This window comes from Oncorhynchus keta, chromosome 32, assembly GCF_023373465.1.
Source record: "Oncorhynchus keta strain PuntledgeMale-10-30-2019 chromosome 32, Oket_V2, whole genome shotgun sequence".
NCBI classification, from domain to species: Eukaryota; Metazoa; Chordata; class Actinopteri; order Salmoniformes; family Salmonidae; genus Oncorhynchus; species Oncorhynchus keta.
The window spans coordinates 9,188,053-9,332,231 of record NC_068452.1 but is presented as its reverse complement, the minus strand read 5'-3'; the positions used below and the strand labels follow the sequence as shown (position 1 = coordinate 9,332,231).

General features: G+C 42.7%; 6 protein-coding genes across 12 annotated transcripts; 4 read left to right on the top strand and 2 right to left on the bottom strand.

Moving 5' to 3' along the window:
- The first annotated feature begins 13,249 nt into the window (after window positions 1-13,249).
- Window positions 13,250-17,029, top strand: LOC118364711 (F-box only protein 48-like). 2 transcript variants are annotated; one of them, XM_035746407.2, is made up of 3 exons: window positions 13,250-13,521; window positions 14,101-14,435; window positions 16,352-17,029. In XM_035746407.2, exons 2-3 carry the CDS (start codon window positions 14,136-14,138, stop codon window positions 16,511-16,513), a joined length of 462 nt encoding a protein of 153 aa, XP_035602300.1. In that variant the 5' UTR covers window positions 13,250-13,521; window positions 14,101-14,135; the 3' UTR covers window positions 16,514-17,029. The 2 variants fall into 2 exon arrangements, with proteins under 2 accessions (XP_035602300.1, XP_035602297.1); XM_035746404.2 differs by having other exon boundaries at window positions 13,251-13,521; window positions 14,096-14,435.
- A 1,883-nt stretch (window positions 17,030-18,912) lies between these two features.
- On the top strand, window positions 18,913-21,591 carry LOC118365015 (CB1 cannabinoid receptor-interacting protein 1-like). Its single transcript, XM_035746900.2, has 3 exons — window positions 18,913-19,639; window positions 20,199-20,343; window positions 20,635-21,591. Exons 1-3 carry the CDS (start codon window positions 19,458-19,460, stop codon window positions 20,797-20,799), a joined length of 492 nt encoding a protein of 163 aa, XP_035602793.1. The 5' UTR covers window positions 18,913-19,457; the 3' UTR covers window positions 20,800-21,591.
- Window positions 21,592-22,161: 570 nt separating this feature from the next.
- On the top strand, window positions 22,162-39,901 carry LOC118382807 (calcineurin subunit B type 1). Of its 3 annotated transcripts, none has more exons than XM_052490643.1 (7): window positions 22,162-22,412; window positions 28,633-28,672; window positions 33,318-33,494; window positions 33,894-33,953; window positions 34,230-34,414; window positions 37,967-37,991; window positions 38,560-39,901. In XM_052490643.1, the coding sequence occupies exons 1-6, from the start codon at window positions 22,410-22,412 to the stop codon at window positions 37,976-37,978; spliced, it is 477 nt and encodes a 158-aa protein (XP_052346603.1). In that variant the 5' UTR covers window positions 22,162-22,409; the 3' UTR covers window positions 37,979-37,991; window positions 38,560-39,901. The 3 variants fall into 3 exon arrangements, with proteins under 3 accessions (XP_052346603.1, XP_052346604.1, XP_052346602.1); XM_052490644.1 differs by having other exon boundaries at window positions 38,458-39,901; XM_052490642.1 differs by lacking the exons at window positions 37,967-37,991; window positions 38,560-39,901 and adding an exon at window positions 34,691-36,599 and having other exon boundaries at window positions 22,167-22,412.
- A 2,307-nt stretch (window positions 39,902-42,208) lies between these two features.
- Window positions 42,209-46,568, bottom strand: LOC118365014 (ewing's tumor-associated antigen 1 homolog). Its single transcript, XM_035746899.2, has 5 exons — window positions 46,184-46,568; window positions 45,667-45,801; window positions 45,479-45,558; window positions 45,153-45,262; window positions 42,209-45,036 (listed from the first exon to the last, which is right to left on the bottom strand). Exons 1-5 carry the CDS (start codon window positions 46,371-46,373, stop codon window positions 43,461-43,463), a joined length of 2,091 nt encoding a protein of 696 aa, XP_035602792.2. The 5' UTR covers window positions 46,374-46,568; the 3' UTR covers window positions 42,209-43,460.
- A 17,056-nt stretch (window positions 46,569-63,624) lies between these two features.
- LOC118365012 (homeobox protein Meis1) lies at window positions 63,625-134,371 on the bottom strand. Of its 3 annotated transcripts, none has more exons than XM_052490639.1 (13): window positions 133,945-134,371; window positions 98,154-98,374; window positions 97,163-97,304; window positions 96,897-96,947; window positions 96,424-96,474; window positions 95,712-95,858; window positions 93,376-93,487; window positions 88,736-88,887; window positions 79,706-79,782; window positions 69,546-69,604; window positions 68,167-68,256; window positions 67,612-67,709; window positions 63,625-65,044 (listed from the first exon to the last, which is right to left on the bottom strand). In XM_052490639.1, the coding sequence occupies exons 1-12, from the start codon at window positions 134,047-134,049 to the stop codon at window positions 67,651-67,653; spliced, it is 1,266 nt and encodes a 421-aa protein (XP_052346599.1). In that variant the 5' UTR covers window positions 134,050-134,371; the 3' UTR covers window positions 63,625-65,044; window positions 67,612-67,650. The 3 variants fall into 3 exon arrangements, with proteins under 3 accessions (XP_052346599.1, XP_052346598.1, XP_052346601.1); XM_052490638.1 differs by having other exon boundaries at window positions 63,625-65,041; window positions 133,945-134,370; XM_052490641.1 differs by lacking the exon at window positions 133,945-134,371 and adding an exon at window positions 99,759-100,399 and having other exon boundaries at window positions 63,625-65,041.
- Window positions 115,185-143,034, top strand: LOC118365011 (sprouty-related, EVH1 domain-containing protein 2-like). Of its 2 annotated transcripts, none has more exons than XM_035746894.2 (6): window positions 115,185-115,598; window positions 130,178-130,355; window positions 130,906-131,074; window positions 131,326-131,390; window positions 137,483-137,647; window positions 137,963-143,034. In XM_035746894.2, the coding sequence occupies exons 1-6, from the start codon at window positions 115,573-115,575 to the stop codon at window positions 138,671-138,673; spliced, it is 1,314 nt and encodes a 437-aa protein (XP_035602787.1). In that variant the 5' UTR covers window positions 115,185-115,572; the 3' UTR covers window positions 138,674-143,034. The 2 variants fall into 2 exon arrangements, with proteins under 2 accessions (XP_035602787.1, XP_035602786.1); XM_035746893.2 differs by having other exon boundaries at window positions 137,483-137,677.
- The last annotated feature ends 1,145 nt before the right edge of the window (window positions 143,035-144,179 follow it).

Genomic DNA, 144,179 nt, shown 5'->3' with positions numbered 1-144,179 from the left:
CAATGATAGGAGAGACCATGTGAGGTTATGACAGAGCCAAGTGACTTGGTGTATAGCGAGAATAGGAGAGGGCCTAGAACAGAGCCCTGGGGGACACCAGTGGTGAGAGCGCGTGGTGAGGAGACAGATTCTCGCCACGCCACCTGGTAGGAGCGACCTGTCAGGTAGGACGCAATCCAAGCGTGGGCCGCGCCGGAGATGCCCAACTCGGAGAGGGTGGAGAGGAGGATCTGATGGTTCACAGTATCGAAGGCAGCCGATAGGTCTAGAAGGATGAGAGCAGAGGGAGAGAGTTAGCTTTAGCAGTGCGGAGCGCCTCCGTGATACAGAGAAGAGCAGTCTCAGTTGAATGACTAGTCTTGAAACCTGACTGATTTGGATCAAGAAGGTCATTCAGAGAGAGATAGCGGGAGAGCTGGCCAAGGACGGCACGTTCAAGAGTTTTGGAGAGAAAAGAAAGAAGGGATACTGGTCTGTAGTTGTTGACATCGGAGGGATCGAGTGTAGGTTTTTTCAGAAGGGGTGCAACTCTCGCTCTCTTGAAGACGGAAGGGACGTAGCCAGGGTCAGGGATGAGTTGATGAGCGAGGTGAGGTAAGGGAGAAGGTCTCCGGAAATGGTCTGGAGAAGAGAGGAGGGGATAGGGTCAAGCGGGCAGGTTGTTGGCGGCCGGCCGTCACAAGACGCGAGATTTCATCTGGAGAGAGAGGGAGAAAGAGGTCAGAGCACAGGGTAGGGCAATATATCTTCGTACAGATGAAAGTCAGGCGAGAGGCAGCAAGATCAAGTGGGAACATTCTAGCCAATGAGAGGGCAGATATGCATGTAATCAACAGGCACAACTAAGTTGTTTTTCTTAAAGCTGTCGGAATACCAAGTGCATCCACTTATAGCAGTACATTTGTAACAGCCTAAACATTACGAAACTTATATTCGATCAAATAAGCCTCATGTAATTTGACATCTCTCATAGACGTCCAAAACAAAAATGGGTTTCTCACGCAGACAGATTTTTGGCCGAGTAAATCCTCTCGCTTCGCCTCTACCTCTCTGGTCATGTAAAGCAGGGATGGGCAACTGATGGTCCCTGTCAAAAGGCTTGCTCAGAGGCGTATGCTATCAATAATCAGAGCCTTATTGGCCCTGGTCAAAAGTAATGGACTCTATAGGGAATAGGGTGCCATTTGGGATGCATGCATGGTAAATGGGTCACTAGACTCCAGAGCGAGTTAGAATGAGGAAGTTGAAACTTTCAGGGGAACTTTAAGGAAACTAGGGCAACGATATGAGGGAATAACAAAGGCTTGACCCAAAAGAGTAAGGTTTGGCAGCACGCCGCAACTGAAATCTGTTTTCCTGAAGAGGATATTCAAGAGTGGTAGGTTGTTTCCAAGTATTTCACTTGTCGACGTACAAAATTACACATGACAGCGACCGTTGAGGTAATGTAGGCCTAGCTCTCAAGATCCCTTCCCGACTCAAGATTAGAAATTCCAAAGTTTTCCATTTATCAACTAGTGAGTAGTGATTGCCAATAGAATAGGCTATGGCTTGGCCTTTGCTGTTGTTGTACAAGACCTTGTAAGCGACGTGTGTGCTGATACAGCATCCCTTCGTAAATGTCCCCCCCCCCCTTATATTATCACTCACTTAAGTAGGATTTCTAACATGGAGCCTTGTAAAATAAAATATCAACAATATTTGTCACTTAATGCATTTTCTTTTCTTTTTTTGCAAGCCAACATATCGTTTTGAAATTATTTGAGCACAGACAATAAACCGGGTTTATTGGTACCACCACATTCACAGAAAACATATATAAATATACATATTAATTGGAGTCACGAATGGGATTTCCCTGGGAAATTGGTGTCCAAAGTGGGATCCCAAAGCGAATTGCTGTTTACAAGTGGGATCCCAATGGTAGACGGTACTAGGTAAGGGATTACGAGGGTAAATGGTGTCAGAAGTGGAATATGAAGCGTAATTGGTGTCAGCAGTGGGATCCCAGGAAAATTGCCAACACCAGGTTACATCTCCAGATAAAAACGTTTGCTAACACTACAGATTTCCTGACCTGGTTTGAGGTAGGTGGGTTGGGTAGCTGTTCATCTGGCTCATTCTGGTCCACACTACCTCCCAGTCTTCATAACAGCCTCGTCTTCATCTCGAAGAGCCTGACTGTTTCTGCAAGGGAGAGACAACTTGTTGCAAACACGAGCTACATGAGTCATGCATGTTCCTTCTTTAGTGTAGGCAGTAGACAGGAGCTAAATTGACTTGAGTGTCTGGTTTGGATCCTTTTGATATAAGCTTCAAACAAAAACGTAACAGGGGGAAAAAAACCTGAAGGGTAAAAATTCAGAGACAAAAGACCAATTAAAAAATACAACATAAGTTAATGTTGCTTAGATATTGTTTTTTACACAAAAAGAGATAAAAGACACTGGTATTTGTTCATATTCAGCCCACTCAGTCTAGCGTGTTTTTGCAGATGAAAGGCACAACATTTAGATGAATGCAAATGAACGTCGTAATTTGCAAATCAATTAGTTAAGCTATCGTCTGATGACAGTGCCAGAGAACAATCCTTATCTTTCCAAATCTGTCTAAGGGTGGTCAGGATTGATTGATTACATTTATTTGACAATTTGTAAAAAAAAAAAAATCCATACATAAGGTCGCTCCAGCTGGTGACGCCTCCACATACAATTTAAGAAAATCCTCAAGAATAACAAAAATAAAGCTTAACAGCTTATTTCCATTGTGGTCCTTTTGAAGAGGGAAATGGGGAATAACCATAAGATTAGGCGGCGATTGTAATGGCAACAGACAATGAAAGACACAATTGTTGTTTGTTTCACAACATTCGATAAGTAATACAATTTCCGTTCCTAATAAACAACTATGGACAGGTACATCTTCCTTGTCTCACATACCCATAATATTATATATTTATACATATATCTACACACACAAACATTATTTTTCCTTGTTTTTTTAAAGAAAGGCACGTTTCTTTGTCCATTAAAATAACATCAAATTGATCACAATTGCAGTGTAGAGACATTGTTAATATTGTAAATGACTATTGTAGCTGGAAACAGATGATTTTTAATGGATTATCTACATGGGCGTACAGAGGCCCATTATCAGCAACCATCACTCCTGTGTTCCAATGGCACGTTGTGTTAGCTAATCCAAGTTTATAATTTTAAAAAGGCTAGTTGATCATTAGAAAACCCTTTTGCAATTATGTTAGCACAGCTAAAAACTGTTGTACTGATTAAAGAAGCAATAAAACTGGCCTTCTTTAGATTAGTTGAGTATCTGGAGCATTGGCATTTGTGGGTTTGATTACAGGCTCAAAATGACCAGAAACAAAGAAATTTCTTCTGAAACTCGTCAGTCTATTCTTGTTCTGAGAAATGAAGGATATTCCATGCAAGAAATTTCCAAGAAACTGAAGATCTCGTACAATGCTGTGTACTACTCCCTTCACAGAACAGAGCAAACTGGCTCTAACCAGAATAGAATGAGGAGTGGGAGGCCCAGGTGCACAACTGAGCAAGAGGACAAGTACATTAGTGTCTAGATTGAGAAACAGACATCTCACAAGTCCTCAACTGGCAGCTTCATTAAATAGTACCCGCAAAACAATGGCCAAAGTGAAATGGAGACAGTAGATACAGCTGGTCTGTTGTAATATAATAAAGAGAGTAGATCTAGCTGAAATGTCATAATATAAATGAGACAGTAGATCTAGCAGGTCTATAACAATATTTTCAACGTTATGTTCCATGTACTCTCTATATATCTGTTTATTATACCTGTTGATACAGGGCTCATATGTGAAACTATTCTAACTGAACATTTTCTTTCACAGTGACACTGACTCCGAATGGGAGCCCCCAGTGCCAAGGTGTCCATCCCCCACTGAAGCTGGTTCCTCCAGCTCCTGCCACAAGTGGTGTTAATTTGCCCAAATGTATTTCTGCAGGCATGGATGTGTTATGGCACCTGGCATCAGCAGCATAATATTGTGTTGAGGACTCTAGGGTCTTCCAAATATTGAAAGTGTTATTTTGTAAATGTCTATATTTTTCTCCTTCATGTTTTTCTCAAAAAATACAAAAAAAAAAGTTTTTTTTTTGGGGGGGGTGTTAGAATACCATAGTATAGTTATTCCATTCAAAATGTATAACTTGTATATTCCATTCAAAATGTATAACTTGTATATTATTATTATTGTTATTTTCATTGTATTATCTAAACCAGATCCATTGTGTTATATTCACCTACTTTCAATTCACATTTACACAAACTTCAGAGTGTTTTCTTTCAAATGGTACCAATAATATGCATATCCTTGGTTCTGTGCCTGAGCTACAGGCTGTTAGATTTGGGTATGTCTTCAGGAAGAAATTTTAAAAAGTAGGGGGGTAGCTCTAAGAGGTTTTTAACATGAGTCTTCAATATTCCCAGGTAAGAAGTTTTAGGTTGTAGTTATTATAGGAATTATAGGACTATTTCTCTCTATACCATTTGTATTTCATTAACCTTTGACTATTGGATGTTCTTATAGGCACTTTAGTGTAGCTTCCATACCTCTCCTCGCTCCCAGCTGGGCTCGAACCAGGAACACAACGACAACAGCCACCCTCGAAGCAGCGTTACCCATGCAGAGCAAGGGGAACAACTACTCCAAGTCTCAGAGCAAGTGATGTTTAAAACGCTATTAGTGCGCACCCTGCTATCTAGCTAGCCATTTCACATCACATAGTTACACCAGCCTAATCTCTGGAGTTGATAGGCTTGAAGTCATAAACAGCAGAGCTGCTGGCAAAACGCACGAAAGTGCTGTTTGAATGAATGCTTATGAGCCTGCTGGTGCACACCATCGCTCAGTCAGACTGCTCTATCAAATCATAGACTTAATTAAAACATAATAACACACAGAAATGTGAGCCTTAGTTCATTAATATGGTCGAATCCGGAAACTATCATCTCGAAAACAAAACGTTTATTCTTTCAGTGAAATACGGAACTGTTCCATATTTTATCTAACAGGTGGCATCCATAAGTCTAAATATTCCTGTTACACTGCACAACCTTCAATGTTATGTCATAACTATGTAAAATTCTGGCAAATTAGTTCGCAATGAGCCAGGCGGCCCAAACTGTTGCATATACCCTGACTCTGTGTGCAATGAACGCAAGAGAAGTGACACAATTTCACCTGGTTAATATTGCCTGCTAACCTGGATTTATTTTAGCTAAATATGCAGGTTTAAAAATATATACTTCTGTGTATTGATTTTAAGAAAGGCATTGGTGTTTAGGTACACGTTGGAGTAACGTCCTTTTTCGCGAATGAGCTGCGAATGCACTGCGAATGCACTGCATGAAAACTTGAAATCGGCCATTCCGATTAATCGGTCGACCTGCATCGATTATATGCAACGCAGGACATGCAGGACACTAGTAATATCATCAACCATGTGTAGTTATAACAAGTGATTATGATTGATTAAGTTTAATGCTAGCTAGCAACTTACTTTGGCTTCTTACTGCATTCGCGTAACAGGCGGGCTCCTGAGGCAGGTGGTTAGAGCGTTGGACTAGTTAACCATAAGGTTGCAAGATTGAATCCCTGAGCTGACAAGGTAAAAATCTATCGTTCTGCCCCTGAACAAGGCAGTTAACCCACCGTTTCTAGGCCGTCAGTGAAAATAAGAATGTGTTCTTAACTGACCTGCCTAGTTAAATGAATATTAAATAAAGGTGTTAAAAAATAATTTAAAACATTTAAATCTTCTTTAAATCGGCATCCAAAGTTACCGATTTCCGATTGTTATGAAAACTTGAAATCGGCCATTCCGATTAATCTGTCGACCTCTACTGTGACCTTTGATAAAATGGAGAGAATCTCTGTCCTCTTACAGGCAGCCTGAGGAGGGGTTTTGGACCAAACCGTTACTGAAAATGAATCCGCTTCACAACTAAAAAAAAAACAATTGAATGTATAAGTGTTGTGCCCTTCTCCCTTACTCGGTAAACTATTAAATAGAAGTATTTCTAATAAAGGTAAGGTGTGGTAAGACCACACAAGACAGTCTCCCTGGGGTACAAATCTACAGGTTCAAGAACCCTTCCAACACATAAAAAGAAAACATGGTGATTCCAGAGGGCCCTGCCTCAACACACTAATGATGTCTGATTTCAAAGGACTGTCGTTTTGGCACTTAGCTGTCTTAATAGGGTCAGCATGCACTTGAGCCCAGGATGAGAGAAAATAGTCTACTCTGAAAAAAATATAAATTCTACTTAAGCCTAAAGGTTTGATGTGCAGCTGCCCATTCAGGTTCTCAATAAGGCTGTGGTGTCTGGATACTTTTTTTGTGTGTCGCTGACCTGAAATACACAGAGAATAAACTCTCAGATCAGGGCCCATATGCAAAATGTCTAAAGTGTATCAGAGTTAGGAGTGCTGAGAAGGACCAGTTTTGCCTTTTTAGATACTATTATATACTATTATATGGACAGGGAGGTCCTGGTCCTCGATCAGTACTCTGAGATGCTTGATACATACAGCCCCAGACCTGAGAGAATAGGTGGTCCGGACAGTACAAATCAATAACAAAAATGAAGACGGGCAATTCCATACTAAAGGGTCCTGAATCCTGAACATAATATGTTTTGGGCTGCTGAAATTGTGCTACAAGTGCATGTTGATAATATGTGACCCACATGCAAAAGATGATCCTAATTACTGATCTTTAATTGAAATTAGCTTCAAAGCATTTTCATGAACATATTCAATACATATTATGCTGTATGACTGACCTGATTGCAGTCTGAACATCTGCCACTGCAAATTGAAATGCACTTCAGTATAACACTAAGATCCAGTCGGTCTAAGGCACTTGCATCTCAGTGCTAGAGGCGTCACTGCAGACACCCTGGTTCTACTTCAGGCTGTATCACAATCAGCCGTGATTGGGAGTGCCATAGGGCGGTGCACAATTGTCTCAGCGTCATCCCAGTTTGGCCTGTGTAGGCCGTCATTTTAAATAAGAACTTGTTCTTAACTGACTTAAATATGTTTTTTTCAATCAAATGGGAAATCAGAACCGGAAGTAAAACCATGTCACAAACAGAGCACTAGGAAATTTAAAAATGGACGTCAACTGTGTACAGCCTGGACAAAGACAATTGTTTGTACTGTAAGGTATATTATGCATAAACATAATGTTGTATGACGAAGGATTTTAAACGTCCACCGATATCCATTTCTTTCCATAAGATAAGATATAACAAGGTACAGTTCAGTATATTATTTTTTGTTTCTAGTTAGGATATTTGTCTATGCTGTCTCAGGCCGGGGGAACTCTGTGGCATCCGAGACCGCACTGCCTCAGTCTGTGGGATTGGCCACTAAACGGCACCAATGGTCCATGTTAGGACTACAGGAGAGCACAATGTACACCATGCAGAGCGCAAGAGAACCGGCTACAACCAGTTGCGCTGGCGGTTGTTCTGCTCTTGGTGCACTGGTATTGAGATTGTGCCCGAGTCAAGTGGGGTGCAGTATGTCCTCCAATACCTGCAGTCTCGCTTGGATGAGGGCTTGGCAGCCTCTACACTGACAGAGTATTTGGCCGCTATATCTGCCTGCCATGTGGGGTGGATGGACAGGCCAGTGGGGCACCATCCCGTGGTCTCCAGGTTTATGAAGGGGGTTCTTCGCCTATGTCCAGCTAGGACCCGCTCAATGGCGAGCTGGGATCTGGTCTTGGCAGCTTTGGCAAAGCCAAAAGTTGGAGGCTGCCTACCTGAAACACCTCTCTATGAAGGTGGATTTCTTGGTAGTGATTACTTCCTTGAAGAGGGTGGGTGAGCTCCATGTGTAACGTATGTGAAACGGCTAGCTTAGTTAGCGGTGCGCGCTAAATAGCGTTTCAATCGGTGACGTCACTTGCTCTGAGACCTTGAAGTAGTAGTTCCCCTTGCTCTGCAAGGGCCGCAGCTTTTGTGGAGTGATGGGTAACGATGCTTCATGGGTGACTGTTGTTGATGTGTGCAGAGGGTCCCTGGTTCGCGCCCGGGTATGGGTGAAGGGACGGTCTAAAATTATACTGTTACACCTGCTCTTTCAGTAAGTTCTGAGTGCTACCGGATGGACCCCGGTAAGAGGAGTATATCTCTCCGCCCCCAACCCTTGATTCCTCCCGAAGGTTCTGTCAGACCAGCATGTGAACATCCCTATTATCCTGCCTGCTTACGTCCTGCCCTGTGCGGGGCACTGGCTGCCTATGTGGAGCGGACACGGTCAGTGAGAACAACAGACCAGCTCTTTGTCTGCTATGGTAAGAGAGTCCTGGGGGCTGGGTTATCAAAGCAAAGTCTATCTCACTGGATCGTGGACACGACAGCATACCGCCTGGCTGGCAGGCAGGCCAGTGCAGGGATCTGTGGTGGCACATTCAACAAGTGTGGCAGCGTCCTGAGCTCTACTGAGATGAGTGCCCCTCGCTGATATCTGTGAGGCGGCCAGCTGGGCTTCCTCTTACACCTTTGCTAGGTACTACCGGGGCGGCAGGGTAGCCTAGTGGTTAGAGCTTTGGACTAGTAACCGAAAGGTTGCAAGTCCGAATCCCCGAGCTGACAAGGTACAAATCTGTCGTTCTGCCCCTGAACAGGCAGTTAACCCACTGTTCCTAGGTCGTCATTGAAAATAAGAATTTGTTCTTAACTGACCTGCCTAGTAAAATAAAGGTAAAATAAAAAATTAAATAAAAAATGTGGCACCTGCCTCTGCGGTTGGTCCAGAGTTCCTGGGCGTCACCTGCCCTTTCGCGGACTGTGCCGGGACACCCCTTCCACATTGACGGCCCCTACGTTTCGGTCTCGTGCTGGGACTTCGCCGCTGGTAGGCCAGGTCCCTCTAGTACCAACTAAATTTGGTACGGGTATACCAATATATATTAGTGTGATCCAACATAATGAAACATAAAGGTTACATTTGTAACCATGGTTATGGGAGCTATATGGATCACTCCAATCCCCTACAGTGCTAGAGGCACCTAAAAAATGATGTAGAGAATGTGTGTAGCGGCCATGGGGTCTATATATAGGGGCGGACCCCAGCCGTGACACGGGTGTACACGGGAGTAAATCTGTAAATCCTCATCTTGGTTATGTGATCCATATAGCTCACATAACCGTGGTTACATACAGTTGAAGTCAGAAGTTTACATACAACTTAGCCAAATACATTTAAACTCAGTTTTTCACAATCCCTGACATTTAATCATATTAAAAATTCCCTGTTTTAAGTCAGTTAGGACAACCATTTTATTTTAAGAATGTGAAATGTCAGAATAATAGTAGAGAGATTAAGTCGCTTTGGATAAAAGCGTCTGCTAAATGGCATATATATATATATATATATTTCAGATTTGATTTCTTTCATCACATTCCCAGTGGGTCAGAAGTTGACATACATACACTCAGTTAGTATTTGGTAGCATTGCCTTTATATTGTTGAACTTGGGTCAAACATTTCAAGTGGTCTTCCACAAGCTTACCACAATAAGTTGGGTGAATTTTGGCCCATTCCTCCTGACAGAGCTGGTGTAAATGAGTCAGGTTTGTAGCACTCCTTGCTCGCACACGCTTTTTCAGTTCTGCCCATGAATTGTCTATAGGATTGAGGTCAGGGCTTTGTGATGGCCACTCCAATACCTTGACTTTGTTGTCCTTAAGCCATTTTGCCACAACTTTGGAAGTATGCTTGGGGTCATTGTCCATTTGGAAGACCCATTTGCGACCAAGCTTTAACTTCCTGACTGATGTCTTGAGATTTTGCTTCAATATATCCACATAATTTTCCTCCTCGTGATGCCATCTATTTTGTGAAGAGCACCAGTCCCTCCTACAGCAAGGCACCCCCACAACATGATGCTGCCACCCCCGTGCTTCAAGGTTGGGATGGTTGTCTTCGGCTTGCAAGCCTCCCCCTTTTCCCTCCAAACATAACAATGGACATTATGGCCAAACAGCTCTATTTTTGTTTCAACAGACCATCGGACATTTCTCCAAAAAGTCCCCATGTGCAGTTGCAAACTGTAGTCTGGCATTTTTATGGCGGTTTTGGAGCAGTGGTTTCTTACTTGCTGAGCGGCCTTTCAGGTTATGTCGATATAGGACTCGTTTGACTGTGGATATAGATACTTTTGTACCTGTTTCCTCCAGCATCTTCACAAGGTCCTTTGCGGTTGTTCTGGGATTGATTTGCACTTTTAACACCAAGGTACGTTCATCTCTAGGAGACAGAACGAGTCTCCTTCCTGAGCAGTATAATGGCTGCGAGGTTCCATGGTGTTTATACTTGCGTACAATTGTTTGTACAGATGAATGTGGTTCCTTCAGGCATTTGGAAATTCCTCCCAAGGATGAACCAGACTTGTGGAGTTCTAAAACAAAACAATTCTGAGGTCTTGGCTGATTTCTTTTGATTTCCCCATGATGTCAAGCAAAGAGGCACTGAGTTTGAAGGTAGGCCTTGAAATACATCCACAGGTACACCTCCAATTGACTCAAATGATGTCAATTAGCCTATCAGAAGCTTCTAAAGCCATGACATCATTTTCTGGAATTTTCCGATCTGTTTAAAGGCACAGTCAACTTAGTGCATGTAAACTTCTGACCGACTGGAATTGTGATACAGTGAATTATAAGCCTAAAAACAATTGTTGGAAATGTTACTTGTGTCATGCACAAAGTAGACGTCCTAACCGATTTGCCAAAACTATAGTCTGTTTACAAGAAATTTGTGGAGTGGTTGAAAAACGAGTTAATGACTCCAACATAAGTGTATGTAAACTTCCGACGAACTGTACGTAACCTTCGTTTTGTGCCATTGAGTGATGTGGTGTGCCAATGCCATTGTGTGTAATATCCCATTTACTGTCATATTGGGTGATACCACAATTTGGTGAGCACTTCCTTGCATGCAATTCTACCAAAATCAAATAAATCTAATTTTATTCGTCACATGAACCGAATACAAATTTAGACTGTACTGTGAAATGCTTACTCAAGAGCCCTTTCTCAACAACACAGTTAAAAGGTAAGAAAATTAACAAATAACGAGGCTACATACAAGGAGTACCGGCACCACGTTAGTGTACTGGGGTACGAGGTACTACATAAAATGGAAAGGTCATAATTCATTTCAGGGATATAATTGCAGATTCAACCAATATAGCATTTGGTTAGAGCAATTGTCACCAACCCTAGTCCTGGAGAGGTACAGGCCAGGGGAGGCATGCTTTTGCTCCAGTCTAACACGAGAACACTTGATTCAACAAACCAAGATGCATACTAAATCATTTGAATCAGGAGTGTCGATGGTTGTCTGGAACAAAATCCTATCCTGTAGCTCTCCAGGGCCAGGGTTGAGGACTATAGACGTAGCTAACTCTACCAGTCAAAATTGTCCAACTAAAGTTACTCACGCAGAGGAATGGACCCCTTCCCAGCAGTGTCTCCCCCACGGGCAGGTGAATAGGACTGCCACCGTCTACAGGCACGAGATCGAACCCCTCCATCTGTGGGTGGTGGATACCTTTGAATGAATGATCAATTGCTTCTCGTTAGTTGAGAATAAATGTTTTCTTCCAAATTGTTAAACTGACAGCTGCCTGCCTTATTCTTGGACTCTCCTTCGGAGGTAAAGGGAGCTTTCTAACTTACTGCATTTGGTCCTTGGATAGTTATTATGATCAACCATAGAAATGTACACTTATTAGTGCTAAAATATTTCCATAAATGCTTTTTACTTGCACTCGAACTAACTTACGGTGCTGAGGCTGGGAAATGTCTTTGATCGGTTAACTCGGTATCAACCTTTAAGTCTTTACTGAAGACTCATCTCTTCAGTGGGTCATATGATTGAGTGTAGTCTGGCCCAGGAGTGGGAAAGTGAACGGAGCAACGAACCACCCTTGCTGTCTCTGCCTGGCCGGTTCCCCTCTTTCCACTGGGATTCTCTGCCTCTAACCCTATTACAGGGGCTGAGTCACTGGCTTACTGGGGCTCTCTCATGCCGTCCCTGGATGGGGTGCGCCACCTGAGTGGGTTGATTCACTGATGTGGTCGTCCTGTCTGGGTTGGCGCCCCCCCTTGGGTTGTGCCATGGCGGAGGTCTTTGTGGGCTATACTCAGCCTTGTCTCAGGATGGTAAGTTGGTGGTTGAAGATATCCCTCTAGTGGTGTGGGAGCTGTGCTTTGGCAAAGTGGGTGGGGTTATATCCTTCCTGTTTGGCCCTGTCCGGGGGTGTCCTCAGATGGGGCCACAGTGTCTCCTGACCCCTCCTGTCTCAGCCTCCAGTATTTATGCTGCAGTAGTTTATGTGTCGGGGGGCTAGGGTCAGTTTGTTATATCTGGAGTACTTCTCCTGTCCTATTCGGTGTCCTGTGTGAATCTAAGTGAAGTGTGCGTTCTCTAATTCTCTCCTTCTCTTTTTCTTTCTCTCTCTCGGAGGACCTGAGCCCTAGGACCATGCCCCAGGACTACCTGACATGATGACCCCTTGCTGTCCCCAGTCCACCTGGCCGTGCTGCTGCTCCAGTTTCAACTGTTCTGCCTTATTATTATTCGTATTATTATTCGACCATGCTGGTCATTTATGAACATTTGAACATCTTGGCCATGTTCTGTTATAATCTCCACCCGGCACAGCCAGAAGAGGACTGGCCACCCCACTTATGCTCTCTCTAATTCTCTCTTTCTTTCTCTCTCTCGGAGGACCTGAGCCCTAGGAGCATGCCCCAGGACTACCTGGCATGATGACTCCTTGCTGTCCCCAGTCCACCTGGCCGTGCTGCTGCTCCAGTTTCAACTGTTCTGCCTTATTATTATTGGACCATGCTGGTCATTTATGAACATTTTAACATCTTGGCCATGTTCTGTTATAATCTCCACCTGGCACAGAAGAGGACTGGCCACCCCACATAGCCTGGTTCCTCTCTAGGTTTCTTCCTAGGTTTTGGCCTTTCTAGGGAGTTTTTCCCAGCCACCGTGCTTCTACACCTGCATTGCTTGCTGTTTGGGGTTTTCGGCTGGGTTTCTGTACAGCACTTTGAGATATCAGCTGATGTACCTAGGGCTATATAAATACATTTGATTTGATTTGAATGATTTCTCCGGTAGCTAACTTCCGGGCTGTTGTAGTGCATGCGCGCGTCGTTTTTGTGTGGAGGCGACGTTCGATAAAAACATAGGATTACGCTATTTAATTGATCAAAAACATCAACAAATTAGCTTTGCATATTTTGATTTCGGTACTGAGTAGTTCTTTAAATGGAACTATGCAAGCTAAAGGTGTATACGCATTTTGCATTCATTACTGCCCATGTTGAGCATGTACGCATGCGCTGTCCCATATCAGTTATCGTAGCTTTGAACTGAAAGAGAGACATTTAAACCGTGAGGAAGTCGACATAGTGTTTAGGGTAGGTCAACGATGAATTATTTCATATCATTTCATACCTTTTTATCTGATCTAATAATACAATGATGTATATAACATTCATATCAAGTCTGACTCTGATCAAGCTTGGACAATTGTCGTAATAATTTTGTTGTTGTCGTATTAGACACAGCGAAATAATTTACCACGCTACACACGTCGAGTAAATTACAGTCGAATCGGACCTGGCCAGATGGCTACCGTACATACTCTATATACTGTATAACGTTATACAGTATATAGAGACTCTGGTGAATGTTTTCTTGCTAAATGACTAACAAAACCATGGCTATCAAACTACAGCATATATATCAAACGATATATCAAACTATACATCGGGAGTCCATAGACTGTGTCCCAAAGCTAGCAAGCCCCAGACAAAGTCCATTGCATTGGCACAGACCTATATATGGCCCTGTACAGAAACAGCCCCGAGCCATTGACACTAGACCTGCATTAATTGGACAGGTATAGGTATTAAGCCTTTATAAGCATTGTTTTTGCTGCAGATTGCCCTCTCTGCTACACCACTTGCTCATTATCATACTTTTTCACAGCACAGAGCCACTGTTAAATCAAGGTGTGGGACACTGAACTATGCAGTATGTCTCCAAAAGGAACTCCATTGCCTATTTTGTCTGTGAAAGAAGTCCCACCTTGACCTCCGCCAAAGAGACATGCCCACACAACTTTGCTGAAATATTGCCCACGGAAATGAGCTTGAAGATTTTCAGCGAACTGGACATTGACAGCTTATGTAGTGCATTGTTGACTTGCAAACTGTGGCACCACATCATTGAAGACAGTGACCACCTCTGGAGGAATCACTGCCTGACTGTGCAAGCTTTCTGTCAACAGGAGGTTGATGGGGACAGACAGTATGGACTGTCGTGGAAGGTGGGTCTGTTGGTTTTTAAACAGCTTCACCTCAATTATGCTAGACTACTGGAATGCCTGTATTTTTTTTATTTCACCTTTATTTAACCAGGTAGGCTAGTTGAGAACAAGTTCTCATTTGCCACTGCGACCTGGCCAAGATAAAGCATAGCAGTGTGAACAGACAACACAGAGTTACACATGGAGTAAACAATTAACAAGTCAATAACACAGTAGAAAAAAAGAAAAAAAAGAGAGTCTATATACATTGTGTGCAAAAGGCATGAGGAGGGAGGCGAATGATTACAATTTTGCAGATTAACACTGGAGTGATAAATTATCAGATGGTCATGTACAGGTAGCGATATTGGTGTGCAAAAGAGCAGAAAAGTAAATAAATATAAACAGTATGGGGATGAGGTAGGTAAAATTGGGTGGGCAATTTACCGATAGACTGTACAGCTGCCGCGATCGGTTAGCTGCTCAGATAGCAGATGTATGAAGTTGGTGAGGGAGTTAAAAGTCTCCAACTTCAGCGATTTTTGCAATTTGTTCCAGTCACAGGCAGCAGAGAACTGGAACGAAAGGCGGCCAAATGAGGTGTTGTCTTTAGGGATGATCAGTGAGATACACCTGCTGGAGCGCGTGCTACGGGTGGGTGTTGCCATCGTGACCAGTGAACTGAGATAAGGCGGAGCTTTACCTAGCATGGACTTGTAGATGAACTGGAGCCAGTGGGTCTGGCGACGAATATGTAGCGAGGGCCAGCCGACTAGAGCATACAGGTCGCAGTGGTGGGTGGTATAAGGTGCTTTAGTAACAAAACGGATGGCACTGTGATAAACTGCATCCAGTTTGCTGAGTAGAGTATTGGAAGCTATTTTGTAGATGACATCGCCGAAGTCGAGGATCGGTAGGATAGAGAGTTTTACTAGGGTAAGTTTTGCGGCGTGAGTGAAGGAGGCTTTGTTGCGGAATAGAAAGCCGACTCTAGATTTGATTTTAGATTGGAGATGTTTGATATGAGTCTGGAAGGAGAGTTTACAGTCTAGCCAGACACCTAGGTACTTATAGATGTCCACATATTCTAGGTTGGAACCATCCAGGGTGGTGATGCTGGTGCAGACAGCGAACGGTTGAAAAGCATGCATTTGGTTTTACTAGCGTTTAGGAGCAGTTGGAGGCCACGGAAGGAGTGTTGTATGGCATTAAAGTTTGTTTGGAGGTTAGACAGCACAGTGTCCAAGGCCAGGCCGGAAGTATACAGAATGGTGTCGTCTGCGTAGAGGTGGATCAGGGAATCGCCCGCAGCAAGAGCAACATCATTGATATATATACAGAGAAAAGAGGTGGCCTGAGAATTGAATCCTGTGGCACCCCCATAGAGACTGCCAGAGGACCGGACAGCATGCCCTCCGATTTGACACACTGAACTCTGTCTGCAAAGTACTTGGTGAACCAGGCAAGGCAGTCATTAGAAAAACCGAGGCTACTGAGTCTGCCGATAAGAATATGGTGATTGACAGAGTCGAAAGCCTTGGCAAGGTCGATGAAGACGGCTGCACAGTATTGTCTTTTATCAATGGCGGTTATGATATCGTTTAGTACCTTGAGCGTGGCTGAGGTGCACCTGTGACCGGCTCGGAAACCAGATTGCACAGCGGAGAAGGTACGGTGGGATTCGAGATGTTTAGTGACCTGCTTGTTGACTTGGCTTTCAAAGACCTTAGATAGGCAGGGCAGGATGGATATAGGTCTGTAACAGTTTGGGTCCAGGGTGTCTCCCCCTTTGAACATCATTGCCAGATTTCAAATAGACATCACCCCCCATAGACATCACCCCCCTTGTGAAACATTAATACAATAATGCTCTTTGGATGAGTGTCATTTATCTCAATAACAAATACCTTTGTCATTCTTTGATTATTTATTATTAGGTCACCCTGGTGCGGAACTATAGGAGAGGTTTTCTGAAGAGAGAATGGTTAAGGGGACGATACAGCAACATTCATTCAGCCGATGAACTACTGGACAGGAACATGTGCTCGTTGGATGTCGAGACTTGGGGCGAGATTCTGGAAGCAGAGCTGGAGAGATAGATGCAATGCTATAAAGAGATATGAGTGAACTCTTTAGATTTCATTTTTTATACTTATGTCTTAAGCACTTGATTTGTTTTATACCTTAATAAATTTTTTATATAGGATTATGGTTAAATCACAGACTTGTATATATTTTTGTCATGCATTAATACAGTGGGGAGAACAAGTATTTGATACACTGCCGATTTTGCAAGTTTTCCTACTTGCAAAGCATGTAAAGGTCTGTAATTTTTATCATAGGTACACTTCAACTGTGAGAGACGGAATCTAAAACAAAAATCCAGAAAATCACATTGTATGATTTTTAAGTAATTAATTTGCATTTTATTGCATGACATAAGTATTTGATCACCTACCAACCAGTAAGAACTCCGGCTCTCACAGACCTGTTCGTTTTTCTTTAAGAAGCCCTCCTGTTCTCCACTCATTACCTGTATTAACTGCACCTGTTTGAACTCGTTACCTGTATAAAAGCCACATGCACACATTAAACAGCAAAGAAACTTCAGGCTACACTTTTGAAGGTTCTTTAACGAAGTTCCACTATTTAAGAAGCCTGGACAGGGTCGACTCGAATCAATTGACAGACTTTCTAAGGTCTCTAACAAGAGCCAATGTCAGCACTTCAGACAGGGATAGCTTACAATATTCGGACATCAAACATTATGGTAGTTCACGCTGCATTGTTAATTGTTGTTTTGTAGTTTAATACAGTGTGTGTGGGCCTACATCCTGCCGGTATGTCTATGCAAGCATATAGCAACCAGAAACACCATAGAAAACCCTGAAAACAAAATAGACTGAGTGTACAAAGCTCTTTCCATGAGATGAATCCGTGAATCCACGTGAATCTCATTGATGTCACCTGTTAAATACACTTCAATCAGTGTGGATGAAGTTTAGGAGACAGGTTGAATCATTTTTATTAAGCCTTGAGACAATTGAGACATGGATTGTGTATGTGTGCCATTTAGAGGGTGAATATGCAAGACAAAGATTTACAGTACTGTCAGAAAGTATTCATACCCCTTGACTTGTTCCACATTTAGTTGTGTTACATCCTGAACTCAAAATGGATTCAATTGTTTTCCTTAACCATCTATACACAATACCCCATAATGACAAAGTGAAAACATGTATTAGAATTTTTTTTTAAATGTTAAATACAGATATATCTAATTTACATAAGTATTTACACCCCAATACATGTTATAATCACCTTTGGCAGTGATTACAGCTGTGCGTCTTTCTGGGTAAGTCATAAGAACTATGCACACCTGGATTGTACAATATTTGCAATTTTTTTTGCATTGTTCAAGGTCTGTCAAGTTGGTTGTTCATCATTGCTAGACAGCCAAGTTCAAGTCTTGCCATAGATTTTCAAGGATATTTAAGTCAAAAATGTAACTAGACCATTCAGGAACATTCAATGTCATCTTTGTAACTCCAGGGTATATTTGTCTCCAAGTGTCTGTTGAAAAGCAGACTAAACCAGGTTTTCCTCTATGATTTTGCCCGTGCTAACTCTATTCAATTTATTTTCATCCTAAAAAAACTCCTTAGTCCTCGTCGATGACAAGCATACCCATAACATGATGCAGCCACCACCATGCTTGGGAATATGAAGGGTAGCACTCAGGGATGTGTTGTATTGGATTTGCCCCAAACATAACCCTTTGTATTCAGGACATAAAGTTAATTTCTTTGCCACATGTTTTACAGTTTTACTTTAGTGCCTTATTGCAAACACAATGTGTGTTTTGTAATATGTTTATTCTGTACAGGCTTCCTTCTTTTCACTCTTTCATTTACGGTGCATTCTGAAAGTATTCAGACCCCTTGACTTTCTCCACATTGTTACATTCCAACCGTATTCTCAAATGGAGTGAATGCATTGTTTTCCTCATCAATCTACACACAATACCCCATAATGACAAAGTGAAAACAATTTTGGGGAATTGTTTGCAAATTTATTTAAAAAAAATTAAAAAAAAATTATTTACAATAATATTCAGAACCTTTTCTTTGAAACTCGAAATGAACCTCAGGTGCATCCTGTTTCCTCCATTGATCATCCTTTAGATGTTTCTACAAGTTGATTGGAGTCCACCTGCCCTGAATGATGGGTGGCCACTGTATTATTGCAACTTATTATGTGGCTTATGTGACATTTTTACTCCTGAACTTATTTAGGCTTGCCATAACAAAGGGGTTGGGGTTGAATACTTATTGGCTCAAGACATTTCAGCTTTTCATGTGTAATGCATTTGTAAAAATGTGTAAAAACATTATTCCACTTTGACATTATGGGGTATTGTGTGTAGGCCAGTGACACAACAGCTCAATGTAATCTATTTTAAATTCAGGCTGTAACAACACATTTTAGAAAAATTCAAGCGGTGTGAATACTTTCTTTCTTTCTTTGAACGGGGTATGGAGGTAGGTGCAATGTGCACCGGTTTGAGTGTGTCAATAACTGCAACGCTGCTGGCTTTTTCACGCTCAACAGTTTTCCGTGTGCATCAAGAATGGCCCACCACCAAAATGACACCCTGCCAACTTGACACAACCAATCCATACCCCGATGAATTGAGGCTGTTCTGGGGGCAAAAGAGGGAGTAACTCAATATTAGTAAGGTGTTTCTAATGGTTTGTACACTCAGTGTATACTTACGTGCATTCAGATCGGAGCTTTATTTGTAGGACTATCTATGGTAGACTGCTATGGATCATTTTCATCTGTATGGTGATTATCCTCAGCGAGGAACGGGGTCGGAGGAATGCAGCCATCATTGTTAGTGATTTTACCCTTTTTGCCAGCTGTACACGTCACAGCATCCTCGCTCTGGTGCGGTTGGAAATGCATCATTGCTGCATCATTCCGCTTTCTCTTTAATAATTATAGGGTGCCCCCGAGACCATAATAGGTTATATTTCAGTCATGGTCGACGATGTTCCACCGATTATAAACATTTCTATCGCTCTAAAAATTCAACCGAATGATGGACCGGTGTTTTTCAAGGTGGATGGGACCAGATTCGGCCAGAGCAGGACAATAAAATTGCTTACAGGGTCGAAGTATAAGGTTGAGGTGGTTATGAAGCCGGGCAATGCTGATGCCGCGTAAGTACAAAAGACTATATCAAGAAAAGCACTGGACATTTGCATTAGTAATATTGAATTAGTTTACAATACACTCAAATGAAATGCACCTGTCAGTCTTACTATAGCCCATTACAGTGCGTCTGTGGATGCAGCCTGATGCAGGCGCTATATCCTGCCTCCCCTGAGTGTTAGATCAAATGTTGTTTTTCTGACGTATAGGCCTATGTAACTGCATGTTGCTGTATCTTCAAATGGGTTGACTACAAATCTATGTCTGTATACTCCATACATTTTACAGGTTATTTTACAACGCAAAGGCTATAGCCTACAATGGATAGGCTACAGTAGCCTACCTTTCCCCTTTCCCCTACCCGATACTCTGCTTTAATAAATAATGTCTTGACGCGGCGTGTGAATGCATTTTTAATCAAACCAAGGAGGGTGAGTACAGAACGCATATTTTGCGTGATGATTCACGTCTCAACAATTTACTGCCGATGGTAGGCTACAGGCCCATGTGGGTGGGGTTGGGAATGATGCCCACTAACCGGTTTCATGTCTGTTTCATGATTCCCAGCACCATGAACATCGGAGGTATCACCCTCCCCCTGGAGCAGCAGTCCAAAGACGAGGAGTCAGTGGTGTACCATGGACATTATGACACAGAGGGAGTGCCTCACACCAAGAGTGGGGACAGGCAACCTGTCCAAGTCAGCATAGAGGTAATCCAGTAGAATACTTCATCCTAATTGTATAACTAAGCGGTAACTAACTGAGTTATTTATAATTAAGTGGTGTCTTCTGGCAATATAAATGTACATTTTCTCATATTTAGACCCAACTCAAAATAGTGATATTATCAGCACTAGTAACTCATCAATTCTCGTCACTATTTTCAGACATTTTCAAATACATTTGTCGTAAGAAATGTGCTATAGACAGTAAATCCAAGTCATCTACAACAGAGTCCCTTCAATGAATGTCTTTCTTTTCTCTGTGTGTTTTTGTGTCAGTTTGGAAAGGCGGGCCAATTCGAGACAATATGGCAAGTAAAGTACTATAACTACTACAAGCGAGACCAATGCCAGTTTGGGAACAAATTTGTCAATATCGAGTACGAATGCAAGCCCAATGAGACGCGCAGCCTGATGTGGATCAACAAAGAGGCATTCAATTGAGGAGCACCAACCAACTCATTCTTCCAATACCCAGTAAAGGAAGAAAAACAAGCAGAGGAGATGAGTTGCACACAATAACCTTTTTTTTTACCATCAACTTCAGAGGAAAAAGCCTTACTGTAGGCATGGGTTTCAAGTCACTGAACACCATAATTGTCTGTTTTAGAGAAAGGGGGGCTGTTATCTATCAGTCTGATCTCGGGGGGGGGGTTTGATTGGTTTTAATCAAGACACATGGTCAGGTTGTTATCAGCAATCTCATTGGGAATCACGGCTATACAACATCTGCTGTGTTACTCTGAGCTCTGGTCACACGAGCTGAAACTGTGGCCCTCCTGGACCAGGCTTTTGAAGACAGTTGCGGGTGGAAATGTATCTAACCTGATTTATTACCTGTGAGGTGTGTGTGATGTGAGTTATATGAATAAATGTACATATTTGTGTTATCCTATGTGTTAGTTCTAGTGTTGTTTAAGCCTTTGAACAGCTGTCTACTTCTGAACAGCACAATTGCGATTAGCCTATAAAGGGGTGAGACAGTTTTTTTTGTTAAAACTTCTATATTATTTGATGGAGATATTCTATAAAATCTATTAAGTGCTTCTATTTCTGTAATGTTGTGGATCACTATCATTGTTTTGTCTCCGTTTTGTCTGTAAATGCATGGCTGAATAATCCTATGCCTAAAGGTTTTGTTCTTCAGATGCAAAATTATATGAGATTGCCTAAAATGTTCAGTTCTGTTATATATGTAATTGAAATGTGTGGAAGTAAATATACCCATACCAGTTACTAGCGTACTTGACTAACATCATTGTACAATAATTGGAATAAGTAGTTTGTTGTTGCTGTTGTTTAAAGTGTCCTATTGAGGACACTAATTTCACTGAAAGTGTTTATGATTCATTTCTCATTTCAGAAGCCTGCTTAGAGACGACAGTTGTGCCATTGCTTCCTTGTCCTCATTAGCAGTCCCCTTATTCACATGCCCACTTGCACATCCTATTCCAATCCGTTAGACACATTAGGCGTCATCTTTTACATCTCGTACAGTATGGCTATTCATGCCCGTGAAAGAGAAAGCTGCAATAGTCAATCTTACAACCATGCATCTTTATGGGCAAGCCTGTAGGTGTGGCATTCATATTCACTAGGTCGATTTTTCCACATACTTAAACATTACTGCATAGGTCTTCATTTAGAATCTGGATGAGGAAATAGGCCTACGCCGAAAAGCATTAAACGCATCACTTAAAACCCTGTATTGATGGATAGGCAACAATTTGATGTAAATGTCACAATACATGGTTGGCATACATACATTAAAAGAAATAGACAGGGTACCCGGATGTACTGTATAGCCGCACCTCCCCCTATTCGCCTTTCAACCTCGTTCGCTCTCTACACCAACACAACCTCCTCTGCGGATCCACTGTAGCTACTGCAGTGAATCCGTCATCCTTAAAGAGAAAAGGCGAGAGCAAGTCAAGCTGGTCTATATTTATTACAACCAGAAATATTTCCCTGAAACAGTCTTAAAATTGATTGTGCAACGTCGTCCTTTCGAAGTGTTTCTCTTGCGCACCAGCTGAAGCAACCCAACCGACAGAATGGTAAGGAAAACTATAGCTAGCTATTTTAATGTTGAACCGAACGTGTACAAAATCTTACACCATATGCATGCATGCATAGCACTCAAGGCTATCCAAGATCTCTTTGCACTGCGTTCTTATTCTCCGACCAAATGAGCTTGAAAGCGTGTATCACGTTACATTTTTGCACGCACAATTTCATGTTTACAGATATGGCAATATGGCCAACGTTATGTTTTGCTGATTTATCGCATTCTGGTGTGTTCGGAAAAGCTATACTGAGACTTCTCAAAATGTGTGACAAGTAGCTAAACCAACAACCTAGCCAGTTAGCTAAAGCTATAGGCACATGAAAAATGGCGCGAGCTTGTGGGGGAAAAGTGAAACATCGTATCTTTCCTGAACCCGCAAGCAGGCAACACGAACAATATCGATAGGCTGTCACGCCTTAGTTTGTGCATAAATTAGATGCGCTTGTCAACTTGTGTCGGCAATATTCGGCTTTATAACGCAGGTCCAACAAAGCTGGACTAGCACTAGTTTAAACATACTAGATGGTCACAGCAAATGGGCACTTTTCCTGTTTGCCACTTATGAGAGCTGCACGGTACGTTAACGTGGTTCCCGATCAACACAGCTAGCTAGCTACTCGTGGGAATGTGTTAAAAAGAACAGGACTGTTCTAGTTAGTCACTCACATTTATTAATGTTAAACTACATTTCCAGGAAGAAACAATTGCTTCCCAAAGATCCACCTTTTCTTACATTTTCTATATTCCCTCTCGTTACATTATTTGTATTTTATTTTTTTACCAGTCCCAGTACAGGGATCTGAATAAATGGCTTTAAAAGGACATGCATTGCAGAAGGCCAGATACAGTTTCATACTACCCCAGTCATATCAATTTGCATCAGAGTTCCATTTAAAAAGATTGATATCTTGTCGTTCACTGACCTATTTCCTGTTCCTCCCAATTTCCAACAGTCATAGGCCTACATTAATTGTACACGCATAGCCCATGTTTGGGGGGGGTCAGTAGGCGACTTGATTATTAAGCATGAATACTGGACCTGTATGCATTTCTGAAGTGCCAGCATTTAGCTCAGACCAAGTGTGCATAGTGGTTTCAGGAAAAAGAACACAAATGCATCAACCTTAAATACGCTATAGGATCTGAATATTAGCTTCAAACAACAAAATATAAACGCAAAATGTAAAGTGTAGGTCACGTGTTTCATGAGCTGACATAAAAGATCCCTGACATTTACCATACGGACAAAAAGCTTATTTCTCTCTCATTTTGTGCACAAATGTGTTTATGTCCCTGTTAGTGAGCATTTCTTCTTTGCCAAGATAATCCATCCACCTGACAGGTGTGGCATATCACGAAGCTGATTAAACAGCATGATCTTTACACAGGTGCGCCTTGTGCTGGGGACTATAAAAGGCCACTCTAAATTGTGCAGTTTTGTCACACAACACAATGCCACAGATGTTTCAAATTTGGAGGGTGTGCATTTGGCATGCTGCCTGCAGGGATGTCCACCAGAACTGTTTCCAGATCATTTAATGTTCATTTCTCTACCATAAGCCACCTCTAATGTAATTTTAGAGAATTTGACAGTACTTCCAACCGACCTCACAACCACCAACCATGTGTAACCTTGCCAGCCCAGGACCTCCACGTCTGTATTCTTCACCTGAGGGATCGTCTGAGACGAGCTACCCAGACAGCTGATGAAACTGTGGGTTTGCACAACCAAATAATTTCTGCACAAACTGTCATGTCTGTATGGGCAGGCATAAGCTACGGACTACAAACACAATTGCATTTTATCGATGGCAATTTGAATGCACAGAGATACAGTGACGAGATCCCGAGGCCCATTGTGTTGCCATTCATCTGCCGCCATCACCTCATGTTTCAGCATGATAAGGCACGGCCCCATGTCGCAAGGATCTGTGCACAATTCCTGGAAGCTGAAAATGTCCCAGTTTTTCCATGGCCTGCATACTCACCAGACATGTCACCCATTCAGCATGTTTGGGATGCTCTGGATTGACATATGACAGCATGTTCCAGTTCTTGCCAATATCCAGCAACTTTGCACAGCCGTTGAAGAGTGGGACAACATTCCACAGGCCACAATCAACAGCTTGATCAACTCTATGCGAAGTAGATGCGTCGTGTTCCATGTGGCATATGGTGGTCACACCAGATACCGACCGACTGGTTATCTAATCCACCCCCCTACCCTTTCTTAAGGTATCTGTGACCAACAGATGCATATCTGTATTCCCAGTAATGTGAAATCCATAAATTAGGAACTAATGCATTTATTTCAATTGACTGATTTTGTTATATGAACTGTAACTCAGTAAAATCTTTGAATTATTGCATGTTGCGTTTTATATTTTTGTTCAGTGTACTATATACTCCTTTATAGGCTGTCGCTGCAGGCAGCCAGGACTTGGGATGACGCTGATTTGGTTTTAATGGATTCTATTGGTAGATGGATTGTACACTCAGGCTGTATCTTTGAAACCACATTCCAATTGTAAGCAGGCCCTCCGTGAGAACTGTTGAAGTCAAGTGTATTGGGCTCTGACTGCAATATATCACATTTTTCATAAAACGTATTAAGTTCTCAGCTCTTGACAGATAGTGCTGTCATGGTGCTCAAGAGCAAAATGTGTAGCTTACTACCAGCCTTGGCATATACTGTGAAAGTTTTTCAATACAATGTGTGTCGGGAGACTGGCTTGCTTCTTCTTAACCCTTTGTACAGATGTTTTAGATAAACAAAGGGGATGGATTTGGAAGAAAATACTCCTCACTTTCCAAACCCAGTTGTAGTAATGTGAGTACTAACTGGTAACAGTGTTGAATACGCCTAGACATTTTTTTTATTTTTTAGAATGAATCGTTAGTGACAAATTAGTTGCCTGAAGGAAAGGATGTTGAAAAGAAAGTAACAAGATCATTGTTCATTTTATATGTTTGGACTGGCAATTGTGGTACAAACTACGCAGCTGAGTTAGGCCTAAATCCAACCCATCTGCCCTCCCACCATTTTGCAATGTCATAATTACAAAACTAGGTTTACTTCTAGAACTCCCACTGTTTGGTTACCACACAGACATGACTTTACACCAAGGAAATGGTGTAATCCTAACCCCCCCCAGTCCACTTGAATTGAATGCTCTGTGTGACCTAAAGTCAGAGGCACAGGACTGTTGCAGCATCAACACTACTGTGCCAGTGATTTGAAAACACTTTGAGCATGGACATCTATGGGATTCTTGGAGTTGAGGTTAGCCTATATCAAATGAAGAAAGTGTGAGACAAAATGTTGATATTTGCCAAACCAAAAGTAACCCACACCAGTCATAGTGACAAAAGTCACATTGCCTGGACGTTGGAGCCTAATCCCTAAAATACTGTTCATGAAACAAATCGAATGATACTTTTATTGACATTTCCTTTACTATTTTATGACTTCAAGTGATGGGGATATGGAGCCTATATGCACAACGTAGATTATTTTGTTGTATTGTATCCAAAGCTTAGCTAGATGGAAAGACAGGGCCGTGTCTTTCTGGTTGTCAATGATCAGTCTTGGGTTATGCCAGGCTTTGTTGTCAGGAGCAAGTCGAAACAGGTCTCCTACTTTCGTTGTTTTGTATTCATCACAGAGAAAAGGATTTTCGGCTTGCAATCCCGATTCGGATTCTGCAACATATTCCTCATCAGCACATTCTGGATGATGTGTGGATTTACGCAAGGTAGCCTCGCTAGCCATTCTAATATTTGGCAGACATTTCTATCCAAAGCAACTTACTGTCCTTACAGTGCATATGTTTTTAGTATACTGTGCAGTCTGAAAGTATTCAGGCTTCTTGGCTTTTTCCACATTTTGCTGCATTACAGGCTTATTCTAAAATGGATTTAAATTGTTTGTTTTTCCCTCATCAATCTACACACAATACCCCATAATAACAAAGCAAAAACAGGTTTGTAGAAATTTCTGCAAATGTATAATAATAATTTAAATGTATCACATTTACGTAAGTATTCAGAACCTTTACTCAGTACTTTGGCAACGATTACAGCCTCTGCTTCTTAGGTATGACGCTACAAGCTTGGCACACCTTTATTTGGGGAGTTTCTCCCATTCTTCTCTGCAGATCCTCTCAAGCTCTGTCAGGTTGGATGGGGAGCTTCGCTGTACAGTTTTTTTCAGGTCTCTCCAGAGATGTTTGATTGGGTTCAAGTCCGGCATCTGGCTGGGCCACTCAAGCACATTCAGAGACTTGTCCTGAAGCCACTCCTGCATTGTCTTGGCTGTGTGCTTAGGGTCGTTGTCCTGTTGGAAGGTGAACCTTCGCCCCAGTCTGAGGTCCTGAGCGCTCTGGAGTAAGATTTCAACAAGGATCTCTCTGTACATTGCTCCTTTCATCTTTCCCTCGATCCTGACTAGTCTCCCAGTCCTTGCCACTGAAAAACATCTCTACAGCATGATGCTGCCACCACCATGTTTCACCGTAGTGATGGTGTCAGGTTTCCTCCAGACTTGACGCTTGGCATTCAGGCCAAAGAGTTCAATCTTGGTTTCATCAGACCAGAGAATCTTGTTTCTCATGGTCTGAGTCCTTTAGGTGCTTTTGGCAAACTTTAAGTAGGCTGTCATGTGCCTTTTTTACTGAGGAGTGGCTTCTGTCTGGCCACTACCATAATGGCCTGATTGGTGGAGTGCTGCAGGAAGGTTCTCCCATCTCCACAGAGGAACTCTGGAGCTCTGTCAGAGTGACCATCGGGTTCTTGGTCACCTCCATGGTCCCTTCTCCCCAGATTGCTCAGTTTAGCTGGGCGGCCAGCTCTAGGAAGAGTCTTGGTAGATTCAAACTTCTTCAATTTAAGAATGATGGAGGCCACCGTGTTCTTGGGGAGCTTCAATGCTCCAAACATTTTTTTGGTACCCTTCCCCAGATCTGTGCCTTGACACAATCCTGTCTAGAGAATTCTACGGACAATTCCTTCGACCTCATGGCTTGGTTTTTGCTCAGACATTCACTGTCAACTGTGGGACTTTATATAGACAGGTGTGCATGCCTTTCCAAATCATGTCCAATCAATTTAATTTACCACAGGTGAACTCCAATCAAGTTGTAGAAATATCTAAAGGATGATAAATAGAAACAGGATGCACCTGAGCTCAATTTCGAGTCTCATAGCAAAGGGTCTGAATACTTACGTAAATAAGATATGTTTTTTTGTATTTTTAATACATTTGCAAATCTGTCTAAACCTGTTTTCGCATTGTCATTATGGGGTTGTGTGCGTGTGTGGATGAGGATAAAAATGCATTTAATCTATTTTAGAATAAGGCTGTAACGTAACAAAATGTGGATAAAGTCAAGGGATCTGAAAACTTTACTAATGCACTGTATATGTGACCCGAGCAGGAACTGAACCCATGACCCTGGCGTGGCTAATGCCTCTTACCAACTGAGCCACAGAAGTGCTCTATGATATTCAGGAGATAAATGTTTTAACTTGGATTTACATGGATAGTTATTTAGAGGCATTTAGGATAGTCCATGCCCCTTTTTGGCTAGCCGGTCAGTCATGGCCCAAGTCTTTATCTAATAAGGAAGGCACAGCCTTCCTCTATCGGGCCTTTTTTCAATTCCTTTATGTCCCACTGAGATGCGGAAAGGCAGTGGATTGCCCTCATTTCCAGCTCTGGCAGAATCCAGTTCATTCTGTTTGTTCTCATGCATAATGGAGAATGCCACTTCTGAGGGATAAACAAAATGCCTAGAGTGGGATGGACCGAGAATGGGTTTCAAATCTACCTGCCGTTTTAGTGGCAGGTGACAGGATATTGTGTTAATGTTGTTTCACCTATTAACGTACCAAGCTCACATCAATATATTAGCACATCATCACTTTCGTGTGTCAATGTTGAGGTGGTAGTGTACCCCGGACGCAATCGGGACTTTACATAAGATTGTCACCACTCAACTTGTTACAATGTAATCAATGGTAAAATGGCAATATTTCAGACCCTTGGTGCGAATGCCATCTTATTATAGCAACCCAATTCCTATATTGTGAAGAAGAAAATACAGATTTTAATGGTGAATGTTTATTAGCTATGGTTTCCTGTCTTCATTTCTGAATAGACATTAGGTTGGATGGTCATTCTCACCATTCTTTTCCTCTTTTCTTTCTAGGGAAACGAAGCAAGTTATCCCTTGGAGATGTGTACACACTGTAAGTATTTGAGAGCGTCACCGGCAACTTCTCCAATACTGCTGCTGTGATTCAAACAATATCCGCTGTGGGCTGTCCTGTATGTAATATTCAGATATGACTGGAATTTAATCTTAATGTATGCATGTATATACCTTGACCGACAACAATTTTGATGTAAAAAAAAAAAAGTTTAGGCTATGGGATTGCATTGTCTCTGGTTTAAAGAGTGACCGCCCAGTCAACTCCAAAGGCCAGAATCTTCCCGATAGGCGTTGCAGTTTACAAAAGTCTGGGACACTTAAGAGGTAAACAACTGGTACGGTTGGGGGAATTGAGCAGACCAATATATACATCACCACACGCTTTACTGCATACTTCAGCCCTTCACAGTGTGACCCAGTCTCAGACGCTGCTGGGAGGCTTGAGCACTTGGCTGCCACAGCTAAAAAAATGCCTCCCCCCCTCATAAAGGTCAGTTTCAGGGCTGGTGGGAGAGCCTTGTTTATTTTTAGTCTGAGTAATATTCAATTTTTAATTGGTTTGTCACCCTGCTGCGCCATCCCTCCACCCTCATCAAACCACCCACCCCTCAAGAGAAAATGGGGCTAATTAGAGTTTCAGGACTGAACTTTCAGGCTCTACTTTTTCGGGAACTCCCACCTGTGGAGGATTGTGGCGTGCAGAGCCGGAGCTCACCTCAATGTTGACCGGTGTCGAGTGTGTTCGGGGGGCACCTCCCTAACGAGCTGTTACGTTAGGTGTCACAGGGGTGGCCGTCGGACTGTGATTTACGACGGCACGTGTTCCTTTACTTGCCTTAACCCAGAACAATCTCCCTCTCTCTGTTTCTCCCCGCCCAGTCTTGTACAGAATGTGTTTGACTGGAAAAGCAAATGCTAGGTTTTCAATCGTTTTGAGAGAGACCAGACTCGCGTAGGACTTTGTCACGGGTGCAAGTAGACGGTTCTTCTTTCTGGTGTTGACTTAGGGGTCTCACTTCATAAAGACTTGCCACTTTGATGCTTATGGACCAGCTGACACAACCACCACCATCAAAAACACACCTGTATTTAGAGTCACGCCTGGGTTGCGCACCTGCAGGACAATCGACAACAAGAGACTTCGACAGGTCTCAAACCTCAGCCAGCCGATGGACTTCCCCACAGTGGGATATTTTGGGGAGTCTCTACCCACCCCCTCACTCCTGGGAGCAGGGCGTGGGGCAGCTGTTCGCCGTGTCAAGAAGGCACACAACCTTAAATCAGCTGTGCGCACCGAGCTGGCAGGGTCTGAACACTGGGAGCTCACCCAGATCCCTGTCCAGGTCCACTAGTCAGGGCGTTCGTTAGTAGACCCCTAGAATGCTGGTCAGTTCTGTCTTTTACCCCGAATGGTAAAGGTTGGATACGGGGAAGGGGAAGCTGATCCTAGCAGAGGGGCAACTTCTACCCGGGTTAGGTGACTCCCTGTGCAAGGCTGAAGCTGTAGCTAAACAGACAAAATGACTTGCCCTGCAAAGACTGTTTTTCGCTTCAAGAGAACATGGTGACTCTCCTCTTAACACCTTGTGTTTTTCTGTAGTTGTACCCACTTGTACACCCTCCCTCCCCGCTCAGACTAGTCTTAGCACAGTGTGCGTATCTCTTAAGTGGTGATCTTTAGCATCTGCTGAGAGCTTTGGGCGTGTCGTAAGGAGTACCAGTCAAGCATCGTGACGCAGCAGAACCTGGCATGCATGCAAACCCACACACCACACGTATGCATGCAAACCCACACACCACACGTATGCATGCAAACCCACACACCACACGTATGCATGCAAACCCACACACCACACGTATGCATGCAAACCCACACACCACACGTATGCATGCAAACCCACACACCACACGTATGCATGCATGCAAACCCACACACCACACGTATGCATGCAAACCCACACACCACACGTATGCATGCAAACCCACACACCACACGTATGCATGCAAACCCACACACCACACGTATGCATGCAAACCCACACACCACACGTATGCATGCAAACCCACACACCACACGTATGCATGCAAACCCACACACAAGTATGCATGCAAACCCACACACAAGTATGCATGTACACAGACGGCCACGTATTGGCTACCGTGTTCTTTGGAGCAATTCATGATCTGTTCATCAAACTAGAAGAGGATCTGCATCTATAGACAGGTTGTATTTACTTGTTTTTTTTTGTACACACACATTCTCACAGGCACATTCCAATCAAAAAACTCCACAAACGCATTAAGAATATAAAATTAAAAAACAGCAACAAGGTAATAAACCATCCAAATTGAGCTACAAACCAGCACATCAAGACAAATGAACTTCCCATATTGTATAGAGGCAGAGCTGAGAGTATTTATTCGGCAGTTTGGGAGAGCTGCAGTGCTTTGATGCGCACCAGTGGGTGCCGCTTTTTCAGTAAGATCAGCGGTGTGAATCGCCCACATGTAAGGGGGGTTGTGTTTCTGCAGCAGTGAATTAAGTGCGATGGCAACGTCCTTATTATCTGCCTCGTCAGATGCGTGGTTGGTTTATAGGTGTGATATTGGTTAGCTCATTGGTTAGCTTGCTAGCGGTTATATCTCTGGGGGTGGGGGGGGGGGCGCATGATTTGTTTACAGGTCTCTAGAGCAAACCAGTGTCTAGAATTACTATGAAATGACTATTTAGACTCGTACGAGGCTAAATCTTGACACGTGCCTGAATGCTAGTAACACTATCATAGCAAATTGTTGATAACCCAATTGTGGTGGTAACAGTGTTCCTAAAATATCATTGCCGGGGCTTGATTCATGAAGACTTGGGAGACAGTCTCAGAACTCTCAAGCTGTCTGCGTGGTCATTGGTTGTGAGGGAGATGAGGCCCAGTGAGCCGAATTATGAAACCTATGTGAATGTAACACGTTTGTCTCCTTCTGCAGATCAGTTTGTGTTGAAAGCCTCTCCAGCTGGCTGTCTGACTGCAGCTCTCAAAATACCCTCCCCCCTTTTGTGTGTTGGCTTGCCGGGCTTCCTTGTTGCTAGGGGTTTCCCGAGGGGAGGGCAGCACCAGCCATTTAGCTGTGTGTGGAGTGAGGGGTGTTTCTCTCTGCCTTGTGGCTATAAATACTTTTTTCCTCCCATCTATTTGATCTACACTCGTGGACTGTATACACGGACAGAATGGTACCCAGCACTGTCTGGCATATACTGTTGTGCAAGTGTAATTGAATTAATGCAGTGCTGTTGGGGCCTGTGCCTCTGCAGCTACATTTTTGCGTCCCCTGATAAAGAGTTTGTGTCAGGGGAGGAGCTATTGATGTATTTAAAAAATATCTATTTTCTCAGTTTGTATACAAGAGTTAGTCCATCGTTAACGCTGAAATGATTTAGGTGTAAGTTAAATCAGCGTAACTAAAATGATCATCAATGGGCTGGCTATATCCAAATGATTTTCAATGGCATCCTTCCTTGTCTCCAAATGCCTAGAATGGGCTGTTTACATTAAGCGGCTACATTTTTGATTGGATGTTGGATTTTAAGAACCCTCCCCCACAATCCCGTAGAAGGGCGCTGCGTGTTTACGTTTTTTCCAATTTGGTAGGACACATTTTGCAGAGAGTTGCTCACAAATAGATGTAAAAGGGCATCAGTTTTCACTGTGGTGCTGTATTGGCAGCATCCCATAATGTATAGCCGCCATAGTAATATTCTAGTTCTTGTGACACCCCACTCACTTGTTTTGTGGTACATCTAGTGGTGGGTCTCGGTTATGGCAACTGTTGGTTCCTACTTGTTAAGCCTGTCATCATGGTACAACACTGCTGACTAAAACGCCACTGCCACCTCGAGGTGCCCAGAGGAACGCCTCAGCAAACCAAAGCCATATCGGATCAGAGAGAAACTCCAGATTGCCTGTAAACTGTCAAATAAAGCTGATGCAAAATACTTTGTCTGTAGATATGAATTGTGCCTCTAAGACTAATAAAACAAATAGCTTGTTATTTACAGTGAGACTCTGTAGGTGATTTTAATACTAGTGCGAGGTTGATCGTATTAACAAACTACTGGAATATTCTTTCTCATGTATGTCGAATCAAGCATTGTGCACAGCAGCAGGTGAAAGGTTCATTTTGTGAAATCCCGCCCACATTACGGCTCACACTTAGTCTCACTTAAGTCCACCTCACGCTGTTGTGTCTACGTTACGATTAATGCATATCAGTCCAGTGATTAGTGTGTTTCGGAGGCGTCACATGACACAGTGAAAGAGCTTAGAGTGGGGGAACCGAGAGGTGTGCTGCTGCTGTCGCTCAATGTTGGCCACCAGTATCAAACTACACTAGGTGGGCGGTAGCTTGGGACGGCTATGCTATGGCCAGCACTCGCAAGAATTCGGGTAAGAATCAATCGGGGATGGGTAAATCGATTCTAAAGGCCGCAAAGGACCATAACACCAGATGTAAGTGACCAGGTTGGCCCGCTCCCTCCCCCCGTGTGCTGAAAGTGTGCTTCCCGAAACCCGGCGGTGGTGGTTGCTACCCTAGAAAATGGAGTCTGCTGTGTAAAGTTTTGTTCCCCTATATGTGAATCGGTCGGTTTTTAACGCCACCCTTTCTCGCTCTCTCCTTTTCTATTTCAGTTGATGCTGATGAGATTAAGAGGCTAGGAAAGAGATTTAAGAAACTCGACCTAGATAACTCTGGCTCCTTGAGCGTGGAAGAGTTTATGTCCTTACCGGAACTCCAACAGAATCCCCTTGTACAGCGAGTTATCGATATATTTGACACAGATGGCAATGGGGAAGTCGACTTCAAAGGTAAGACTGATATTATGGGGTTAGTCACCTTTTCTAAATTCTAACTTCAAAAGAGCCTTTGTTGTCTGTTTTAGTCTGGTGTCTTTGTTGTAGGTTATCCTTGTGGATAATGACCAGTGCTGTTTCACCTTGAAATGAAATCATCAACCAAATGCTTAAATGTATCATGTTTTTTTTTCTAAGAAGTGTTCGCCTGCATTATGATGTTATGCTGACCAACCTTAAATCAGAAAATGCCTTAACAGTTTTTGGGCCGTTTGGGCATTTTCCTCGAAATCCCCCTCTAGCTCTTATACAACTGAGTGAATGAAATAACGATATCCGACGTGTGTTCATGTTCTTGTTTACTGTCCTTTTTAATTGTTGGTTGACTCAAAATGGCTTCACATTCTTTGACAGAATTCATTGAGGGCGTCTCCCAGTTCAGTGTCAAAGGTGATAAAGAGATGAAATTGCGCTGTAAGTAGACTGCCAACTAATCTCAACTGCTTTCACTGTGACCCCCCCCATTTTAAAGTGATTACCCACCTTTTTGTCGATACACCAATGCTGAGCTCATAAAGCAAACGTTTGTGATTTTTGCTTTTCTGTGTGAAAAAAAATGATCCCCCGTTCTTGGATGTTCAGAAGTTGTTCCTATTTTTAAAATGCGCGTATTGGCAGGTCATTCCAATGACGCTGCGATGAAAACCCAGCGGTCTGACCCAACCTTCCGTCTTCCCCTTGTCCTGTTAGTTGCCTTCAGGATCTACGACATGGACAAGGACGGCTACATATCCAACGGCGAACTCTTCCAGGTCCTCAAGATGATGGTGGGGAACAACTTAAAGGACACCCAGCTCCAGCAGATTGTTGACAAAACCATCATCAACGCAGACAAAGATGGCGACGGGAGGATATCCTTTGAGGAGTTTTGTGCGGTGAGTCGAAGAAACGACGCTTTAACTCTGCGATAGGGTTGCACAGTTCCTGAAACTTTCCGTAAAATGTTCACAAGTTTTTGAGAAATCCCATTTGGGGGATAATCAGGAAATCCTCCCAACAGGGATTTCTGCAACAAAAAAAACCTCTGAATTTATCTGAAATGTTGCAATCATATTCCCATGATCATGATCGCGGTGCGTCACTTCTGTTCAAATTCTAAAGGTGTCTGTTGCGTCCGTGACAGTTTCTTGCCCCTCTTTGTCTTCCATTAGGTGGTGGGAGGATTAGACATACACAAAAAGATGGTTGTGGACGTGTGACTGACCTCACAGGCCCCAGCAAAAAAAAATCCCTTTTCGCTTTCTTCTCCATTTCTGAGGATCTGCTCAAGGTGTCATCCAGCAACGCTCTTCTGTGTATTTTTCAATGGAAGTATTTTTTTCTCTGTGAAGCCACTTCTTTTTTTTTTCAACCCGAGCCTTCTGACGCCAACCATTTTATAGTGTTATCGAACATGAGTTCTCTCAATAACCCGGTGTAGCACTTTAAAAGCCTGAAGGACAGCTTTTTATCATTGAGCGAGTATTTCAGTTTGGTGGAGGAAGGGTTAGTTTGTTTCTCTTTGATTTTGAGGCAGTCGGGATTTTTTTTTTCATATTTATTTTGGTCTTGGCTTTTTTTGGGGGGTGGGGGATGTGTGTAGTTAGCTGTGATGTAACTTGATGTACTTGATTTCAACACAACACAAAAATAGAGCATGAAGTGCCATTCAGAACATATAATAAACCGGTTGAATATAATGGTATACATCTTTTTCTATCAACATTCGGTAGAATTAGCTTATTTCAATGTGCATACTGCACGATTCAAACAATCCAATTACATTTTCCTGGCAAATGCTTTCCCTGCTTCTTTCACTCCCAATATTTTGAACAGCTACGTTTTTAAGATCATGTAAGACAGCCTTTTTTTTATATATATATAAATAAGGGGGATTGTGCACTATACCTATTTATATTGTCAGGGACATCGATCATCTTGCTTTGAAGATGCAGTGGAGTAGAGAGAATAATATTTACATTTCTGCACATACAAGCTTACGGTTTTACTTCAAAAACAAAGTCTCTTTTTTTTTTTTGAGTCACTGGTTGGTTATGCGAATAATTTTCACCTTAAGTCTCTTATTCCAACAAAAAGCACGTCTTCATTCTGGATGGTAGGACATCACAGGCCATTAGAATATTCTCGTTCATGTGTTTTTGTATTTACTGCTTTCGTCAGCCATGTTAAGTTACAGATATGGATTGGCTACAGACTAACAAATAGAAGTAGAGATGAGTGCTTTTGGTTTAAATGCTTGTGATACGGTAAATCTAGCTTTTTGGGGGGGGGTTTGCATTTAACAACTTAAGGCAGAGCTGAGGTAACTTAAAGTAAGTAGGCTACAGTTAGGACATTGAGGGATGTTAAGTTGGTTCGGCCTATGAGAGGCGTTGATTTCAACGTACACATTTTGCCGCCTTGACCATGTAATTTGCATCTATTTCATGAGCATCTTTTAATTCAGTTTCTCAAACATTGTATGGACTCTTGCCGTGAGTTGACGTAATAGTGCAAGGTCACAGGTGGGCTGTCCCTCTTCCTCCTGAACATTCTTCTTCATTTTTTCTTGAGAAGATGCAACTGACAAGGGCATTTTATTATAAAGCTACCAACGTTCTTTACACAGAGAGAGGGGGGGACAAGACGGAACAGGTTTTATTTGTATCTATACATTTTATGGAATTTAAACGTGTTTTTTTAAGTTTATGGCTCTGCTTTTTTGCTCAACTGAATGCACCAACGGGCGGGTGTTCAAGTGCGTGATCCTGTGCCGCATGCGCCCGCCTCGCACCGCTGTTTTGTCTTCAATGGCGTGCTGCACGACGATGGCTCTTATCTGATCTTAAAAGGCCCCCGAAGTCTTGTGATGTGCTTGCATGACATGGAGGGCCCCCCCCCCCCTTTTTTTTCCTTCTTTGTGCATGTAGATCCATTTTTTTTTTTTGAAAATCTCTGTTTACATATGAATCTTAATGTTAATATATTATAACAAATGAAAATGACATGTATATGGATGTTGCCAAAAAAAAAGAATTGGTGAATGTTGAATAAATATGGAAATGACTCAAAGTAACTCCACTTACATGTAACTGTTATTCTAAACAACTATAATCTTTTGGATATCTCTGTCACTTCTATTCCAGCAAAGCTTCACTTATGCCCCAGAGTAGCCTACCAGCTCTGTTTCAGGGGGAAACCATTCGAGATGTTTTTTTTTTTGTTGTATATATTTTTTTCTTTACAGATATATTTGTTATTAACATGGTAGTATTAGTGGTCCCTCCTTTATTTTTAGTTTTTTTTTTAGGTTTGTGCTAAATGTGTCCACTTTTGGAGGAAAGGGATCTGTGTGTGTGTGTGTGTGTGTGTGTGTGTGTGTGTGTGTGTGTGTTTTATTATGGGGTGGTATAGGGTGGAGGCAAAAAAAACGGTTTCAGTCTTAGGTTTTTACCTTCTTATCCATCTCTGCATGCTGCATCTGCTGTGGGAACCATTTGAAACTTCATACATGAAAAAGAGAAATAAACGATTTGAAAGTTAGGAGGCTGTGAATTGTGTGACAACACATGCATTATGTATCCATGCATTGTGACCGTGGCAAGGTGGCGCTTAAATTAGAATGAATGCAGTCGGGATAGCACACTGCAGAATATGTGTGAATGCGCTTTGATAGAAAGCCAGACAATTTGTTAAAGACCAGCAGCAAAGGGATATTTGTCCTATGAAAGTGGGGGAAATGTGTTTTATATTGATGATTAGCATCCCCACATGTATGACAGTTTTAATTAATAGGACAACCATAATTCTATTGTACTGAAAAATGCACTCAACCAAGCAGGAGCAGAATGCACGGATGGATGGTCATTGGGTATGTTATTGTTATACTCCAAACTGGCCGCTAGATGGGAGCATAAGAGGGCTATAAAAAGAAGTTGCTATTGAGTGTGGGTGAATCTCAAATATTTAACTTGTGTCCTCTCCTTGTCTCCTCAAAATGGTTTCTTCCCTCCTCGGGCCTTGTTTTTAGGAGGTGAAAAAAACGTGTGTCTTCAGAGTTGTGCAGAGGGTAGTGCGTAGGGCCCAGTACATTACCGGGGCCAAGCTTCGTGCTGTCCCAGGACCTCTATGCCAGGCGGTGTCAGAGGAAGGGCCCAAAAATTGTGGGAGACTCCAGCCACCCTAGTCAGACAGTTCTCTCTGCTACCGCAGGGGCAAGTTTAGGTCCAAGCTTCTAAACAGCTTCTAACCCCAAGCCATAAGACTCCTGAACATCTAATCAAATGGCTACCCAGACTATTTGCATTGCACCGTCCCCCATCACTTTTTAATAACTCTACCTACATGTACATATTACCTCGACTAACCGGTACCCCCCTGTATATAGCCTCGCTATTGTTATTTTACTGCTGCTCTTTTAATTATTTATGTTATTTCTTACTTTTTAGGTATTTTTCTAAACCAACAATGCAGGTAAGTGCTAGTAAGTAAGCATTTCACTGTAAGGTGTTGTATTCGGCGCATGTGACAAATAACATTTTATTAGATTATTAGTTACCGAACGGCTTTTCACGAGCTTGCCCCGGACTTAATATCTTGACACGCTTTCTGAATAAGATCAGAATTAATTAGACTTACTAATGAAAGATTAAAGCAGTGTCATCTTGAGTGCTGCATCTTCGATTCACATTGCCTTCTGTTGCAATCAAGCACTGCACCCAACTGTTTAGTATATATATATATATATATATATATATATATATATATATATATATATATATATTTTAAACGGGGAAAAGAAGAGGCAGAAAATGTCTCGGAAGCTGGGTTTGATTTCAAGCTCAAGGCCACCATCAATTGTAATCAGATACCCTTTATCTTACACCCCAAATAATACCCATGGATGTGTGCGCTCACACATACATTCCCCTTCCCTCAGATAACGTGTCACTGTTTCCTGAACGGTCCTAATGGAGCTCGTGCAGAATGTGGCCAGTTGTGCCCGTCACTGCCAATTAAAATTCCCATTTGTGTTCCTCAGCCGAGCCACACATGGACCTCCGAAAGACTGCCATTCTCGTGGAACCTACTCATCTGTTTGTGATTTGGACTTTCAGTGAGTCTCCAGATTTATTTTTACACAACCCAACATGAAAGACACCAAGAGCCAACTTCAAAAACGCTGAACCCTACACAAATACAATTACGACCAATGGGTAATTTCAGACATGTTATTTGGGGGGGTGAATTTCCCTTGATTTCAACAGGTCTAGCTAGAGGTTGTTTTTTTGTTAAGTGTGAAGTCGATTCGATTGCATGGTTCTTCAGATGGAGGATACAATGAAAATTGACCCGAGTATGAATAACGAATCAACTGCATTTATGGTACCTAACACAGTTCATTGAACGTTTAAAACATTTAGCATCTAAAAACTTTCATTGTACATTAGACAAAGACCATAGTTGTTCTTAGTAATTCCCAGCAGTACTGATGGCCTTGGATAGATAACCCGTGGAAGAAGCTCCAACTGTTACACCTTTATTCGTATGAAAGGAACCCGTACTCGATTTGAACCTCTGGTTGATCTTGAGGACCTTTATACTGTATAGAAAACCTCTGGGAGGCTTAGTAGCTCAGGTTACCTGAAAATGCCACAATGTGAAAAGGGACAGCACAAGTTGGAATGAACTCCAGACATCCTACAGCTACGCTAGCATGGGGGGAAAATCAGCCTCATTTGTACAGGTTTCAGAATCAATTTCTCTGAGGTGTGAACGACTAAACCAGAACTTCTAGACCAGAACCCATAGCTCAACCTGACGCATACTGCCGAGCAATAGAGAAAGGTACTGTAGGTTGGCTTTGGAGTGAGAATATAGAGATTGGTGAGAGTTGCTTGACAGGATTGGGGTCAATTAAAATTGGAATGTGGTGAAGTATGAATTGTTGATCATAATGGAACGACACATCTCTCAAAAAAATATTAGCCTTTGAGAAAAGTAGTTTTCTTATTTGTATCAATGTCTGTCATTCTTGAATCGTGTGATGGAATTCCCCCCCAAAAAAGAGAATGTATAGCTTTCCAAAAACCCAACTCAATTGGTGATAGATTCCCTGTTTAATGAAAACCACTCTCTGACCGATCTCCCAGCTGAGCTTCATGTGGTTCTGATTACTCTGGGCTACTTAGTTCCACTAAATGTCATGCAACCCAATAGTTTATTTAATGATTATGTTGGTTTTCCAGCTCTTTTAATGAGGCTCGCTCATAGGTTACCTGTGCCCTGTGGATGTTCAAAAGCCATTTTCATCAAATTATCTGTATATTTGTTTGCTGTACAATAAAATCAATAAGTTGGGTAATTGAGCCGACAAGATTCTTCACCTCGCATGGTCGTTAATATCGAAAATACTTATTTTTGATTAGCCTACTAAGCTCAACTCCAAGGTGAAGAAAGTTTCTGATGAACTCCACCACCGGAGTTGAGCAGAGACCAGGTAAGCATTTCATAATTTAAATTTTAAAAAAGACTATTGACCTTGGCCGAAATCAATATATTCTAAGATGAATTCCACAAACTCTGGTCTCTGCTCAACTCCATTGGTGGAGTTAATCAGAAACCCTGCACCATGGAGTTGAGTTTAGTCAGCAAATGTGGTACCAAAAGTCTATAGTTCCTTTACAATGCAGCATTAATGAGACCAAATACATTAAATACCATCTATCAAGAATAAACTTGGTCTAGGCATCCATCCTAATATTAATCCAGTGAGATAATAACACTATCAGCATCCCATGTCAATGAGATTTGATATTGCTCGAAGGACTTGCAAACTTTAAGGTTTGATCAGTTGTTTCAGGCAAAGCAACAAAGAGTTATGTTATGAGGATGTGACTTGATAGAGATTACAGGACATTAAGACAGAGGACCCTAAAGTGAATATTCCCTCTCCTTCCTCGTGCCCGACCGTTGTCTGAGAGGGATATGGCCTCTGGCGGGATCCCCGGTACAATGTGTGTAAGTCTGCCCCAAATGGTACCCTATTCCTTATATATTGCACTACTTTTGACCAGAGCCCTATGGGCCTTGGTCAAAAGCAGTGCACTTTATAGAGAATAGGGTGCTATTTGGGATGAAGGAAGCCTAGAAGTATCAGTGTCCTCACTGATTGGGATGCGACTAATTAATGGAACACTGTGAATTGGGGCAAAGAAGGGGTCATTAGGAGTTCATTGCAATTCTCAGATAACGTAATTTCACCTGAAACATGATCGGTAGTAAACACTTTCGGCCATCTTGTTCTAGGTGTCAGGTGGGCCATAAAACCACAAACTGTTCCCCTTAGGTGTGTCGTGTAGGGGGCGATATCAACACAACAAAAAATTGCAATAGTGAAATGTTATTTACATTTGGCAAGGGAGGGTCTAGGCAAATCCCTTTACAAACAGATAATTGTTCTAAATTAAACAGCGTTGTGAGACAATAGCATTGTGATTAAGTCCGGCGGGTAGGAGATTGGCATCTTGGTGCCTCTGATTTGCAGCAACAATGCTGTGCACCCAGACTACCGGTACAGTTACACACCTGTCTGATGATAACGCGACTCTCCTTACATGTGCCCCAGCCAGAGTGGGTAGCAAGCCTATCTATCTCTCCATCAGACAGCTGCCAGCCTACTAATGAAGGGACCTGACGAGTCCGTCCGGATGGGTTGACTGCATAGGCTGGGCTGCTGAACACGGTGCCTCGGAAGCACTCCTCGGATGAAACTGAAACGCACTGAGTGGTGTGTGTGCTGGGTTGAATGGTTTCCCAATCTTCATAAACTTAAAGATGCAGTCCCAGATCTTAAGCACTTACAAATTTAGAACATATACGAATTGCAACAAAAAAATAATTTTGGGGACCCATTTCAAAATGAAATCCCCGGAGCATCACTTTAACAGTGAGATTCCCATTGAGTGGTGTGTGTGTGTGTGTGTCTGCGCTGGATTGAAGGGTTCACCATAGACATTACAGTAAGATTCCTTTATTGTCTCTAATGTCTATGGTTTGTCCCATCAAGACAGTGAGCAGAGCTTAGACAGACCAACACAGCTCCTCGAATAACCGAGTGTAAAGGATCTATGTAATAAAGTGATACATGGTGTGGATGTGATTGAAGTGGGGCCAAATCCAAATGAGCAGACTGTTCAGTCAGGGCCAGATCCTGAGGCTCCCACGGTGCAAACTGATATTCGACTATGGCTGAAGGATTCATAAGATCCCAAGTTACAGGACCCTGAAAGGGTTCAGGTCTCTACTCACACGCTCTACCAGACTGCATGTGTGGTGAGTCAAAGGCAATGACACTTCAAAAACGTTTCTAAAGCCCTGTTTATACCGGTTTCTAACAAGGCATAATTTGTTCTCATCTTGTCGACATCCTGATTGTCCCCACATTTTTAGACAGGTGTAGACAATTAAAAGACTAATTGTGATCTAATTTTGATCAGATCTTCCTGACCAACTCCGGAGGTAGTCGGGGACCCATTGTACCTGGATATCAATCAAGTGTATACAGATCTGGATGATCAAACTATTGAAATCCTCATACAGGTCTCTAAATTAATTGGCACCATTGGCTTATTGCATCAATTATCTTAAAATTAATAAATTAACATAATTTTGAAACAATATCTGTCAAAAAATGTGCATACAGGGAGGGACCAGGATATCTGGTCACAATATGGACAGACAAAATACACATTTTACTGCCATGTGTAGACGTAACGGCTATGTGGGCACAATCAGAATGTGGATAGGATCAAGAGAAAGGATAGATGTTAGCACCAGGTATAAACCAGACTTAAACTATGTGTGCATCCTAAATGGCACCCTACTCCCTATTTAGTTCCCTATAGACCCTGGTCAAAAGGAGTGCACTACACAGGGAATAGGGTGCCATTTGGGATGTAGACCATTTCTGTTGAAAGCACTACTCATTACTATGTGTGCTGGTCCTAAAGGAGCTCTTCGTACTGTGTTGACTGTTGCATCAAACTGGTTATTTTGTGCTTCGTGACAGTAGCTCTGTTGTATTCCACAAAAAATAAATTATGGTATGCTAAAGAAAGAGTGACCCTACATGACACAGAAACAAAAGGGCACTAGATGTCACTGCTGTACACAATATAGTATTGTCTGGAAAGGGTGGGTGGGAATCCTTTCACAACTTTAATATTTGTGTGTCATCTTTTGAGGCAGTTTCATTATTGTGCAAATTACATTATTGTGCAAATGACAAACATATAAACAATGTCAAAAAAAAGAAGCAAAAGACAGATAAACAATATAGAAACATATGATAGTTTTTCTGACAGCACAAGACTCGTGTTTTTAATCAGAAAACCGCTCATGTTGTAATCCTATGGTAATTTACAAAACTTATATAATGAATAATATGAAAAGGTGACAGAACAAGCTTAGCCTATTCTGCAAACACAACTGGTAACATACTCCCTGAAAATAGATTATTATTTATTTTTTAAAGTTACTTTGTTAACAGTTAATAGATTAATGTAAATAAGAACATTTATATTAAAACTATTAAAATCTTATTCAGAAATGGATCGAGTGATGTAAATTATGAGTTGGAAAACAGACAAAGGCACGGCAGCTCTAGCCTCGTACAACCATCCTGGACTAGCGAGCTTACATTCTGTTTTGCTACGAGATCAGGATGGTAGTACGAGGCTACAACAACTCTATAGTAAGAATCTGAATCTTCTTGTATATGTGCACTTTACCAGCCTCAGGTTGGAGCCCTTAGGTTGTGGGCCGTCTGCATCCGTTGCCGTCTCCTCTCCATGGCCTGCTGTTTCTTCAGTTCAATCTCCACCACAGAACATTTCCCAGCTGCTTCACTCCCAGTGCCTTGTTGATTAGCTGTGCTCCCAGCTACACAAGTGCTTTTGACCCGAGTACTTTCGTATGACCCTTCTCCTGCTGCAGGGTTCTGTGGCCTATACGTGGAGTTAGTGCCAGCATTTCCAGCTGAGGAAATGGAACTCGGTCTTTCAGAACCAGAGACCACAGTAACAGGTACTTTTTGGTATTGAGAGAGTGGGTGAAAGTGCTACCGTTCCAGGGGGCCAATTGTAAATAAACTGAATTGTTGGGATATTTGGATTGTGTGGTCTCAGTCGTTTGATTTACATTGTATCTGCTGCTATTCAAAAGTGCAGAGACACACTTCTGTCTTTCTGTGTGATTACTGGGCAGGAATTGGGAGCGTGTGATAACAGGGTCCTCCATGCTCTGTACCTGGCTTTCCAGGTGATCACATGCTTGGCACAATAGGTCATCGTCTTTGTCATCCCAGATGGAGTCAGAAGCAAAGAGAGAGTCCAAGTCGTCCTCTGGGATGACGCTGTGGCTAGCTGGGGCCTTGCTGATACCTGTTCCCTTCATATTGCTGTTCTCTGTGGGCTTGTGGTAAGAGCTATTCTCAACCTGAAGGGGCCACATTGAATAAGAGTTGGTGAAGTTTGATGTGCTTGAGCTGGTTGAGATCGATGTACTTTGAAAAAGAGGCACCTGCGGCCAAGCCTTTATTCCATTAAACAGGCGCTGTGTTTGCTGGCTAAGTTGGTAACTGGACTCCATTGACGGAGCTTTGTTGATTGGAAAGAGACCTGGTTGGTTTTGCTGTATGTTCCTATGTGGTGCTGGTTTGACAGTGTCGGGGACATTACCTACTTTTGGTAATGCCTCCGAGAGGATACTTTTTGATTGTACATTAGGATTTGCTTCAAGCGTGAATGTTTTTCTGTTTTTCACAGTTTCATTCTGTCCTTTGGACACCGCTGGTTTTATGTCTCTACTTCCTTGAAGAGCGTTTTTGGGAATGGCTGAGGGGTTGTTGTTTTCATGTTTTGTTTCATTCGATCCTTTTTGGGTCGAACAATGATTAGGAGCGGCAAAGAGGTCTGGGTTTTGGGTCATCTCAAATACCAGCGAGTCATCCAGCAAATCGTCATTTTCCCAGTCGTCGTCAAAGTTATTATTTGCTGAGCATCTTTTGACAGGATGCGATGAGGAGACGGTCGAAGTGTGGCCATGTATGGAATAAGGATATTTTCCAGGAATTACTTTGGAGGACATAGTGGGCGCAGTCTTCACCTCCAAGGACTGAGGCAATGAATTCTGACTTAAGTTCAGACTTATGTGTTGAGTTGGTCCATCAAATAAAAAATCCAAATCATCTTCCATCTCATGGTCAGGAGGTATCTGGTCTTTGGAGTTTCTCATGCTGTTTGTTTTAAGAGCGGACTGTGTACTTTCAGGTGTGCCATTACTCAGTAAGGGAGGAGGCTGGTTCTCGATGCCATCTAAATCCAATGTGTCCTCCGAGTCGGTCCTCCAAAGCACCAAATTCTGCTTGTGCATATCATTGACTCGTTCTTCGTCTTGCCGAAACATGTTGAAATCAAACTGTTTCGCCAACTTTAAAAGGTTGTCCACTCCATTTGTCCTGTAGGGAAATATTTGTTTTTAAATTAAAAGCTATTTGCAAGTGACAAGCTCTGTTCTAATAATTGTACAATGTAGCAGAGAGGAGAGAGTATGTTATCTTGTCTTGGGGATAACCTTGGGGATTTCTTCTTGGCCCTGGGCTGCTGCATCTCTGGGGTGCAGGGAATAGCACTGTCTCCAATCCACTGGAGCAAGGATGACTCTGGAACTACAGGTCTCCCATGCTTAAATAAGATCAATTATAATAATATTACTACAGTAAACATTTCAGAATAACATAGTATCTGTGAGTATTGAACAGCACTATACTAAGAAAGAGCCAAATGAAAAAGAGTGGATATATGATGAGAAAAATCACAGTTTAGTTATGAACTTTGTGCTAGTTTGAATACATTCATTTGATGGCACACTTGTGGCTAGCTAGCCAGAGTATTACCAACCTTGGGAGCTATTCTGTTGACAATATCCGAAATGTCCACAATTCCAACATTTGCAGAGTACTTCTTGCCTCTTTTGCTAACTAAGAAGGAACATGAAAAAAGTTAAGACAGATAAGCGGAGGTAAACTTTAAAAATGTATTATCACTGCTTAGCCTGGCAACATGCAGAGTTATGTAAATATAATTGCCTGTCTTAAGGGGTGAAGGGGAAGTGGCATCCCAAATGATATCCTGTTGAAGTTCTGATTCATTCATTGGTGACTCTCCTTTGTTGAATACATTGTTGTATCTTGATCTTGTCACACGAGTTGGCTTCTTGAAATCTGATGGTAGATATGTGAATGATTATGTCATCTTAATTGGCTCACACGGTAACCGTTAGCTAACTAACTAAACCAAACAAAAGAAGTAGCTAACGACATGCCATTAACTCCTAGCTAGTCAGCGGACTAAACTTCCTTCAACATGGAGTGGAGGTTAGTCCACTACTAGCTAGTTGGCTTTAGGCACCATCTCACCAGAAAATAACTAACGTTATATAACTAGCTAGCAACGTTTGTAGCGCGACACTGCACATTAGTTAGCTAGGCACGGTGCACAGCTAATAAGCTGTTTTCATTGCTTACGTTACGGGCTACAAGAAGAGCTAGTTAGATCAGTGACTGATCAATTCAACACATCATTCATGGCTTGCAAGCTACCGACCTTGACAGGTTTTTGGCGAAACAATGAGAGATGGAGTTGCCTGCGTTTGTTTGAGGCTTCTTCTCAGTCTGTTTGTTTTCGGTTTCCCTCCACCTTGCCTGCTCTCGTCTGAACCTTCTGTCATTCCCGACGCGAGCGTATCACATGTTCGCCATTCTGTCATACTGTTCGCAGGGATAGTAACTGGCATTTATAATGAAACTTGATATAAAGATGTGTAGGTACCAGAATGTCTTTAGCTACATCGTGTAATAGCGAAATGTAGACACGTTGTTTAGGAACAACATCAGAGATTCAAACATTCCGCCATGTTGTTCCCATGATTCAGTTCCACTTCCGTTTCAGAAAGTATTTTTGTTCGAGGCCCTCCAATTTGCGTTGTTGCTGCACATCACATACACGCTTGCATAGAGCTCCAACGACAACATACAACTGAAATAGCTCCTGTTCCGAATTGGAATGTCAGCTTTGTTAGAAATTATTTTTGTCAAATTTGGTTAAGTAAAGGATACATTAAATTCTTATTTATGTATTATTATTATGTATCTATATATTCAACAGCATAGTCCATGTTTATTATGTGGTCTAGATCTTTTAATATGGCACAGCTTTCTCTGAAACCACAGTGCCGGGTTATCATTATCCCACCTGCCCCCTTAACTAACTAGGCCTACTTGTTATTCTGATAGATGTTATAATGTAACTTGAATGTAATGTAAATGGATAATGTCTATTTAAAAAAAAAAAAATCACCCAAGGGGAGGGAGAAGCAATGACTTTCAGAATGGACATTTCTTTTTGTTCTTGAAGAAGAAATAACTTATAAGAAATTGTATTGTATGAATTGTATTCCCATTTTTGTCCAGGCACCTCATCAGGCTCTTTCTCTGAAAAGACTGGAGGCAATGTCTGCTGCTGCTGCGGCACAGTGAAAAGTCACAGTAACACCCTCTGTCACACCAAATGTGAACACTCCACCCAAATGATAGTGAGATGAAAGAGCAGGGGCCATAGGCCCGTCACTTCCAATTTAGGTATGAAGCGTCAAACCCGCAGCCAGGAGATGCCTTGGTGGCCTCTTTTGTTGGAAAATTCCAAACCAAAATGTCATTTGCCTTGGAGGGAATACCATGACTGTACAGAGCCCCACACCTCTCAACACATTGTCCTTACTTCATTTGTTTATCTAGCCATAGGTGGTCATATGGCACCTAATGTCGAAGCACCTAATTGGTGAGTTCATTAGGGGAATGTCATTGGTGTGAATGGGGCATTTGCAGATCACAGTAACAGCTGTGGTAGTTTGGTGGAATTACAGAGAGAACCCTAGCACCGTCTGCTCCTCTGGTGCCTGAGTGCTTTGCCACTGGCGGTGTGGGGGTTCATCAGAAACCACTGGGCCTTAAATTCAAAGGGCAAGATATAAGCATACAGATAAATGTCATTCCTTGCAGGCAACAATGGGTGATATTTTGGACACATAAAATATGCCAAATATTTGCTGGCTCCTCTAGGCTAATTTTGTGCGCTTACACATTGTTGAGCCTCCAATGAGGGTGGAGTTAGTTATGTATCCCTTGGTGATTCCGGACTGTGACGAAAACCCTAGCATTCATCAACATCCCTTCACTTTGAAATGCCATACCACAGCAACTGGCTCCTGTCCAAAGACAGATATGCACGATATTTCATGGAGGGCGCCTCGGAATAGAATACCCTGCTGTGCTAAAGAAAACTGTGTGTTTCTATGCACTGAAAAACAATCCATCATCGTGCTGTCAGAGAGAAAAAGGTACCTACCTGTTTTTTGCATTAGAGTGGCTAGGCTAAATACATGTCCCCCCCAAAAAAAAAAAACATTTCAAATGTGAGCTGTGACAATGGCCCAGGCTCTAATAAAAGAGCACAGAGTTTTCAGGTTAGCAGATCTCTTTAGAGCTGTCTCAGATGATGTTCTGTAATCTCTCCTCAATCATTGCTTACATAGGTCTACACTCTTAGGGGGAAAAAGGTTCCAAAAGGGTTCTTTGCAGAGGGATAGGGTTCTACCAAGAACCATTTTGATCAGAATAACCCTTTTTTGGGAGACAAAAGGCAAACGGTTCTACATTGAGTCTTTAACATCCTAAGAACTGTTTTTGCAAGGAAGGGTTCTTTGATGATTCTTTGGAAGGCAAGAAGGGTATAACCCTTCATAGAGGGTTCTAGGCTGAACCCTTCATAGAGGGTTCTAGGTAGTACCATATGGGTTCTTTGAAGAACCCTACATAAAGGACAAGACCCCACTCTGAGCAAAGCAAATCTGATGTAGAGAACTTTACAGATCATCAGTGGTCTTCTTATACAACATGTAATGAGGACATGAATAAGGGGTCCTTATGGTATAGCTGACCCTGCTCATTCCTGATTATATACTGAAAAAAATATATAAATGCAACATGCAACAATTTCAATGATTTTACTGAGTTACAGTTTATAAAGGAAATCAGTCAATTGAAATACATTCAGTAGGCCCCAATCTATGGATTTCACATGACTGGGCAGGGTGGACCTTAGAGGTCATAGGCTCACCCACTGAGGAGCCAGGCCCAGTCAATCAGAATGAGTTTTTCCCCACTAAAGGGCTTTATTACAGGCATAAATATTCCTCAGTTACATCAGCTGTCCAGGGGCTGGTCTCAGACAATCCCGCAGGTGAAGAAGCCGGATGTGGAGGTCATGAGCTAGCGTGGTTACACATGGACTGCGGTTGTGAGGCTGGTTGAACGTACTGCCAAATTCTCTAAAACAGCGTTGGAGGAGGCAATGGTAAAGAAATGAACATTACATTCTCTGGCAACAGCTCAGGTGGACATTCCTGCAGTCAGCATGCCAATTGCATGCCAATTGCATGCTCCATCAAAATTTCAGACATCTGTGGCATTGTGTTGTGTGACAAAACTGCAACTTTTAGAGTGGCCTTATTGTCCCCAGAACAAGGTGCACCTGTGTAATAATTATGCTGTTTATTCAGCTTCTTGATATGCCACACCTGTTAGGTGGATGAATTATCTTGGCAAAGGATAAATGCTCACTAACAGGGATATAAACAAATTTGTGCACAGAATTTGAGAGAAATAAGCTTTTTGTGCAAATGGAACATTTCTGGGATTTTTTATTTCAGCTCATGAAACATTGGACCAACACTTTACATGTTGCGTTTATATTTTTGTTTAGTGTCATTTAGGATTTTAGACAAATCTGACGGAGTTCACAAATATCCGGACATGTCTTTTAGGAATCACAGAGATCTATTGCAAGAAACTATATAAGATCATTTGTCAGTTAATATACATTTTCTGGGAGAGTTTCCAGGCATAGAGGCGACATGGAAGTGAAAAATAATAGCATTTAGAAAATTCCCAAATAAATCTTTCCCCTATAAAATCCACCTAAATGTAACATTTAAGCTCAAATAATGCAATAAAATCTCATTTGTTTAGCTGTAAAAGTAAAGTTCTACACATTTTGCCATCAGGCTGAGAGAAAAATGTGCAGTTTTAATGCTAATTCCCTGTAATTCAACATTTCTTTCATGGCTTATGACGTGTTCACATGCTATCTGGGGGGCCTGAACTCTGTGGGGACTCCAACCCCACAAAAATAAATATTTGTATTTTTGCTTGGGGGCCCCCAAAGCTCGTGGGGGTGTAAAGATTGTATCATAAAGTATATCAACATAACTGTCTCTGTGGACAAGATTTATTCCGGGGAGCTGCAACAGGTTTACTTTAGTTTTTCCTGGTATTTTTAACCGAGCCACAAAGAAACTGTCAATGGGTTTCGGCCACATTTATTTGAAGAATGAAATGAGAATATTTAGGCAATTTAACAGCTATGAGAAATGGGGTGCTTTGTAGAAGAAAAAAATACAGTTAGCAAAGGCAGCTTTTGTGGTTTGCTGCCTTTGAGAATCTCAGAATTCCCCCAAACTGGAAAATGTCTGCTTCCATGGAAACATTTGTCCCTAAATTGTGTCATCCAGAAAGAGAGAAAAAATATTTTCAAAGTGATCAGAAATAAAGATGTCCTAATTCAAAACAGTGGAGTCATTGCTTAACTACTGAAAGACAAGGATATTTCTGGAAAGAATGTCGCCTGAGAAAAGCATGAAGCACTTTTTCATAGAAAAACATTTAACTCAATGAAATATGGGTGTTGGCACAAAACAACAAGACACGATGCCACAACCACTTTGAATGTCTTCCTTTGACTACAGGAATCACTTTTAACAGTGGGAGATGTGCAGCTAAACCCTTGGCCATGCTTGAAACGGAACTTCATCAATAAACACATTTGTTAAGTCTCCCTGAGCGTTGGCGTACCGTTTACCCACGCTGCACTTGAAATATAATGTTTCGAGAGCCCCCTTTAGATTTCCACTTCAACACACACTTTAATGTGTGCAATTGACTCTCGACTACAGTTTCATTACCGAACCATAAATTACATAATAAGTGGCTCAGTCAGATCCAACTGAAAGCCCTCCAAAAAGTTACCCCTAAAAGTGCCCACTTTATTCGCTTCATTGTTCGATATGCGTGTGTTTAGGTTGAGTTTAATACAGCATTTATTGCCACTGACTGGTCTGAGCTATTGTAATGTCATGCAATGTAATGCATGTCATATGGATTTCAGTTCCTAGTATTGTGAGAAGTAATGAATGGGAGACACAGAGCACAACTCAATAAAGTAGCGTGTCCTGAGGGGAAAAGGGCAGCATTTGTCAGTCATGTCAAGTGGTGCCAGTGAGATCTCCAACCATCCTTAAACTATGTTTAAAGCACAGGAATTGCCTTATTGTGTTTGCGTTTGGATAAAACAGTACTCCTCCACTGCAAGCAGGAAGTGTCCAAACTTGACTCTTAACAGAGCACATGGGTCCTACACGTGATGGATAATTGAGAACCTGGTTATTATAGGCGTTGTTTAATTACCTAGCATGTACATCCTAGGATACATTGCAGTATAGCAGCAGAACCCATTTCAATCAAATGAGCTCGTTAGGACTTCAGTAAAGACAACAGACACTGTAATAGCAAGGTTCTGAAGCACCAACGTCCAGGCCACCTGTGATGTGATGTTCTCACACCTACAGTACCTGTATCCATAAAGCATCTCAGAAAAGGAGTGCCCCTCTAGCACCAGTTTAGCCTTTTAGATCATAATGTATGACATTACAGGGGAGACCTGAGTGTTGGACAGCACTCCTACTCTTGAGTTGCTTTATGAAAGACCCAGATCTACTCTGAGAGGTTCCACGGAGCACTGTGCTTTCTGTACAACAGCATAACTTGTTTCCCAAACTAATTTCATATCTGGTTCCCAGGAAACCTCCTTCGGAGTCAAGGTGAAGCCTGCTTGGCTGTTCCAGGCCAATGGCTGTTTCAATTTATGGAGAATCTTTACTGGACTATCGGGAAACAGCCTGTAATCACTGCACTGCAATGAAAAGCTGAGATTATCCCAGCTTTGGCAGCAGTTGCTTCGATTTTTTGACTGTACAGCTTTGAGATATTACATTTCCCCGCACGTGTCATATTGGTCTTGATAAGACTGTTTCATCCATCTGTGCAACTTTTATGGACACTATTTCTCCACTTGCTGGCGGCCCCCTGAGAGAGGAACGTAAACGTGCGCTACCATCAGAGAGATGTAAAAAAGTGAATGGAGATCAACTTCCTTAAAGGGAAGGGATGACTTTTAGAACAGGGGTGTTGTCCTGCTGTAGCCTACAAACATGTTGCAGCGTAATGCTATTGCAACAGGTTTAGGTTTCTAATAGAACATGTTGTGCCGTCTCATCCACCAGCCGGAGCTCCATCTGGAATGGCAATTAGCCTGGGGACAAGGTTAAATGTGTTGTCATATCCCATCAATTACAAGCAATACCATAAACGTATCATGGGTGGTGCATCAAAGCTGCAAAGATCCACCTTGATATGCGTAAAACCTTTGCTCCAACCACACATACTACATGCCTTTCGCCCTGTTTGATACAGTCACCGGGCTCCACTAGCTTTCCTCCTTTCAATATCACCTCTATGTCGCAATCAGAGATGGCAGAGAACCCACCTCGGTGTTTCTATTTCCTGCAGGGGGTGCGGCGGGCGGCAGGCAGTGACCCACTTCGACAGGGGTCATTATGATTGTTTATGTCTCTTCCATCCCGGGGCCAGCCCGGCTCCTGTGTCGCCATGATTCGCCTGCGCACCACTCCCGTGATGGATGACAAAGCGAGGCAGTCTTATTGGAAAAAGGCTTGATTTACAGCAAGGCTGGCTGCCACCGGGCTAATGGCTTAATTTCTCTCTCTGCTCCGCTCGGCGGCACGTGATGTCATCAGCCCCAAGGTCATTTGTTCGTTGAGCCCCGATGTGGCTCTTTGTTGTGGTGTCCAGAGGAGTATGGGGGGGGGGGTGATGTGCCTTTGATCAGTGGTACTTGCGAGACCATATGTGTGTGTGTGCACTATGAGCTTTTAGCTTAATTACCTTGATTCTGGTGATTATATATGTATGCAGTGCTTTATTATATACACTCTATATTGCGCTTGTGTTACAGTCACCCCCCACCATTGCCCCCATCTATTTGCCTCCACTCATTCACCCATGTTGAGTGGCTATTTGAACTCACTGGCGGCATGTCGGTCTACTACTCCCAGTCCCCACCTACTTTAAATTAGTACCGTCAAACAAGTAGTATGAGTAGTATATTCTCCGCATATACTGTATGATATCAAACATCTCTTAACTCACATTACACTGCGGGCGACAAAAGAATGAATACTCTTCCGGGATATTTGGTTTCTATTGACAAAGCAACTTGCTTTTGAGCTAACTACCGTACCTAGTTGAGCCATCGCTAAAGGTAAATGGACAAGCGTTGGGCCAAGGCACTCAGTGTCATCAGTGAGATTGTTTTGAGTTTCCCCGCATGCCAGTTTTCCTCTTAGCTATCGATTATTTGTAATTTGGTGTCATTTGGTGTATCGGTAAACAGGAAAAAGGAGCGGAGTCTAGACAGACTGGGAGTGCAAACAAAGGAGTAATCATTAACTGGAAGGGATGGTGATTACGAAGTGGCAAGGAATGGCGGCTATTTTGAACTGCACATTTCATGTGAGCTCTTTAAACCTGCAATGCCTTTTTCCAGAGGCACATGCACAAAAATGTAGGTTACTGTAACACACACTAGACAAGCATAACATCAACATCGTGTGCCATAACACTCTACTAAAGTACAATGGTAGCTTGTGAATGGTTTCTGAAACTTTTATATATTACATGTGTAATATACAAATTCTTCATAAAGACAGGTTGGCTGACAATCATATCCAACCCTGTCCGTTTTGCCTCGTAGTTGCACAGGTGTCGGTTTTGCTGCTCAACAACCAACCTGTCTATAAGCTTTATAACTTCTTCTTCATTTCAAACCACACTCTGTACCGCTGCCCTCTGTATGCCCTACAGGAATGGCAGCCATCTTTGATATGTTTGCCTTTGGTGGGTAAATCATTGTAATTGTTCCTTTAAATGCAGCGACTTCCTGCCTGCTGGGTCAATGTCTCCCGTTGGGGTAACCCGACCTCCCGCCTTCCTCTCCCGTGGGTAACCATGATCCATGCCTCCCTGGATTCCTTGATCCTCTGTCCGTTATCCAATACCTTTCCCCTCCACTAGCGCAAGGCGGTACAACATTTAATCCCATCTTAAATCAAGAATGTAATTAAGAGTAATAAATTATCCAATTTTTACTTGGATTCTGCAGGCGGCCGGGAAACGTCCTAGACTTTCAGCGAGACAAAGACATTGGACACTTTTCAAGAGTGGGAATGAGCTCATGGCAAGTGTTATTCTTCAGGCAGACTATTGATGGGCTGGGTCACGCACCCAGACCAAGACCTGGAGGAGTGGAAGGGGAAAACCTTGCTCTTTAGATTGATGCCTTGCTGGAATTTGGGTATGTTCAGACTAATGTTGGTTATGTGAGTCCAAATTAGGAGCTGCTTTGTTTATATAAACCCCTTTACCTCTCTCTGGGCTCTTCGCCTATAGCCAGAGAGGGGTCATCCCATGGGCACTCGCTACTCCCATCATTTTGAAGGCATATATATATCTCCGCTTGTGTCTCTCGCATTCTTTCCTATTGAGCGAACGCACAATGCGGGGAGAAGGGCCTAAAAGAGCGTTGCTTCAACTCAAAAGTTCACCACACAAGCACACACATGCAGGAGCAGTACGCACGCACACACAGACATGTGCATATGTGAACGCACATGCACACGTGCACATACACACATACACGCACCTCTCTCCCTCCCTCCACCCCGAAGCCTGTTGAGTACGACGGACCTGTCAGACAAGAGGCCGTTGGGGGACTTGTGGAGGGAAAGTGCCTTATGGAGAGAAGTCTGGAATGCACTAGCCTTTAGCGTAACCGGAAAAGCCGGCAAAAAGGAAAACACTGCAAACCTATTCATTAACCGTCCCGTGACACTTTTTTCCAACGTTGAGACTAGTCAAATATCTCCATACCTCCTGGGCCAGTGGTTACGTGTGCATTACCGATTGTGCTCTTGCGAAAGGGTGACAAAATCCCATCATACACCCCATCAACTCTCGGAGACTTATTATCTGTTCGAGAGGACTATAGGTTTACCATGTACACACTGCGGGCTTGTGTGCCAAACGGCACGCTGTTCCCTATATAGTGCACTACATTTGTAGTAGTGCACTATATAGGGGAAAGGGTGCCATTTGGGAGGCACACTGCATGATGTTTTGAGTGCCTGTATCGACACGCCTCCATACCAAAAGCATTAGCAGAGGATTAGAAAACCAACTGAGAAAAGTATGCTAAAGTAAGTGTAGCGTGAGTATGGTTAATCCAAGTCATTGGGAGACGTGACGTTAACATTGAAGCTATTCCACGGGCACTATTCTCGAGTCAGTAAGGTGTGTCCAAAAAGGCACGCGATTATCTAGTGCACTATTTTCAGCCTAGCCCTTTGGGCCCGAGTCAAATGTAGTGCACTACATAGGGCTCTGATCAAAAGAAGTACAAACAAGGGTCTGAATAGCACCATAGTTGTATTTGTATTCATTATGGATCCCCATTATCTCTTCCTGGGGTCCAGCAAAATGAAGGCAGTTTATACAATTTTAAAAACATTACAATACATTCACAGATTTCACAACACACCGTGTGTCCTCAGGCCCCTACTTCACCACTACAACATATCAACAGTACAAAATCCATGTGTTCGTGTGTGTATAATGCGTATGTTATCGTGTGTGTATGCATATGTCTGTGCCTATGTTTGTGTTGCTTCACAGTCCCCGCTGTTCCATAAGGTGTAGTTTTATCAAATCAAATCAAATGTATTTATACAGCCCTTCTTACATCAGCTGATATCTCAAAGTGCTGTACAGAAACCCAGCCTAAAACCGCAAACAGTAAGCAATGCAGGTGTAGAAGCACGGTGGCTAGGAAAAACTCCCATGAAAGGCCAGAGCATACTTAAATTCACACAGGACACCGGATAGGACAGGAGAAGTACTCCAGATATAACAAACTGACCCTAGCCCCCGACACATAAACTACTGCAGCATAAATACTGGAGGCTGAGACAGGAGGGGTCAGGAGACACTGTGGCCCCATCCGATGACACCCCCGGACAGGGCCAAACAGGAAGGATATAACCCCACCCACTTTGCCAAAGCACAGCCCCCACACCACTAGAGGGATATCTTCAACCACCAACTTACCATCCTGAGACAAGGCCGAGTATAGCCCACAAAGATCTCCGCCACGGCACAACCCAAGGGGGGGCGCCAACCCAGACAGGAAGATCACATCAGTGACTCAACCCACTCAAGTGACGCAACCCTTCTAGGGACGGTATGAAAGAGCCCTAGTAAGCCAGTGACTCAGCCCCTGTAATAGGGTTAGACGCAGAGAATCCCAGTGGAAAGAGGGGAACCGGCCAGGCAGAGACAGCAAGGGCGGTTCGTTGCTCCAGAGCCTTTCCGTTTACCTTCACACTCCTGGGCCAGACTACACTCAATCATATGACCCACTGAAGAGATGAGTCTTCAGTAAAGACTTAAAGGTTGAGACCGAGTTTGCGTCTCTCACATGGGTAGGCAGACCATTCCATAAAAATGGAGCTCTATAGGAGAAAGCCCTGCATCCAGTTGTTTGCTAAGAAATTCTAGGGACAATTAGGAGGCCTGCGTCTTGTGACCGTAGCGTACGTGTAGGTATGAGTTTATTTAATTATTTAATTTTACTGCTTGCATCAGTTACTTGATGTGGAATAGAGTTCCATGTAGTCATGGCTCTTTGTAGTACTGTATGCCTCCCATAGTCTGTTCTGGACTTGGGGACTTTGAAGAGACCTCTTGTGGCATGTCTTGTGGGGTATGCATAGGTGTCCGAGCTGTGCGCCAGTAGTTAAAACAGACAGCTCGATGCATTCAACATATCAATACCTCTCAGAAATACAAGAAGTGATGAGCCAGGAGAGATTGACATGCATATTATTAATATTAGCTCTCTGTGTACATTCAAGGGCCAGCCGTGCTGCCCTGTTTTGAGCCAAATTGCAATTTTCCCAAGTCCCTTTTTGTGTCACCTGACCACACGTCTGAACAGTAGTCCAGGTGCAACAAAACTAGGGCCTTGTTGATAATCCTGTTATTAAGAAGGTAGAGCAGTGCTTTATTATGGACAAACTTCTCGCCACCTTAGCTACTGTTGTATCAATATGTTTTCACCATGACAGTTTACAATCCAGGGTTACTCCAAGCAGTTTAGTCACCTCAACTTGCTCAATTTCCACATTATTTATTACAAGATTTAGTTGAGGTTTAGGGCTTAGTGAATGATTTGTCCCAAATACAATGCTTTTAGTTTGATAAATATTGAGGACTAACTTATTCCTTGCCATCCACTCTGAATCTAACTGCAACTCTTAAGTGTTGCAGTCATTTCAGTCGCTGTAGTAGCTGACATGTATAGTGTTGCGTCATCTGCATACATAGACACACTGGCTTTACTCAAAGCCCGTGGCATGCCATTAGTAAAGATTGAAAAAAGTAATGGGCCTTTACAGCTGCCTTGGGGAATTCCTGATTCTACCTGGATTATTTTGGAGAGGCTCTCTGTTTTCTGCCCTCTGTTAGACAGATAACTCTTTATCCACAATATAGCAGGGGGTGTAAAGCCCTCAATCTTTTTATCATCAATTTCTCTCAGCCAATCATCAGTCATTTGTGTAAGTGCTGTGCTTGTTGAATGTCCTTCCCTATAAGCATGCTTAAAATTTGTTATCAATTTCAAACACAATTTTTTCCCCAGAAGTTTACTAAGGGTTGGTAACATTCTGATTGGTCAGCTATTTGAGCAAGTAAAGGGGGCTTTACTAATCTTAGATAGCGGAATGATTTTGCTTCCTTCCAAGCCTGGTGGCACACACTTTCTAGTAGGCTCAAATAAAAAATATGGCGAATAGGAGTGGCAATATCGTCCGCTATTATCCTCAGTAAATCGTAAGAAATGGCCCTGTCACCGACAGCCTTTCATTAATCTCAACTTGTCATCCTTGCAGTGGTGTAAAGTACTTAAGTAAAAATACTTTAAAGTACTACTTGAGTAGTTTTTTGGGGTATCTGTACTTACTATTTATATATTTTTGGAATATTTACTTTTTACTCCATACATTTTCCCTGACACCCAAAATTACTCGTTACATTTTGAATGCTTAGCAGGACAGGAAAAGGGTCCAATTCACACGCTTATCATGGCAACATCCCTGGTCATCCCTACTGCATCTGATCTGGCAGACTCACTAAACACACATGCTTCGTTTGTAAATGATGTCTGAATGTTGGAGTGTGCCCCTAGCTTTCCGTAAATAAATTAAAAACAACAATTGGGCACCATCTGGTTTGCTTCATATAAAGGATTTGAAATCATTTGTATTTTTACTTTTGACACTTAAGTATATCTTTGCAATTATATTTACTTTTGATACTTAAGTATATTTAAAACCAAATACTTTTAGACTTTTACGCAAGTACTATTTTACTGGGTGACTTTCACTTTTACTTGAGTCATTTTCTATTAAGGTATATTTACTTTTACTCAAGTATGACAACTGGGTACTTTTTCCATCACTGCATTCTTGTTTATTCAGGTTGGGGGTTTGGAAATCCAAGAGTATTACATCTTGAATCTGTAAGCATATACATATACAAGTCCTGAATCTTAAGCGCAACAAATGTGGGACATATTGACAAATTGGATTAACATACTGTATCACATGAATTGCAAAATTAATATGATATCATAAACATTGTAACATTTCTAAAAAGTGCACTATGCATAAATCGATCTGCCATTTTCTGGTTGCAAAAATTCAGTCTAATTTCAGTTTATGTGACAAAACGACAGTCATTGTGTGGAGAATCATTGTACCATCTAAATCACTGTGACGAAACTTAAAAAGCACAGAAATAGGGCACATATAATAGATCTACCGCTTCTTAGAATTGCTTTTAATAAGAATGACAGATCTAGAACTCACATTTTTGTTAATGTGAATTCGGTCAGGTGGCCCAAAAAGTGACATATTGTAGCTTTAACGCGTCACACGAAATGAATGATGCAGTACACAAAAAAAACAGGGTCCGTTTTGGCTCGTGAGAACCACTTTCAAAACTACTGTCCGAAATTATACAAACATTTCAGATTGCATCATTAAGGAAAATGGTTTATTTGATACATTTTCTTTTTAAAATAAATATATAACAGTGATCTGACTGTGCAGGACCTTTTTCGCAGGAGCACCACATTCAACATAAATACCTCTTCCACAATTTTTTCCGGACATTTAGCATTTTTCTATTAGCCTTGCTTACACTTACTTTGAAAAACGGGCCCAATACATGTAACACAGACAAGAGTGATTGATTTTTTTTGTGCATGTTTGAAACAGCGACCAAACTATTTTCTTGAGGGCATAAAGGTATTAGTTGCCTTGGGTGGCCAACCAGCACAGATATTAGCCACTCTATCTGTCCTCACAGAGATAACATTGTCAGTCTAACTCACTTCATCACTCGGAACCCGATAACAACTTTAACCTGACCATCTCTCAATGTTCTGGAAGTTTCTGCTGCTTGTACCAGCATGCCATAGTTGCATGTCAGTCTGCAAGGAATTTTTATGTCAAAATCTTATGTACCTTTAACGGAATGTTCACTTCTGAACTTTACAACATTAGTAATGAGATATTGACCTTACTAGTCAAGACTTGTGAAATCGCTGCATGTGACTATATGGAGAATTCAGAAGGCAAAACTAGTCGTGTAGCATTCAGTGGTTTGCAGTTGCTCTGAACTTGTGATATGCATTTGAATGGAATCTAATTTAGTTTTAGTGAATTGAAATTGAAATGAAAAGAAATTCATTTAATCCAATTTAATTTATTTGAAGTGAACTAAATGAAATATTCCCCAGATAAAGTATTTACATGGTCAGTGGAAATCTTCCTCTTCCTCCTCTTCCTCTCTCCTCTGGTAGGTCCAGGCTGAGGTGAGGTGGTGGCCATGCCTTGGGCCCTGCAGCACCCTGACACATAGAGAACCAGAGCAGTGACCCACCTAAGGAGACCAAAGTCATCCGTCACTGCATGTCGGGCCCCCGGGCCCCAGGGGTCGTGGCCTGCTGATTCCATCCATTGTTTCAGGGTGACTGCTTCTCCTAGTTGCATCAAATACAAAGGCTATTTACACACTGGCTCGGAGATGTCACCAGTCCTCATCTTGATTCCCATTAGCATGACTTGTGTGCCTCTGATTTATTCTGTGTAAGTCTGGGTTTCATTGTAGATCTAAATTAAAATGAAACGTAATTGTGATGGATTAGATGGACTAGATACAGTGCTTTCAAAAAGTATTTATAACCCTCGACGTATTCCATATTTTGTTGTGTTACAGCATGAATTCAGAATTTATTAAATAGATTTTAATATTAACAAAGTGAAAACATGTTTTTAGAAATTTTTGCAAATGTATTGAATATGAAATACAGAAATATCTCATTTACATAAGCATTCAATACATGTTAGAATTACCTTTGACAGCGATTACAGCTTTAAGAAGTCTCTAAGAGCTTTGCACAACTGGATTGTACAATATTTGCACATTATTCTTTTTAAAATGTCAAGTTGGTTGATGACCATTGCTGGACAGTCATTTTCATGCCATAGATTTTCAAGCCGCTTTAAGTCAAAACTGTAACTAGGTCACTCGGGAACATTCAATGTCGTCTTGGTAAGCAACTCCAATGTATATTTGGTCTTGTGTTTTAGGTAATTGTCCTCCTGAAAGGTGAATTTGTCTCCCAGTGTCTGTTGGAAAGCAGACTGAACAAGGTTTTCCTCTAGGATTTTCCTTGTGCTCAGCTCTATTCCTTTTAGTTGTTTTTTTTACTCCCTAGTCCTTGCCGATGACAAGCATACCCATAACATGATGCAGCCACCACCATGCCTGAACCAAATTAAGAGTTGTACTCAGTGATATGTTGTGTTGGAAGTGCCCCAAACATAAAGTTATGTATTTTTTTACTTTGGTGCCTTATTATGAAACAGAATATTTGTATACGCTACAGGCTTCCTTCTTTTCACTCTGTCAATTAGGTTAGTATTGTGGACTAACTACAATGTTGATCCATACTAAATATTCTCCTATCACAGCCATTAAACTCTGTAACTGTTTTAAAGTGGTGAAATCCCTGAGTGGTTTCCTTCATCACCGGCAACTGTGTTAGGAAGGACGCCTGTATCTTTGTAGGGACTGGGTGTCAGTGAAACAGAATGGGACAGCCCTGCTACTTACTGGCTAATTTTTAATTCATTTGTAAAAACTTGTAAAAAACGTAATTCCACTTTAACATTATGATGGGGTATTGTGTGTAGGCCAGTGACACAACATCTATATTTAATCAACTTAAAATGCAGGCTGTAACACAGCAAAATGTAGAAAATGTCAAGGGGTATGAATGCTTTGTATATCACTACTTTGTTGATTGGTTTTTGCTTAGCTCTTCATTTATTACTTTGTAATAAATCAACACTGCAATTGCCACATACCATAATCCCTAAAGTGGCCCCACACAAACTTTATGTATTTTATATTTGTTGTTTACACGAAGTGGCATGATGAATCCTCAGCTGGAGGAAATCTGCTATAATCACACATGGAGGGTAGCGTCCTAAATGGCACCCTATTCTTTATATTGTGCACTAGTTTTGACCAGAGCCCTATGGGCCCTGGTCAAAAAATAGTGTACTATGTAGTGAATAGGGTGCCATTTGGAACGCTACCTTTGGTTGTGAAAAACAGTCAGATGAAGGCAGTTTCCAAAATCCCCTAAAGATGGCAGTCAAACATGGGGCTTAGTTCACGTTGGCTTTATCGGAGTAGACAGCCATGTCACTCAGGAATGTGAGACTTGCAGTGGAATCATGAGGAGCAGAGAGATGAGGGGGAAATCTTGACAAGAAAGAGTTACACTTTCATAAACATTATGGTGCTATTTTTATTTTATTTATTTTATTACATTTGTGGCAAAAAAAATAAAATTTGTGGCAGCCTCATTCTCTCATAATCTCGACACTTGATAAAAGTCGATAACCAACCGAAAATTCCACAATATCCTTCTGTCCTCAAACCAAATTAGTAATTGATTTTAAGAGGAAGATAAATGATTCCTTTTGTGGCCGCCGGCTTTGAAATAAGGTGTATCTAGGGAACTCCCAGAGGATTGGGAGAGTGCATCTATTGAGAGGGAGAAGTAGAGCGTGAGGAGGAACTAATCACTCCATTTAAGTGTTTGGGGCAGATTGACGCAAATCTCTTTTTCCCCCCCTCAAATTCCAGGGAAGACTCTCATTTGTATATAGCTAGGCCTTTCTCACTATTGAGTGTCATGGTAGTGGATAGTGGATATAATTTGTCTCTGGAGAGTCTCACAAAAGGATATCATGTAAATCGTAGGCCTATGTCTATAGTAGAAGATCGTGTTTTAGTAAGTATCAGCATATTTTCAGTCCCTCAAATTCCATGCAAGACAATGAGTCTTGCATGGAATTTGAGGGACTGAAAATATGCTGTATTATAGGCCTTCTCACTATTAAGCATCGTTGGTAGTGGATGGCGTAGTGTATGTCATGTTTCTCATGCTGGAGGCTATAAATAAACAATAACAATATGTCATATAAATAGTCGGCCTCTGTCTATATATAGTACAAGACCATGTTTCAGCGTCAGCGTATTTTTTTTGTCCCTGTTGCAGCAAGAGTACCACAGCTTGGGAGGGGTTGGATTTCAGTGAAGTGCATTTCGGCAGATATTTTATTAGTAGTGATGCGGGAGTTTCACATCCATACCACATTATGCTTCCCCGTATAACCTCAATTCATATTCTATTCTTCCAAAATAAAGAAAGATCCTCAAGTAATCCTCAAACATTCTATTCGCCACAACAGTTGATTTTGGTTTAAACCTTGTTTTCCCACATTGTGATTCAAACCTGAGAGACTATGGGTCTTAGGTAAGTTTATTATGTATTATCCCGAGATATTGAAAGACAAGAACAAGAAGATAGAGCAAATGTGCTTGTTCATTTAGTGGACCTCCAAAGCCCACCTGGTCTGTTCTCGTCGGGGGTTCGGACGTGATCACAGCGTCCGTCATGCAGAATAACCTTTTGGCCTCAACAGCCTGCTTCCTTCAGCCACACCTCATACAGCAGCTGAGAAACCAAAGAGCGAGAGATAGCGACCCTTCTCTGTTCTTACCCACACCACCAACACTCAGGATGCATCACAAATGGCACCACTTTGGACCAGAGCCCTATCAGGCCTAGTCAAAACAAGTGCACCATATAGGGGGGTAGGGTGCCATTTGGGACACAATCTGTGCCTGCATAAGCCCTTTCCACCACAGTCGGGTGAGTCAAACAAAGTAATTAGTCAGTAAATACAGAGCAACCCAGGCGCAGCAGGGAGGGGGGCAGCCGCAAGGCAGGAAACCAACTGTGTAATTTTTCCCATCACTGTACTGTACCAAGCTGTACCCTCCTACTAAATGTCTGGGTTACTAACTGGGGTTTTTGTAGCACTTTACATTGAGTTGCACTCATACCGGTGTCGTAACCCTGTAATTACTACTCTTATAGGCTTTCATGTAGCAAGGAAATCCGCAATTACACTCTAGTTACTTAAGTGTTACGAAGCTCTTTACCACATAATATAAATTGTATGACAGGACCTCAAAGCATTGAAATGGTTCCTTTCTGTGTTGTTCATACAGCAAACTGAGAGAAACTGGTCCTGTAACTTATTTTTTATTTTCAAACTCAAAGAGATTCGTGGGGGTAGGAGATAAAAGTCTATGGAAAAAAGACTCACACACATAGTGTGAATTAGACAAGTCAAGTCCTTTTTTTGAAAAACAGCACAGTACGGCAAAGCAATACCAGAGCACTTGCAATAGTTATCGTTACTCGTCCGTAGAGAGTTTGTGGTAAAACTGTAAACAGGACACTATTGCCTCACCTTATTGTAATTTTCCACAATTACAACAATTTCATTATAAAAAAAGAAAAAGAATGGTTTCCGGGGTGTTTGTTGTTTTAAAAAGACCCCCCAGTCAAATACGGACATCGGCTTCTTCTCTTGCTTACAAGTCCACTGCCAAGACAAGAGTGTCTTCACCCTCTATAACTGTCCATGCAATGCAGCAGAGGGGGGAAAAGTGAAGGACTAAGTGTTTGTTTGTATCGGTTGAATTAACAGAGTATTGAAGTATCCACGGGAGAGCTCCAGTAATTGTAGTCCCCAGAAGGGAAGTCCTCACAACGTCAGAAGTCTTCACAACGTCAGAGGTCCTCACAACGTCAGAAGTCCTCACAACGTCAGAGGTCCTCACAACGTCAGAAGTCCTCACAACGTCAGAAGTCCTCACAACGTCAGAAGTCCTCACAACGTCAGAAGTCCTCACAACGTCAGAAGTCCTCACAACGTCAGAAGTCCTCACAACGTCAGAAGTCTTCACAACGTCAGAAGTTCACACAACGTCAGAAGTCTTCACAACGTCAGAAGTCTTCACAACGTCAGAAGTCTTCACAACGTCAAAAGTCTTCACAACGTCAAAGGTCTTCACAACGTCAGAAGTCCTCACAACGTCAGAAGTCCTCACAACGTCAGAAGTTCACACAACGTCAGAAGTCCTCACAACGTCAGAAGTCTTCACAACGTCAGAAGTCTTCACAACGTCAGAAGTCTTCACAACGTCAGAAGTCTTCACAACGTCAGAAGTCTTCACAACGTCAGAAGTCTTCACAACGTCAGAAGTCTTCACAACGTCAGAAGTCTTCACAAGGCATGATAGGGTTTCCAAGGCCTCTCATAGTCACGATGGTGGTTCAGCAACAGTGGCTACTCAGACTGAACCACTTGAAGGAAATGGGGGAAGTTAGAAAGGGGGGAGGGGGCACCAGCCCTACTGACAAACAGTCAGGTGATGGTGGTGAGTTTGGGCTGGGCACCAGCGCAATCGATATCGCTGGGTCCCGGAAGAGTCACGGAGGGAGGGGCAACACTGAGAGATCATGCCCCAGTGGTGGGGGTGGTTGGTGTGAGGGTAGAGGTGATGGTAGGGGCACCAGTGAAGGTCAGAGTGATGCCCATATCCGTGCTGATCCGACCGCCATGGGGCACGCCGTCCTCGGGAATACCTGGCAGTTCTGCTGGGTAAACAAACAATGAGTAAAATTGAAAACAACACCAGTGTGTACAAGTTACTTTAGCAATAAAACTGTGTAGTGTTACTTTAACTCTATAACACTGTGTGGTGTTACTTTAACTCTATAACACTGTGTGGTGTTACTTCAACACTATAACACTGTGTAGTGTTACTTCAACACTATAACACTGTGTAGTGTTACTTTAACTCTATAACACTGTGTAGCGTTACTTTAACTCTATAACACTGTGTAGTGTTACTTTAACTCTATAACACTGTGTGGTGTTACTTCAACACTATAACACTGTGTAGTGTTACTTTAACTCTATAACACTGTGTGGTGTTACTTCGACACTATAACACTGTGTAGTGTTAGTTTAAAACTACAGCACTGTGCACTGTTACTTTAAATCCCACAGAGACATGTACTATACATAAAGAATAGGTCATGTGAAGCAGTTGTGTTGTGTGCAGTGAAGCGGCACTACAATGGGGTGACATGTCGGGACAAATGGATTTCACCTATCCCACTAACTCTTAGATCAGTGTTCATGAAGGAAATGAGAGGAGGAGGGAGGAAAAAGAGGCCACTGGTTGAGCAATTTAGAACTGGCTAGAGTGCAGCACTCTGCGGCTGAGCAAGAGAGCAGCGTGGCTGACCCATTCTGTTTCACTGACACCAGGGGACCCAATCAACAGGCGCTACTTCCCGATAGAGAGCAGAGGCTAAACGCCCCCGAAGCCTTATTCTCTCTTTCTTCTCTTTCGTTTTCTTTCTTTCTCCTGAGTCCCTTCACTGGTCCTCCCCTCAAAAGATGGCAACCCTGACCCCTCGGAACGATGTTAGCAAACCTCGGCCCGAATAATTGGCGGAGAGGCTCCTTTAAACAATGGCCTCCAGCGGTGTTAGGGCAACGCACAGGGGTCAGTGAGGAAGTTCACCAAAGGATGCCTGAGGGGGTTTCTGGGTAGAGAGAAACATTTTGTACGGGGGGGAAATAATCCTGTACGCTCGTTAATTTGTGGGCCCGTAATCGCCTATTGTCTGGGAAGGGAAAAGGACGATTTTGCCCCATCCTTGGCTAATTTTGCGGAATAAGAAGAAAAGAAAGAAGAGGGCCAAACGACCAGGGAACAGTCATTTCTGCAGTGCAGAGGGGTCCGGGGGCTTTCTGCATGGCTTGCTTCGGATCTGAACTGACAGGTGCATTGTTTCCCAAGGACCCATAAGCTCAATAATCGCAAGGGGAAGAAAACGTAATGCTCCTTCTGAGGAGTCTTTAATTGACTTTGGTTCGAAGTAATGTCGCCGAGTGACCGTATTAGAAAAACCCACCGAGTCTCGAGTCTCTCTCCAGTCTCGGCCGTGAGCGGCTCGCTTAATCTTCCCCGTTTGCCGGGGCTTAATGAAAATATCTTATGAAGGAACTGGAGCCCTTAATCAAATAAGACGGGGAAACCATTTCATGTCCCTCGTTAATGATCAATTCATTCAATGGGACGTAAAAAGAATATCGCTCATCTCTCATGATTAAATTGACCCCGCAATCTTTGAGAGCTTTACCTTAATTAGCCACTCAACAAGGCCGAAATGCAACTGCGAGGGAGCTGGATGCCGCCGTCACTCAGTAGACGGCAGAGGAAGGTTGACTCTCGGCCCGTGTCTGTCGTGCTTCTGTTCCCGTAGGATTTCGGACGCCGCCTCCTACCCCATGAACAATTGTCACGTGACAAATTCGTTAGCGCTATGGCTTTTCATCGAGCATTCACTTCGGCTGTTTCTGAGCACGTCTGAGAAGTCGACTATGCTTTCTTTCTTCTCCTCTCTCCGATGGTTGACCCTTTGACAGTGGGCAGCCATAGCAAGTTCTTTCCCACAGTGGGTGTGAGAAGCGGGAGCAAGGAAAGGTCGTTATTTCTGTCCACGTGACCAGTCAAATAAATCAATTGGTCACACCACCGGCGTGTACAGGTTTCATTTAGACAAAGTCCATTAGCTTTGGCCAGCCTTTTCATCCTCCTGCATATGGCAGTCGCTTCATGCTGCATGTATGTACCGTACACACTCTGTCTCTGTGTGTCCGTGCTCGCATACCACTTAGTATGCATGCCTTATACATTCTTCATGATGCTGCTGTGAGCTCGGGAAAAGTCTTGGGACAGTGACACATTTGTTGTCGTTTTGGCTCTCTATTCCAGCACATTGGATGTGAAATGATACAACGACTGTGGGGTTAAAGTGCAGACTGTCAGCTTTAATTTGAGTGTATTTTCATCCATATCGGGCGAACCGTTTAGAAATTCAAAAGTATCGGGACAAATTCCCTTATATGTTAAGTAGTCAAAAGTTTAGTATTTGGCCACCATATTCCTAGTACGCGACGGTTACATCAAGCTTGTGACTCTACAAACTGGATGCATTTGCTGTTTGTTTTGATTGTGTTTAAGATTATTTTGTGCCCAAATGAATGGTAAATCAGGTATTGATATTGTGGAGTCACTTTTATTGTTAAATACGAATAGAATAGGTTTCTAAACACGTCTGCATTAATGTGGATGCTTGATACTTACAGTGCGTCCCTTTGGGCTCTGTGCTAAGTCCGCAAGGGGTCACATGTAGTGCCACTGTCCCTCCACGCCCATACCCATACCCATCCCACCCATGGGCCCTACGGGGAGAGAAGAGGGACAAATGAGAGAGTTGTGAGGATGGGGGAAGAGAAGGGGGATAGAGATGAAGAGGACAAAGACTTATTATTTGGGTCAGTGAGGTGAGGCAATGCAAATATTGCAATGTGACTGGTCACACCTGGTCAAGACTGTAGGGGGAGAGGGAGGGCAGGGGAGATAGGGTGAGTAAATTATACTGTGACAGGGGAGGGGTGAATGGGAAACAGTCAGGTCCATGGTGTGTGTTTGAGGGACTCAAAAGTGTGTGTGTGTGTGTGTGTGTGTGTGTGTGTGTGTGTGTGTGTGTGTGTGTGTGTGTGTGTGTGTGTGTGTGTGTGTGTGTGTTTGCGTGCGTGCGTGCGTGCGTGCGTGCGTGCGTGCGTGTGTGTGTGCATGCATGTGCGTGTGTGTATGTGTGTGTCTGGGACGTAGGAGTTAAGAGATAGGAGTCTTTACCAGGTGGTCTGATTCCCATGTGTGTCTGGCCATCCATAACGAACCCTCCCATTGGTTGACCATCTGGGGTGTAGGGCCCTCCTCCAGTCACTGGCGAAAAGACACAGGCCGAGACAGAAGGAATTGCTAATTAGAATATTGCATAAGTTTTAATTACCGGTGCGCCCCCATAAAACGTTCCCTCTCCCGGTTTGGTCTGTCCTCATTATTCTCTCACTATTATCCTCTAATCACAAGATTATTTGGTAGGTAATTTTCTTCATCAACAGGCTTAATTACTAACACATGACTTTGTTTGTATTGGTAAGAGTTAATATCAAGTTTTTCGTTATGGCTTATGCTGTGAAAGAGCAACTTGATATCAGCAAATAGATTACTGTTCTGGCAACTTGAACGTAATTACCTCGAAATACACAGCAGCACTGTAAATGGGAGATAAGTAACTTATAACAACACGTTGACTCATTAAACACGCGTTTAAGCGAACCACTTAACCATGATTATAGTACGTAATTAAGGAACTACTTTTCCACCAGGTTACTATTTAATCCATCCACTGTCGCTTATGGAACAATTAGTGGCAGAGGAAGGGGCTGTGATTCGGCTTTCTGTCTCCCTCATATCATAAAGTGTAGGCAGCCTCAGGTAGAGAAGCTGGTTCTGGTTACATGAGCCGGAGCAACAGTTCAAGCTCCTCGGTCCGTCTTTGAACTTTACAGAGTCCCCCTAATGCAACCCTAACCCCTCACCCTCATCACAGGTCATACATTTTACAGCAGCTCCAAAACAAGGCATGTGCCAGGGGACTGCTCTGTCTTTAGCAGAGAGGGAGAGAGAGGAAGATAGAGAGAGAGAGAGAGAGAGAGAGAGACTAACGAAGTAAACCTACTCAACAACTTTTTTACAGTAGACAACATGTGTTTTTTTTATCAACAGTTTTAATTCTGAAATTAAATTTCAATTTGTAAAATAGCTAAGGAAAACGACCGGTCATATTTTAGCTTCAGTTTCACTTGCTCCTTGTTTGTTTTTAATCTAAGGTTAAACGTTTAATGGGCTGGCTAGTCAAGGTGATTATAGCGTCTTTGTCTGGGCTAATCCTCTGGGTTTGAGTGTCCCTTCACTCCCGTAGTTAAGTCCGTTCGTTCAGTTAAACACATCGAAGACCAGAAGGGGCAAGACTGGAGATAGTAGCAGGAGACGTACACCACCGATTAATTTATGTTTTAATTCATGTAAAAAAAATGTTGAGATATTTGAAGATTTATTTTGATCTATGTTGACCTGTTTACTTGACTAGTTCATATTCCTGCGTTGACTTGAAGTGAAACAACTGTACCGCATGAATTGAAACCCCTCAAATTTGACGGGAGACTTGCCTGCTCTATTGGACTGGTCGATCATGGGCTGTACAATTCTTCGTCTCGCGTTGATGAACCTGAAAGAGAGGGAATGAGGGAGGGAGGGAATAGGGGAGGGCAGTGGAGGCGAGAGAGAAGACAGCAACACGTTATAAATGAGGCCTGGCGAGCAGCATATGATTTCAATGTACTGTTTTGGGACCACAGAGGAAAAGCATTCATTCGACTCTGGCGTTACGAGAAGAAAAAAAAAGACTCGCTGTCAGCGATGGTTGCCTGACGTTGTCCAGGCGTCTGGTCAACACTTCACTAAAAGAACGTGGAAACCTCAACTTCCTCTCAAACTGTGGCTTTCAAAGAAAAGAAAATGGCTTCATGGACAGTAACTGTGATTCTTATCAAGCCAAACACCTAGAATATCTATGAGTTCATAGCAAACGGCCGCTGCTGGTGGAAGCAGACACTTCTTTGATATCCACCAATACAGTAGACACTTGATATACTGTCTCTGAAAATGTTGGTCCTTTAAGTCCAAAACATTTCATGTCACAGCAAAAATCTATTTAGCTTTTCAATACATAAAATACACCAAGCACTGATTCAGTAAAGTCCTCAAGTACTAGTGTAGTTTTTTAGTGTACTATCCCCTTAGCACACATCCAAACAAAGCTCATACAACTAAATCTCTGTGCTGTGGGATACCTGAGGTGCATTACGGAAGAGCAATGTTTGCAGAGAGTTGTCCTACATTCATACACGTCCCCTCTAAGTATAAATGTGCTCTTGAAAGCCATCATTCTGGTATGCATGATCCCTGACCTTTGACCCTGGCGGCCCCGTGACCCAGCGCCCTCGGCAGAGGAGCACTCTGGTCTTGCTCAGCCTAAAGCCTTGTGAACCCGCCCCGTGACCCCTGCCGACCCAGGGAGTGAAAGCTCAGTGGTTCCAACTTGATTTATGTCCCCCTGCCTTTTTACCCCTGGCGGGATGGTTCCATTTCATCTTTTTCTTCGGGAAAAAAAGAGAGAAGAGAAAAGGGGAGGAACGGGTTTCCTTTTCAGGGAAACAAAAGCCACAACACTCCTTTCAGCATGGCCTGAAAAAAGGCAGAAGCAGGGGGTGGCAGGGGGGCGGAGGAGTGGGAGGAGGAGTGGGGGGGGGTGAAGATGAGGGGGAGAAGAAGACACTAAGAGAGAAGTGAGGAGAAGAGGCCGAAACTGAACGAGAAAACCGAGTCATATGACGAAGCCTATCTAGAGCTGCATGCTTTTTCAGTGTAATAACATACTGTATATCTATCAGACAATAAAAATGTGGCTATTAGGTGATGTTTTGGGTGATAGAACCATAAAGATAAAGGGGAACCAATTACTTTCATATCAACAAAGCCTTGACAAATGAGGCGCAAAGTCCCTTAGGCCAGAGTGCTTCCACAAAAAACCACAAGAAGGACATTTCCTTGATGATACTGTGACGAATCATGGTGGTGAGCACAGGGGGTGTATGTCGTGTTAGGGGTCTCAAAGGAGAGAGAGATAGAGGGAGAGAAAGGGGTGGAGAGGCTGTGGGGCGCACTGTTTGTGTGAAAGCCTGGGCGCCACCACACACCCCCTAGCTCCGCCTTTTAAGCAGCCAATGAAAGGGGGAATAGAGCGCCATGTGGCGCGGCCAAGGCTGCGTCCTCTGTTAGGGAGTTAAAAGTTTCACCCCTGCGCGAACCCTTCACACCATGGGACTGCGTTTATGGCCCTGCTTCAGCCCTCCGCTTCCCACCGTACAATAAGTGCGACCATCCACCCCTCTCTGGCTCCCACTCCCACAATAGAGGCCTATTCTTCTGACTAGACGTGTTGTAAAAACCCACCACTTTTGAAAAGCGTTGTTTTTCTGAAGAAAAACATTATTTTACGACGGCTTTGTGTGATATGAACTTGTGCGCTTAGCGTGTAGTGAAGTAAGCACTTCTAGATTCAGCCAGTGTATCCACAATAGAGTTAGGGTCAATTCCATTTTCAATTCAATCATCTCAGGAACTATTGCATTGAAAAGCCTTCCCTTTACTTTCACTTTCTGAATTGAAATGGAATTGACCCCAACCCTGATCCACAACTTTATAAATACTACCTGACCACCAAGCACCATCAAATGTACACTTAAAAACACAGACCGAAAAGCATTTTCTGTTTAAAGTAATGCCCCCAAGAAAGGACAACCCCAACAACTGAAATATCCTTTAGCTAATTTGGTGCGGTGGCATCTGTTCTCGTCCACTGCAGGCTGCAGAGCTGGAGCCTCAGCACGGTGAAACGCCTCTCCTGTGAGGATTAAAATAAACGAGCGCTCCCCTCCAGTCTGGGCTCCCCTGGTCGTAAAATGGCCCCTAAACCCACCTCCCCGGGTGTCATTCTCAGGTCAGCTTCCCCCTACCCCCTCCCCTCCCCTCCCCCTCGGTCCCCCCACAACTCCCCCCTTGCACGCCCGCCCTTGGGTGTGTTTGATTAAACCAGTCCAGCTGTTTGCTGTGAAAACACCATTGACATCACCCCCCCCCCGTTCTCACCTGTTCCAATCAGCATATGGCCCTGTTATGAGGTAGGGGGGACTTAAACGCTTCGGCAACCTCTCCACAACCTATCCTACTGCACTTAGTATGTGACTGATAAACGAGCCCATGCATGTACAGTATATTCAAAGCACTAACAGCAATGTCAATTGAACGATGACTATGCAATGCATGTTTTATTTATTTTACCTTTATTTAACTAGGCAAGTCAGTTAAGAACAAATTCTTATTTTCAATGACTGCCTAGGAACAGTGGGTTAACTGCCTGTTCAGGGGCAGAACGACAGATTTGTACCTTGTCAGCTCAGGGATTTGAACTTGCAACCTTCCGGTTACTAGCCCAACGCTCTAACCACTAGGCTATGTGTATGTCGAGGAAATGGAATGTGCTGCTGCTTCATTTAAATCAGTGGTGTAAAGTACTTAAGTAAAAGTACTTTCAAGTACTACTTATGTCGTTTTTTGTGGTATCTGTACTTTGCTTTTCTATTTATATTTTTGAGAACTTTTACTTATACTTCACTACATTCCTAAAGAAAATAATATAGTTTTTACTCATACATTATTTTCCCTGACACCCAAAAGTACTTTGAAAACTTAGCAGCACAGGAAAATGCTCCAATTCACACACTTATCAAGAGAACATCCATGGTCATCCCTACTGCCGCTGATCTGGTGCACTAAACACACATGCGTTGTTTGTAAATTATGTTGGAGTGTGCTCCTGTCTCTCCATAATAAAAAAAACAAGAAAATGGTGTCGCCTTCTTTGGTTAAGAAGAAGTATATGTATTTATATACAAATATGGAATTTGAAATGTTTTATACTTTTACTTTTGATACTTAAGTATATTTTTTGGACCAAATACTTTTACACTTTTTACACAAGTAGTATTTCACTGGGTGACTTCCACTTTTACTTCAGTCATTTTCTATTAAGGTATCTTGACTTTAACTCAAGTATGACAATGTAGTACTTTTTCCACCACATAAATTCCAAAGAGGACATAGAAAGAAATGGGAGAAAAAACGTCAGCGCCAGCCGCTGAGTTGAGAGGCCAAACGGCTCTGAATTCCTACACACACGCTCGAATATGTGTAACGTTCCACCGCAGCCGGCGATTCCAAGAACAGTACTTGTGTGTGTGTGTGTGTGTGTGTGTGTGTGTGTGTGTGTGTGTGTGTGTGTGTGTGTGTGTGTGTGTGTGTGTGTGTGTGTGTGTGTGTGTGTGTGTGTGTGTGTGTGTGTGTGTGTGTGTGTGTGTTAGTGCGCGCGCGCGCATGTGTGCCAGCGTGCTTGTACACATACATACGTGCATACGCACAACCATGCATGTGTCTGTGTGTGAGTGTGCACATTTGTGTGTCTGTGTGTGATTCAAAGGTTGGTGCTTTTAACGAAAAGGACATACGCGGGCGTCACCTACAACTCCCCACGGCAACATTAGGCTCTGTCGTTGAACAGTGGGAGGCCATTACCTCATCACTAAACCCCCCCTTACCCCCCTTACAACCGTCAGTGGGTACCTCTCGCCAAACTCAGAGGAGTGTTTCCATTAACTAAACTGTGAACCCGCCATCTCTCCATACACAGACAGACACACACACAGATACTGGTAGAACATAGAAATACGCACACACACACACACACACACACACACACAAGTCCATTTAAAAGCATATATGGGAGAGACACCAGCAAGAAGGCCTCATTTGCAGTTTTCTGAAAGCAAAGTTGGCTAAACTTGCAAATTCATTTGTATTTCTCAGCATAATGCAAGAGAAAAACCTGGACTCCCTCTGAAAATCAGCTCGCCAGCCAAGTTACCACGGTAACAGACAAATAATAGATGACACAATATTAGCGTTGCTGCTACACTAATAGCAAGAAGTCATCAATCTCCATCAAATGAAACAATATTTCCCATACCCCACCCCTCACCACCCATCCAGAATGTGCAAGCATCCTATCTACCCCTCTATTTATATTCTTCCTCTCCCTCCATTCCCCACCCCACCTCTCTCACACCCCTGATTCCCATGGGGCCCGTGTGGTACTACTACCTGCATGCTAGGATGAGCAGCTAACCAACGCCCCCGAGAACCTATCCTGATTGTGTCCCTAATGGCACCCTATTCCCTATATAGTGCACAACTTTTGACCAGAGCCTATGGTCAAAAGGAGTGTAAGGGGCACTGGTCAAAAGTAGTGCAATATAAAGGGAATAGGGTGCCATTTGGAACACACACAATGTTTCACGACCTCGCCGTCCTTGAAAGAGGAAAAGTGTGTCGCTGAGTGTGGACCAGCAACAAGCTGGGTTCTCCGCTCTACCTGGCTACAGCACATGTCCTTTCTGTATGAGTTTTGAAACAGAGTGAATCGGAAAGGTACTACTGTGAACTGTCCAATAGCAATGCAGATTTTGGTTTCCATTGTAAGACATTTTTCTACGGTGTGCCTGACTGAACAGGACCCAGGCAGGCATAAGTGCTGATTGCAGCTGAGTGTGCAGGAACACGCTGGGTTCTCCTCTCTACCTGGGTACAGCACCTGGCCTCTCTGTGTGAGCCATTACCTTCCGCCCAATAACCATGGCAGTGTGGCACACCGCAGGCCATCTTCGCTAGTTTTTGCTAATTATTACTGCACTATTCAGGTAAGAGTGAGTTTGAGATTTCAGATCTTTGTGGCGCATGTATTTGTATTTATTGTGCATCCCCTCTTCCTGGGTTACAGCCAAATTAAGGCAGTTATGTACAATTAAAAACACGACATTACATTTCACTACAGATTTCAGAACACATTAAGTGTGTGCCCTCAGGCCACTACTCTACTACCACATATCATATACAACACAAAATCCATGTGTAAGTGTCTGAATAGTGCGTATGTTATCATGTGTGTGTATGTGTGTCTCTTCACGGGCCCCGCTGTAACATAAGATGTATTTTAATTCTTTTTTAAAAATCAGATTTTACTGCTTGCACAAATTACTTGACGTGGAATAGAGTTCCATGTAGTCATGGCTCTATTTAGTACTGTGCACCTCCAATAGTCTGTCCTGGACTTGGGGACTGTGAATAGACCTCTGGTGGTATGTCTTGTGGAGTATGCATGGGTGTCTGAGCTGTGTGCAGTAGTAGTTTAAAAAGACAGCTTGGTGCATTCAACATGTCAATACTTCTCGCAAGTACAAGTAGTGATGAAGTCAATCTCTCCTCTACTTTGGGCCATGCATATTATAAATGTTAGCTCTCTGTGTACATTTAAGGGCCAGCCGTGCTGCCCTGTTCTGGGCCAGTTTTAAGTCCCTCTTTGTGGCTCCTGGCCACACTACTGCAGTCCAGGTGTGACAAAACTAGGGCCTGTAGGACCTGGCTACAGGCCCTAGTGCTGTTAAGAAGGTAGAGTAGCAATTTATTATGGACAGACCTCTCCCCATCTTAGCTACTGTTGCATCAATGTGTTTTGACCATGACAGCTTACAATCCAGGGTTACTCCAAGCAGTTTAGTCTCCTCAACTTGCTCAATTTCCACATTATTCATTACAAGATTTAGTTGAGGTTTAGGGTTTAGTGAATTATTTGTCCCAAATACAATGCTTTTAGTTTTTTAAATATTTAGGACTAACTTACATATTTCTTGCCACACATTCTGAAACTGACTGCAGTTATTTGTTAAGTGTTGCAGTAATTTCAGTAGCTGACATGTATAGTGTTGAGTCATTAGCCAGTTGCAGGTCATTAGTAAAGATTTTTAAAAGTAAGGGCCCTAGACAGCTGCCCTGGGGATTGCCTGACTTTACCTGAATTATGTTGGAGAGGCTTCCATTAAAGAACACCCTCTGTGTTCTGTTAAGACAGGTAACTCGATGCACAATACATCAGGGGATGTAAATCCATAACGCACACATTTTCCCAGCAGCAGATTATGATTAATAATGTCAAAAGCAGCACTGAAGTCTTAAAAAACAGCTTCCACAATCTTTATATTCTCAATTTCTCCCAGCCAATCATCAGTCATTTGTTTAAATGCCGTACATGTCGAATGCCCTTCGCTATAAGTGTGCTGAAAATATGTTGTTCATTTCTCTACTGTGAAATGGTAACAGACTGATTGGTCGACTGTTTGATCCAGTAAAGGGTGCTTTGCTATTCTTGATAGTATAATTAATGTTGCTTCCCTCCAGGCCTGAGGGCACACACTTTCCTGTAGTCTTAGATTGAATAGATGGCAAAGAGGAGAGGCAATATAGTCTGCTATCATCCTCAGAAATGTTCCATCAAGTTGTCAGACCCAGGTGGTAGACAACAATACTATTTTCCCCTCTTCCACACTCACTTTACGGAATTAAAAATGACAATAGTTGTCTTTCATAATTTGTTCAGTTATGCATGGATGTGTAGGTTCAGAATGTGGTTGGCATGTCATGCCTACGTTTACTAATCTTGCCAATGAAATACTCATTTAAGTAGTTGGCAATATCAGTGGGTTTTGTGATGAATGAGCCATCTGATTCAGTGAATGGAGCCAAGTTAGTATTTTTGCCCAAGATTTAATTTAAGGTGCTCCAAAGCTTTTTACTATCATTCTTTATATAATTTATATTTGTTTCATAGTACCGTTTCTTCTTGTTTTTGTTCAGTTTAGTCACATGATTTCTCAATTTACAGTACGTTTCTGGCTATGCAGCCAGACTTATTTGCCATTCCTGTAGCCTCATCCCTCTCAACCATACAATTTTTCAATTCCTCATCAGCCCACAGGGATTTAACCGTTTTTCCAGTGCTTTTCTTAATGGGTGCGTGCTTATTAGTAACTGGAATAAGCAATTTCATAAATGTGTCAAGTGCAGCATCTGGTTGCTCCTCATTAAACAGAAAATATTATTTACATATATGTATGACCTCTTATACAATATATTAGGCACAGCCTTTGGAATTGTGGTTTTCCTAGATATAGCCACTATAGAGTATTATGATCACTACATCTGATGGATTTGGATACTGCTTAAGAGCAGATTTCTGCAGCATTGGTATAGATGTGACCAATACATGTGGATGATTTCCTTCCTGTGATGTTTGTAAATACCCTGGTAGGTTGACTGATAACCTGAACCAGGTTGAATATTTTTTTGAGTGGGCAGCTTGATGGAAGCCAGTCAATATTTACATCACCCCCCAAAAAATAGACCTCTTTGTTGATATCACATACTGTACATTATTAAGCATTTCTCACATATTATCCACATTCTGACTGTTAGCAATTGGTGGTCTATAGCAGCTTCCCAAAAGAATGGGCTTTAGTTGAGGCAGGTGAGCCTGCAGCCATATTACTTCAACAGCATTTGACATGAGATCCTCTCTAAGCTTTACAGGAATATGACTCTGAACATAAATGGCAACACCTCCACCAGTGGCATTCCTGTCTCTTCTGAAGATGTTGAAACCATGTATTGCTACCACTGTATAATTAAAGGTATTATCTAAGTGAGTTTCAGAGATAGTCAGTAAATGAATGATATCTGTTACTAGGGAGTTATTGATTTCGTGAACCTTGTTTCAGATTCAGATGAAGATGCGGTGTTTAATAGTCACATGTACAGGGTTGCAGGTGCGATTTCACGGAACAGTAAAAAACCTTAGGCTTCGCGCTTCAACATGCAGGACTTAGTGAAATAAAATAATGAACATGGCAATAAAACAACAACGATAGAAATAGAAATAGCACTATATACATAATAACAACTGTGGCAGCGATTAATAAATTGAGGTGGAGGCAGAGTAAAGACTGTTGAAGGGGTGTGGTGGGGTGGAATGACCATAGCGGGAGCACCGTGACTATTGACTGAAATAAAAACAATACAAATTGCAATAAAAAAAAAAGTTAGAATATACATTATTAACAACTGCAATAGCGATGAATGGACCACCCGATGTCACAGGAAGGCCATAAAGATCATCAAGGACAACAACCACCCGAGCCACTGCCTGTTCACCCCGCTATCATCCAGAAGGCGAGGTCAGTACAGGTGCGTCAAAGCAGGGACCGAGAGACTGAAAAACAGCTTCGATCTCAAGGCCATCAGACTGTTAAACAGCCACCACTAACATTGAGTGGCTGCTGCCAACACACTGACTCAACTCCAGCCACTTTAATAATGGGAATTGATGTGAATTGATGTCAAATATATCACTAGCCACTTTAAACAATGCTACCTTATATAATGTTACTTACCCTACATTATTCATCTCATATGTATATACTGTACTCGATACCATCTACTGCATTTTTATGTAATACATGTATCACTAGCCACTTTAAACTATGCCCCTCGTTTACATACCCTACATTACTCATCTCATATGTATATACTGTACTCGATACCATCTACTGCATCTTGCCTATGCCGCTCTGTACCATCACTCATTCATATATCTTTATGTACATATTCTTTATCCCTTTACACTTGTGTGTATAAGGTAGTAGTTTTGGAATTGTTAGTTAGATTACTCGTTGGTTATTGCTGCATTGTCGGAACTAGAAGCACAAGCATTTCGCTACACTCGCATTTAACATCTGCTAACCATGTGTATGTGACAAATACATTTGATTTGATTTGATTTTGATTTGAATGTCATCAGGGTAGGCTACACATGTTGATGTGGGCTATTTTTAGCACTTCTGAGATTCGTGATTGTTTTTATTGCTTTACTGGGAGGCTTATCAGAGGTCGACATGACAGTGATATTTATGTTGGAGCTGATAGTGCAGGGTGAGCTGCACACAGTGGACTCCCTACTAGGGCACGCTACCTCAGTGCTCACAATATAACTCCGGTTCATAGGCAGATGATGAGCGCATACAACAGCTGTAGAATTGACAGAGGATTGTTCTGTGGGTATTGATTTTGACAGATGCATATTGGGAAATACTGTGCATAGTGCATACATATAAAGGCTAAACAGTAGTTGGAATGGTGTAGAGTTAAACCACAAACCACTGATTGCATTTTCTGTATTCTGTATTTGCTCATGTATATTGCTGCGTATATTCGCCTAGGCTGGGGTTCAATTGGATAGGATGTCTGTGCATCTGTACATGTGAAGACTGAGATTTCTCATAGAGTAATTGAATCATCATTCTTGTCTATGTTTTGCCTCCATAACCAGACAGCATTAAACCCCTTGCAGGCTATTACCGCATACTTTGTTAATAACTGTGGATAATTATTCATAAAATAGATCAAAGTACAGTGAAGTGTCCTACTTTCTTCTTTCAGATGAGTAAATACTGTAGTAAATGCACCGCGCACCACTGGAACTATTCTACAGGTTTCCTCTCATTCCAATTAACTGAAGCCAACAGACTGTAAGGGGGGATATTTCCGGGTGTTCCCCCGAGGAATTAATCATTCAAATCATTAGATGCAGGTTGCCTGGGGTGGAGTAAACTAACTAAGGCAGCATCCCAAACGGCATCCCATTCCCTATATAGTGCATTACTTTTTACCGGAGCCCTATGGGGAATAGGTTGCCATTTAAGACGAGGCCTAAGTATTACTGCCATGTAAACACACGCAGACGCCAAACAACCCCAATCCAACTCACCAATTGTTGACTTGTAGGATCGTTAACCCCGTGTCCTGGGCCAGTTGTTTCTTCTGCTCTTCCGAAGGGTAAGGATGCTGTTTCAACGAGAAAAAGAAAAAGAAAGACCATATGAATATAAAGGAAATAGTAACTGAAAGAAAACAAAAAATGGCTTTTGTGTTGTTTGTGTCGTTGTGGCTGTGCTAGCAGCGGCAGCTGCTTATTAGTGTGAACAAATGGAGGTGTGGCTCCAAAGACTCATTAGGGCAATATGAAAAGGAATTATAATTAATGGTGTGTGTGTGTGTGTGTGTGTGTGTGTGTGTGTGTGTGTGTGTGTGTGTGTGTGTGTGTGTGTGTGTGTGTGTGTGTGTGTGTGTGTGTGTGTGTGTGTGTGTGTGTGTGTGTGTGTGTGAGCCAATTAAAGAGTTTACCAGAGTGGAGAAACAGCTATATTAATTAGGGGTGATACTAGTGCTTTGCACATACACACACACACACACACACACACACACACACACACACACACACACACACACACACACACACACACACACACACACACACACACACACACACACACACACACACACACACACAAGCTCCACACAAGTGTAGGTTGAGCTGGCTCTCTTAGCAGTGGGGGGGGATATAGATACAGGCGTGTGTGTGTGTGTGTGTGTGTGTGTGTGTGTGTGTGTGTGTGTGTGTGTGTGTGTGTGTGTGTGTGTGTGTGTGTGTGTGTGTGTGTGTGAGTGAGTGAGTGAGTGAGTGAGTGAGTGAGTGAGTGAGTGAGTGTGTAGTGAGTGGGAGTGTAAGTCACACGGGAAGACTCCCAATGCATTTAACAGCGCTCCCTTTTCTATTTACTTTCCCCTCCTACTCCCTAATCTGACAGAACTGGATAGGGGAGCACTATGTCAGTAACTAAACCAAGCCTATGGCTTTCAACCACCTCCAGACCTGTCAAGTCCGTGAGAATACGGGAGCTACGATATAGGAAAGTAGGTCAAACTATGGGTTGACCAGAAGAGGAAAACATCTACTGTCCCAACCCTTCATAGGCCGTATCCACATCCGACCGTGATTGGGAGTCCCATAGGGCGGCGCACAATTGTCCCCAGCATCGTCTGGGTTTGGCCGGTGTAGGCAGTCATTGTAAATAAGAATTTGTTCTTAACTGACTTGCCTCGCTAAATATAGGTTACATTTTAAAAAATTAAAAAATGACATCTAATGCTATTTAACATCAAATCAGAAACCAGACCTCCACTGTGACCAGTTCAAACCATCTGAGATGCCAAACACCTGCAGGCCAATTCCACATAGGCACAAAGCTATAAATGACACACTTTACACCTGGAGAACATTTATCTACCACATCCTTTTTTTGTGGCGACAGGGAGAGGGTCTTTGATGTTACTGAGTTTTTTCCCCCATTGACGCTGAATCAATTGGTAATGGATGCCTTTCCCTCTTGTTTCCATGTGATTTGATTGTAGGTCATTGGCCTAAACGGAGTCTAATTCGCCACAGAAAGTGATAATCTCAGTGTCGCCTCATCAAATTGTCCCATCGCTGTCTGTCGGCCATGTTCCAGGTTCCTCCAAGTGGCCTTTGTTCCTGAATAACGTGGATAATTCTATCAACGCAGAGAAGGAAAAATAGCAGCAAAACATTTTTGAGAAAATGTGAATTAAAAACTTGCCTTGAACCAATCTCTACAATGACATTCATAAGGAAAAACAAGTTAAGATACCATAACATCTTCCCAGAACACAAAAGTGAAAGCACAGTCACACACATGCACACGCACACACACACACACACACACACACACACACACACACACACACACACACACACACACACACACACACACACACACACACACACACACACACACACACACACACACACACACACATATGGGAAAGGCTGGTAACCTCAGGCCTAATTTCAGAGTTTCCACTCTGGGCCACAATCCCGACCCACCCGCTCATTATGAATTATAATCCTGTTAGCAAGGACTAGCGGCTCTAACCGCCCCAGAGTTAAGGCCGGGCCATCCCCAACCCTGTAATCAGCACTGAGGCCTGGGTCCTGTTCAGTAGGGTACCCTGTGGAAAAACGCATTTGCAACCGAAAATGTAAAATATGTGTCCATATTGGACGAGTTCAGTATCTCCCCTTTTTTCTCTGTTTCAAAAGCTTTCTATCTACTGGACATGACCCTTGGCTCTGACACAAGGAAGATGAAGTTGCCTCTCAACGCTGATCCAAGGTCAGTTTGTGATTTTTCACTATATAACGGTTACCGTTAGGATTATAGCATTTAAAGCTGATCCTAGATTTGTGCCTATAGGGACATTATACTCGGAGCACTCTGGCATGAATGGCGACACAGGTCTGCCGCCAGCTAGCAGCCACTCCATGCTCAGGCAAGAACTGCTCTCTAGCATGCTGGGACAGAATGAAACCATGTCCTCCAGGTGAATAGCTAATAAGACACCAAATCTCCCAGGAGACAGAAGACACCAACAGCAGAAAAAGTAGTGCAGAGCAACACAAATACTCAGGGGCAACAGAGCTGAGCTAAAGGCTTAGCTGACACAACTAACCTGAAAATAAATGTAACTTGGCTTAGCTTCCAAACAACTAACTTGAAAATGAGCCTAACTTGGCTTAGAATTCCAAACAACTGACTCTACCTGAAACTGAAAGCAACTTGTCTTATCTTCCAAGCAACTAACTTTTACAAACAACTAACTCTACCTTATAATTAATATAACTTGGCTTAGTATCCAAAATAACGGACTCTACCTGAAAATTTAACGTAGCTTATCTTAGCTTCTAACACTATTGACTCTACCTCAAAATGAATGTCACTTCTTTTCAACTGTTAGCATGGGATACCGAGACTACCAACAGTCAACAGGCCTCTATTTCCCTCCCTCTCCCTCTCCACTTACAGCCAGCCTGACCACTCCGAGGGGAACACCTCGTCACCATGCCTTTCAGCACCACATTAACAGCAACAGAGGGAAGCGTCGTCAACCAGGCCGATCCTAGCAGGCAGGTCTAAACACATCAAATGGAAAGGGGGCTCTACTGTCAAACTGGCGAGAGAGTCAGTGTTGGAGGGGTGTTGGTCAGAGGGGTTTGTAAACACACACATGCACATGTGCGAGAATGCACGCACGCACTCACACATACACACATGGGCATAATGTACACATATATGCACACACACAAACACATCATACACTCTTCCACCCTTCTGCAACACACTACACCACAACTCACATAGTGGGCCCTGACTTGCCTGGTGTCGACCACTAAGTGGCTGCCGCTGGGCTGTGGGTTGTGAGGCAGCCTAGGTGGTGACAGGCCAGCTGTACCAGTCTCCCACCTAGCAGCCATTCATCCAGCCAGGCAGGCAGGCAGGCCAATGTAGGCCTTAAACAGGGCCCAAAGCCCCAGGCTACATTCCTCTGCTGCTAGCCCCAGCAATGGAGCACGTCAACCCAACCCCCAAACAAGGGCCTCTAATGAGTGGGAGTACCTACTACTGACCAGTCTCATTAGTAAACGGCAGTAACAGAATACGTGGCATTTCACGGCTATGGGGTAAGAGGGGAGGCAAGGGGGCTTGCCACTCTGTTCCACACCTGCTGGGTGGAGGGAAGGGTTGCTGTGAGCAAATGGGGGTTTGAGCTGCGAGCTCTTTGAGTTCACGACTGAACGATCAGCCCGGGCCAATTCAGGGGACGTTTTGGGAGGGTGATTATGTTGTTTACTGGACCAGTAAACATGTTAGGAGGTTGTAATTACTCCTCATTTGGAGTGAGGAGCCGCTAACCAAGGGGCGGTCGGCCCAGCGCGCCCACAACCGGACACAGCTGAGTAGGACGGGGCGAGAGGTGTGAGGTGAGAGGAGCGGCGAAAATAGAGGAGGGTAAACGTACTGTATGTGAACCATCATCTCGGACTGCAGAGTTCACCCATCTTTATTTAACACTACATCCCTAGAGAGAGCGCTAGCTTTAGACGGGGTGTAATTGAACTACAGTAAGGCCAAATTCTAAACTTCACAAAGAATTCAAAATCTTAACAAACTCAGATTTGTTAGCATTTTGCCATTTGTGGCATTTTGGCAAGGGCAAAATAAAGATGGGTAAGGAGAGGGACACTCCAAACAAATATATCCAATGTGTGTCCAGCTGCTGTAGGGGAAAGCAATCAAGACAAAACATCAATTGCAGAGCAACACCAACGAGTCAGGTTTAACTGCTGAACTCGTCTCTAGTGCACCCCCAATCAAACTAAAGCTTCCCCCGTTCACTGTGTACTGCCATCTGCCAATCTCCTCCAACGTCCTCGGTCCATTGGCCCTCTTCTCCTCACTTCATTATCCTTCCGGGACTAAACACTGTCCATTTACCTTGTCAGAGAAAAAGGCCCCAGCCAGTGATGTATGTGACCACATGCTGGATTTCTGGGGAGGTCAATAAAGGCGACCCCCGCTGGGCGCTGAGTCCCAAGCCCCTGGAGGTCCCTGGGGACCTGTCAAAAAGGTAATGGATGATGTTTTCACTGCAGGGTGAGGGACCCAGAGAAAGAGTGAAGACCATCCCCTGACACAATGGGGCGCCAGCATTGGATAAATGGACTCAGATGCCCCACAGGTCTCCTTAAAATACCCTACTTGGCTGCCCTATCTTTCTGCTCCTCCCTTCTTTGTATGTGTCTCAAATGGTACCCTATTCCCTACATAGTGCACTACTTTTGACCAAAGCCATATAGGCTAGTAGTGCACTATGTAGGGAATTGGATTGCCACCGACTCCAATAATCGTCCTCTCATTACATCCAAATATTTCCCTGGAACTCAAATAACTCAAATAACTCAAATGGGCATTGAGAACAAAAAGGATCTAAAAGAAAGGTTTAAAAACAGTGGCAAGAAGAACTTCAACTACCCCAACAAAGAGGCACATTCAGCTAAAAAGGGAGGGTCAAATTTTTATTCTGAGAAGCCAAGAAGTGATTATACACCATGTGTAATGTTCTTTATTCTTTATTTGGGTGGCGCCAACGATTCTGAGTGCTTGCTTGGATAGAATTAAGGTATAATCAGGAACCGTAGGTCCCGGGACTAAATTGAATTTACAAATATGAATATGGATGGATGGATTCGTCACACGTACATGTGTGGTGCTAGTCGGGGTGGTTTGGGGGTGGGGGGGAGGACAGTAAATACACAGGGGGAAAGCTTGGGAAGTCCAGGGACTCTTTTAGGGGGGGGGGGGCAGGAGAGACCAGTCAGGCTATAGTCAATATTTAATTTGTATCATTTCATGTCCCAGATCTAATGACATCAGGGCAAGACCGCATTATAAATGAGCCTCTGTGTAGACGGGGGGAGGGGGAACGGGGATGGGTATGGCTGGCTGCCGTCGGCATGGGACAGGGATTCCCAGCCAGCGTATATATAGGCTGCTGTGTGGCACACCATAGTTTGCCATGGGTGATTGGCACGTCAACATCCAAGGGGGCTCTGGCAATAAACAACCAATGACGAATGGGTTCAAATGACCTGTCGAACTTTGACCTTTGACGATCCCGGGGCGAGAGAGGATGAGGTCATTCCAGGGGCTTCCTGTGAAATGCTAGCCAGACTCCACTTTTTTCTGCTTAGGAGGGCATTCCTTTTTTTTTCTTCCAGAGGACAGGAAAGCAGGATAGAAAATGTTTCTGCATTGCATGGGTTACGAACTCTAAGGTTCGGGAATTAGGCCATCTCCACCCCAGTTCAGAAGTTCTCTTCACCTCTGTGTAACCAGAGCATTCCATAACTGGGTGGGTGTTTTTTAAATTACAGGTAACTTGACTTTTATTCAAACCCAACTTCAATGAACAAAGTTACCGTACGCTTAGCGACCCAGTACAACTTCTTTCCCACCTGTTTCTGTTCAGGTTTGGGTAGAATGCGCTTCCAGGGTTGGAGCACGCGTCATTATTACAGCACATCTGTGAGCAAGAGGGTGGCAAATTAGCCTCTAATTGCATTAACAGGGATTATGCCTTCCACTTGGTTTTTGCTTTTTACATGAAACACTTTGTAAAAAAGAGAAGCAAAAACATGTGAAGAAAACAGCATGTTCTGCGGTGGTTTCTCTTTTACAAGCTGTGGCTCCCCTCTCACTCGCTGGCTTAAATATTCTGTTCACAACTAAGAGAAGTTTAAAAAATCTCAAATGAAAAAAATAAAAAATTAATAAAAAAATTAGGGAACTTGCTAACCCCTCCCTCACTCCTCACCCCGCCTCTGATCCCCCTCACCGTGGTAACGACACGCCAAATCCCAGTGGATCCTCCCACAATGTAGTGGGCATGGCAACAATCTGAACGCCTGGGTTTCGTCCTATTACCCTATCACATAATGACCTTTTCTTTGGGGAGCCCCGTGTGCAGAAAAAAAGCACAGGGGGCTGTTTCCTAAATGGCACCATATTTCCTACATAGTGCACTACTTTTGATCAGAGCTCTATGGGCCCTGGTTATAGGTAGCGCACTGTATAGGGAATGGGGTGCCATTTGGGACGCAATCAGGGTCTCCTTTGGGCTTTTCGGGACAACGGCTTTCGTTTACCACTAATTTCTTGATCAATGAAAAAAGAAAAAGAAAATGTGTGTGAGTGGGTAAAGAGAGGGAGTGGAGGAGATAGGGGTGTGAAAGGAAGAAACGGCCTGTGGTTCCCTGCTGGAGGGGCAAGAGTGCTGCCCCATTTCTCACCAGGATTCCTGGTACACACACACACATCCGCAGCCAGCTTGCTAGACCTCATACATGAACCTTTACCAAGTCCAAGAGAATCGAATACGGTGTAAATGGAAGACACTGTGCTCATAGTTCTAAATACCACTTAACTGACCGTGCACACAAACACACACACACAAACATTTTACTCTCCAGAGAACCTGGGAATGTCTATGGTCAACTCTCTCTCCCTACCTCTCTTCCCCCCTCTCTCTACCTGAGTTATCTCTCCTCCCTTTCTCCCATATCCCATCTGCTGCAGGCTGCAGCCACCCAGGTTCAGTGGTAGGTCCTGGCAGCCACCTTGACCCCCATCGAGACATCCCGATTTAGCCTCTCCTTGTATGGAGCCCAGACAGAAAAAGGGGGGAAAATACCTACATAGCAAAATCCTCTCAGTGTGTCTCTCTCAGTGCCTGCTGGCCAATTGACTAGCTTGCTAACTTTGGCCAAAGCTGTAAATCAGATATGTCTGTGTATGTCAGATATGTCTCCCTTTAACAGTCTGTATCCGTGAGGCTATGGACACAGATAATATTGCCTCCCTTTTTGCTGCTACTACATTCTAGCTCTCACTCACGTCGGTAGCCATGAAGTGCTTTGAAAGGCTGGTCATGGCTCACATCAACAGCATCCTCCCGGATACCCTAGACCCACTCCAATTCGTATACTGCCCCAACAGATCCACAGATGATGCAATCTCAATTGCACTCCACACTGCCCTTTCACACCTGGACAAAAGGAACACCTATGTGAGAATGCTGTTCATTGACTACAGCTCAGCGTTCAACACCATAGTTGCCCACAAAGTTCATCACTAAGCAAAGGACCCTGGGACTAAACACCTCCCTCTGCAACTCGATCCTGGACTTCCTGACGGGCCACCCCCAGGTGATAAGGGTAGGCAACAACACGTCTGCCACGCTGTTCCTCAACACTGGGGCCCCTCAGGGGTGTGTACTTAGTCCCCTCCTGTACTCCCTGCGTGGCCAACACTCCAACACTATCATTAAGTTTGCTGATGACACAACAGTGGTAGGCCTGATCACAGACAATGACGAGACAGCCTATAGGGAGGAGGTCAGAGTACTGGCAGTGTGGTGCCAGGACAACAACCTCTCCCTCAATGTGAGCAAGACAAAGGAGCTGATCGTGGACTACAGGAAAAGGCGGGCCCCCATTAACATCAACAGGGCTGTAGTTGGGCGGGTCAAGAGTTTTAAGTTCCTTGGTGTCCACATCACCAACGAACTATCATGGTCCAAACACACCAAGACAGTCGTGAAGAGGGCACGACAAAACATTTTCCCCGTCAGGAGACTGAAAAGATTTGGCATGGGTCCACAGATCCTCAAAATGTTCTACAGCTGCACCGCTGAGAGCATCCTGGCCAGTTGCATCACTACCTGGTATGGCAACTGCTCGGTACAGCTTCTACCCTCAAGCCATAAGACTGCTGAACAATTAATCAAATGGCCACTCGACTATTTACATTGACCTCCCCCCATTTGTTTTGTACACTGCTGCTACTCGCTGTTTATTATCTATGCATAGTCACTTCACCCCTACCTACATGTACAAATTACCTCAACTAACCTGTACCCCCGCACACTGACTTGGTACTGGTACCCCCTGTATATAGCCTCGTGATTGTTATGTTATTGTGTTACTTTAAAAAAAAATGTAATTAAATTTTTTACCTTAGTTTATTTGGTAAATATTTTCTTGACTCTTCTTGAACTGCCCTGTTGGTTAAGGGCCTGTAAGTAAGCATTTCACGGTAAGGTCTTGTTCTATTTGGCGCATGTGACAAATATAGTTTGATTTGATGTGAATGTTAACCAAAGTCTTTTATCACAACTCACTTCACTCGTAGCGACTGACAGGAGAGTTAGGGAGAAGTTATCTACAAAATAACTTTCACTATAGCTTTGATATGCCTTGTCAAACAAACACACACACACACGTACACACACCCGCATGACAACTTCGGTGGAGTCAATTCAAAAGTCATTTCAACAGCCAAAATCCTTCTGAACCTGCTAGGCAGCAGTGGAAAAATCCCTCCCTCATTGCTACATTTCAGACTTGTCACAACAACCCTAAACACCCGTAAAGTATAACTGAGGCTAAAGGGCATGACTTGGAGCTCAAAATGACCGCCGGTATTGAGGTCTCCCTGCTTGGCTTCTAAGAAGTGTAATGGTGATCCACCACTCTACTCACCGTTAAGTGCTGGAAGAGCCACGCCCTCATGATGTTGGTGGCCACTTTAGGGAAGATGCCTCGCTTCTTGTTGTGACGATCCCTCTTTTCCTTGTCAGGGTCGTCGTCGTCCCCAGTGCTGGGAGAGGCCACCCCGTTGTCCATGCAGTCACCTGTACAAACAAAGGCGACAGTTTGTGTGGGTGAGTGGTTCCGTTGGGGAGCTAAGGTGGGAGGTTTGGGACATTTCGGCTCCAACCTGGCAAACAACTATCTTCTCTTGGGCAAACAGAAAACAACTTCTAGTTTAACTTCAGAAATTGTATTTTTTTAAACAAATTTCCCCGGGCATCCACTATCTTCTCTTGGACAATAGTCAACTGCTCATTTTGCTTGTTGTGGAATGACTCATTTTATATTTTGCATGATTAGCCAGCGATCGTGCTTTCCTGGCCTTGCTTAGCTGAATGTGTTGAGTTAGTGCATTAAAAGATAAACGTTTTCAACCAAAAGGAGAGAATTCTGCTGCAGGATCCTGGGCAAAAGACAGCAACTGATTATGTTTTCTACAGACATTCTACCCTTTTTACACAGTTTTATCACAGCTCTGAACATATGGATCAAACTGCAGGATGCCGTAATAGAGTTACTGCTACACAGTCTTTCAGAATGCGAGGAGAAAAAGCTCTAAAGTTGAAATATGGATGGATCTGGGGAAAAATCTATTTCTCTCCACATTTCAAACGATTGACTCATCAACGTCTTCATCCAAGAAACCTTCACATATTTATCAGAAGAGAGTGTCTGAACGAATAGGTTGAGTCTTCAATGTTCCATACAAAACACTCCCATGTACTGTACAAGTGATGCACCAAACCTCCCCAGAACAAATATATGTATATTCATAAATCCTTATATATATATATATATCTCAGAAAGCTTTTAAGCCAGGGGTTGAACTCTCTGACTCACTGTACTGTGCGGTTGAACTCTCTGACTCACTGTACTGTGGGGTTGAACTCTCTGACTCACTGTACTGTGGATTTGATATGACCCACCCAGAGCACCATCTATCCACCCCCAAAATCCATACAGTACATCTCCAAGATACCACAGACCTAGAGTGTCTCCCAAATGGCACCCTATTCCCTACATAGTGCACTACTTTTTGACCAGGGTCCATAGTGCTGCACTCTGTAAGGAATAGGGTGCCATTTGGGATGCACCCGCAGTCCAAAACCAGCCAATGATTTAATACCCAGTTTGTTCCTCTCGCTGTTTTTTCCTCTAAAGTCCACCTCTTATGTTTACTTAGCTCCCATCTGGCCCGAGGGAGCTACACTGCTGGCCCTGGGTTCATAATCCAAGATGTCTCATTGGAAGTGAATGCTCCTTCGATCTCACCTGGTCTCAGATCGGTTTGTGCTGCCTTGCCAACTCCTATGGTCATTGTTTGGGGCACACCGAGGGCTTTGCTAAAGACGAACTGGATGAAATGCTGGATTGAAGGTTGCCTGGCCCTGGATCACGCTGTACTGTCTTGCCAACTCTATCATAGGAGTTGGCAAGACAGCACAACATATCTGGGACCGGGCTTCCTTCGATCCAACATTAAGTCCATTTCAACTTTAGCAAAGCCCCCACTAACTGCTAACCTCTTCACCCAAATGCAATTACAAATCATGTCGTACGCAGTATTCTTGTCAAGTGCCATGTAATGAGGTTCATTTGATTTAACCCCCCCCCCCCTTTTAACAGCAACAGGCAAGGTTAGAGACAGTCAGTTAAAGCCGAGCAGAGCAGGCATATGGCAGCAACTACTGACCACCTGAGTATAATATCAGTGGTGACTTCACTAGCTGGGAGGTTGACTTCGCTTAGGCTTCTCCTGCCATTACCTCCACCGCCAAAACAGAGGTGGGATTCTACTGGGACCGACAAGAATCTGAGAAGGTGGAAATAATCATAAAAATGATGCTGAAGTCCATAAACAAGCTCTCGGCCTCATTAGGGGGACGACGGCGGGCTCCCTCAGGCTGATTTACACTCCGCACTGCGCCACGTTGCGGCAGCGTTCTCGAGCCCAAACGCCACGAGGAGAGATATGCCGCCGATGGGGTGACTTTGGGCCCAACCTGCTAATGGTTTGTGACAGCTCCGAGCTTCACAGCGACAACTTGGGTAGTGGGTGGAGACGGAGACGGGGGACACGCGCTCTACAGTGACTAGAGCTGCACATGTCAAATCCTCCTCCTCCTCTACATCCAGCTGTGTGTGACTGTGAAAGGGGGGTTGTGTTAAAAGACGAAGGAAGGAGCAAAGCGATGCAGTGACTTGGGGAGGTCTGGAGAAAGTGGTAGTGGCAAAGGGAAGTCACCGCTACGCTCTGCTTTCCTGTCTGGCATCCAGTGGAGGAGTGAGGCCGTACAAAGGAATGTGTTGCCCCTGGAAGAAGAAAAACTCTGAACATGAAGTCAGCTCAGCTGTGGTTATGCAGCCTTGACCATGCACACGCCAAACCAAAGGATGCATTGCTCACCCTCGCTCTCTTTCCCTCGCTCTCTCTATCTCCCTCTTCTTTCCCTTTGCCCTCATTCCATTCCCAGCCTTTTTTCTTCTTCTACCGTTCAATATCGCTGCTTACTCCTTTCTCTTCCAGCGTCAAGGTTAAGGGGCACAAAAATCCACTTGCACTTTTCACGCACACATTATAAGTCAAGCTCCCAAAGCTCGGCGCTCGCAGCGGCTGCTGGCCTGCTCAATTGCTGAGCTTTCAGAAGTGTTTGCACAACATGTTATTGGCCATGGTGCAAGGGGCCTGGGAGGAGAGAGGACCTTTTATTTTGCACCAGGCTTCCACCATTGGTAATTTCTTGCAAGACGCACTTCCCTATAAGAGCAAGGTAGCCATGTGACCATTGTCCATTGACCATTGGCCAATCCAAGGGTCTGTGAAGAACGGCCTCGCTTCTCAGGCCAGGCTTGTGATAACTTCAAGCAACCATAAACAACAAAACACGGACAATGCACAAAGGAAAGATTGAGATTAATTGACCACTTGTCTTGGGATGGACTTTCTCTATTGGCTACCTGCAAGCTCAAATGAACAGAAGCTAAATGTTTGACCAAACCGCAGACATCCCCATAGCGATGAACTAAGTCGTTGAAACAGTTTGCCTTCTTTGGGACATTATTTACCAGCTTTCCCTTTGTTTTCTTTCTTCCTCCTCTTTTTCCCGGCAATGACACCTCCCCTCCCTACAGGTGAGAGATGGTTTTTCTTTCAGTTAAAGTGGGAGATAACAAATCTCTCCTCAGGTATGTAATCAGGTTTTTCCTGAAAAGTCAGAAAACCATGACTATCCAGTGGTAGCTTATCTGGTCCTGTAGGACTATCTAGGAGATGCAAGGAACCCGTGTTAGGATATCCCTGGACAACATACCCCAATAGGGATCAACCAAGAATCCACTTTCCAACAGAAGCTCAACCAATATGTTTCTGTCAAATACTTCCCTTGATGGAGCCACAATTCCCCAACCATCCAAATGGGGAATAAAAAGGACATTAGGGGTGTTTGTGTTCTGGGCCTTGTGTTCTGGGCCTTGTGTTCTGGGCCTTGTGTTCTGGGCCTTGTGTTCTGGGCCTTGTATTTTGGGCCTTGTGTTCTGGGCCTCGTGTTCTGGGCCTCGTGTTCTGGGCCTCGTGTTCTGGGTCTTGTGTCTGTATTTGTGTTTGGGAGTTAAAACACACAGATGTCCCCGATGCAGTCCACCCGTGGCGGTGCTAAACTGAAAATGTATTCGGGAGATAACAAAACCCCTGAACGCTTGTTGCACTTGGCACACAAACAGCACTTTGCAAATGGCCCTGGTAATAAGTGATACACATCTGACTGAAACTATTTGGACAGTGTGGTGGGAGTCCACAAACCCAGAGCCCTGCTCATAAAGACGGCCAATAGCAGAGGAGAGAGAGTCCCTTTTAGTCTTCTTCTCTACCTCAACCATTAGGAACTAGCCTAGCATTTTGTGTGTGTGTGTGTGTGTGTGTGTGTGTGTGTGTGTGTGTGTGTGTGTGTGTGTGTGTGTGTGTGTGTGTGTGTGTGTGTGTGTGTGTGTGTGTGTGTGTGTGTGTGTGTGTGTGTGTGTGTGTGTGTGTGTGTGTGTGTGTGTGTGTGTGTGTTGCTCTCTGTTATTACTCTTTCCCCATGTCCAAATAAAAGAGGCGCAGAGGCTGGTATATAAATCGTCGCTCAGTCGACAAGAACATAATGCGCCCTTTCTTCCAGATCCAGTCCCAGGCTGAGCTCAGCATTCACATTTTTCTGTCAACCCTCATCACTCACTCTCTCTTTCTCTGTGCTGTCTCTCTTTCTGTTCAACATTACATCCAATCCAAACTCGACAACACGTGACACTCACTCATTGGCTTGACATCGGATCCGTCCCAACACTTTCTCGCTAACCGGAAATTACTTGATAGGCGAAAGCGATAATGGTGGACACCTTTCTAGTATTTCAACCTATAGGTGAATCTGATCTGTCCCAGAACTCTAAAATAGCTTCCTCGTTCTTCCCACTGATATGAAAGTATACTTGAAAGACAAAAGCAATAGTGATGGACACCTATCCTGTTATCTTACCTATCAGTGAATCCTTACCTTCTTCACTGTTGTTGTCCCCACTGTGTGACGTGTGTCCCCCACTGGAGGGCCCGGGCGTCCCCGCCGAGCGAACTGATGCCGTGTCATCGTGGTCTCTGCTCCACGAGATCTGATTGGATGACATGACACCAACAATCAGCCAAGAAACTACCGTATGAATATGATTTACCACAGAGAGCGCGTCAATTGTCTATGCGCCATGTAGAAACCAAGGGCTTTAACAGGAGTTAGTCATAAAGAATCATCCACGGCCGACTGATTAAAAGAGATGTGGATGGAGACCCTAGGTACGTCGGCACGAAAGCCGCATTCTTAGTTTCCTTACATATCATATCCATATCATACGCAGTACATATCATGTGGAGGGAAAAGGAGAAACACTGTAGCCTGTAGTAAACAGCCCTGTACACACTGGCTAGCTACTCTCCTCAGTTGGCGCATCGTGGCCAACTCAATGCTAACTCCAGGTCAGAATGCAAACCCTATTACTCAGAATTGTTTTTGACCAGCAAATGGATAATAATAAGTCCTCTTTGGGAAGGAAAAAAATGAAAAATATATATCATGTATTACGCTGCATACCAAGAGAATGCCGTCAGGCTGTGGTAATCTAGAACATATGCTCGGAACACAAATGGTTAAAGCAGCAATGGCCAACTCCAACAAGAGGGGCTCCCAACGAAACGAGCCAGGGGGATAGAAGAGAGGGAGTGAGTACAGGACTGAAGAGATTGGTTCAGTCAGAATGGAACCGCTCCTGAGAGACCGAGGGTGGCAAGACCCGAGACACACACACACATGTACACGAACACACACACATGCATATTCACACACACACACACCGCCAACCACCTCCCACTATTCACCCATAATCAGTGTTAGGTACTCCCTATGCAGCCCCACTTGAGAAGAGAAACTAAGTGTGGGATTAAGTGTGAAAAGGGTACACTATTGGGCTAGAGGTGAGGGGACAAAGTGCCTGTAAGGTAGGGTGGGTGTCGGGCGGGTGCTGTACCATGTATGGACTTATGGGTGGGAGAGTAGAGGCTGGTGGGACTGGTTATTGGGTTGACCTCCACATCCAGGGGCTACACTTGAGTGTGCTGCTTCATAACATATGCCATTTAGAAGACACTTTTATCCAAAGCGACTTGCATGTTAGTATATGTAACCCCAGCGGGAATCGAGCCGACGACAGGCTTTGCTAGCGCCACACTCTTACCAACTGAGCCACACAATTTGGTAAATCAAAAGCATAAATCAAGAGTGCTTAGAAGACTCAGGGGACCTGCGCTCATCATTGATCGCGGTGTTTGATCGGTAATAAAAAACACTCTGGCAGGTGGCAGCACACCGTCAAAGATGACCGTCAAAGTGCAAATCAGCAGATGTGACAGAAGTACTACTGGATGGAAGTCTCCCTATCTGATGGAAATGAGAGGACTGAAGGGGATACGTGTTCATTAGTGGATATATAGTAGTGTGATTCACACTAGAATACAGCATAGACTTGGATAGAGGATTATTTTATAATACAGAGCTTGGAACCCTGTAGTAGAGTGAATGGGACACTCAGAGCATCTCAACAACAGGCTAACATAGGCTAGGGGAAGCCTGAGTTTATGCTCGTTGCTTTGGTAAATTAAAGGGTTAAATGGTTAACAAGTTGCTGTGTGGCTGACATGGCACTCGGAGGAAGGGATTCCATTTTCTTAAAGCCTTGCTCAAAGAGTGGGTGCAACGTGACTTGAAAACTGGCTTGGTTGCATTCACACGAAAAAGGAGCAGACTTGACTTTTCACCTCTTGTCCCTTTGTTGATCAATGGCATCTTTTTTCAAGCACATGCAGCACAATGAACATAATTAACACATAAAAACACCATAAAATTGCATAATAACAATTAAAATCTTTCCCATAGTCCCCCAATGCACTCATTCCAGAAGTGATATAATAAAAGCCAAGCAACTGTTTTCTGGGATCCTTACTTCAAACACGTTTTTTCCAAAACATATTAATGTTCATGTCCGAAAAAAGATTAAACAATTTATTAGGCTTTGAAATTAAATGGAATAGAAACTTTGTTCTCGTGGTCATTTTGTCAAATGTTAGGCCTACATTTGATATTTGATTTATTTTAAAGTCGCTTACTAATCTATATCACTAAGAGGAGGCCAACAATTTCCTAAATTATATGTTTTCCATAGGCCTATCAATTTTGATTAAACGATCTGGACAGCATAAAACGCGTGCGACATGTTCTAGGCCTACAATTCAAAATGCACTTAATAGACGACACTTGTATTAATACGCACGTAAGAGGCAAGAACTTACCTGATCAAGAGGCCCAGACGACCTTGTAAAATCTTCACTGTCAGATTTATTTCCACCGTCCCTGTCGTCTATGACCAAATCAATGGGCATTTTTCCTTTCAAGCAGCTGATGTATCGATGACAGAAATTATCGCATAACTCGTGTACCTGCAAACACAGAGGACAAACAAACATGTATGAAAACTGAGTGAGCACTATATACCATATGGGAAAGCCCTAAAAAATCAAATGTAGATGGTGGCAATGAATGGTAATTATAAAGAATAGCCTATCCCTGGGACTTGTGACAGGCCTAAGATTCTATTCAAGCACATTGGCTTCAAAAATAGCAGAACTACATTGCATCACATGCATTTTACATTACTTGTAGAAAAACGAATGATTATTTTTATTTGTCTTATTTTTTGAATATAATTGAGCGAGAACTGTAGGCTACTTTAGCAACTTGTTCTCCTCACTAATGAAAGTTGCAATACAGGCCTAACATGAGCAATATGGCGACTTTTATATAAACGCCTTCGCCTAATATTCTGCAAGCGCATCCATCAATGACAACATTATCAACTCCGCAACATGAACATTTACTTGGGCAACCAAATATACTACCACCACTAATACACCTCTACTACGGAGTTATAGCCTAATGCTATGCATCGTCGCAATCGATGGTGGTAAAATATACCGTGCATGAGATGGGTATGAGTAAATATACCTTCTCCAGCTCGAGCAGATGAAACCGTAATACTTGAATTGCTTGTATCATCTAGAAGGAAAACGTTTGCATTAAAACATTTTATTCACATTTTGGAGCGTCACATTATTATTATTATTATCATTACGTGTGTGTGTGTGTGTGTGTGTGTGTGTGTGTGTGTGTGTGTGTGTGTGTGTGTGTGTGTGTGTGTGTGTGTGTGTGTGTGTGTGTGTGTGTGTGTGTGTGTGTGTGTGTGTGTGTGATCATTAGGATTAGAATAATTAGCATGAACGCAAACAAACTTCATGACAAGAAAATCGTTTTGACATATTACGATTACACGAGCGTGTATCTGCTATGGCACCATTAATAACAAGGACTGTGATGGAGTCCAATTCACACTAAAGTGCTGGCTACTGTAAACAATTCGTGAATGTATTCATAGGTTTGATACTGTTTCTGTGAAGGGCCTAAAGCAAGCGAGTTCTTACCAAGTTATCAATTTCTGGATTTGATGAAAATATAGGCTTCTCTGATCGAATCTGAAACAAAAGTGTTAGCAGTTCACTGTTCACTGAGTGTCATACATCATTCATAACCATGGTGTTCACATGCATAGGACAGTTTGTCGCTTACATAGTTTCCACAATGCAGAATGACAAAACATCTATATATGCACAACTGTTATCTACCCTGGAATATACGAATTTGAACGAATTTGAACTTCAACCAAAACAAGTAAATAGATATGTCCAACCTGTTTTGAAAATACTGCTATATCCTCATTAAAAGACTCCGAGGAACACACGTCGCCTCCAGCGACCCCAGTTTCTCTCGGCGTGCAAGTTGCTAATTCACATTTTTCAAAAATCAGAGCTAGAAGTGGGAAAAGAGGGTGCCTAAAAGGAAGAGAGAGGACATTAACGCTGTACGCCGCCTTGGAAAGTTTGCGAGTCGGAATAGGCCCAAACTAAGAAAGTAGGTTACATCGACTTTCACTCACATTGCCTACTGTCTTCAGTTGTCAATTTAATAAATATTGCACTAATAAAACATTCAGAAATGTATCAGCACAATAATTGCATAAAAGTAGGCCTAGTCTTACTGCATGAAATACTGTATGGCATCCTCAGCTCTCGAGTGCCTTATTTAGAACACGATTCAACATTTTAGGACAACGAAATAACGCCACATTCTTCAGTGAGATTAGCTCAGGCAAAAAAAAATACATTATGAACTTTTCAATAGAGTATAAGACTATTAAACTTGGCCTGAAAATAGGCCTATATTATGGCACACAAATATAAACAACACTGCCTATACATTTTTTGAAGTATAGGCAGGGTAGTTTGAGAATGTGTTTGATGTACAATTTTTTATTCTGAGAGTTGGATTTAGAAACATTTAGGGAGTTAGGTTATCTATCTCGACCACTGACTCCGGCTAAACAATAGGATACATCCAAATCATAAATTTTGTGAATGCAAAATAACATTATAGTTAGACTGAAAGCCAAATGCAAACATAGCCTATGCATCTTTTTCGAAAACATAATTTAACATTTCAAAACAGATATACGTTTTAACAAGCCTATATAGCACCATGCGTAATGACCGAACACAGAAGAGGTTATAATTAGCGAGAATTTCTCAAAGCCTCCCTCTCTCTTAAACTTCCATCGCTCACATTTGTGGTGCTTGATATCCCCAATGGTTATACACTTGATGTTGGCAGTAAAATAAACGTACCCGTAAATGGCATCTTTGTCTCTTTTTATAGCGTCGTTGACGGAGGAGCCCATACTGGGCGGTATGGCACTGGCGTGTGTTGAGTGCGGGTACTGGTGCGAGTGGAACTGGGGCCCGTGGTTCAGGTGAACCGCCTGCATGGAGCGCGCTGCGTGAGGGTCCCCGTACATAGTCGAGGGCAGCCCTACTCCGTCCATTCCATAGTGGGGAAGGTCTTCATACTGTCAAAAGTGAAAGATATTCTAAAAGAATAACCAATGACACTGTTGTGCTACCTCTCCTGATTTTGAATGAAGGCCTTTGTTGATAATAGCTAAACTAAATGTAATAATGTAATAATACTGACAATAAAAACGAATTATAAAGACGAATAACAAGAAAAATCTATTAACAAAAATGGTAAAATAGCTTAAATTATGTTTTTGGTAGTCTATGCTAATTATAGCAACTAAGTCTAGGTCTTCTAAATTAGTATATAAAATAAGTGCTAATGTGTTAGGTACATGATGCTAATAGTAGCCTATCGTATGTTTAGTGGTAGGAATAATATTAGTGGCAATAAAAGCCTATGTTGATCGTCTAATTAAATATCAATGGAAAATGTTCATTGTTTGTGGATTAGTGTTGAATCATTAACATGTTAAAACGTTGTGAAAAAGAAGTTCACTTTTATGTGTCTACAACTTTCAAACGGTTTTGGTATGCGTAATTCTTTCAGGCGATTAGAACTACAGGGTCTTGCTTAGACAAAACAATATCACAAATGTCTACACTTTTCAGTCTGTATTCTTTCTGATATTTCAAAGAAATCAAATATTGTTCTGTTTAGCTTGACAAAACTAATAGCTTAAAGAAACATTTAAAATGATAGGCTAATTGTTCATGCATGGCTATACGTGGCCTATCTAAACTATTTCGAGTATATTTCGAGAACTTTTTGAAGTAATCAAATATTTGTTATTCTAATTGTTGAATTGATTTATTTGTATGTCATATATCAGATAAGAATGTATAAATATTATGAAATGTTGAAAAATACAGATATCAACAAACTAAACACAAAGCGAACATTCTTTACATAATTCGCATATCTGTAAAGACTGAAATTGCATACACACAAAACATTTGTGAATTGTCGTCCATGTTCTTGTTACCAAACCTACATAATGTTTTTATGTAATCTTTTAAATTGAACACTGCCCCCCCAACATTAAACATTAAACACTGCCCCCCCCCAACATTAAACACGCCCCCCTCCCCCAAAGACGGATGCTGCGTTTATGAAAAGCAGAATATCAAAACACATGTCATAATAGTACAAATGAATTATGCGATGAAGTTTGCAGTCTGCAGTCTATAGCTCTTTAGACAATATGAAAATGCAATTGATTATTCTACTCACACAAGTTCAAATGCTGAATAGTATAGGCTAGCACGTAGCAGAAGTATATTTGACAATTTATAGCTCTACCAAAGGGCCGAAACAACCTCTTATTGCATAGCTGCCTGCTTGTTTTGCCATACAAATGGATAATTGCGCACAGTAATAAGCCACGTCTCAATTGTAGTTTTATTGCCATTGCTAAAAGTTCTGTCAATACGCACCCGTTGCGCCATCGGCCTGTCACTCTCGCCGATTCCAATCGGACTCTAAACGTCTTCTACGAGGCCAGGGCTGAGGGAAAATAAACACCTAACTCCAAATGCAAGATTAAGAATATTGTGCTCGTCTCTCCAGAGAGGGTGGTTGCTAGACTGCAAGCATAAATCCAGCAGTAGATAAAAACACCACAATCCAGTACAGAGCTCCTTCTCTTTCTCCTGGAGACCGTTCATAGACAAGCGACACTCGGCTACGACTTCACGCTTGAGACTGGTGTAAAATGCCCCTTACAGAAGAAAAAAAACATTGATACTCTAGTCTCGCTCAACAAGCAAGCTGTCAATCAATATCGAGGTTGTCAAGTTGCTTAATTAATGATGACTCGTCGCGCTCTTCCCTCACTTGGAATTCTTCAGATATTCATGTAAAGATGTTCAAAAACAGTCCCCATCGTGTCCTCGATCACTTGCAACTCCAGTGAAGGTTTTCTTTGATGCAATACCATCCAAGTGGAGATCTGAAGAAGGAGGGGTGATATTTTCTTACTTAGTATTTCTTAAAGGAGCCGTCGACTGTCCGTCGGTGTGTTGGTGGATCCCGATGTGCAGTGCGAATGCCGTGCTTGGGTCTCCAAATGCGCGCGCGTGTGTGTGTGTGTGTGTGTGTTGTTGCAGGGCGCATAACGCAGAGAGGGTAGCTTTGACCAATTTGTGCAAACCCGGAAGTAGTGGTGGCCATAACTGGTCGCGTATTGGAATGGGCCACATCAAGTGGAGAACCAGGTGGGGGCGTTTGATAACTGTAAAAATCGCAGATATTCAATCGCAGATATTCAATCGCAGATAGGAGTTGCATTATCTGGTGCTCAACTGGAAGTTTTGCTGTGGCAATAACGAGCACGCCTTAGGTTATTTAAAAAATACATATACACATTAACAAAAGATTGGCTATAAATAAGCAAATAACTGACCATGAATAGAAACAGCTGTCGATTTCCCCAAAAAATAATTGTAGTCTAACAAATAAGCTATTTACTTATTTTTTTCTCAGGTTTATAATAGCACTCTAAAACATTTATGTTATTGGAGGTTGTATGTCAGAATTTGAAACAACTTCGCATAATTGATTGACTGACCTTCTGTCCAATATGACTGTAGAAGTGTGAAGAGAATGGGCGCAATTAAGCGTACATCAAGCCACAGGCCTCTGTTCTCCAATACAAACATTGATGGTTTGGTGCTTTGGGGACATGGACAACATTGTGTAATGAGAGCTTGCAAATAGAGTACTGTACTTGTAAGTGTCAAAAGACAGTCACTGAACTACAGCCTATCAAGTTCAATAACTAAAGTTCCCTCGCCGACCGTGCATAAAATTAAGAATGTCTTTATTCACTGTACGTTGAGGTCTGTAAACCCTTTGACGTTTACGTAGGGAACCAACAGAGTATTAATGTTATCGGGTCAACTTTAAATGAAGATTGGAGGAGCAGTGATTTAAATATGGCATGAAAGCCGTATAGAGTTTGTCCAACGTGTTATCCAAAGACGCATAGCCTTGCCAAGATTCAAACTGGTCGGTGGTTGCCTTCAAAATACCGTAGCTTTACCCAGAGAGAGTGGCTACCTTGTCCATAGAAAATTAATTTGGCCTTATCTCTCTCGAGGATTTACTTATGAGTAGATGGAATCTTATCAACCTCTTAAATACTTGGAATATGTGAGGTTAAGAACATATCTCATTCATTTTAAATGAATTAGATACCTCGGCGGTAGGATATTAAAGCTATTTCAGATTATAAAAAATATATTTGATGAAGTGAAGCTTAGCCTGCAGGACGTGCAGGCAGGCAAAACCGCTTTTGATTTATTCTGTAATTGGTTGCATGAAGAAGCTATCCAATTATGTCATTATAATGACATATATTTCTTGAAGGTACTATTATTCATGTATTTTTCTGCCAATCTTAAGAGTAAACTCTGGAAGTTATGGAAGGACCTGAAGGAGCCTAAACCAAAAGTGTAAGAAAGGTAATTAACGTTTATCTGTGTCTGTAGGCTACTTTTACAGCTGTTATTAACACCCCTAACATGTTTTGATATAAGATTTACTCAGATCACAATCGGCAGGGTTATTCATGTCTCGATAAATAAAGGTTAAATAAAAAAAATATATATATATAATAATTTCATGTCTAGGCGAACCAAAACGTGAATTATCTCATTTGAAAGACCTACATTTGTATTGTGGTCAAGAAAAAAAACATAGCTGTAGACACTGTAAGTTCACATCATTTACAGTAGCCCGCATTTGACCGTTTGTTTAAGAATCTATATCTCGGAATAGCTCATCAAATGTTTGTTGATCAAACTCAAATGTTCTGTTGAGTGACCAGATTTTCTTTTGAAAACCATTCAAATATTTTTACACACAGGCCAAAATGAACTTACATTTCACAGAAAACGCAAACGTCGCTTATGAAATTAGCCTTTCACAGCTGAAAGTAAGTACGGGAAGAAATATTTAACAGGAACTGGTATCTTCCCCTTATACAATTACTCCATTCTTAATAATGTTATAGAAACTGTTACTATCAAATGAAGCAATCTGTTACATCACAGGTCTAGCTGATTTAGGCATGCATAACCTACCATGAAATATCTTCTGCGACCAAAAGATGGGTTAACAAGTTCTCACTGTTCTTCACTGATGCTGTTTGGGTATCAAGTTTGTTTGGTCGTTTACTGGACCATTCGCGCCATCTAGTCTTAGGCAAGTGCAAGTTCAACTAATATGTGTGTTGAGTTGTGGCATTTATTGTAATAGGTTTGTTATAGAGTTGTTGTAGCCACTTTGCGACGGAAAATATACGTTTCAATTTATAGAAACGTATTTTATGCAGACAAAACGTATAGCAAAATACAGGTGTTACACCTGAGTTCCACAGACAGTTATGCCAACATGGAATTGCAATGGTGGACAATGTACCCAATTGTCATACTTGAGTAAAAGTAAAGATACCTTTCATAGGAAATGACTCAAGTAAAAGTGAAAGACACCCAGTAATATACTACTTGAGTAAAAGTCTAAAAGTATTTGGTTTTAAATATACTTAAGTATCAACACTAAATGTAATTGCAAAAATGTACTAAAGTATCAAAAGTAAAATATAAATAATTTCAAATTAGTCAAATTAAGCAAACCAAATGGCATAATTGTTCATGTTTTTAAGATGTATGGATAGCCAGGGGCACACTCCAACACTCAGTCGAGATGCTCTCTTGACAACTATGTAAATTGGTCAATTCCTGTCCTGCTAAGCATTCAAAATGTAACGAGTACTTTTGGGTGTCAGGGAAAATGTATGGAGTAAAAAGTACAACATTTTCTTTAGGAATGTAGTGAAGTAAAAGTAAAAGTAGTCAAAAAAATAAATAGTAAAGTAAAGTACAGATACCTCAAAAAAACGTCTTAAGTAGTTAAAAGTACATTTACATATGTACTTTACACCACTATGGAATTGTAATATCTTGATGTGATGGTATGCATAGTAACTGCACTAGTTCACATTTGAAACAGAATTTGGAAAGTTCCCTTTCAAAATAATTACAGATTTTTTTATATACAGTTAAAGTCTGAAGTTTACATACACCTTAGTCAAAAAGATTTAAACTCAGTTTTTCACAATTCCTGACATTTAATCCTAGTTCAAATTCTCTGTCTTAGGTCAGTTAGGATCACCACTTTATTTTAAGAATGTGAAATGTCAAAATAATAGTAGAGAGAATGATTTATTTCAGCTTTTCTTTCTTTCATCACATTCCCAGTGGGTCAGAAGTTTACATACACTCAATTAGTATTTGGTACCATTGCCTTTAAATTGTTTAACTTGGTTGAAATGTTTCGGGTAGCCTTCCACAAGCTTCCCACACTAAGTTGGATGAATTTTGGCCCATTCCTCCTGACAGAGCTGGTGTAACTGAGTCAGGTTTGTAGACCTCCTTGCTCGCACACGCTCTTTCAGCTCTGCCCACACATTTTCTATAGGATTGAGGTCAGGGCTATGTGATGGCCACTCCAATACCTTGACTTTATTGTCCTTAAGCCATTTTGCCACAACTTTGGAAATATTCTTGGGGTCATTATCCATTTGGAAGAACCATTTGCAACAACGCTTTAACTTCCTGACTGATGTCTTGAGATGTTGCTTCAATATATCCACATCATTTTCCCCCTCATGATGCCATCTATTTTGTGAAGTGCACCATTCCCTCCTGCAGCAAAGCACCCCCACTACATGCTGCTGCCACCCCCGTGCTTCACGGTTGGGATGGTGTTCTTCAGCTTGCAAGCATCCCCCATTTTCCTCCCAACATAATGATGGTCACATTATGGCCAAACAGTTATATTTTTTGTTTTTCATTAGACCAGAGTACATTTCTCCAAAAAGTACGATCTTTGTCCCCATGTGTCACGTCCTGACCATAGAAAGCCTGTATTTTCTATGGTAGAGTTGGTCAGGGCGTGACTAGGGGGTTTTAGTCTAGTTTATTATTTCTATGTGGGGTTCTAGGTTTATTTTCTATGGGGTTTGTGTATGATTCCCATTATTGCCCGTAGCATTTCTGTAGAAACGGTTTGTTGTTTGTTTGTTTGTTTGTTTTGCTAAGTTTCACTATTAAAATATTATGTGGAACTCAACATACGCTGCGCCTTGGTCCGACATTCATTATAACAAACGTGACACCATGTGCAGTTGCAAACCGTAGTCTAGCTTTTTTATGGCGGTTTTGGAGCAGTGGCTTCTTCCTTGTTGAGCGGTCTTTCAGGTTATGTCGATATAGGACCCGTTTTTCTGTGGATATAGATACTTTGCACCTGTTTCCTCCAGCATCTTCACAACGTCCTTTGCTGTTATGGGATTGATTTGCACTTTTCGCACCAAAGTACGCTCATCTCTAGGAGACAGAACGTGTCTCCTTCCTGAGCGGTATTACATTTACATTACATTTAAGTCATTTAGCAGACTGCGTGGTCCCATGGTGTTTATACTTGCATACTATTGTTTGTACAGATGAACGTGGTATCTTCAGGAGTTTGGACATTTCTCCCAATATATGCCATTTAGCAGACGCTTTTATCCAAGGATGAACCAGACTTTTGGAGGTCTACAATTTTATGTTTCTGAGGTCTTGGCTGATTTCTTTAGATTTTTCCTATGATGTCAAGCAAAGAGGCACTGTGTTTGAAGGTAAGCCTTGAAATACATCCACAGGTACACCTCCAATTGACTCAAATTATGTAAATGAGCCTATCAGAAGCTTCTAAAGTAATTTTCCAAGCTGTTTTAAAGGCACTGTCAACTTAGTGTATGTCAAATTCTGACCCACTGGAATTGTGATAGAATTCACTGTAAGTGAAATAATCTGTCTGTAAACAATTGTTGGAAAAATGACTTGTGTAATGCACAAAGTAAATGTCCTAACCGACTTGCCAAAACTATAGTTTATATAGTTTATGAACAAGAAATTTGCGGAGTGGTTGGAAAAAACTAGTTTTAATGACGCCAAACTAAGTGTATGTAAACTTCTGACTTCAACTGTATTTGCTTTCACCATGTACAGCTGCTGTGTAACTACAGACGCTTTTACATGGCATAAGAGCAACTTGTAAAGTGTTTTTGGGGACCCATCAAAATTGTTAAACATTCCTCCTTCCTAAAGTTAGCATACTACAGTAAGAATGTCCCTGTTTTATGAGCTATGCATTTTATACATGCATGAATCCCATTTTACCACAGCATATCCTATCTCTGGTCCAAAATAATAAGTTCAACAAATGGTAGGTATTGTTCTTGTCTCTGAACATTTCAAATAAAAAATATTATTTCATTATACATAGATAGTCAAGACCTAAACTGAACGATTTCCACATTGACTGTTCTCTGATCAAAGTTGTGAACTAAACTGCATCATCAGAGCTAAATACAGGTGGCCTCAAGCAACACATGGTATCTGTTTCATTCTGCAATATGTCACACTAGTATTCATTTATGGAGACAGATAAGTGCCAAAATCATGTACATAAATGATCAGAATACACAATCCTCAAATGTACATCAGTCACAATTCACAGACAGATACAATTTGCCTTGTACTCATGCAGTATTATTTATGTCCTTGACTTTACATCCTCCAACCCCCACCTCCGTCCAAAAATGAGCCCCAAGCGGTGGATAATGACGGTTGGGATATTCTGGTGACAAGGTGGGTGAGTTTGCAGTGTTGTTATTATTACAACATGGGGATTCATTCCAAATGGCACCCTATTGCCTATGTAGTGCACTACCTTTTACCAGATCCCTATGGTCAAAAGTAGTGCACTACATCGGGAATAGGGGTGCCATTTTGGACGCAAGCCGTGGGACAATTCCGATTGCCCTGGAATGTGAAAAGAGTGAGTTAAGGGCCACAGAAAAAGGTCACAGCCACAATTATCTCTGGCCTTGGCCTGACAGGGACAGCTGAGCAGGCCTGGTATTCTTCCTGTTGTCGTTTGCTGTTGCTGTTTTAGGGGCCAAATGGACAATGTTTCTTTACCCCCATGGGCTGACTTGGTAGCTATTCTCGTACTTTTAAAGAATCATAAAAATGTGTAAAGATACGAATAGGCTACCCGGAAAAGGCTTCTGCTGAGGATAAACCTGAATGGGGACAGTTTGTGCATATATTATTATGAAACATCGCGTGCACACACAGACAAATACACCCACGCATACAGTGCCTTCAAAAAGTATTCACACCCCATGACTTTTTCCACATTTTGTTGTGTTGCAAAGTGGGATTAAAAAGGATTGAATTGTCATTGTGCCAACAATCTACACAAAATACTCTGTAATGTCAAAGTGGAAGAATATTCTAACATTTGAAAAGAAAATAAAACACTGAGTTTGCAAAACATTAAGGACACCTGCTCATTCCTTGACATAGAATGACCAGGTGAAAGCTATCATCCCTCATCACCTGTTAAATCCACTTCAATCTGTGTAGATGAAGGAGAGGAGACAGGTTAAAGATGGATTTTAAGCATTGAGACAATTGAGACACCGAATATGTATGTGTGCCATTCGGAAGGTGAATGGGCAAGACAAAATATTTAAGTGCTTTTGAACAGGGTATGGTAGTAGATGTCAGGCGCACCGGTTTGAGTGTTGCTCCTGGGGTTTCCACGCTTAACAGTTTTCCGTGTGTATCAGGAATGGTCCACCAACCAAAGGACATCCAGCCAACTTGGCACAACTGTGGGAAGCATTGGAGTCAACATGGGCCAGCATCCCTGTGGAACGCTTTCGACTCCTTGTAGAGGCTGTTCTACGGACCAAAGGTGGTGCAACTAAGTATTAGGAAGGTGTTCCTTAATATCTTGATTAGAAAAGTGTTCAGCTCCCTGAGTCAATACAGGTTAGAATCACCTTTGGCAGTGATTTTAAAGCTGAGTGTTTCTGGGTAAGTCTCTAAGAGCTTTCCACACCTGGATTGTGCAACGTTTACCCATTATTCTTTTCAAGCTCTGTCAAATTGTTTGTTGATCATTGCTAAGACAACCATTTTCAGGTCTTGCCATAGAGTTTCAAGCAGATTTACAGTGCATTCGGAAAAGTATTCAGACCCCTTGACTTTTTCAACATTTTTCCTTATTCTAAAATGTATTAAATTGTTTTTCCCCCCTCGTCAATAAACACAAAATATCCGATAATGACAAGGCAAAAACAGGTTTTTAGAAATTTTAGCAAATAATAAATACAAAAAAACTGAAATATCACATTTACATAAATATTCAGATCCTTTACTCAGTACTTTGTTGAAGCACCTCTGGCTGAGCCACTCAAAGACATTCAGAGACTTGGCCCAAAGCCATTCCTGCATTGTCTTGGCTGTGTGCTTAGGGTTGTTGTCCTGTTGGAAGGTGACCCTTATGCCCCAGTGAGGTCCTAAACACTCCGGAGCAGGTTTTCATCAATGATCTCTCTGAACTTTGCTCCGTTCATCTTTCCCTCGATCCTGACTAGTCTTCCAGTCACTGCCACTGAAAAATATCCCCACAGCATGATGCTGCCACCACCATGCTTCACCGTAGGCATGGTGCCAGGTTTTATCCAGACGCGACGCTTGGCATTCAGGCCAAAGAGTTCAATCTTGGTTTCATCAGACCAGAGAATCTTGTTTCTCATGGTCTGAAAGTCCTTTAGGTGCCTTTTTGGCAAACTCCAAGAGGGCTGTCATGTGCCTTTTACTGTGGAGTGGCTTCCATCTGGCCACTCTACCATAAAGACCTGATTGGTGGAGTGTTGCAGAGATGGTTGTCCTTCTGGAAGGTTCTCCCATCTCCACAGAGAAACTCGAGCTCTGTTAGTTACCATCGGGTTCTTGATCACCTACCTAAATCAAGGCCTTTCTCCCCCGATTGCTCAGTTTGGCCGGGCGGCCAGCTCTAGGAAGAGTCTTGGTGGTTACAAATTTCTTCCATTTAAGAAGGATGGAGGCCACTGTGTTCTTGCTGATCTTCAATGCTGCAGACATTTATTGTTACCCTACCCCAGATCTGTGCCTCGACACAATCCTGTCTCGGACCTCTACAGACAATTCCTTCAACCTAGTGGCTTGGTTTTTGCTCTGACATGCACTGTCAACTGTGTATATAAAGAGGTGTGTGCCTTTCCAAATCATGTCCAATCAGTTGAATTTACCACAGGTGGACTCCAATCAAGTTGTAGAAACATCTCAAGGATGATCAATGGAAACACAATGCACCTGAGCTCAATTTTGTGGCTCATATTGAAGGGTCTGAATACTTATGTAAATAAGGTGTTTCTGTTTTTTTATTTGTAATAAATGTGCAAAAATGTCTTCACTTTGCCATTATATGGTATTTGGTGTAGATTGATGAGGAATTTGTTTTATTTAATTGATTTTAGAATACGACTCCACTCTCCATCCCTCATGACCCGAGCCTGAGAGTCTAGGGGGTACCATAAACTGGAAACACTTATCTCCCTCACTAGCTTTAAGCATCAACTGTCAGAGCATCTTACAGATTACTGCACCTGTACATAGCCCACCTATAATTTAGCCCAAACAACTACCTCTTTCCCAACTGTATTTAATTTATTTATTTATTTTGCTCCTTTGCACCCCATTATTTTTATTTCTACTTTGCACATTCTTCCATTGCAAAACTACCATTCCAGTGTTTTACTTGCTATATTGTATTTACTTTGCCACCATGGCCTTTTTTGCCTTTACCTCCCTTCTCACCTAATTTGCTCCCATTGTATATAGACTTGTTTATACTATATTATTGACTGTATGTTTGTTTTACTCCATGTGTAACTCTGTGTCGTTGTATCTGTCGAACTGCTTTGCTTTATCTTGGCCAGGTCGCAATTGTAAATGAGAACTTGTTCTCAACTTGCCTACCTGGTTAAATAAAGGTGAAATAAATAAAAATAAACCTGGCTCCCAAACTCTCTTTGACCTGTGTGACCTGTGCCCTGATAGGTTGCTAGGGAAGTTACAAGGGGGCCGGACATCTGCCCATCCTCTTGAAGAGACAGGGCAGCACAATATTATCAGTATCCCTCAAACAGTGGCAGAGAGCAACATCCGTCTCTGCCCATCAACAACTGGACTCAGTCATACTGTATCTCTGGACTGGTGGGATGGTGAGTTGTGTAACATATTGTTCTTAATAGTTTGTTGCTTTTGCATTATGTATGCTGCCTCTGTATATCTTGTAACCTGTAAACATGTTAAGGGATTATTTATATGTATATACAGTGGGGAGAACAAGTGTTTGACACACTGCCGATTTTGCAGGTTTTCCTACTTACAAAGCATGTAGAGGTCTATCCTTTTTATCATAGGTACACTTCAACCGCGAGAGACGGAATCTAAAACAAAAATCCAGAAAATCACATTGTATGATTTTTAAGTAATTAATTAGCATTTTATCGCATGACATCCTTTATTCCCCTTTAACCGGGGCGGCATCAGTCCCAGTCCAGTTAAATACACAGACCCGGGTCACTCTCTTTCAAGGTCCTTTGTCTCGCCGGATTTGTGACTTTGCTGACACCACTACAGCACGGCGGCCCACAGAGACCACACAGGGTACTTTCCACACTGCCCACCTGCGGTCCAGTGGAGTATGGCCCCGGGTTATCCAGTGAATTACTACCATGTGGATTATACCCCCTCTCTGGAGCCTATGAGAGCCCCACGCCTGCTGACGGTGCAGCATGGACCCTGTGGCCCTTCTCCTCCACCTACGGGATACTATTCAGCACCAGATGGGGCCACAACCCCAGCAACCCAATGTCTGGATTGTTCTTGTACATTGGAGTCCCAGGGAGTTACAGCGTTGTGGACATCGCTGCACATGTCATGACTATAGGAAGCTCGTTTTGCGGGACTTGAGCAGAATATACAGTATTTTTCACATTCTACAACAGAGGACCAGATCCCAGGCTTCCTCCTATCAGGGGAGCCCTCTCCAGCAGGTTGCAGTGGAGAACATGGGACAGTCATGGTGGACAGTGGCGAGAAGTCGTCTCTTCGGCCCTGGCACCGTTGCCAGGTGTGACTGTGACCATCGAATGTGACTATATTGCCTCTCCAACCTGAGCACCGGTGTCAGGACAGGGACACGTCATGTCCTCGCGTCCCCCTATGCTGCCTGTGTATATCTTGTAACCTGCAAACATGTTCAGGGATGATATGTCATTTATACAGTCCTTAATGACTGTTATTACCCCTCTTGTGAGGTCATATGTACAACATATTCATTGCCTTTCAATTCCTTCAACAGAACCACTAGTAGTCCACTACCTCTCCCACTTGTCATCCCTATGTTCATGTTCTTCAGTGTGTTTAAATAAAGTTCCTGTATGTGTTAACTCTTGGGCTGCTTTATTCCCCTTTAACCAGAGGCAGCGTCAGTGAATCGCAAACCAGTAAAAAACGTAGGGCCCGGTGAAGGGGTGACAATACTTTCTGAAGGCACTGTACAGACACACATGCATACACACACACACATACTTGCCATATTGCTTCCATTTATCTAGCCCTCTGAGATCGACAATAGTGACAAGGGAGTAGGGCACTTGGGTCAATTATTCAGATGGTTTGATTTGGTTTAATATACCTCGGGAAATGCTAAATGTATTACCATAATGCCAAAGTCTATCTAATCGTCTCAGATTTACTTCCTTGAGTGCCTAGGGTGTAGGGGCTAGGGGTTGTTTTGGGACTCTGAAGAGTATGGCTACATTCGGAATCTCTGCTCGTGCACTCGTTCACTCCCCCTCATACATTTAAAAGCATTGGATTGGTGCAAGCGTGACTGGAGAGTGTTTCCAACATATTCCTCACAGCAGTCCATTATTTTTTTAAATCTATGAGTGCCCACATGAGAAAATACTATAGTAACCTATGATATAAATACTATAGTTTTCACTGTAGTGTTTTTGCTAACTTTACTGTAGTATTGACTGTAGTGTTGCGGACACGATTGCAGTACACTGTAGTATTTACAGTTTACTTATGCAATAAGGCCCGAGGAGGAGTGGTATATGGCCAATATACCATGACTAAGGGCTGTTCTAAAGCATTACACAATGTGGAGTGCCTGGATACAGCCCTTAGCTGTGGTATATTTTCCATATACCCCAAAACCCTGAGGAGCCTTATTGCTATTATAAACTGGTTACCAACATAATTAGACCAGTAAAAAGTTTTTTTTATTTTTAAAAATGGTATACCCATGGTATACGGTCTGATATACCCCGGGTTTCAGCCAATCAGCATTCATGGCTCGAACCACCTGATTTGTAATAGAAAATAAATACTGTAGTAAATAAAAGTGTGTGTGTGTGTATATATATGTATATGTATATATATACACACACACTATATACTATATATATATAGTAATTACTGTAGTGTTTTTGAAGACTATTATTTACTGTAATACTTTGAAATGATAGTTCAGAACTTCTGCTCTTTTCTGTAACCTGTAGGGAACACAATATATGGTCTATACTTGGCATGTAGGTTTCTTGCTTATGGGTGGCACAAATTGAGATATGGGACAGGGTATTTGCTGGTGGGAAAGGAGGACAGGTTCATGGTAATGACTGGAATGGAATAAAAGGAACGGAGTCATTAAACGTGGTTTCCATATGTTTCATGTGTTTGATACTGTTCCATTTATTCCATTCCAGCCATTACAATGAGACCGTCCTCCTATAGCTGGTATATGCACATTAAATACTGTAGTATATACTTTAGTAATTACTGTAGTGTTTTTGCAGACTAGTGTTTTTGTGGACATTACTTTGGAATTTACTGTACAGTTTTTTGCAGTCTGTAGTATTTACTATAGTATTCTACAGTACACTACAAAATTCTATAGTAAGTACTACGACACATGATTGAGGGATACTACAGTGTATAGTAATCCCTAGTATGCTACAGAATTCTATAGTAAGTACCGTAGTATTCTATAGTACACTAGTATGTTACACTTCGGGAGAAGGGTAGAGAATCTGAATGTTGCCAGCACTAACCATTGATTGAAGCATCCAACAGACTGGCTCCCTCTACTGAATTGTGCCTTAACATGCAATTTGCTGTGGTACTGTAAATCATTTTTATAGCCCTCACTTTGTTTGTGTTATCTGTTTTTAAAAAAACAACGAATAATATAATTTACAGAAATATATAAAGCAAAGTGGTGTATAACAAAACATATGTTCTAGCTACGTTGATGTCAAACTAAAAGTATTACTACTTTTAGTTTGACATGATTTGATTTGATTAACATGTGAAAAATGTTAAAGTACAATGCAAGAGTAGCATACCATGCAAGGTCATTTTACTAAAAATGTAATATATCGGATCTAAATTGCAGTGGTGTAAAGTACTCACTAAACACAAATACTGCATTTGTAAATAATGTCTGAGTGTGCCCCTGTCTGTCCGTAAATAAAAAGGAAAACCTGCCGTCTGGTTTGATTAATATAAGGAATTTGATGTATAAAACTGACTATCCTACCGATCCTTGACTTCAGCGATGTCATTTACAAAATAGCCTCCAACACTCTGCTCAGCAAATTGGATGCAGTCTATCACAGTGCCATCTGTTTTGTCACCAAAGCCCCATATACTACCCACCACTGTGACCTGTATGCTCTCGTTGGCTGGCCCTCGCTTCATATTCGTCATCAAACCCACTGGCTCCAGGTCATCTATAAGTCTTGGCTAGGTAAAGCCCCACCTTATCTCAGCTCACTGGTCACCATAGCAGCACCCACCCGTAGCACGCGCTCCAGCAGGTATATTTCACTGGTCACCCCCAAAGCCAATTCCTTCTTCGGCCACCTTTCCTTCCAGTTCTCTGCTACCAATGACTGGAACCAACTGCAGAAATCACTGAAGCTGGAGACTCATATCTCCCTCACTAGCTTTAAGCACCAGCTGTCAGAGCAGCTCACAGCTCACTGCACCTGTACGTAGCTCATCTGTAAATAGCCCATCCAATTACCTACATTTACATTACATTTAAGTCATTTAGCAGACGCTCTTATCCAGAGCGACTTACAAATTGGTGCATTCACCTTATGACATCCAGTGGAACAGCCACTTTACAATAGTGCATCTAAATCTTTTAAGGGGGGTGAGAAGGATTACTTTATCCTATCCTAGGTATTCCTTAAAGAGGTGGGGTTTCAGGTGTCCGGAAGGTGGTGATTGACTCCGCTGTCCTGGCGTCGTGAGGGAGTTTGTTCCACCATTGGGGGGCCAGAGCAGCGAACAGTTTTGACTGGGCTGAGCGGGAACTGTACTTCCTCAGTGGTAGGGAGGCGAGCAGGCCAGAGGTGGATGAACGCAGTGTCCTTGTTTGCGTGTAGGGCCTGATCAGAGCCTGGAGGTACTGAGGTGCCGTTCCCCTCACAGTTCCGTAGGCAAGCACCATGGTCTTGTAGCGGATGCGAGCTTCAACTGGAAGCCAGTGGAGAGAGCGGAGGAGCGGGGTGACGTGAGAGAACTTGGGAAGGTTGAACACCAGACGGGCTGCGGCGTTCTGGATGAGTTGTAGGGGTTTAATGGCACAGGCAGGGAGCCCAGCCAACAGTGAGTTGCAGTAATCCAGACGATGAGAATACCTCATCCCCATACTGTTATTTATTTTGCTCCTTTGCACCCCAGTATCTCTACTTGCACACTCATCTTCTGCAAATCTATCACTCCAGTGTTTAATTGCTATATTTGTAATTATTTTGCCACTGTGGCCTATTTATTACCTTACCTCCCTTATTTGCACACATTGTATATAGACTTTTTCTATTCTATTATTGACCGTACGCTTGTTTATTCCATGTGTAACTCTGTTGTTTGTGTCGCACTGCTTTGCTTTATCTTGGCCAGGTCGCACTTGTAAATGAGAACTTGTTCTCAACTAGCCTACCTGGTTAAATAAAAAATAAAAAGTATGACTTGAGTACTTTTCCCACCACTGTACTTAAGTAGGCTACATTTAATACCAGATAGTATATTACTAGGTGACTTTCACTTTTTCTTGAGTCATTTTTTTATTAAGGTATATTTACTTTTATTCAGTTTGACATTATTTGTACTTTTTTCACCACTGCTAAAATTTCATCTGGAGGTATGAAATGAATGTAACGCATATGTTGACCGCATATGTTGACCACAAGGTGGTGGTAGAAGACAACTATTGGGGTTTGGGACCATGGTTCGTTGAGCCTTCTATGTGTGAAAAATTGAACAATAGTTTATTGACAATATAAAAAAATATATTTTCATTGTCACTAAGGCAGTAATGTGATACAATGACCTTAATTGAAAACTATCTACAGCTGTTCTACACAAGACCCCTCAAATATGTTTTCTTTCTTTTTCTCATCACCTATTGTGTCAGTGAATGAAAGATGTGTTTGGCAAATAATTGATGGTGCAATCAAAAATATGTTGCATTCCAGTAACTTCAGCTGTTATGAATGCATGATAATCATGATTGAGGTATTCGGGTTACTCACTAGTTCATAAATAGGCTACATTAGGTATCATTAACCCTGTATACAAATCTTCATTACATACCAACCAGCACTATTTATAAATGTAACTAGGACGCACCTATGATAAAGTTCAGTCCAAACTGTGATGTAAATGCAATGTCCCGAGAGTGACCTTATTGTGTGGAACAGTGGAAATAGGGAAACTCATACATCATAGTTTGGTATAGCCAATTAGTCCACTGTTGGCTTTTGGACATCCCTAAAAATCCTATACGGTCTGCAGTCCTTCGGGTCTGACGTCATCACTTCCGCAAGCCCCCCCTCCTCCTCCACTTCCAGTGTCGGCGGCGTTGGCTTCTACCGACAGAATCCAACATGGAGTAACCAGAGATGGGGCTCGTACGGGGCCATCCTCACCGACATCAACGCACGATTTCAATTACCGCATTTCAGCATGGGGCGCGACGGGATTAAATCGGTGGAGGTATTCCAAAGGGATTTACACTCTCGTGGATGCACTCGAATAATTGTAGTGAAGCCCTGAGAGACGAAGAAGAGAAGCAAGAAATAACGCAAACAGTAAAAAAAACACTCGGAAAACTAGGCTGCTACTGTTACGGGTGTGTGATCGAGGTGTTGGACGAGAAGGGCAAGACAAAATGAAGACACCACACAATGTACCCTCGGGTGGGATATTATTGTAGGTGAAACGAAAAAAAATGACCGAGGAAACACACCCAGACGAGTGAGTAGCCTATAACATTAGCTACTTGACAAAAGTAGCCGTAATTCTTATTTAGCATGTGATACGTTCTCTAATTATACCCATATTATGCATAACGAGAGTGGTGGACCTGAAGTTTTTCCTCAAAGTTGAAAATGCTTTGTTACAATGTAACGTAGGTGGACAGAGGAGCGGGATGGTTGCTGCCCCCCCCCCCCTCCCCTCAGGAACGACTTCAGTCTCGAACGAGGGAGAAGAGGGGGGGCGGGGGGGGTGGATCAGAAACATTTTATAAAGGGTTTACAGTGAAAAGTTTCAAAACTGCACTTCATGTTACAATTTGCCATGCAAATAACACGGCAGACGAATATCAACTTTGTATGTTGACCGCTATGTAAAATGATCTGGGTGCACGGTCACGGAAAAGTAGCTTTCGTTTGCATTGTGACGCTGTTGGCTAGAAAGTCTTTCTTTGTGGAGGACTGATATGCCATATCCGCCATTTCTTTTCGGAATCGCTCTCATTTGCATACTGTCCTTCATTCATAAAAATACCGACAGCATAGGCCGAGGGGGTGCGCGCTGCGTTGGCAGAGTACGCGAATATTTAATCATTTTCTAAGTAGGATCAAATATGAATGTCTAGTTGGAAAGTTAATCCTGTTGATTCAGTCTAATGATTACATCGCATTTTACTGCAGTTACCACATTTCCGCCCTAAAGCTTTTTGATTTTATTATAAGGACCTTGTACATTACGTTAGGCTATTATTCATAAGTTCTGCTGCAATAATAATCGGAATTCACTGGAAATTATTTCTAATGCACAGATTGTTTAATTTCTCTCTATTTCTACTGGGAAACCAATTTTCACACGAGCCATTTTCTCATGTAAAGTCCATTCCATCTTATAGGCCTACACACTTGCTTTTTAAAATAGATGTCCTATTGTTGCCTCCTCAGAAGGGAGGCGGAGGACCATCCTATTCATTGAATTTCATAAAAGTAGTGAAACACTTAGTTATAATTTTTAGATAACACTATATGTACTAAATATATTCACATTTCACCAAATAATAGGGATGGACAACTGCATTTTTTTTGACTGAGTACTTGTATGATATGTTTTTCTTAATTTGAGTACTTGAAAAACAAAAGGTCCACACTGGAAATATGTATGTGCGCATTTATCTATATGCCAACGATACATCATTTATCATAACCATTACAAATAACAAATCCTAATAGCTAAAATGCCCCAGTTGTCAATTTTTTAAAAAGTGCAGTTTTATAATGAATTCATTGAAATGGTGATTTCACCTGGTTATATTATATCATGGAACACAATCTTCAAAAGGTAGTAACCTTAGCAGTGGCGTTTGCTTGTAGAATCCTATCCTATACCATAGCGTTGTTTAAAAAAATATATAAAATTGCACCCAAGACTCTCTTTTAATTCCCAAGCCGTTAGTTACCACAGTAAAGACACACCTATTTTATAGTAAAAAAAAACATGATTTAATAGAACAGAATAAAATAGAACAGAATAGTGTGAAGTGATGTACATCTCCAAGTCTGGAATAATTATTCTCAGTGATTATTTTTTACCAGGCTCAATTTGATGAGTTAAAAGACCATTTTTTAGGGTTACAAACCAAAATCTGTCTTCGATATAGGTGCATTCAATGTAGTTGGCCTAGGCTTAATGATTCTGAAGAAAATATGCCATTTCTATTTATCAAACTAATGTTTTGCATATTTTCAGTGTGGAACCTGTCTATGCTTAGGGCATAGGCTAACCAATTATAGCACAGGCTAACCAATTCTAAACGGCACTAGCAGTTTGCAAAGTAGTGTTGCCATAGTCATAAACCCTGCCTATTTGTACAATTTCTCTTCTTAATATCAGATTTAAACCTAACCCTTAACCCTAACCTTACGCCTAACCTTAAATTAAGCCCAAAAAGTTTTCATACATTTTTACAATATAGACCATTTTGACTTTGTGGCTGTGGTAACTTGTAGCCTGAGCGGAAATTAGACTGGATGCAATTATTCGAAAACTACAGCTTGTTGTTGGAACACATATTTATTTACTTCAGTCAACCAGTCCATTTTGAATTTGTGATAAAACTGCTGTTATTTGGCAAGGAACGTAGCTTGTGTATCCCATCAGTTAGATGCATTTTTTTCCCGAAGGCTGAGCGGGAGGTTGTGTGTGGCACTTAGCATGTGTAGAGGGAGTGGTCGGAACGCAATTGAGTGAGACACGGTGGGAAAGGACATTTGGGGAGAAGAACGGTTTGATACATACATTTGACATTATAGTCATTTACCAGATGCTCTTATCCAGAGCGACTTACCGTTGTTAATAGACCTACATCATTTTTCATACTCGTCCCCTTTGGGAATCGAACCGATAACCCTAGCATTGCAAGCGCCATGCTCTACCAACTGAACCACACGGGACCCACTTGGTTTCGTTTTTGTTTGCCCCGCAAATGCATATGTACAAATTGAACACGGAGTTGAAGCAAATTAACGTTGTCTTCAAAGATGAGTTTCGACCAAATGTTTTTACAGTATTTGAAAAACGTGATCTCTGGTTAAAGATAGTTAGGATGTCCGTTGCTGTACTCAAATTACTCACACCCATCCCTACCAAATAACCGATTAAAACTCACTGTTTGTAATGGTCTGCAGTAGCCTCAACAGCACCCTCTAGGGCAGCACCTTGGGGTAGCCAGAGGACAGCTATTTTCTGTCCACCTCTGAGTACATTGACTTCAATACAAAACATAGGAGGCTCATGGTTCTCACTCTTCCATAGACTTATACAGTAACCCTAACCATATGTATACTTGTTGTATTTTTTCTTCTTCTTAGTTTACCTTTCACTTACTTAGCTAATGTATCAAATTTAGCCTACTCAACAACCTGACTCAGAGGTGGCTTAAGCTTTCCAACACTTGAACTCTTCTAAGTCAAGTTAAGCTTTTGGTTTCATTCATTTATTGCCACTGTGGCCCACCAACTGCTTGCTATACACTACTGTTTGATAGTAAACCCAAAATGCAATCCATGGTGTACAAACATGTTAGTTCTAGTTTGTTGACTATAACGTTAATATGGTGACAGCGATGTAGGCTGTGTAGCGGTTAGAAGTTACGATATGAAGGTTTGGCTTGTTAGAGGTTTATTGTGCCTGGTCACAGGCATCTGTTCTGTTGTGCACTGAATTCCACAAGCGAAGGGAAAAGGAGCGAGGAGTAGCGTAGATCGAAATAATTAAGTGATGATTCTGTGTGTGGCTGCTATGAAAGTGAACTGTGGGTGATAAGATCAGCTAGTTGCAGGCAAGCATGTGCAAGGCGGTATTGAATGTGTCAGTCACTTTGAATACTCCAATTTGTCTCTATACCGGTGCACCTACGATATAAACTTTAATTTGTAGGCTAGGTTGTAGCAACCTCATGATGGGTATAGGGCAAATTCGATTATCATGTAGTAGCCAAAACCTGTTACACTGAGCTGGGCGAATGAAATATGAATGACACTCATCCATGCTGTAGGCCAGGGTGAATTCAGAAAAAGTGGGACATTTTTTGCATTTCGGTCTTCTGTAATGTCTTTTGATGTCTAGCCAACATGTTAGCCCAACAAATGATACAATGGTCATCCCTAATATTAAATGGCACTCACCACAACTGGCCTACACGTTCTATAAGGCATATGTTTCTGGGTGTAGAGTACACCTTGGCGGTTTGGCAATAAAGGTTCTGTTGCTCATAGCTTTATGTCCTTTGTCTTGCGTGTAGAGATTTGGCAATAGCCTACTCCTTCAGGTCATGGGGTTATCTTTTCTTACAATGATTTCTGGTACACTCACACACACCTATAGGTAAACACATGACTCGGATGGTAACGTAAAGGGAAATCTAATCGTTTGAGCTTGGGAAATATTTACCCGAACTGAAAGTGCTAAAAGAAGCCGGTTACTTCAATCCATAACCATTGGCGTTGACATTTCTTAAGCAATTGAACATGATTGAATGGTGGGAATGTTGGAACAAAGTGGCCGTGGCAACGTTTCATGAGTGCACAAAAGGATACGTGGGATGCTCAAGTTCTCTAATGATATCACAGGTTTTAGTACCCCGAGCAACAGGCCAAAGTAGTTACACAACAGTGTTCCTGTAAATTCCAGCTACATACAGTACACAACTGTTAAAGACTGTTTTATTATATCTATCCAAATGGCTAAATGTGGTCCAGTTTTATTGGTCTAAGTGCAATAAAACTCAGCTGTACTATTCTAGACAGCAAATTTGTGAGGCGTTGCCTTGCATTCCCCCAATTGCACCCCCCGTTTCCGGAGGTTTGGTTGGCTATTGATCACAGTAATGACGCCACAGAACCAACAATTTCTGAGCTGTCAATAATGCCACCGAGGGGAGAAAATGACATTGAGGAAAGGTCAACACAACTGTCCCCAGCTTCCCAGCCCCATTACTGCCCTGGATCGATTTCATATCAACCCTTCCCTTCCATGAGCTGGGCCGGCAGGGTTCAGCTCAACAACGGCAGAGATGAAACTATTGGAGCCAAATTGTCGCTGTTGTCATCCCCCCCCTACCGAAAGGTTGTTTGAACGTCAACAAAAAATATGCCTCATTGCCCATAGGCTTATTGTCTATCACCAATGATACAAAGCTTGTTATTACATGAATAATACTGTACTTCATTCATGTGCTTTACTTGTAGACTGTCTCTTTCATTCTAAGGTCTTGATCCTGACTTAAACTGTCCCAAACTTTGAGGGACTCGAAAGGTGGCCAACCTCTACACTACAAAAACTGTTGGGCTTTTTTCCCGAGTGATTGGGAAGTCATTCTCCATGTTTGCCATTTGGTCTACAGGCCATGTGACATGACTAATGGAAGATGGATTTCCTTTACTTCAGTTCAATAGTGGCATCGCACATGTCCACATTCTGCCTCTATCGACCTGCTCGCGTTTTGGATATCTGTCGACGGGGGAGCTCATGTGAAAGCGCTGCACCAAGGTCACAGAGTGCCCTTTTCCCTATTCCCCGGGTTTGGTTGACTTGGTTAAAGAGCATAGTCACTCTCTTTGTAATGGCGAGGGAACTCATTCTCAGTGTTTGGCAGTGACCAAGTGAAAACACCATCTGCTCCATCTCTCCGCTGATAGGGGAACTGAGATCTGACCATTTTGTATGGGGGTGATGTCATAAGCATGTGTGGAGTTTGCATTAGTTTTCCCCGGTGTGAGTGGGCCACCTGAGGCAACAATGTGCTGGAATGGCTGAACCTGTACATCCAGCCGGTGGGACTTTGGCGCAAAGTTTGCTTTAGCAGCGTCAATGGCAAGGCCCCACGTGAACGGTTTGACATGACTAGTTTAGCAGATATTAGTTTTGGGCAGGTAACAGGCAGTTCAGTTTACTGTAGCAAAGAACTAGTTATATTCCTAGTTATTCCCATCCCAATGTACAGTACATTTGCTCCAATAGAGGTTTGAAAAGACTGTCCCCAAAAAAAAATCACACACAAAAAAAAACTCAGAAGCTTCTTTTAGAAGTGTAGTCTACAACTTCAAGACAATAACTTTATCCTGTAGAAAATTGTCACTAACATATTCAGTCTTGATGCCCCATTGAGGACCAATCAACACTACCAACAGGCTTCTTGGCTAATTTAATTTTTTAATTTTTAATTTTACCTTTATTTAACTAGGCAAGTCAGTTAATTGATTATTGGATTTTATGCAATTTTATGCGATTGTGTGTGTTTAGGGGGTTAAAGGCAGATTTTTTTATTTTACCATTATTTTACTAGGCAAGTCAGTTAAGAACAAATTCTTATCTTCAATGACGGCCTAGGAACAGTGGGTTAACTGCCTGTTCAGGGGCAGAATGACAGATTTTGTACCTTGTCAGCTCGGGGATGAGGTAAGAGGTAAGATTAGGGAAGCTGTATCACATCCTTTTTCTTATCAGCGAAAGGGTGCAGAGGTTGGAACAATTTGAGTTTAAAAAAAAAATGTATCCCTGTGTGTCAGTTTGTTTTATTTTCTTTGTTTATTTTGGCAGTAGGTTTGACAGTGTGGTTATGGAACAGCTGTTTAGGTAACAATTACATTTCTGTACGCAAATACCTTTCGGTATGCAAAATGAAAAGTGCTGTTAAACTACAGTACCAGTCACAAGTTTGGACACCTACTTATTCAAGGGTTTTTCTTTATTTTTTTTACTATTTTCTACATTATAGAATAATAGCGAAGACATCAACTGAAATAACACATATGGAATCATCTAGTAAAGAAGTATCTCCTTTCCTATAGTAGTAGTGGTGTTGTGTGTCTGGAGTATATTAATAAAGTGTGTTGCTGCACTCTGTCTACACTGCCACCACCAGGCATGTGGTCTGTAGCCACAGATTACATGCCTCTCATTTTCTATCCAATTTCAGCTGCCAGCCATACTATGACATCTTCATTCTGAATTTAGTATACCTTCCATATCAAGGTCCCGTAAATACTAGAGCGTACTATACTAATTGGAGAGGGATGTTGTATAGTGAAGGGGCGAAACTGTGGTGTAGATATTGGAGGAGGCGGAACAGTCGGCGTGGAGTCCTACATGCATATGTATTTATATTAAGAAGAAAAAAGATGACCACTGAGTTTTATTATAGAGTTCACCATATATATATATATATATCAGTCAGGTGTTTACATACACTTCGGTTGGAGTCATTAAAACTAGTTTTTCAACCACTCCACTAATTTGTTAACAAACTATAGTTTTGGCAAGTCGGTTAAGGACATCTACTTTGTGCATGACACAAGTAATTTTTCCAACAATTGTTTACAAATCATTTCACTTACATTTCACTGTATCACAATTTCAGTGGGTCAGAAGTTTACATACACTAAGTTGACAGGAACATTCCAGAAAATGTCATGGCGTTCGAAGCTTCTGATTGACTCAAATGATGTCAATTAGCCTATTGGAGGTGTACCTGTGGATGTATTTCAAGGCCTACCTTCAAACTCAGTGCCTCTTTGCTTGACATCAGGGGAAAATCAAAAGAAATCATCCAAGACCTCAGAAACAAATTTGTAGACCTCCACAAGTCTGGTTCATCATTGGGAGCTATTTCCAAATGCCTGAAGGTACCATGTTCATCTGTACAAACAATCGTACGCAAGTATAAACACCATGGGACCACACCGCCGTCACACCACTCAGGAAGGAGACACGTTCTGTCTCCTTTAGATGAATGTACTTTGGTGCGAAAAGTGCAAATCAATCCCAGAACAACAGCAAAGGACCTTGTGAAGGTGCTTCCTAGGCTGTCAATTAAAATAACAATGTGTTCTTAACTGACTTGCCTAGTTAAGTAAAGGTATAAAGAAAATGGTGCCCAAAAATACATATTTCCGATTGTTATATGAACTTGAAATCGGCCCTAATTAATCGGCCGACCTCTAATGGAGAGTAGATCCCACCATTAGCATACAATAACTCAATTTGTTTCAGTTCTGGTGGGACTGGCCTATTTTGGGCTAGAATATGAATATTTAGGCCTTAACCCTACTTGTTTGTTGGAATCGTTTATCCCAATCAAAAATCGACCTATTTCATGTACAGTTGTCTATGAACCTCTGAGCCTTGATGGACCCATTTCTGCGCTGCTTTGCTTTGTCTGGTTCATCAAGTAAGTTCATCAAGTTCTCCACACCTCAAACTCAAGGAAAGTATCCCATGACGTTAACTTCGTTACCGGCCAGCACCTTGTACAAAATCCTCATCACTAGATATCCTTGGGCCGTTTATGATGGCCTGTGATGGAGAAACAAGAGCTTGGAGGGGAAACCGATGAGCTGTCCTGGATGGGAGCTGCCAGAGAGGAAAAAGGATAGGGAGAGGAAAGAAAGGACTATCGATCACCTATGTTTCTCTATTCTGAGCCATGGATGACATCACCCCAGGTCTTTCACACCTACCCGTGGGTTGGGTTTGTACATTGTAAACCTTTTAACCTCCTGTTATGAGCCTGACAAAGTTAGGACACCGGGCAAACACTCCCGATAGAAGTCCAGTCAGAGCTGAGTAATATTCAACCCACATTCTTCTGACCTGCTTGCTAGCAAGAGCCATGGAATGTACATGCTCTTTGCTCTCTGTTTTCAGTTGCTTCAAATTCCTTTAGTGCTCAGTGAGGATCCTGTGTGTGAGAACAAGCCCACTCCTCATGTGTGTTTAGGTAGTGGTGGACTTAGGCCATGTTCCCCCGCTTCTCCCCTCACCCCTCCTTGACGGATGAGGATGGAGTGTGCTGTGTGCCACTGCCGGCAAATGCGGAATGGCTGCCGGGCGATGACTCATGCTCAACACACACACACTCTCCACTCTCTTGCTCCCTCTGTCTCTCACACCACACACACACACACACACAAGCGCCATCTGCTTGTCAAGGAGACTGAATCATACGGTACGTAGGGAAGCACTTTTGAGCAAACAGCCTGGAAGTCAGGCACGGCCGTTGCTGCTTCCACCATGGTCAGGCTGGTGATTGGGATGTTGCGTCGTTTCGCACACCGCGACCGTCTACCGATGGAGACCACGAGGAATTTGTGACCGTGGCCGCGGGGTGTTGGAGAGATGTCCGATTATAAAAGGCAAGCCGTCGGGTTTTTGTATTTCTGCTGCTTCCCCCTGGTTTCTGCTAGCCGTGTCTTTCTGTGTCTACTCTGCAGTGTTCTCCTCCTCGCTCATATTCTGGGTGGCTGTTGCTGGAGGGGCTGCTGCTCGTGACTCTACTGCTTGGTGAGGATACGGTTTTGTTTTGGCTGTGGCAGAATAGGTTAGATGAGCGAAGCAATGCTGCCACCTTTTACAGAGGAGATTTGGTGTTTCCGTAAACGCCGGGGGACTCTCTCTGGCTTGTGCTCTCAGGGCTTTAGATGTGTAATCATAGGTGAGTACATTCGCTGGCACTCTGCGAGATTGTTATGAATCATCCATGTGGGCTCCATGTTCATGGATCTCAGGGAGATGGATCGTCAGCCTTGTTTGCAAAGACGGGCTTTATTCAGACATTCTCTTCCTTTTATACCCAGGTTATTGGTCAAAACTCAATAAATATTCATTGTGTTTGTAAGTGCCGCCAAGGTATATGGGATAATCATATGGTGTGTGTGTGTGTGTGACAGAGAAGATGTGGGAGAGAGGGGTGACCTCTGCAGAGGGAGAGGAATTACTCCCCTCTTTAGTATGTACTATTATGGCCGCTGCATTCCAGGAGTGTCAACAAAACCCGAGCTTATCGTGCTCTGGGGGTGGGTCGGCTGTGGAGTCATCATCCCTCATATGATATCAAAACTGCCTGTCCCCCAGTATTTGTCAAAGAATTGACCATGTCTAGTGCCACATATACCCAATTGATTGCTGCTGATTTTAATTCATTTGTAACCCTTTTGCATTGTCGCTTCTAGTTAGGTGTCCTTATTTCTCTGGTGTGCATTTCTCATGCGTCTTGGCATGGTAGGTACATGTCTGAGTTGGGCCTAGCTTGTCTGAGGGTGTATGTGTGGGAGTGTTAGTGGAGGTGTACCATCACCCATGCTCTCTTCAAATGCCAGATGGACAGCTAGTTTACCATTATTAAAACCAATGGGCACATAGACATCTTTCAACTGCTATGGGCGTAAAATTCCTGCCCAATATATCGCCAAATAGTTTGATCTGAGGTAGTGTCATGCGCACAATTGTGCTGTACCCATGGTATAGCAACGCTGATTCTTACAGGACTAGACTTGCCTCAGTATCCCTTTGAGAGGCCGTGATGACTAGAAAGACAAATGTAAATGTGCATGAGGAGTAGTGTGAGGGTGCGATTAGGGAGGTGACAGGTTGAGAATCAATGGAGATTTCAGCGGCCATGACTTTTTGTAAATCTGCGTTCTTCATATCTGGTCTCGAAGGCAGCTGCTTGAATAGCTGATATTTGGTACCCTTTTTCAGCAGCTTGGCGATATCATTTGAAATACTATGTCATGCAAAGCCATACCACTGCTAATGGGAGTTCTTCTTAATAGCTGTGTTTAATTGGTGCTAGTTTGTTTGTGTCTGTTCAAATATGGCAGAAGGTGAGGGGGTGATGCAGAGTACGTTCGCGGACCAATTTCACAGCGCAGATGTACGCGTGACTCATAATTTTCGGGGGGGGGGGGTTTGTTCGCGAAAAAGGGGTTTCGTCCTGTGGCTGTATGCAAATATGTAGGTTTCATTTGTATCAGTAGTTTTGTTTTGTTGTGTTTGCACTGCAAAGCAGGTCCACGATTGTGACCTCGTGTCACCTCATGTTTCAGCGTGATAATCCACGGCCCCGTGTTGCAATTATCTGTACACAAGTCTTGGAAGCTAAAAATGTCCCAGTTATTCCATGTCCTGCATAGTCACCAGACATGTCACCCATTGAGCATGTTTGGGATGCTCTGGATTGACGCGTACGATAGTGTGTTCCAGTTCCTGCCAATATTCAGGAGCTTCACACAGCCATTGAAGAGGAGCGCGACAACATTCCACAGATCACAACAGCCTGATCAACTCTATGCGAAGTAGATGTGTCTCGCTGCGTGAGGCAAATCGTGGTCACACCAGATACTGACTGGTTTTCTGATCCACACCCCTACTTTTTTCTAAGGTACAGTATCTGTTACCAACAGATGCAGTCATGTGAAATCCATAGATTAGGGCCTAATGAATTTATTTCAGTTGACTGATTTATTTATATGAACTGCAACTCAGTAAAACATTTTGAAATTGTTGCATTTATATTTTTGTTAAAAAATATAGTGAGTTACAGTTCATATAAGGAAATGAGTCAATTGAAATAAATTCATTAGTCCCTAATCGATGGATTTTATGTTAATGTCAGATGATTTCTTTTCCCCACAAAAGGGCTTTATTACAGATAAATACTCCTCAGTTTCATCAGCTGTCCGGGTGGCTGGACACACATGATCCCGCAGGTGAAGATGCAGAGTGTGGAGGTCCTGGTCTGGCTTGGTTACACATGGTCTGTGGTTGTGAGGCCGGTTGGATGTACTGCCAAATTTTCTAAAACAACTTTGGCTTATGGTAGAGAAATTAATATTCAATTAATCAGATTTGGTGGGCATTCCTGCCAATTGCACACTCTCTCAGCTTGAGATATCTGTGGTATTGTTGTGTGACACAACTGCACATTTTAGTGGTCTTTTATTTCCCCCAGCACAAGGTCCACCTGTGTAATGATCATGCTGTTTAAATCAGCTTCATATGCCACACTTGTCAGGTGGATGGATTATCTTGGCAAAGGATAATGCTCACTAACAGGGATGTAAACCAATTTGTGCACAACATTTGAGAGAAATAAGCTTTTTGTGCGTAACTAACATTTCTAGGATCTTTTATTTCAGCTCATGAAACATGGGACCAACACTTTACATGTTGCATTTATATTTTTGTTCAGTGTAGTATATTCAGTGTATAACACACATCCAGGCTGCGTAAGGGCTATTTGACCAAGGAGAGTGATGGAGTGCTGTATCAGATGACCTGGTCTCCACTATCACCCGACCTCAACCCAATTGAGATGTTTTGGGATGAGTTGGACCGCAGAGTGAAGGAAAAGCATTCCTCATGAAGCTGGTTTAGAGAATGCCAAGAGTGTGCAAAGCTGTCAAGGCAAAAGGGTGGCTACTTTAAAGAATCTAAAATATATTTAGATTTGTATAACACTTTTTTTTGGTTACTACATGATTCCATATGTTATTTCATATTTTTGATGTCTTCAAATGTACAATGTAGAAAATAGTACAAATAAAGAAAAACCCTTGAATGCGTAGGTGTGTCCAAACCTTTGACTGGTACTGTGTTTGTATGTCCAGGTGAAGTTGGAAGTTTACATACACCTTAGCCAAATAGATTTAAACTCAGTTTTTCACAATTCCTGACATTAAATCCTCGTAAAAATGTTTTAGGTCAGTTAGGATTACCACTTTATTTTAAGAATGTGAAATGTCAGAATAATAGTGATTTATTTCAGCTTTTATTTCTTTCATCACATTCCCAATGGGTCAGATGTTTACATACACTCAATTAGTATTTGGTAGCATTGTTTTTAAATTGTTTAACTTCGGTCAAATGTTTTGGGTTGCCTTCCACAAGCTTCTCACAATACGTTGGGTGAATTCTGGCCCATTCCTCCCGGCAGAGCTGGTGTAACCGAGTCAGGTTTGTAGCCCTCCTTGCCCGCACACGCTTTTTCAGTTCTGCCCACAAATTTTCTATAGGATTGAGGTCAGGGCTTTGTGATGGCCACTCCAATACCTTGACTTTGTTGTCCTTAAGCCATTTTGCCACAACTTTTGAAGTATGCTTGGGGTCATTGTCCATTTGGAAGAACCATTTTGTGACCAAGCTTTAACTTCCTGACTGATGTTGCTTCAATATATCCACATTTCCTTTCTCATGAGGCCATCTATTTTGTGAAGTGCACCAGTCCCTCCTACAGCAAAGCACCCCCACAACATGATGCTGCCACCCCCATGCTTCACGGTTGGGATGGTGTTCTTCGGCTTGTAAGCCTCCCCCTTTTTCCTCCTAACATAACGATGGTCATTATGGCCAAAGGGTCATCAGACCAGAGGACATTTCTCCAAAAAGTACGATCTTTGTCCCCATGTGCAGTTGCAAACCGCAGTCTGGCTTTTTTAATGGCGGTTTTGGAGCAGTGGCTTAATGCTGAGCGGCCTTTCAGGTTATGTCGATATAGGACCCGTTTTGTTTTTTTAAAAACCTTTATTTAACTAGGCAAGTCATTTAAGAACCAATTCTTATTTTCAATGACAGCATAGGAACAGTGGGTTAACTGCCTTGTTTAGGGACAGAACAACAGATATTTACCTTGTCAAGCTCAGGGATTCAATCTTGCAACCTTTCGGTTACAAGTCCAAAAATCGATGCTCTAACCACTAGGCTACCTGCCGTTTTACTGTGGATTGGATACTTTTGTACCCGTTTCCGCCAGCATCTTCACAAGGTCCTTTGCTGCTGTTCTGGGATTGGTTTGCACTTTTAACACCAAAGTACTTTCATCTCTAGGAGACAGAACGCTTCTTCTTTCTGAGCGGTATGACGGCTGCATGGTCCCATGGTGTTTATACTTGGGTACTATTGTTTGTACAGATGAACGTGGTACCTTCAGGCATTTGGAAATTGCTCCCAAGGTTGAACCAGACTTGTGGAAGTCTACCATTTTCTTTCCAAGGTCTTGGCTGATTTCTTTTGATTTTCCCATGATGTCAAGCAGAGAGGCACTGAGTTGGAAGGTAGGCCTTGAAATACATCCACAGGTGCACCTCCAATAGGCTAATTGGCATCATTTGAGTGAATCAGAAGCTTCTAAAGCCATGACATTTTCTGGAATTTTCCAAGCTGTTTAAAAAGTCACAGCCAACTTAGTGTATGTAAACTTCTGGCCATCTGGAATTGTGATACAGTGAAATAATCTGTCTGTAAACAATTGTTGGAAAAATGACTTGTCATGCACAAAGTAGATGTCCTTAACCGACTTGCCAAAACTATAGTTTGTTAACAAGAAATTGGTGGAGTGGTTAAAAAAGATGGGCAAAAGAACAGGCTGAACAGAAGAACTCTGCCTAGAAGGCCAGCATCCCGGGGTCGCCTCTTCACTGTTGATGTTGAGACCGGTGTTTTGCCGGTACTATTTAATGAAGCTGTCAGTTGAGGACATGTGAGGCATCTGTTTCTCAAACTAGACACTCCAATGTACTTGTCCTCTTGCTCAGTTGTGCACCGGGGCCTCCCACTCCTCTTTCTATTCTGGTTAGTGCCAGTTTGCGCTGTTCTGTGAAGGGAGTAGTACACAGAGTTGTATGAGAACTTCAGTTTCTTGGCAATTTCTCACATGGAGTAGCCATCATTTCTCAGAACAAGAATAGACTGACGAGTTTCAGAAGAAAGTTATTTGTTTCTGGCCATTTTGAGCCTGTAATCGAACCCATAAAATGCTGATGCTCCAGATACTCAACTAGTCTAAATAAGGCCAGTTTTATTGCTTCTTCAATCAGAACAACAGTTTTCAGCTGTGCTAACATAATTGCAAAAGGGTTTTCTAATTATCCTTTATAAGTTAGCCTTTTTTTAAATTATAAACCTGGATTAGCGAACACAAACTGCCATTTGAACACAGGAGCGATGGTTTCTGATAGGCGTACGAGGCCCATTATGTAGATGTTCCATTTTTTTTAAATCAGCCTTTTCCAGCTACAGTAGTCATTTACAACAGTAACAATGTCTACACTGTAATTCTGATCAATTTGATGTTATTTTACTGGACAAACATTTATGCTTTTCTTTCAAAAACAAAGACATTTCCTAAGTGACCCCAAACTTTTGAACGGTTGTGTGTGTATGTGTGAGCACCTGCTCTATAATTTCACTGTCCCTCTTTCCCATGCTAACTGACTGACCCCAACTTTCTCCCTCTGGCAACCATACAGTGACAGCTACATTGTGCGTGTCAAAGCGGTGGTCATGACCCGGGACGACTCGAGTGGCGGTTGGCTGGCCCAGGACGGTGGGTGCCTCAGCCGTGTGGGCGTGTGCAAGGTGCTGTCGGCCGAGCTGCTGGGCCGAAGCAGCTTCCTCATCCACGGCGAGCGCCTCAAAGACAAACAGGTGAAGACCCAGCTAGCACTCAGACCCAAATCCAGAGTATATATATATATATATATATGCCATTTAGCAGACGCTTTTATCCAAAGCGACTTACAGTCATGTGTGCATACATTCTACGTATGGGTGGTCCCGGGAATCGAACCCACTACCCTGGCGTTACAAGCGCCATGCTCTACCAACTGTGCTACAGAAGGACCAGAGTAACAACAGTAAGAATTAGCTCACTAGCTTCCGAAGTAAGAAGTGTCGTTGGTAAAGTGGGATTGAATCCCGTCCAGGGCAGACGAGGGTCGATTCTGTCACACACATTTTAGAATGTATTCACAAATCCTTTATTGTCACCAGTTAACGGTTTTCGGGAATGTTATTGTCATAATTTCAGATATCGGTCCTCAGCTTTTTTTCTCTGTTGCTCTTTCTGTTCCTTTTATAGATAATTCAGGTTGTAGAATCAGTGTGGGCTTGATGTAAAGAGGATTGTAAGTTCGATCATACTTTGTTAGGAGCATGGTTTAGTTTATAGTCCATTCAAACGTGTGCCTCCTCCCAGGTGATTCTGGAATGCTTCCTGAAGAAGGATCTGGTGTACACCAAGGCCACGCCCACATTTCACCACTGGAAAGTGGACAACAAGAAGTGTGGCTTGACGTTCCAGAGCCCGGCCGACGCACGTGCCTTCGACCGTGGGGTCAGGAAAGCCATGGAGGATCTGACGGAAGGTACGGGAGGGGAAGGCGAGGACTATGAGGGCTGTGTCTCAATGCTCTTGAATGGTATACATCTTTTTAATAGCCACTGATAGATGGAAGAGATGGATTGGTAACCACCTTATCAAATGTGTTCAGATCATCATAGTAAGAAAAGGAAGATGTTTGATCCTATGGGGATGTGGAAGTCCAGCTGAAGTTTTTCAGCCTCCTGCGCTGCAGGTTACTCACCATCGGCTCGTTCTGCCATCTTTGTTTTCCAGGATCTACCACCTCTTCTTCGACCATCCAGAACGAGGCCGAGTTGGGTGACGACGATGTTTTCACTGTGAGTTCCTCTATTGTAGTTTTAAACACCAGCAAGTTCAGGGACATTATGAACACTTGAGAGAATCCAAGGTTGTCTTTTTTTGGTTAGGGTCAGGATTTTAGTCCCACCCATAAACTCTGGGCTTCATATCAATGGAGACTAGATGGTATGTTTCCCATCTATGGTCATGGCTGCCCACTTGCATGTTGGACTCCATATGGTTTCCGTCTGTAAGATCACCTCTAGTCTGTGCTTGGTCGGACTTTTCTCTCGCCTTCACTTATAGACCTTTTTCTTTTTGGAAGTACGTGTGAACATTTCCCCCAAAAGCTATTTTTATTTGGCCCATTTCGGGAAGAGATGGCCCTTTGTTTTTGAGTAAGAGATGGCTGGTGTGATAGTAACAGGCGGCTGGTGGGGGGGGGAGGAAGGAAGGAGGGGTAGGTATCCTGTAGTGTTTTGACCAGACTCCGCCGCAGCTTGGCATTTTGGTTTGTCGCCGTCACAGGAGATGAGGTGCAGCAGGCGGGGGTCGCGAGGTCTCTTCCTGCCCCCCACTCCCCCTCCTCTAAAACTGTCATTAGCAGCTGCTTCCTAGCAAACTGCCTCTGTGATTTAACACCAGGGGAGGGGGAAGGAGGGGAGGACTGAGAGAAGGGAACGCCTTGTGTTTCTCTCTCTCATGTTGAACAGTCTGGAGAGAGCTGGGGGTTTTTGGCCAGCCCTCTTGGAAGAGGGAGTTGCTGTGCGTGTGCGCACACTGATTCTTCCTTCAGCTGTGTTTTGACTTGCCTCCGTTGTGGATTTCTGCAGATGGATGTTTTTGTTAGCCAGCAATTGTGCATGTTGAAAGAGCACGTTACGAAGCAAACGTCTAAATAACTTCATTGCGAATGCTCGAGATGATTAAACATGCTAATTTACTCAAGTGCAGAAGCTGTGAAACGGCATGTGGCTAGCATAGTTCAGGTTCCCAAGCTACCAGCTTTGACACATTAGACAAGATGTGCCACTTCCATCTATTTAAGATCTCTTTAAGGGCTCCCGAGTGGCGCAGCGGTCTAAGGCACTGCATATCAGTGCTAGAGGTGTCACCTAAAGACCCTGGTTCGATTCCAGGCTGTATCACACCAGACCGTGATTGGGAGTCCCAGGGTGGCACAATTGGCCCATCATCGTTAGGGTTTGGCCGGGGTAGGCCGTCATTGTTATTTACAATCGGTTCTTAACGGACTTGTCTATTTAAATAAAGGTTAAAATAACAAGAAAGCCCGCACACTCTTCAAGCTCCCAATTCACTGCTTTATTGACAACGCTTCAATCTGAAATGGATCTTCGTCAGTTCAAACTAACAAACGGAGTGCTCACTTCCCAAAATATACCCATTTCACGTCATGACCATTACGCACATGACACATGGTGGGTGTGGAAACAATTCACTTTTGTGCACAATCAATCATAATTAATCACGGAGGTACATAAAGGATTATATACAAATGGTTTCAAGTTAAAAACGTAGGCAACTATAAAAAAGATTGTTGGAATACCCGCCCATATGTCCATTACTCGCAAGAGGCGGCGTGGTGGCCGTAGAAATAATTCCAGTGACCTATTTCAAAAACAACTTGTGTATCTCTAATAAATTGAGATCAATGAGATGGGCACACAAAGTACTTACAGAATCTAACAATAAAGTGCGTTCAGAAAGTATTCAGACCCCTTGAGTCCCCCCTTATCAATCTACACACAATGCCCCATAATGAATACTTTCTGAATGCACTGTAGATAAATGCCCCATAATGAATACTTTCCGAATGCACTGTAGATAAATGCCCCATAATGAATACTTTCTGAATGCACTGTAGATAAATGCCCCATAATGAATACTTTCCGAATGCACTGTAGATAAATGCCCCATAATGAATACTTTCCGAATGCACTGTAGATAAATGCGCAAAACATTTTCCCCCGTGCATTGTGTTCTTAAAAAATGTTATTTTTTATTTCCATACAAGTACTGAAAAGAAATCATCGGAATACTCCAACAGTCAAAACATTTCAAATACCCATCCCTACCCAGAGCGAGCTAGAATGTGGCCACCTCCGGTAGTTCACTAGATCACTGCCCTGAATGCCAGCTCCGTTCCTGGCATGAATAACATGAAAACCTCAAGGCATCAAAAGCATCAGTCCAGTAAGTCATACATTCCTGCACAGATATAACTGCAGTGTGTGTTGCTGTTATATCACAGGGTTTTGAATAGCCCTAATTTCCAGGGAGAGGAGAGTGAGGGAGATTGTACATGAGTCATAGTGTTGCATCTGCAGTGGAGGCCTCTGCCTGGCAGCCTCCATCCCAACTGCTGCTAGCTGCTGCCTGACCCACTGTAAATGTACCCAGCCTACACGCAGTTAGCTATCCTAGCAGACTAACCCTTTACTACCACTGTACTCTGACTACACACTGTTAGCAAGGCTAGCGGACATGCTTAATATGTTACTTATTTATCAAGCAGACACACTCACACTTAAAGGCTCACTAAAATGTTGAGATTTAGGTTTTTCTACTTACCCAAAGTCTCTGCGTGCAGTTTTGAGATAATTGACGTAAACATATCGTTAGTTTAGGGCAAAGTTGAAGGTGCATAAAGATGTCGGAATTCAGATATGACGTCATGGTTTTTAACACTACCCATGGAGCTTTTAAACTACGGTGAGCAACATGGTTCAATGTGTCAATAAATCAGCACTGTGAACTTTTTTTTCAAGTTTTTGATATTGCTCGTGTCTTGGAGCTTAAATTGGGATCATGTATACTGTGCTTCTGACGATACAAAAAAAAAGAGTAGGCCTAACACAGAGCAAACTTGGCAAACAAGGCATTTGTGGTAAGTGCATGGATCTTTTATACACCTTCGCCATTCCTGGAAGTCTCCCATTACAGTAGCCAGCTCCTCTCAAAAGCATGGAAATAGACTTTACAACTGAACCAAAGCTGGGTGGTTGGTCATTTTAGTCTTACAAAAAACTATACATAGTAAACAATATTTTATACATTTGGTTATTTTACTGATAATCATAAGAAACGTGATTCTATCCACTTCTCTGACCCGTTGTCACATGGAGATGTATAGATATCAGATCATTGTATGATTACCATTGTGGTGCCTGTGAGCGCCATTGAGGCCGATAAAACTTTATAGATCTTTGTGACGACGGGAAAGAGAACGACGTGGATAGAAGATCAGTCAAAGTAACACATGTGCTATGTTTAGCTTTGTAAGACTATACGTTTTGGAGTAGTTGGAAGATCTATTTCCCTGCTTTTGATCGGCGCTGGCTACTGTACCCGGGAGACTCCCAGAAATTGCTCTAAGCTAACGATATGCTAACTTGAATCTTCTCCAAACGGCACACAGAGACATAAAACATGGTTTTCAATGAGCTCGTCTGACTCTGGGTAAGTAGAAAGATGACCTAAATCTAGAAGTCTCGCAGTGTCCCTTTACGCTAGCATACATGCTAACACATTACTAAACATGCTGATAAACGTGATGCTGATAATACTACCAAGCTCAAGAGAAAAGACGCTACTTAAGAACTCAACGAAGAAATGGTTAAGTACTACACTACTACTACTAAAATAAACTGAGATGGACCTACACTGCTACACAACTTTATTCCCTCAACGTTAATAATAGCAACCTAGGCTAATTAATCCGTCCATTGTAACTAATTTGCTTTCCTCTTGTCTGGCGTACCTAGCCTTTATCCTAAATCTGATGGTGATGGGAAGTCCAGGTCCTTACACTCGCTTAACCCTCTTGCTCTTCCTTTTTTTCCTCCTTCTCCCTTCCGATTGCATCAAAGCGGAAAAGGGCCTAGCGTGTCGTTTCCACAGGATGTCCAGTCGGAGGGAAGAGGGCCCGTCAGTAATCCGTCACTGCCTCCCTGTTTACATAGCTGGCCCTACTTAGAAAAAGCAGGCCCGCTCAAGGGAACGCTTCAATTCGCCTCGGTTGCAGCCCCCCTGTTTTTTTTTATTTTTTATTTTGGAATCTAGCCTCATTCCCCTGTGGCCCAGAGAGCTAGCCTGAAGGAGGGGGAAGGTCACATTGTATTCGATAGGATCTGTCTTTTTTGAAAAGCCTGAGGGAACTGAAGTCCGGGCACAGATGGAGGAGAGAGGACAATGACAAATGACCTTTACCCCCCACACCCCCCAGGCGCTAGAACAATATTAGTCAAGAGTAAATAAGACACTCCCTGGGATGATGCAATACTTCCTCCTCTTTTTGGAAGGTCTGGTGTGACTGGTGAGATTTGGACAGACTGTTGGAATGTCTCCCTTTGGGGCTTGTGGGGGGATGTTTAACAAGGGTGCAGGAGGCTCAAACACCTCACCCTGTGTGTGTGTGTAGTCTTACCCTTTTGGACATCAGGGTCTTTTTGAATGGGCTGCTGGTGAGTAGACTGTCCACTCTGTAGTGTCGATGAGGCCGAGGGTAGTTTTAGAATCGCCAGCTGCCGCGAGTTCCATTCCTGTGTCTGGTCTGGAGGCTAAATTGATAATTAGCTCAGCCACAAATACACCCCTCCCCAACCACAGAAATAATTCCAAGCACAGGAACATACACACACTTACAAATGCGCGCGCACACAAACACACTCACAATTAGACCCTGTCGCACACATCCCCCAACCTGCCCCACAGTAATTACACTTAGCACAACACACAACACCATTTGACTTTTCCTGTGCTCTAGGGCACAGTGGCTAGAAGCTGGCTTGTGCGTTTGTTACTCTGTAAATACATCAAAGGGCTCCTTCCCTTAATCTCCCATCTTTATTCACCTCCATTCACGCCCAAACCAAGAGATGATGAAAATCTTCTAACAAGGCAAGAGGTATGCCTTTGAAATCAGACGCTGCGCCACACACATCTCACATCTCTCCCCAAGCAACACGCTTGGTGGACTTCCGTGGCTTTTGTGATGAACATGGGCAATTTAGCCCTTTCACATTCCAAAGGTCTTGCGCTATTAGTGCTCTAGAGCATTTTTCCCCTCGAGAAAGCCCCACTGTCGGAGTAAATATCTGAACAGGGTCTGTGTTTGTAATCATCTCCATCAGACGGGCCCCGGTTCGCCTCCTAAAGAACCTTTCTCAACCTTAACCAAGCTCTTGGCATCGCCCGAGGAAGGGATACCACTTTTAGCTTTGGCCGGGGCTCGCCGAAAGCCCTCGATAGCAAGAGAGTCTGTCTGTCCTATAAACCTGGGACTAAGAAACCAGAAACCGTCCAAAGTGAATGAGAATGTACGAGAGAGGTGGTGCTCTCATTTTGAGATCATATGCTGTGGCCTGATTCCCTCTTCTGATTACCGCAGCCTAGTGGTCCTCTGGCACACAGTGTTGCGGTGAGGCGAACGAGGGAACCGAGTTAGCTCAAAAGCACCCCCCCCACATGAAAGAGGTGCCCCGTGCCGGCCTCAACTGGTGACGCAATCGACCACACTTCTGGTCTTGCTCGATGCTAAAGGGGCTGTAAGTCGTAACTCTCCGAGCTGGAATTAATTTAACCTACACTCAATATTAACAAAAAGGGGAGTCTTCAGATTTTTTTTTACCACTCTTTTGTTCTTGGGTGGCGTGGGGGGTTGTTGGTTAATTGCATACAGAAGTAGAGAGATTTAGACTGAGCCATGGCACACTTTTACCTTAGCAATGGCCCACTGAGCACGTGCCATGTGCAGGTCGGTTTGTTGGTCTCTGTGTAAAGGGCCAATGGGAGTCTGCTTCCCGCACGGGTTCTCGTGCCCAATCGAGGGTGTCGTTATCTCCCCATCTCCAAAATTAGTGGTATCGTTCATTACATCACTAAGCGTAACCAAACACAATGTTCCAGAAAGCATGTTTTCTATTGTGAAGCTTGGCCGGATATTCCTTGTGTAGTCGTGGGTCGTGTTCATTAGACTGCAAGCGGAAGAAATTGGGCAAACGGGAGGGGCGATCTAAAGCTGTCCAATAAGACATGTAAAATGTCTGTTGCTTGCCCTAATGAACAGGACCCTGTCCTGACTCATGTTCGGTTTGGTCTTGTCTCTCAGAATGCCACCGACAGCTCGTCCAACTCCTCCCACTCCCAGAAGAAGGAGCCCCTGCAGCTGCAGACCCTGGCCCCGCCCAGCTTCTGCGAGCCGCGCCGCCACCACTGCATCCTGGGCCACTTCTACGACCAGCACCGACCCTCGGACCACTACTTCCTGGATCAGGTGGGTGGCTGGGGGACGACAGTGGCGAAGGTGGGTCACCAAAACTTTGTTAGTTGAAAAGAAAAATCACATGTGTTGGAGCTAGGGGGTTGCGGCTATATTCTTTACTACAATGGGTAGGTGGGAGGGACAGAGGGAATGAGTGTTCTTGAAGCATAAACTATTTTGCTAGTGTGATGATGTATTTCAAGTTGGGCCTGGAAGTTACCTGCTTGTTGGAAGACATGTTTAGATGCCCCATGTCAGTTTTGTACTTTTATAGACTGGTCTGTGTAGTTCTCATTTTTTTTTTGTTGCTCTCCTTCATCTCTACAGTCAGTTCCCATGTTCCCACGCCACGTCAGCTTCCAGGTGGAGGAGGAGGAGATCGTGCGCATCAACCCTCGCGAGCGGACCTGGCTGACTGGGTACGAGGACTACCGGCACGCCACCGCCACGCGCGACAAGCTCATCCAGCACCCCGAGGACGCCTACGTGCACTTCGCCAAGAGCGAGCCGCCTAAGCACGACTACACCTACCCTTACCCCCTGGGCCTTGACCCCCACCAGCATGCAAGGGACCCCAAGATAGGCTGCGTGGACCGACTTGGTGGGGGCGGACTTATCGGGGGACACAGGGCGGTGGTCACAGCCCAGCCCCGCACTCTCCAGCTCAAGGGCAAGCGGCGGAAGGAGGACGGCGAGCGCTCGCGCTGCGTCTACTGCCGGGACATGTTCAACCACGAGGAGAACAGGCGCGGGCGGTGCCAGGAGGCGCCGGACCCAATCCAGACGTGCATCCACCGGGTCAGCTTCATGTGGTGCGCGGACAGCCTGCTCTACCACTGCATGTCAGACCCGGAGGGCGACTACTCGGACCCGTGCTCGTGCGACACCAGCGATGAGCGCTTCTGCCTGCGCTGGCTGGCTCTGGTTGGGCTGTCGCTGCTGGCCCCCTGCATGTGCTGCTATGCCCCCCTGCGCGCCTGCTACCGCTGCGGGGTGGCCTGCCACTGCTGCGGGGGCAAGCACAAAGCTGTGGGCTGAGTGCCAGGAGGGAGAGTAGAACAGAGACCCATGGAAGGGACTGGACCGGAAGAGTGTGGCCCCGCTATTCTTTTGTTTTGTGTTTTTGTTTTCGCTGTTGTGTCTCTCGGCCAAATTCCAGATGGGAAAACAATTGGCTTGTCCCGATTCTTTTCGATTTGGAAATTTCTCTCGGTGGAAAGAAAGAAAAAATAAGTTTCCTTTTTAAATTTTTATAGGGGTACCCTGCCTACGGCTTCCACGTCCTTGCATTACAAAGACTAAAACAATGAATATTCATATATAAATATTATATAAACAGGTACTTTATATTTTTACACATGTTTTAAAGGCTTGAATATTTTTACCAGTGTTTTGTGTGAGGTCAGTGTGAGCGTTGTTTTCTGAGGGGGGGCTCTCACTTTGTGTTCCCCTCGCATGGCTCACCACCAATCACAGATCAAGCTGGTTCCCGCCTGTAAAGCAGAGGCACTTAAGTCAAGGGTGTGTCCTTAATGGTACCATATTGCTGATAAAGTGCACTACTTTTGATCATAGCCCAATGGGCCCTTGTCTAACGTAGTGCAATATATAGGTAATAGACTGCCATGTGGGATGCAGCCCCAACTGTGATCACGTCTGCCCCTCCCAGCCAATGAAACAAAAGAAAAGGCAAACGTTTAACCAGTGTTTCCTCATTCTGCACCTTGACTACTCCTGACCTAGCCTGTTCCCAGATCAATTAGACCTACTCCTGACCTAGCCTGTTCCCAGATCAATTAGACCTACTCCTGACCTAGCCTGTTCCCAGATCAATTAGACCTACTCCTGACCTAGCCTGTTCCCAGATCAATTAGACCTACTCCTGACCTAGCCTGTTCCCAGATCAATTAGACCTACTCCTGACCTAGCCTGTTCCCAGATCAATTAGACCTACTCCTGACCTAGCCTGTTCCCAGATCAATTAGACCTACTCCTGACCTAGCCTGTTCCCAGATCAATTAGACCTGGGGCCAGGCTACCCCTGACTATACAGATTTTTTAAAACCAAATTAAACCCAATATCAATGAATGTCAGTGGAGACACGCCTGGAAAAAACCTGAATGTACCATTCTACTGCTTGGTCAAATTAGACTGACTGTATTGTGGATTTGACCCAGAACCAAATCTAAAATGGGTCAGGGGTACTTGAGTATTGGATGGGGAAACTCTGCTTTAGACACTTAATCTGTAGGGTTGTGTGTGTCTGTGTGACTTCCTATGTGCAAAAGTCTGGAAAATGGAATGGGCAACAATGTATCCCTGATTGCTATTGTTGTGACTTCAACTAAAAGCCAAAATGACAAAATAAGCTGCAGCGTTTATATAGAGTATCTAAATTGGTCTTTTTTTCTCTTCTTTTTTTAAACATAATAATCCTCAATCAACCGTTTATTACAGTGGAGGAGAACTCAAGCCTTGGGTAACTTTTTATTCAGTTGATATTTGATGATAATCTTTTGATATAGTTATTTATTTGCCTTGCTAAATTTAGACACCAGCCTAGGGGGTTATAAGAGGAAGGGAACAGTCCCATTTGTAAACTAAACACAGCCAAGAGGGGAAGAGGAGAGATTTTTGTCACCTTTTGAGATGGAGGATGACCTTGTCCACACTACAGTGTCATTGGTGCTCTCTTATGCGTGTCTTTTTTCCTTTTGTCTTTCAAAAGGATACTCAACGAGGCTAACTGTCAGGGAATCGCTATCTATATAGTTTTGCTCAACTTTAGCTCGAGAGAAAGACACACCGCTTTGATCTGGTTGTTCATCGTTCCCCACAAGGGTATAAGATAGTGGGTTCTCCCAACAAAGGGACGTGCTGGCACACCCTATTCACCTAATCGTGTTCTTCAGTCTATACCACGATTAGCTGATACAGGTGCGTTACTGCAGGGCTGGAACGAAAGGCTGCACACCCAGTAGCTCTCCCAAGACCAGAGTTGGAGACAAGTGGAGAAGTGTTGAATCTATTCTTCTGTAGTCCAATAACTCCCTCTCCCTGGTCTTTTACTCAGTATTACATTACAGCCAAGGGCAAGGGAGGAGGCTGTCTGTCAGCCAATCGCATCAGTCAAGATGGTGTCAAAATATATACACAAATAAAATGGGCGCTACAGCATGAATATACATCAACATATGTACGGTTGAAGTCGGGATGTTTACATTCACTTATGTTGGAGTCATTAAAACTAGTTTTTCAACCACTCCACTAATTTCTTGTTAACAACTATAGTTTTGGCAAGTCGGTTAGGACATCTACTTTGTGCATGACAAGTAATTTCCCAACGATTGTTTACAGACAGATTATATCACTTATTCACTGTATCACAATTCCAGTGGGTCAGAAGTTGACTGCGCCTTTAAACGGCTTGGACAATTCCAGAAAATTATGTCATGGCTTTAGAAGCTTCTGATAGGCTAATTGACATTTGAGTCAATTGGAGGTGTACCTGTGGATGTATTTCAAGGCCTACCTTCAAACTCAGTGCCTCTTTGCTTGACATCATGGGAAAATCAAAAGAAATCAGCCAAGACCTCAGAAAAAAAATATTGTAGACCTCCACAAGTCTGGTTCATCCTTGGGAGCAATTTCCAAATGCCTGAAGGTACCATATTCATCTGTACAAACAATAGTACGCAAATATAAACACCATGGGACCACGCTGCCGCATACCGCTCAGGAAGGAGACACTTTCTGTCTCCTAGAGATGAACGTGCGAAATGTGTGAATCAATCCCAAAGCAACAGCAAAGGACCTTCTGAAGATGCTGGAGGAAACGGGTACAAAAGTATCTATATCCTCAGTAAAACTAGTCCGATATCGACATAACCTGAAAGGCCGCTCAGCAAGGAAGAAGCCACTTCTCCAAAACTGCCATAAAAATGCCAGACTACAGTTTGCAACTGCACATGGGGACAAAGATCGTGCTTTTTGGAGAAATGTCCTCTGGTCTGATGAAACAAAAATAGTACTGTTTGGACATAATGACCATCGTTATGTTTGGAGGAAAAGGGGGAGGCTTGCAAGCCAAAACACATCCCAACCGTGAAGCACGGGGGTGGCAGCATCATGTTGTGGGGGTGCTTTGCTGCAGGAGGGACTGGTGCACTTCACAAAATAGATGGCATCATGCGGGAGGGAAAATTGTGGATATATCGAAGCAACATCTGAAGACATCAGTCAGGAAGTTAAAGCTTGGTCGCAAATGGGTCTTCCATATGGACAATGACCCCAACAAGCACACTTCCAAAGTTATGGCAAAATGGCTTTAGGTTGGGAAAACTCCTTGTGTCATGCACAAAGTAGATGTTCTAACCAGCTTGCCAAAACTATAGTTTGTTAACAAGAAATGTGTGGAGTGGTTGAAAAACGAGTTTTAATGACTCCAACCTTAGTGTATGTTAACTTCCGACTTCAACTGTATATATGTATTGAAACAACAAAAACTAGCCTCCCATTTAAAACCACCCTGTAAACTCACCTCGTGGGAGGAACATTGTTTGATTTTTTTTCCCCCTGTAAGGAAGCACAACACTAATCAGAAAAAACCTTATGAACAATATGCGCAAATTCCTGTGAAGTACCCGGTCTCGAGTCGAATCAACGTGGCAGAAAATACATCTTATGCGATCGATCGCAATCATACATGAACTAATCGTCATAACCATTCGAGTTCCGAGCCATGTCTGGAGTTAAATGGGCGACGGCATCATGGCGTTGCGGGTTCTGTACAAAAGCTGTCGTTGTGTCCGTCTTTCTCTTTACCCTCTCTATCTATCTCTCTCTCTCTCTCTCTCTCTCTCTCTCTCTCTCTGCCTTTCTTCCTTCCATTTTTCTGCTGTGTGTCCCTGTTTGTCAGCTTTGCAATATTGTTGCCATTCATTGTAGAGAAGATCCCAGTTTTATTTTTCTATCTGTGGTAAAAGAAAAGTTAACCAAAAGCAGTTTGTCTGTTTTGGTGCAGTGTCTAATTCCTGCACACATTGAACTATTAAAGGAAAGTGCCTGAAGCATCCTCTTCATCTATCTCATGTATACTTAGTATTTTCTCTTTTTATGTTTAAAGAAACAGTTAAATCGATTGTTTTCTGTTTGTTTGTTTTTTTACAATCTAAGTTTTTACCTCTGTAAAAAAAAAAGCTAAAATATATATAGATATATATATATATCTATCAAGTGTATGATGTACATTTTAAGTTCTATTTTTGTATTGTTTCCAATATGATCATCACGACTCTTTGCTTTTAAAAAGAAAAAATGAGAAAAGAGAAATTAACATCTGTATAAATGCCAATACATCATATGGAAACTAACAGAAGCATGGCCTGGATAGTAAGTACTTTTCCGTGTGTGCGTGTGTTCATTTCCACTGTATTTTTACAGAGATGTGGTTTATGAGAGATTTAACCATGTTACAGTGGCATCTCATACAGCCTGTACATTTTATCCCATAGACATAGCTTGTAGCCCAGCACTTCCCTGTGTTGCATCTTTTTAGGAGCATTGCTGAGGGGGGCTGCTGATCGACCTCATGCTACTCGGCACTGTCCCATCCTGCTACAACACGGTAATCCATACATGGGCCAGGGCATGGCCTGGGGGGGTGTGTGAGCGTTTGTTTGAGTACACACGCATGTTCTCGATTAAAACACACATCTCTATCGTATGTGTGTGTGTGTGTGTGTGTGTATCATAAAGAAGGAATGACTGCAGCAGTCAGATTCTGTCTTTGCTCCAGAGTATTCTTTTCCCCCTCTTTGTCTGTCAAGACGGAAATATACGCGTTGGGCGCTAGACAGGTTCACAGAGCTGTACCATGCTCTGCAAGTCTCTAAAAGAATCTATAGAGTACACCAATGTTTTGCTCTGTGGGTCTCGAGAAATGCATATGGAAGACAGTCAGCGAGCGAGAGGAAAAAAAGGTCCCTGAAGGCCCTGGCCCGGCTACGGAACTCGGCGACTGCAAATAGTATCAAACTTCAACATGTGCAAACCATTTAAGGCATACTTTATTCTAATGAGGTCACTTTTTTTTTCTTTCCCTCTTTTGAATCAGGGTTTGAAAGGGGGAAAAAAACAGCACTAAAAATGCCATCTTCGCCTTTCTTATTTAAGGCTTGTGCACTGTGATTGTCTTAGCCTGCCCCCTTAAAATAGTTTTATAGATTTATATTAACCTCATCCTAAAACACAGATGACCGTGTTTTGAAATACAACATGTTACAGTATGATGATGGAATGGGAAGGAGTAGGCCTTTAACTTGGTTCCCCGCAGAGGTTTTCAGCACTGTTGAACATATGGTTGTTTCTAGGTGTCAAAATGGCACTTTTCTTTTGTCAAGGTATACGCAAGCCCATGCAAGCAAGTATACCGGTAAGCTTAGATGACTAATATAGGCTTAAATAAATGGTTTATAACACAAACACTAAAATGTCTGCCAATTAACACTGGAAGTGGTCTCTGACTCAATTGGACATCACCAT

What these genes read in the sequence shown, in the direction of transcription:
- LOC118364711 (XM_035746407.2), top strand. Translation starts at nt 14,136, where the DNA reads ATGCAGTATGTCTCCAAAAGGAACTCCATTGCCTATTTTGTCTGTGAA. An exon ending in AGTATGGACTGTCGTGGAAG is followed by an intron (nt 14,436 to 16,351) that starts GTGGGTCTGTTG and finishes ATTTATTATTAG; the next exon opens with GTCACCCTGGTGCGGAACTA.
- LOC118365015 (XM_035746900.2), top strand. Translation starts at nt 19,458, where the DNA reads ATGGTCGACGATGTTCCACCGATTATAAACATTTCTATCGCTCTAAAA. An exon ending in CCGGGCAATGCTGATGCCGC is followed by an intron (nt 19,640 to 20,198) that starts GTAAGTACAAAA and finishes CATGATTCCCAG; the next exon opens with CACCATGAACATCGGAGGTA. An exon ending in CTGTCCAAGTCAGCATAGAG is followed by an intron (nt 20,344 to 20,634) that starts GTAATCCAGTAG and finishes TTTTTGTGTCAG; the next exon opens with TTTGGAAAGGCGGGCCAATT.
- LOC118382807 (XM_052490642.1), top strand. An exon ending in CTTGGAGATGTGTACACACT is followed by an intron (nt 28,673 to 33,317) that starts GTAAGTATTTGA and finishes TTTCTATTTCAG; the next exon opens with TTGATGCTGATGAGATTAAG. An exon ending in TGGGGAAGTCGACTTCAAAG is followed by an intron (nt 33,495 to 33,893) that starts GTAAGACTGATA and finishes ATTCTTTGACAG; the next exon opens with AATTCATTGAGGGCGTCTCC.
- LOC118365014 (XM_035746899.2), bottom strand. Translation starts at nt 46,373, where the DNA reads ATGCCAGTTACTATCCCTGCGAACAGTATGACAGAATGGCGAACATGT. An exon ending in TTCGCCAAAAACCTGTCAAG is followed by an intron (nt 45,802 to 46,183) that starts GTCGGTAGCTTG and finishes ATCTACCATCAG; the next exon opens with ATTTCAAGAAGCCAACTCGT. An exon ending in TCAACAGAATAGCTCCCAAG is followed by an intron (nt 45,263 to 45,478) that starts GTTGGTAATACT and finishes ATCTTATTTAAG; the next exon opens with CATGGGAGACCTGTAGTTCC.
- LOC118365011 (XM_035746893.2), top strand. Translation starts at nt 115,573, where the DNA reads ATGACCGAGGAAACACACCCAGACGA. An exon ending in AGCGCCTCAAAGACAAACAG is followed by an intron (nt 130,356 to 130,905) that starts GTGAAGACCCAG and finishes GCCTCCTCCCAG; the next exon opens with GTGATTCTGGAATGCTTCCT. An exon ending in GTGACGACGATGTTTTCACT is followed by an intron (nt 131,391 to 137,482) that starts GTGAGTTCCTCT and finishes CTTGTCTCTCAG; the next exon opens with AATGCCACCGACAGCTCGTC.
- LOC118365012 (XM_052490639.1), bottom strand. Translation starts at nt 134,049, where the DNA reads ATGACGTCATATCTGAATTCCGACATCTTTATGCACCTTCAACTTTGC. An exon ending in GACAAAGATGCCATTTACGG is followed by an intron (nt 97,305 to 98,153) that starts GTACGTTTATTT and finishes TCTTCCTTTTAG; the next exon opens with GCACCCTCTTTTCCCACTTC. An exon ending in TAGCAGTATTTTCAAAACAG is followed by an intron (nt 96,948 to 97,162) that starts GTTGGACATATC and finishes CTTTTGTTTCAG; the next exon opens with ATTCGATCAGAGAAGCCTAT.